At 37.9% G+C, this 129,816-nt stretch overlaps 3 protein-coding genes across 6 annotated transcripts; 2 read left to right on the forward strand and 1 right to left on the reverse strand.

Moving 5' to 3' along the window:
* Window positions 1-8,566: 8,566 nt before the first annotated feature.
* LOC127412461 (probable carboxypeptidase X1) lies at window positions 8,567-19,893 on the reverse strand. The gene is made up of 13 exons (XM_051648836.1): window positions 19,583-19,893; window positions 16,713-16,822; window positions 16,415-16,554; window positions 16,143-16,227; window positions 15,756-15,906; window positions 15,335-15,423; window positions 15,099-15,222; window positions 14,446-14,642; window positions 13,893-14,072; window positions 11,049-11,343; window positions 10,601-10,740; window positions 10,421-10,523; window positions 8,567-10,077 (listed from the first exon to the last, which is right to left on the reverse strand). The coding sequence occupies exons 1-13, from the start codon at window positions 19,869-19,871 to the stop codon at window positions 9,770-9,772; spliced, it is 2,211 nt and encodes a 736-aa protein (XP_051504796.1). The 5' UTR covers window positions 19,872-19,893; the 3' UTR covers window positions 8,567-9,769.
* A 2,536-nt stretch (window positions 19,894-22,429) lies between these two features.
* On the forward strand, window positions 22,430-40,480 carry LOC127412215 (SMC5-SMC6 complex localization factor protein 2-like). 4 transcript variants are annotated; one of them, XM_051648418.1, is made up of 22 exons: window positions 22,432-22,515; window positions 23,150-23,188; window positions 23,425-23,511; window positions 24,076-24,449; window positions 26,050-26,283; window positions 26,741-26,774; window positions 26,886-27,883; window positions 27,992-28,071; window positions 28,609-28,719; window positions 29,290-29,457; window positions 30,741-30,843; window positions 31,562-31,649; window positions 31,741-31,882; window positions 32,475-32,574; window positions 32,689-32,865; window positions 34,743-34,837; window positions 34,978-35,065; window positions 35,160-35,267; window positions 35,389-35,466; window positions 37,478-37,564; window positions 37,675-37,743; window positions 39,271-40,480. In XM_051648418.1, exons 3-22 carry the CDS (start codon window positions 23,451-23,453, stop codon window positions 39,814-39,816), a joined length of 3,741 nt encoding a protein of 1,246 aa, XP_051504378.1. In that variant the 5' UTR covers window positions 22,432-22,515; window positions 23,150-23,188; window positions 23,425-23,450; the 3' UTR covers window positions 39,817-40,480. The 4 variants fall into 4 exon arrangements, with proteins under 4 accessions (XP_051504380.1, XP_051504378.1, XP_051504379.1 ...); XM_051648417.1 differs by lacking the exon at window positions 22,432-22,515 and adding an exon at window positions 22,553-23,036; XM_051648419.1 differs by lacking the exon at window positions 23,425-23,511.
* Window positions 40,481-42,653: 2,173 nt separating this feature from the next.
* Window positions 42,654-108,759, forward strand: LOC127412475 (semaphorin-4G-like). Its single transcript, XM_051648866.1, has 15 exons — window positions 42,654-43,015; window positions 55,679-56,006; window positions 77,462-77,610; window positions 80,457-80,519; window positions 80,593-80,691; window positions 80,780-80,870; window positions 80,966-81,079; window positions 81,751-81,905; window positions 84,467-84,642; window positions 95,656-95,803; window positions 97,092-97,314; window positions 98,375-98,490; window positions 98,702-98,856; window positions 99,048-99,109; window positions 102,281-108,759. Exons 2-15 carry the CDS (start codon window positions 55,871-55,873, stop codon window positions 103,195-103,197), a joined length of 2,604 nt encoding a protein of 867 aa, XP_051504826.1. The 5' UTR covers window positions 42,654-43,015; window positions 55,679-55,870; the 3' UTR covers window positions 103,198-108,759.
* Window positions 108,760-129,816: the final 21,057 nt, after the last annotated feature.

A 129,816-nucleotide genomic window follows, 5' to 3' on the forward strand; every position in this document is an offset into this window, starting at 1 on the left:
TAGTTTAAAAAAAAACAAAAAAGGAAAAGGGCCCCAAAGCAAAAGTTTGAGCACCCTGCATGGTCAGTACTTAGTAACACCCCCTGGCAAGTATCACAGCTTGTAAATGCTTTTTGTAGCCAGCTAAGTGTCTTTCAATTCTTGTTTGGGGGATTTTCACCCATTCTTCCTTGCAAAAGGCTTCTAGTTCTGTGAGATTCTTGGGCCGTCTTGCATGCACTGCTCTTCTGAGGTCTATCCACAGATAGATCCACAGTCAGGGGACTGTGAGGGCCATGGCAAAACCTTTAGCTTGCGCCTCTTGAGGTAGTCCATTGTGGATTATGAGGTGTGTTTAGGATCATTATCATGTTGTAGAAGCAATCCTCTTTTCATCTTCAGCTTTTTTACAGATGGTGTGATGTTTGCTTCCAGAAATTGCTGGTATTTAATTTAATCCATTCTTTCCTCTACCAGTGAAACGTTCCCCTGTGCCACTGGCACCAACACAAGCCCAAAGCATGATCGATCCACCCCCGTGCTTAACATTAACAAGGTGTTCTTTTCATGAATTCTGCACCCTTTTTTCTCCAAACATACCTTTGCTCATTGCGGCCAAAAAGTTATATTTTAACTTCATCAGTCTGCAGGACTTGTTTCCAAAATGTATCAGGCTTGTTTAGATGTTCATTTGCAAACTTCTGACGCTGAAATTTGTGGTGAGGATGCAGGAAAGGTTTTCTTCTCATGACTCTTCCATGAAGGTCATATTTGTGCAGGTGTCGCTGCATAGTAGAACAGTGCACCACTACTCCGGAGTCTGCTAAACCTTCCTTAAGGTCTTTTGCAGTCAAACAGGGGTTTTGATTTGCCTTTTTAGCAATCCTATGAGGAGTTCTTTCTTCCAGACCTCAACTTGAACTCCACCGTTCCTGTTAATTGCCATTTCTTAATTACATTACGAACTGAGGAAACGGCTACCTGAAAACGCTTTGCTATCTTTTTATAGCCTTCTCCTGCTGTGTGGGCATCAATTATTTTAATTTTCAGAGTGCTAGGCAGCTGCTTAGAGGAGCCCATGGCTGCTGATTGTTGGGACAAGCTTTGAGGAGTCAGAGTATTTGCAAAGCTTTGAAATTTACATCACCTGGCCTTTCCAAACGATGACTGTGAACAAGCCATAGCCCTTACAAGCTAATTAAGGTCTGAGACCTTGGCAAAAGTTATCTGAGAGCTCAAATCTCTTGGGGTGCCCAAACTTTTGCATGGTGCTCCTTTCCTTTTTTTCACTCTAAAATTTTACAAAATAAAAATAATATACTAATATTGCTTAAAATGTTGAAAAGAATGTTTAATCTTTAACGTTATGCCTTTTGGAGATCAGTTCATCTTCTACTCACTTAACTATTCATAGCAACAGCAATTTTGACCAGGGGTGCCCAAACTTTTGCATGCCACTGTATATAATCATTCTTTCCATCAGTTTACATAAATTAGCAGTTAATGCATTAGGTCTGTAATTATTTGGATTGGATTTATCCTTTCCAGGTTACTGGCACAATAATTCCATGCTTCCATGAGGAAGGAAGTTTACCTGCATTCCATATCTTATTAAACAGACTTAAAATTATGTTTAATGATCTATTTGACAGATGTTGAATCATTAAGTAACATATATAATCTTTGCCAGGAGATGTATGCTTAACTCCCCCTAGAGCTCTTTTTAGTACATATAAGGTAAATTCTGTATCTAAAGTGTCTCCAGAAGAATTTATTTTCACCAGCACATCTGGATTCTGGCTCTTATTCTGCTCTCTATACCTTTTTATTTCTTCTGACACATTACTGTCACTATGTACTCTAACAAACACTTCTGCCAACATTTCTGCTTTTTCAGTGTCTGTAACAGCTATTCTTCCTTTTTTAAGACAGGTAAACTTTGATTTTTATGATTTCCACCCATTTTCCTTATTGAACCCCATACTTCACTAATGTCAGTATCTCCTCCTATTACACCAATATCTCCAGTAATTCCTTTTAGCTGCTCGAACTATCCTTCTTACTTCTGCTTGTGCTGTCTTATACATGAAATTCGTCTTTCTGATCTTTCTAAATGCTTTATTTCTATTTTGTACTGCATTACTACACTGATCTGTCCACCAGGGAACTGCTTTCCTCTTTTTACACTTTCCCTTTTTTCCTATGACAGTGTATGTTATTTTATAAAAAACATATTTTCCCATTAAACTCTTCTATATCCTCCACCAACTCTAACTCTAATCCTGTTAATTCTACTTCACTAAGATATTTATACACCTCCCAATTTGCCTTTTTAAATCTCCATCTTGGAACTGTTTTTTTTTTTTTCTTCTTTATACTCCGAAACATCCATACCTATTTTGCATGTAATTACATAATGATCACTACCCATTATATTACCTTTCCAAACATCCCACACATATCCTTGCCAACCCTTCAGATACAAACGTTAAATCTATAGCTGATCCAACTCCACGTGCCAAATCTACTCTTGTATTTCTGCCATTATTTAAACAAGGTAATCCATTATTGTCTGTTATCTCTTATCGCTTTTCTCTATAGCTCTTAATATTCCCATTATAATCATTATTATTGCTTCCCCATAAAGTGCTGTGAGCGTTAAAATCTCCACACCAAATTATTTTATGGTTTCCTGTCTCAATGACCTTTTCTAATTCTTTACTGAATCTATTACAAGGGTTATAATAATTAATTACTCTAATACTTTGTTTCTCTGCAAATAAATCTACAACCACTGATTCATATTCTCCATTTTCATTTATTGTTCTATATCCTATCTCATTTTTAATAAATGTGGCCACCCCACCTCCATTTCCTGTCCTTCTAACTTTCCTTACAATACTATATCCTTGCAACACAAAATCTAACTGAGGTTTTAACCATGTTGCTTTTACACAAATTATATGTGGTTTCTGTTCCTTTTATCTATAAACTTTTTAAACTCTAGCCCGTTTGCAATAAGACTTATGGCGTTCCATTGCAGAATAATTAAAACCATTGTGTAATGTAGTTCCACATGGTGTTTGAGAACTGGTTATTTGAGCCTTTAATTTGTCATTTATTTTTGACAACCAATCTGTCCTCATTGATTCTTTCTTGATATTAAAAAGTCTTAAATTACAATGCCCGAGGTATTATATTTTTTTTGTTTGACAATTTCCCTCCTAGGAAAATGAAATGAAAACCTTACGAATGAAAACCTTTCACGCCTCGCAGAGAATAGAGTGAGCGAGCGGTTTTCACGTGTAGTTCAGGGCAAAGTCTCTAGCAAGTCAGTTCACTGTCGGCCATCTTTGAAACGCTCTCAGGAGACTATTTCTAGTCATGCCAGTACAGCTCCTCTCTACTTGAATGGAGAAAGACCAAAATCTCAACAACGGTTGGTCAAGATTACAATTAAAGAACATATTTCAAATCAGCAATAAAATCTGACAATACTGGAATCATAAATTGTGATTCTTAACCTCAGATTACGCAAAAAAAAATAAAAAAATAAAAAAATAAAAAATAAAAAACGCAATTTTCCCAGTTTGTATCGCTAATGTGCAAGAGTTGGTTGACAGGTGATGTCTGTATCTAAAAGGTGATTGGCTCTTTTAACTGTAAGGCAGGACTTCCTTTCTACATCCTTTCTAATTTTATTAGAAGTGCCTGTCTCTGCTGAATTATCTCTGGTTCAGTGTACATATGCGCTGGTCCCGTGAATGCTGCTCCGGGGCTCGAGATATTCCCCATTCATTTTCTCCATTGTCATTTCAACACGAACAGACTGGGCGATTACATGAGAGAAGACACTTTACTGAAAAGTTGTATCTTTCAACATTCCCTCAGAAGTTCATGTTTTTATTCGTGCTATAAGTTTGAAGTAAGTTTGGAGAAGAAGAAATAGAAATAAACCTTGTGTAAATTGTCAGCTTTACGCTAAAATAAAATTATATTTCTAGACATTTTACATGCACGTTACCAGGCACAATGATATTTTTTTATCAAGAAAATTCACGTTAGATCGTAATTTCTTTTTTTCTACTAAGACCTTTGATATTAGGGCAAAAATAATATTCTTGATAATAATTTTTGTATTGTTTTCCTGTAAAATATCTAAAAATAAATAAAGATAAATTAGATTTATCTTGTTTTAGAAACAACACTGTATAAGATATTTAGGTTTTTCAGAGAATGTATTTTTAACATGTTTATTTTGTCTTACTGTACTGGCAGAGTTTTTATAGACAAAACAAGTGAAAAAATCTACCAGTGCTGAAGAAGTAATCCAAAGTATTTAGAATACATTACTGACCTTGAGTAATCTAACGAAATACATTACAAATGACATTTTACAGCATGAATTCTGTAATCTGTAGTGGAATACATTTCAAAAGTAACCCTCCCAACCCTGGCTACACAGATAATGGTAAAACTGTACATATTAAACGCAGTCTATATGCAGTTTGGAACAAAAGACAGTTATGTTTGTGATATCTGGAGAATATATCTGATATCTGGTGGAAGCGCAGTGTTCCACCACTGAGGAACAGAGAATATGAATGATCTGAAGAGCGAATTTGTGACATGTTGTGACACGAATCACCAGCCATCACTCATTCTACTGCAGGGAGCAAGAGGGGACATAGACCTGGAGGAGTGAATTAAAGTAAGAGGGTGCTGTTCCATCAAAGCCAAGTTATTATACAAATCTAAAAATGTGACACAGTATCACAAAAAAGAAGACAGTGTTTGTTCCTCATTTTAAATCTGGTTAATGTAAACTCTTAAATAAACACTGCCCTTTCCGCCAACATAAAAGCTCCAAGTGAAGGTGAAGTAATAAATACTACAGAAATATATTACTATTATATAAAAACAAATATAATCCTCAAAATTATAATAATTCAATTTTATATTATAATAAAAAACTTGAAAGGAATCCACAATGATTATTAATAATATAATACAATAATATTCAAATAGGTTCCAAAAAAGTGAGTGAAATTGTACTGTAATTTTTGCACACTGTTAATTCACAAAAATGTTTTAGTAAAAATGTATGTTGGTAAATACTACTTTTTATTAGGCCAACCAAATTGCTGTATTGGTGCAAATAAATAAACAGCAACTGATTCATTGCAGATTGAAGTTATGTGGTGTCTCATAACAGTGGTAAAGCACCACTCATTCAGGTTGAACGAAGATATTTGCCAGCTTTTTCAAACAATGTTCCCCAATATAGCAAAAATATAGCTCAGATAAAGCAAAAAGTTTCATGTGTGGCATGACAGCATATATATAATTCGATTTGGTCTTGTTCAAGGAGAACCTTGTTGGTAGTGTTAATGATGCAGGGCCATTTGTGTTCATGTTTTTACGAGAGCCTCAGTGAGTGCACTGAAAAACACAAACAAATGGATGTTTATGTAAGACTTTTGGAGTGACATCCAGTCGAGGTACCTTGTGTATAGTAATGAACATAAGCATAAGTAATGAACTTTAATAACTACTGTAGATGTCTGCATAAAAATACTCACAGTAGTCATACAGTGTCAAACCATCCCTTTCGCATTAGCAACGTTTCATTTTAATATGTGACTTCATGTTGCATCTAGTGGTGGGTAAATATAGTTGTGCTCAAAAGTTTGCATACCCTGGCAGAAATTGTGAAATTTTGGCATTGATTTTGAAAATATGACTGATCATGCAAAAAAACTGTCTTTTATTTAAGGATAGTGATCATATGAAGCCATTTATTATCACATAGTTGTTTGGCTCCTTTTTAAATCATAATGATAACAGAAATTACCCAAATGGTCCTAATCAAAAGTTTACATACCCTTGAATGTTTGGCCTTGTTACAGACACACAAGGTGACACACACAGGTTTAAATGGCAATTAAAGGTTAATTTCCCACACCTGTGGCTTTTTAAATTGCAATTAGTGTCTGTGTATAAATAGTCAATGAGTTTGTTCGCTCTCACGTGGATGCACTGAGCAGGCTAGATACTGAGCCATGGGGAGCAGAAAAGAACTGTCAAAAGACCTGCGTAACAAGGTAATGGAACTTTATAAAGATGGAAAAGGATATAAAAAGATATCCAAAGCCTTGAAAATGCCAGTCAGTACTGTTCAATCACTTATTAAAAAGTGGAAAATTCGGGGATCTCTTGATACCAAGCCAAGGTCAGGTAGACCAAGAAAGATTTCAGCCACAACTTAATTGTGGGGATACAAAGAAAAACCCACAGGTAACCTCAGGAGAAATACAGGCTGCTCTGGAAAAAGACGGTGTGGTTGTTTCAAGGAGCACAATACGACGATACTTGAATAAAAATGAGCTGCATGGTCGAGTTGCCAGAAAGAAGTCTTTACTGCGCCAATGCCACAAAAAAGCCCGGTTATAATATGCCCGACAACACCTTGACATGCCTCACAGCTTCTGGCACAATGTAATTTGGAGTGACGAGACCAAAATAGAGCTTTATGGTCACAACCATAAGTGCTATGTTTGGAGAGGGGTCAACAATGCCTATAGTGAAAAGAATACCATCCCCACTGTGAAGCATGGTGGTGGCTCACTGATGTTTTGGGGGTGTATGAGCTCTAAAATGCACAGGGAATCTTGTGAAAATTGATGGCAAGATGAATGCAGCATGTTATCAGAAAATATAGGCAGACAATTTGCATTCTTCTGCACAAAAGCTGTGCATGGGACGCTCTTGGACTTTCCAGCACCACAATGACCCTAAGCACAAGGCCAAGTTGACCCTCCAGTGGTTACAGCAGAAAAAGGTGAAGGTTCTGGAGTGGCCATCACAGTCTCCTGACCTTAATATCATCGAGCCACTCTGGGGAGATCTCAAACGTGCGGTTCATGCAAGACGACCAAAGACTTTGCATGACCTGGAGGCATTTTGCCAGGATGAATGGGCAGCTATACCACCTGCAAGAATTTGGGGCCTCATAGACAACTATTACAAAAGACTGCACGCTGTCATTGATGCTAAAGGGGGCAATACACAGTATTAAGAACTAAGGGTATGCAGACTTACAGAAAAAATTCATTTTTTTCATTGTTGCCATGTTTTGTTTTATGATTGTGCCATTCTGTCATAACCTACAGTTGAATATGAATCCCATAAGAAATAAAAGAAATGTGTTTTGCCTGCTCACTCATGTTTTCTTTAAAAATGGAACATATATTACCAATTCTCCAAGCGTATGCTTTTGAGCACAACTGTATATGCATTAACCCTGATAGTGATTGAAGTAACGAGAAAGTCTAAAATATTTTTTAAAAGATCTTGAAAAGGGTATTAAAAGTATTAAACTGGATGAGCTGATACCTGCAGATACACTGTGGGAGGACAATGGGAGATTGCAGTTTTGATGCAGGTTTAACTATTGAATGAGTGTTTTATACTGTAGGATATCTTGAATTTATCATTCTTAGAATCAAAAATGGAAATCTGGAACTAATAGCAGTCACTCCGGCTTACGAGTTATTATAATACTGACCATGCTCCAAAATGAAAATAGAAAAAAGTAGAGTAACAGTGAATGTTACCTTTACTCTTTTCAGCCATGATTTTCATAATCTAATAATGTGAACATTACTAAGGATGCAGCGATACAAATAAAGGAACTTCTTCACAAGCCAGCTTGAGTTCTGTTTGACATAAAAAAGATTAATGTTGTAAACAAAAGAGATGTTTGAAATTTGTTAAAGCAAAAATGAGACAAGTATTAGCATACTTTGGGCAGCTAGAGTGCACTGAATATACAGTGGCATTTGGCTCATGTAGATCAGGGGTGTAAAACGTATGTTTGTTTGAGGCTGGAATGGGGGAACATCACCTTTTGCGGGCCAAAATTTTTATTTATTAAACCTTGGTGTGCATGATCAACACACACTCTTCTGAAAATAATAAAGTCAAGAACAAAGGAAGCACATGAAATGTACTAAATTCATACACAAGAGGGTTTAACATAAAATATTGATAATAGGGAGGTATGAAAAAGGATACAGAAGGATTGAACTCACATAATACCCCCTGATTTAGGAAAAGTCATGGAGTCAAAATAAACTTTTCCTGGAAAAGTCATGGAAATCACTTTATTTAATCTTAATGTTTAAGTGCTCTATTATATCAACAATAAATGCAAGATTATGAATCCAGATATCCAACTCCGCCCCTTCCCTTTCTTCTTCATGAATTGTACAATTTCTGCATGCAATTCAAAGAAACGCCCTACTGCTTTAACATGCAACCCCACAGATGAAAGTGTTTATCTGTCTTTATCTAAAATTAGAATAGCTTACACTGAATATATCATACTGATATAATAAATGGACATGTATGAATGAATGTTAGCCTAATTGTAATTTTTTCCACAAATCATCCCAGAGGCTGGATCAGTCTTCCCCCATGCACTGTATATTTAACACATCAGCTATAGGACCAACCAAAGAGACTAAAACTGAAAAGGAATACGATGAAAGAATTGAGAAAGAACTGAATTCCACGATCTGAGAGGTGTGTTCTGTATAATCTTTTATTAGCTTAATTATCATTTCCATGTCATCATGTTCTGAGTGTAGAAAACCAGCTACAATCTCAGAGTCTAACTCCCATATTAGTGGTAAAAAATAAACATTCAAGTGTTTAACAGCAGACCAGGGATATGACATATGCTCAGGGTAGATCAAATTTAAAAGTGAAAACTAATAGCTTTAAAGCTGAAGTGTGTAATTTTTTTCTTCTATCTCATCTTAATATACAGAGATGTTTTGAGCAGCCCGTTCAGCCTGACACAACAAAGTTGGCTCAACCAATAGTATGCAACAGTGCCCGCCCACTTTTTCAGCCGTCTGGGTTCCGGAAATATTTTTCCGATTCATTTTTTTCTCTGCTTTTCATAAAATCCTCCATAAAAGAGTTGTAAGCCATAAACCAAACCAACCAACTCCGAGGTGAATCACAATATTACAAACTTTGTTTTGAGGCAAAAAAGTATTTGAAAATCAGACAAAAAGACAAAGGTACAAGACTGTTTACTTAATGTTTTTCACGAGGACACAAACTACAATCCCATGAAGCATTGCGAATTATGTAATTAAATAAAAAATTATGGGAATATATAAAACTATAGATTAAATCTATATTTTTATAGATAAAACTATAGGAAACGTTTGGCGGGCTATGTTGGCCGCGGTTCTCTGATTGGTCGATCTTTCTCTGCTGGACTTAGGGTAATGTAGTTGATTTCCATGAATTCCGCTATCAAACACGATTTTTAAACAATGAAGTTGAAATAAAGTAGAGGTACGGCTTCAATGGAAGCATATACCAGTGGTGAACAACCTCGTAGCTCACTGTAGGTCTTTCTTTAAAGGTTTATAAGTTGTCATTGAAAATCAATTAGTCTATGAAATAAATGAATGGGATTTTTACCTCAGGAACCAGACTGTTGCGCTCTATGGCGTGAGTTGGGGGTGGGACTATCTGTCGATCTGTTTGATTAACAACAGTGGGAGCTGTTTCAAAACAATCTTTATTTTTGCAATTCTGTTTAGTGGCGCAGTTGTTCTCTTACCTAATTACCAAAGTGTGACATTGACTTTGGAGGTGTGATTTTTCCGAGTGTAGAGAAAACTGTGCGGTGAGTTGTTTTACAGTCCAGAATCTCAATGTCTTGCAATCCGTGACAGACTGGCTCATTGTTTTGAAAATTAGTTGCTCACTTCCATTTCAATTTAAGGCGCTGCTGTTGCTCTCGACGACGGTTAAGAATCTTGGTGCTGGCACGGAGTTTGCGCATTCGCAGGGCACGAATCCTTACTTGATTATCCCGGGGAATTTTTCCACCTTTTGCCAGGATTTCTTTGAGACGATCCTGTGGCGTCTTAGTGAGGGTGAAGTCACAGATGGTTGGGTGGGGCTCTAACCCTACAGAGCAGTGGCGAATACGGGGGAAGTAGCCTTCAGCCCATACTGTTATTTTATACTCACCTGGGTTCAGCAAGCGCCAGTAATCCCCATCTACAGCTAGATACATATGAACAAAAGGAAAACATTAATGTGTCCATAATATTATATTGCAATGCCAGGACAAGACAAGAGAATCAGTTCAAGAAAAAAAAAAAGAAAAAAAAAAAGAAGCAATTCCTGAAAAAGTTAGTTGTCTTAAAGGGGTGATATCATACATTTATTTTTTTCCCCCTGAGGTCCATTTATAAAGTAATATTTTGATCTATGTGACAACACAAAGTTACAAAATTTCAGAATGAGTCCTTATTGCAGCTTAGTTTCAAAAAATGTGATTCCTCATGATACAGTATGACCCCCTTTATTGCAATCTGATTTAACAAAGTGACTTTTACAAGCATACCAGATCTTATGTCATGGTCCATGCCTTCCACCTTAATGACAGCATTTGCAATCCCAGCTTTAGTGTCCTTATCCCTGATCACACCCTTTATCCCTCTGTGCACCTGCAAAAAGCATAGGAAATTTTAAATGTAGTCCAGCATTATAATGTTCCATGCTGGACTTTGGGAAAGTGAACTACCTGCTCCATGTACAGAAGGAGAGCCTCTTTGTTATTCTCCCACTCGATGGGAAGCTCACTGGCATGTGGGAACTTATCACAGGACAATTCTACAGTTACTTCAAAACAGTTAGTGTAGAGGTAACTGAAGTCATTCATACCTATGAAGATGACGCAAAAAAGAAAACATAAGAAACAAAATATGGTGGGTTTCTTTTTTAGTCATTTTTTAGCTCCTGTCCCCATTCGCTTTCATTGTATGTAAAAGAGCAGCATGAACATGCTAAACTTCTCCTTTTGTAAGAAAGTAATACGGATTTGGAACAACATGAGGGTGTAAATGTACATGAGTAAATGATGACAGAATTTTCGTTTGGGTGAAGTTTTCCTTTTACTCATACATGCAAATTATAGGCAAAGTGCTTATCCATTTGCTCTCTTTGTGTGTGAATGTTTGTTGTTTACTTACTTCCTGGAACAGTGTGCCAATCAGCTCCATTGATGATGTTGTTATGTTGCTGGAAGTCTTCTGAGTGACAGATTCTCCTATCTGGGTTTGCCATCACCAGATTGGTGGATGCGTATATGGTAGCCAACCAACGAAAGAAATCATTGTCTGGAGTGGGCGTGTCCTGGCGAGGGATCCAATCACGTGTGCAGTCGAAAGGGTAAGTGACCACCAGCTCTCCCCCATGCAGATTAGCACTCAGAACAAACGGTATGTCTTGCATCCAGTTGATTACAGCACGTGTCTCTGGGGCAATCTTGACAAGACACGTGCACACACACACAAATATATAGTCCAATATGAATATAAACTCAGCAAATAAAGAAACGTCCCCTTTTCAGGACACTGTATTTTAAAGATAATTTTGTAAAAATCCAAATAACTTTACAGATCTTTATTGTAAAGGGTTTAAACAATGTTTCCCATGCTTGTTAAATGAACCATAAACATTTAATGAACATGCACCTGTTGAACAGACGTTAAGACACAAACAGCTTACAGATGGCAGGCAATTAAGGTCACAGTTATAAAAACTTAAGACACTAAAGAGACCTTCCTACTGACTAAAGAAAGATGCCCAGGGTCCCTGCTCATCTGCATGAACATGCATTAGGCATGCTGCATGGAGGCATGAGGACTGCAGATGTGGCCAGGGCAATAAATTGCAATGTCCGTACTGTGAGACGCCTAAGACAGCGCTACAGGGAGACAAGAAGGACAGCTGATCATCCTCGCAGTGGCAGACCACGTGTAAAACACCTGCACAGGATCGGTACATCCGAATATCACACCTGCGGGACAGGTACAGGATGGCAACAACAACTGCCCGAGATACACCAGGAACGCACAATCCCTCCATCAGTGCCCAGACTGTCCGCAATAGGCTGAGAGAGGCTGGACTGAGGGCTTGCAGGCGTGTTGTAAGGCATGTCCTTACCAGACATCACCGGCAACAACATTGCCTATGGGCACAAACCCACCTGTCGCTGGACCAGACAGGACTGGCAAAAAGTGCTCTTCACTGACGAGTCACGGTTTCGTCTCACCAGGGGTGATGGTCAGACTCACGTTTATCGTCGAAAGAATGAACGTTACACAAGGCCTGTACGGGATCGATTTGGAGGTGGAGGGTCCGTCATGGTCTGTGGCGGTGTGTCACGGCATCATCGGACTGAGCTTGTTGTCATTGCAGGCAATCTCAATGCTATGCGTTACACAGAAGACATCCTCCTCCCTCATGTCGTACCCTTCCTGCAGACTCATCCTTACATGACCCTCCAGCATGATAATGCCACCAGCCATACTGCTCGTTCTGAGCGTGATTTCCTGCAAGACAGGAATGTCAGTGTTCTGCCATGGCCAGCGAAGAGCCCGGATCTCAATCCCATTGAGCACGTCTGGGACCTGTTGGATCGGAGGGTGAGGGCTAGGGCCATTCCCCACCAGAAATGTCCGGGAACTTGCAAGTGCCTTGGTGGAAGAGTGGGGCAACATCTCACAGCAAGAACTGGCAAATCTGGTGCAGTCCATGAGGAGGAGATGCACTGCAGTACTTAATACAGCTGGTGGCCACACCAGATACTGACTGTTACTTTTGATTTTGACCCCCCCCCCTTTGTTTAGGGACACATTATTCCATTTTTGTTAGTCACATACTTGTTCAGTTTGTCTTATTTGTTGAATCTTTTTATGTTCATACAAATATTTACACATGTTAAGTTTGCTGAAAATAAAAGCAGTTGAAATATATATTCTAAAAGTGCACAGAAAAAAACTGAAAGTTTTTCATATTATATTTCTATGTATAGATTGGCCAAGTTAAAGTGGCTGTCTGCTGCCTCCAAATTCTGTGTAAAGATGCAATGCTGTATAAAAGCCATACTAAAATATGCCAGATCTTGTCCACCTTAGCCCGTAGTACCTAAAATGTTGCAGTTTTTATGACCGCCATTGCAATTGTCTGTTGACTGTGCATTAGACTTCAAGAATCAAAATTCAAGTAATTTATTGTTTCCCCATAATTGTGATTCCTGTTTAAATATGTTCACGCCACCTCTGTACAGAATGCGCCTTTACATAATATATTATAGGCCTATATGTTTCTTTAAATGTGGTTTCTGTATCCCCCTGCCCCTCCCCCAAGCACAAAAGTGAAACTCCGCAAGTTATTAACTAAAAATTCACAGAAAAGCTGATCTTTTGTGTTCTTTTTAAAACATTTCTCCAGATTTTAGTTTGCAGAGGAGGTTTTCTACCATCTTTATGTATGATGTGTAAATGTATCGTTTTGCAATCAGTGTGTTCTTTCACTGCAGTGTGTTTTGTTTTTCTGTTGGAGGCCTCAGCACAGGAAGCTTCAGCTGAGAGGGACTAAGAGGAAGTGCTCACATTCTTTACAGAGTCTGCTTGACCCTGATTCCCATGTTTGTTGAGTGTCTTCATCTTTGAACAGAACATTCAAAGACTATTGAAAATTGATTATTCACTAAGAAGACTATGGAGTCTATTAAAATGTGTAATGAATGTGTCTTCAAATAAAATAAACAGTATGTGGGTACACCAAAAAAAAAAACGTCTACTGTTTTCTTAACAGACAGGATTGGTTCATTTTCCCTATTTAAATAAAGAATAATACTGACTATTTTACAATCCTAGGTCTTTTAAAAATAATAGTATGAAGAACAATATTAAAAATAATCAGCCAATCTATGACAATCTTTTCAACTACACCAGTGTTTTATAATAAAACATTCCATTTACCAGACGGTATCAAATAGTACTTGCTACAGAGTGTGATTTACGTACTAATGCCTCAGTTGAGGTGTAGTACTCAGGCATGGGAATGTAGTGGTTGCTCACTCTCCTCTTGTCTGTAGCCAACTCCTGAGCATCCCACATGATGTTGTTGAGGTCAGGAAAGTTGTGATTCATGTCAATGCCCTCAAAGCTGTAGCGTCCAAGAGCCCAGCCAGAGAGTTCTGAGCCCTGATGACACAGACAGATGCACACATGCAAATAGTAGAGTACAAGACAGTGAGCACACCTCTGTTATCTATTTAATTAAGAATAATATTATGTTTATTATTACTGTGGTAATAAATCTATTATGCTATAATTACTATATTATTACTATGGCAATAATATAATCTATTATTATGCTAATATTACTATGATAATAAATCTATTATTACTAATAATTATTATCATTTTCAACAATTTAAATTTGTTATTATGTTTAAGATAATATGTAATGAATAAAGTTGCTTTTAGCACATGAAACCTTTCATCCCACATTAAAGTTCCTCATCAGAGCATTAGTCATGTTCTTATTAGATTATTTTCCTCCCTTGACCCTTACCTTCTCATAGGCTGCCTCATATCCATCTGGGTTCATAGATGGCAACAGATGGATGCGCGTGTCCTTTACCAGCTGTATCACACGTTGATTTCCTTGCTTATATTCACGGCAGATGTACTGCATAAGATTTAGCAAGAGCTCCCGGCCCAAAACTTCATTGCCATGCATCCCAGCAACATAGCGGAATTCTGGCTCACCTATACATTGGACACCATAAAAGATAATAAAATGTGCATGATTGTTTTTTAAACAGGGACTAATTTAACATTTTCTACCCTTACAGAGTGAAAAGGACACTGTGCTTTTGGTGCATCCCAAATAATATCTGATTAAAGATGGAATGTTTATTCTAGCCAAATAAATGATGAAAAGCAGATGTGTGGCAACAACATGTTACATAAAGGTATGATGAATGACTGAAATCAAGTCTGAAAAGAAAAAAAGCACATTCTATTATTTGTGTTAAGGGAGAGATATTGGAAGGACATGAGAAATGAATTATCTGTTAAAACAACATTGGTAATTGTCTTGAACATCAGAGTATATGTGTGTGGTCTATTAGACTTGGCCTTAGGAACAGGGACATCAGCCACATGGACCTGAAATAACCTCTATCTACTAAGCACCAGGGTCTTAACAAAGTGAAAGCTTACCGAGCTCATGTTTTCCTGGGTTATCAGATATTTCCATAACATAAAGCTTCAATCCAGTGTAACTCCTCCCAATAGTGTAGATCCGTGTGATATCCGGACACTCGTCATTCACAGACTTCATTAACTAGAGAGAGAGTGAAACATAATTTAATGATTTCATTAAATCTTTTTTTGTTGTTTTTTTGTAAATGGGACTGTCATGAAGACCAAGGGCTGAGATCTAAAACAGATCTTACTTTTCTCATCTCATTGTAATTGTGATGTCTGAAGTCCAGGTCATCTAATGAGCCGCTCTCAGAATCAGAAAAATGAGGGTTCTCCGGATCTACACATATAGATATATTTAGTCAAAAATCCACATTTTACTTTGTGGCTATTCATTGGTTCAAAATTACAATATAGAAACTGACATTAAAACTATATCTTTACATTGCTGTAATCTATTTTCTGTTAAACCAAGACCTACAGTGGAGGTCTGGTGTAAACTGCTTTTAGTGGTGACAATTTTAAAGCCTTGTAAAAATTTTAACATTTACCAGAAAATAGCATACATTTACTCACAAAGACCCTGTATGATTCTTATTCAAAAGTTTCCATATGCCTTGGCCAAACCTGTGATCTTGACCCAAATATTTCAAATATACAGTAATGTTGAACCTGGCACTGGGCAACCCAGCACTTCAGCTCGGAGGCAAATGGTGCCATTGCTAAACCAGGTCTGTGGGTTTATGCGGATGTACTGCGCAACCGAGGGCTCAGGGAACAGAGCCAAAACTGGCGTTTCCAAATCTTCATTCCCAACAAACACCTGGACAGAGATTCTGAGATCAGCAGAGACAATAGATACAGTAGAGTACATAGATAGAACAAAATGTAATACACAAGTGGGGAGATCCTTTACAAACTAGGCTTTTCAAACTATGCCCTCTCTACTCTGACCAATTCCTAAAAGAATGTTTAAAAGGGATCTCTTTTGAGGCAAAGCTCCATGATGCCAAGTTGACAAAAGTAGGTTAACAGTAATTATAAAAGTCATAAACGTACCGCCTCATCTGATCCCTCCATGCAGGGCTGCCAGACCAAAGAGTCATTACTGAACTGTACCTTATATGTACGGACCCAGTTCAAGCTACACACACACACACACACACAAAAACAATATATAAAGTATTTATACGTATATGCAAAAATATCACTACAGTCACATAATTTTCAGTGCTGCTGCCTTGCATGCACTCTAATAGGATTTTTTGTAATATGAATGATGATTATGATGAAGATGATGGTAAAAGTGTTGATCAGAGTGTAAGACTAACCTCCAGATGGAGTTTCTGCCCTGGAGGATGACCCCAGTAAAAAGTGTTGGTCTGAGAGCATCCAACTGCAACCACTGATCCTGATCCTCTAGTCCAGCACACCACGCTCCATCATACTCGTCATCATCCTCTAAACCAGACTAAACACACACAGACACGCATATAGTAAAACCCTTCACCCAACTCTGAACACAAACACTTAAGATAATTAAATCACAATAATTTACAATTGTGCTTGCAGCCAGTCACCACCTATAACAGACAGTTATAGGTTCTTCTCAATGATAAGTGGGCTGACCTGTATATTAAGGCGTCCTCGGTGAGGACCTAACCCAGCGCTCAAATACGAAGAAGACTCTAGCTGATCATCCGAGACTTTCAGAGACTCCAAACCCAATGGTGGGCAATCTGATAAAGGGGTATTGAGGCAGGGACAAATACATTTAAGGAAGATGTCAATAAAGAGATACTTATACAATAAAGAGTTACAGCAGAACCTGTTTGGAAGAAAGGTATTTGCCAATGTGCTCTCTACATATAGTAATGTCCGACCTAGGAAAATTGACATCTTTGGCCTTTATTCAAACATATTAAAAATGTATTAAAGATTTTGTATGCATGTTGTAGTTGTGCTTGGAGTGTAAAACTAATGTACGCGCTCCACGTTACAATTATTTTATTTGTCATGAAGCAATAAAACATGCAAAATTGCGCAGACATCACTTTTGGCCAATCTGTCATACAAAGTTTGCACTCATTATTCCCACCCTATAATTGCTACAGATGTGTCAGTTAAGGTGCTGGGTATATAATTAGATGTTAATTTGTGGGTTTTGGTGAAAATGGCAAAGAGGAAGGAGCTGTCCTCTGCAACCAAAGAGGCTATTGTCAAAATGGCTAAATCTGGTCAATCAGCTTCAGATATTGCCCATGTGCTGGATTTGAATGGTCGCACTGTCCACAGAATTACTGCAAAGCACCGTGAGGCCGGTACCGTGCAGAATGTAAAGCGATGTGGCCGGCCAAGGAAGACTAGCGAGCGTTTTGACAGGAGAATGAAAATCACCTCAATGTGTGACCGCTTCAAAACAGCTTCCAAAGTTCTGGAAGAGACGTGCAATGGTGAGGAACCTCCAATTTCATCTCGCACTGCAAGGCGATGGCTACAAGAGGCTGTATCGGGAGGTTGTGTAGCAGTAAAGAAACCATTAATTAGTTCTGTCAACCGCAAAAAACGTTTTGCCTTTGCCAAAGAACATAAGGATTGGAGTGTGGAAGACTGGAGCCGTGTTCTGTGGTCTGACGAGTCAAAATTCAACATGCTGACATCGGATGGTGTCAAGTATGTTCGTAGGAGACGAGGCGAGCGTTTTGATACCAAATGCATGCGTGGCACCGTTAAGCACGGTGGGGGAAACATAATGTTATGGGGATGCATGTCTGCGGCAGGTGTTGGAAGGATCTACAAAGTTGTTGGCACTTCGAAAACGGACCAATACTCGGACATCTTTCAGAACACAATGTTGCCGAGTATGGAGGATCTGTTTGGAGATTGAACATGTATTTTCCAACAGGATAACGATCCCAAGCACACCGCATGTGCAATGAAGGCATTCCTTGCTGCCCAGCGTTTTAAAGTCCTCAAGTGGCCTCCTCAGTCCCCTGACCTTAATCCCATTGAAAACGTTTGGGAAATTCTAAACCTGAATCGTGATAAGTCATGAAGGTCTTCCAAAGAAGCTCAGCTTTGTGAAGAATTTAAGGGGGCTTGGCAAAAAATAACGTACGACAAATGCGCAAAGCTTATTGAGTAAATGCCCAGGAGAATGGCTGCTGTAATCAAAAACAAGGGAGGACTAACAAAATATTAATAACTGATTACATTGTAGTCAATGTATGCTTTATTTCCTGTGAGCTTTGTTTTTCTATGCATTTTTTGCATATTAGGATAAAACCCATATTCCATGATTTGCTGTAGTTTGCCTTTTTTTACCAAATCATTTTGTCAATTAAATACCTTTATCAACTTTACTGTTTTCTTCTTCCCAATATTAAATACTCCTCATATTTTTATGGTTTAATTGAACCTGTACGGTCATTAAAAGCAAATATTGTGCAAATATCCCCTCCGGACATCACTTTTGGCCAAAAGTGGTTACCAGCAACTGTTACCTTAAGGAGTTATTTCTACCTGATCTAACCCTTAAAATAAATTTTGTCGGTGTAACCGAATTTATTCAGGTCGATTCAGTGATGTTAGTTTTACCTTGAATAAAACCAGTTAATTTTAATGTTACCAAAAGCATCTTATCAGTGTACCTTGGAAAAGAATAAAGAAACCTCAATTAGAATTAAAGGGATAGTTCACCCACATAAATTCTCCTCTCTAGCCAGTAGGTGGTGATATGCACAAAGAATGCGAATTGCCAAAAACAAAAGAAGAATGTGAAAGTGGAGTAAAAAAAAGGACTTAAAAATTCATCCGTTTCTCACCAACACTTATCATATGGCTTTTGAAGATATGGATTTAACCACTGGAGTCTTATGGATTACTTTTATGTTGCCTTTATGTGATTTTTGGACCTTCAAATTTCTGGCCACCATTCACTTGTGTTGTCTGGATCTACAGAGCTGAGCTATTCTTCTAAAAACCTTAATTTGTGTTCAGCAGAAGAAAGAAAGTCATACATATCTGTAATGGCATGAGGGTGAGTAAATGATGAGAGAATTTTCATTTTTGGGTGAACTATCCCTTTAATAATAAGACACAATGTGGAACAATCTCTCTCTTTCTCTCTCTCTCTCTCTCTCTCTCTCTCTCTCTCTCTCTCTCTCTCAAATGTCAATTTGATTCACCATTGTTGCATAAATCTAAGCTGCATGATGAATCAGCATGTTTTTTTTAATGCTTTGTATTCCCAGCACTATTTCAGCATATACAGCATTATTTCAGACAGATGACCACACAAAAAGAGTTTAGAATAAAATGGGGGAAATCCCCACTCTCTCTAACACATTATAAGCATTTTCCAAAGTCAATAACCATTCTTTTCCATGTAACTCAAAAAGCAGATTCTTAAACATGCTAAAAAGACTTTTATGAAAGAAAACCATTGCCTGAATTTTGTTCCCTTAACTCAGTTCCACACAGACAGATCTTTAACTCGCCTGGTTTTGCTCCATGGGTCTCTTTGTTCATATGTTCTTCATCTTTACTGTGCGGGTTCACTCCGCTGCTGTTCCTCTGCGCTTCAGTGTTGTTTTCAACAGACGCTTTGCTGGGGTTTGCTTTATCCAAACTTTCACTAACATTTTGAGCCAGATTTAATATTGACTTCAAGTCATTATATTCAGCTTTAGTACCATTATAACTGACAGTCTGATTTTCTGATGAAATAGAGCCGTGTGCAATGCAAAGTATTATTGCAACACAAATGTAGACACTCTGCCTGAGCATTGTCCTTCTCCAATAACCTATATTGGGGTTAGAGCAGAATTTAAAACTCCGATATTCGAAGAACGCCCCCGTAACATAATACCACACTGTCGCCAGCACCGTATATTGTAGAATAGACGCCGTGTGGAAACGCGTATTTTTACGAAAATTATTAACTTTGAAGGCTCCTGTTTGATTACATATTAATACTCTTTAACGTTACTGGGGTTACAAAGTTTGTAAAGTTACTCATTGAAGATATATGTCTACAAGATGTGTGCTATATTCACATATCTTTTGGAGTTATGTTGAACTAGATATGAACACTAAGGACTTCAACAGCTGGTTTTGCGGTAAACTAGAAAGTGGTACCACATTATGAAAACAAAGTTGGAAATAATTGATTTTCCTTGCATAGCCATCACATTACTTGGTTACATTACTCTGTGAAACAGCGAAGTTACTAATTAAAATAAATGATATATTACTTTTTATTTGAATTATGAAATCATTTAAATTGTACTAAATACATATTTTAATATTTTACATATTTTCAATTTTTTATTTGTTTTATCTTTCAAATGAATTTATTTTAAGCACCATATTTAGATAAGACTTATGGAGGGCAAAATTACTCAGAATTAAATGATTAAATAATAATTTAAATAAATAACTAAATACATAATGAAATCGTTAAAAATGATAAAATAATTTAATCATTAAATAACTAACTAAAATCATAAATATCCCTTTATTTCATTTTAGCAAAAGTTTGCATCCATTTTCATTTTAGCATTATCTTTGGGTTGATTTTCAGAATCAAAATGAGCTTTATTGCCAAGTATTCTTACACACACAAAGAATTTGTCATGGTGACAAAAGCTTTCAGCGCAAGAGAATGCAACCATACATACATACATACATACATACATATACATTTAAACATATATACATATAGTGACATAAAAATAAAAGGTCACACCTTACATTAGGTGGCCTAAACTATGTACTAACATTAAATACATACAAGACTATGTATTTACTGTGTAACTACATGTTGTTCTGCAAAATTCCCACATTTTCTGCTACTGAGGTAGAGGTACGGGTAGGTTTAGAAGTAAGGGTAGGGTTAGGGTTAGGATTAGGGGTTAGAGTTACAGTAGGTTTTGGGGTAAGGTTTGGGGTAAAGTTAACAGTGTAACTACAAATGTAATTAAATGCAAGTACTTTAAATGTAAACATGCAACAACATGTATGTACATAATGAGTACACTGTATCAAATGCTTAAGTATTAGTTAAGGCCTTCTAATAAAGTGGGTCCTACAGATATACAGTTATGTGCAGGTGATGTAATGTATTGAAGAAGAGGCAGGACATGCTACAGAATATAAATGAAATATGGATATAACTAGGAACAGATGGATTGAATATTGCATATGGTGGTATTGACAAAAGGAAAGTATTTGGGGGCAGTTTTAACTGTTCATGAGGTGGATGACCTGAGGGAAAACACTGTTCCTTTGCCTAGCTGTTCTGCTTTTCAGGTAAGCATGAGCTTTTTGTCTTTTCATTTTCAGGGTTACTGTCATAAGCATGTCACTCAACAACAGTGAAAAATGACTTTCTTTCTTCTGCAGAACAAAAAAGAAGATTTTTAGAAGAATATCTCAGTTCTGTACATTCACACAATGCAAGTGAATGGGTGCCAACATTTTAAAGCTAAAAAAAAAAAACACATAAGTCAGCATAAAAGTAATCCATAAGACTCCAGTGGTTAAATCAATATCTTCAGAAGCGATATGATAGGTGGGGGTGAGAACTTTAAGTCCTTTTTAACAATAAATTCTCCTCCCTGCTCAATAGGTGGCGATATGCACAAAGAATATGTATCACCAGAAACAAAAGAAGAAAGTGAAAGTGGAGATTTATGGTAATAAAGGACTTAAATATTGATCTGTTTCTCACCCACACCTATTACATCGCTTCTGAAGACATCGATTTAACCACTTGAGTCTTATGGATTACTTTTGTGTTATCTTTAAATGCGTTTTGGACCTCCAAACTTCTGGCCACCATTCACTTGCATTGTATGGACCTACAGAGCTGAGATATTCTTCTAAAAATATTTGAATGTTTTTTGCAGAAGAAAGTAAGCCATATACATCCGGGATGGCATGAGGGTGAGTAAATGATGAGAGAATTTTCAGTTTTGGGTGAACTATCCCTTCAAATAGAAAAATAAACCCAAAGCTAATGCTAAAATTTAAATGGATGCAAACTAGTGCTAAAATGGGATAAAGGGACATTTATTGATTTATATCGTGATTTAATGATTCATTTAATTATTATTATTATTATTATTATTAGTAGTAGTAGTATTATTTTACGATTTTAATATGTATTTAATTATTTATTAATGAGTAATGTAGCCCTCCATAAAGACCAGATTTGATTCAGTCGTTCCTGTAATCTACAAAGATGGACTCTTTCTTCACACTAAAACTAAACTCATTTTTAATTTTGGCGCGCACACTAGAGCACTCACAGTGGCCGTTTCCGTAAATTACATCACCCGCTCCTCCTACATACAGATGGCGGCTACTGCTGAGAACAACAACCGTTTATTCATCATGGAGTTGATCGAATAAATCTGCATAATGGCTGGTACGATTTGTTTATCGAGTTATTTAGACAATTCTTAAAGGTTTATTATATTCATGTTTTGTGTTTCAGAATTTAAACGCCGCAAAAGGTCAAACAAACGCCACTCGCTGGGTTTGACAGCTAGTAATTCGTGGTTTACTAGTATACTGGCAAACTTTACCTGTTATCGTCATAATTAATTAAGTCCTTTTGTAAAAGCAGTGGTTTGATCGGACAGCTGTTTGTTTTAATTCGCCATGTTTTAAGAGCATCTTATAGGTAGGTAGCATCTTTGACACTAGTGAATGAGCGGTGTTTGGATTTTTGGAGTGGTTGGTTGTTTGTTTGTTTTTTGTCAAACGAAATTGTCTGGCTAAATCAACTTAGACTGGTTACCTGAATTGAAATTGATACTTGGACAGCAGCATACTAGCTCTGTTTGTGCACAAAGCGAAAGCTCTCATTCCCGCCCAGAGAGGCAGAGACTTCTCTGTTAGAAAGTAAAGAGTCAGTCATCACTGTGACGGAAGCACTCAACGCAGGTATTTCGTATTTACCTTTTTATGTTACATCAGGTGACTGCGAAAACCTACCTGATTTATTTTGCTCTGTTTTTCAAATGTTAACCTTTAACCATTTTCTTTGTTATTTGCAGACACACGCCCACTTGCCAACCTGGAACCATGTAGCACAGGTGAGGTGAATATAAAATAGGTCTATACTGACTGCCATTGGTAAAGTATAGGTTCTAAGTATTAGTATGTATGTAAAATAAAGTAACCCTGTTAAAACGAAGTGTATGGGGAATAATTGCACAGACAAAACCTGCAAAAAAGCAGGTTTTGGTTATGTAAATAAATGAGAGGTTTGCATGCTCACGTATAAGTTTACTTGTCTTAACAAATGATACATGCATCTCACTCCGTGCAGATGACACCGAAGACTTTTAAAGACACATGTTTATCTTTCATCACTATAAAATGTCAAGTAGCCTCAAGCAACGCTTCACCTCTGAGGGTGAGATATAGTTCACCAGTGTTGTGTATACTGTACAGGGATGCTTGGTGTGTTGCTGCTTCTGATCGGCTGTTTTTGATCTGCTTGTGGGCTTACTGCGGTATGGCACAATGGTAATGTCCTTCAGCGTATGGGCATGTGCAATATTTTCCTTTATCCTTGCTGATCCTCCCACCCTCCCTTCCTTATTTTAGACTTATCAGCTGTCATGATGTCACTTCTCTTCATATTTTCCAGTCAGTGACTGGGTTGTGCCAACTAACAAGTTTGGTAACGTTTGATGCATTGTCTGTCTTTCAGTGTTTGGGCAAATGCAATGTCTTCATCCTTGCTTCATTTTTCCCCTTTAGTTTTTCTAGACCTATCAACTGTAATGTCAGTTCTCTTTCATATTTACCAGACAGTCTGATTTGTGGCTGCTAACTATCATAATCAACTTGCACTCGCATTTATTACTGGTTTGCAAGGGGATTGATTAAGCTCCCATTGTGGTATGGAGGAGGGTTGCTGTTGCTTTTAAAGTTCTTGCCTAAATGTCTGACTTACCGTCTTTTCTTCTTTAAGTGAAAGAATACATTCCTCTTGGTACACCTCGGCGCCAAAGTTTAGATGGCATATCCCATCCTGTATCAGGAAGACCACATCTTGAACTTCATAAGAAGACTCCAAAACTGTTAAGCTCACTGCCTAAACGTAGCATACTGCCAATCAAAAACCCTGAGCTGGAGCAGAGAGACAAGTCCAAAGCCGCCTCCGTCAGATTTCAAAATTGCAGCGTTGTTGTGAGAAAACTACAACAAAACAATGGAAACAGTCACTCCTTTAAGGACGGGCCCCTAAATCCCATGGTTAAAAAGGAGGTGAAAAGGACAGGTTCTTACATCAGAGACAAAGAACTTTCTATTGCACTCAGTAAGGAGCTAAATAAAAACCTGAGGGTAAATGCAACTACTACTACGTTTTTAATGCATTTTATATGTTATTATTCACAGTTTTAATAACCAGCTCCTATGTTGTTCATTTTTTGTTGAACGCTTTTTCTAAATTTTTGTTGCTGTGGTCATTACATTGGCATCTCTGATCACTGTTTCTTCTGGTATTTAAATTCAGAGTTCCCATGATCTTGGAAAAAATATGGAAATATCAGGGAATTTTAAAATTGTCGAAAAGATTTGTGACGTGATTGCGAATGCTTCAATTCCGATATTGTTCAAATGGAAAAAAAATTGCAACTTTTATCCACACAAAAAGGATTGTCAGCCGAGATATCCAATGTTCTTCTTTTATTTGTTCATCGATACAAAAATGTGCAATAAAGTGCTCAGTGCATATTGTGTCTTTTTTTTATATGCACAGAGAACTTTATTGCACACTTTTGTACTGATGAACAAATAAAAGAACATTGGATATCTCGGTTGACAATTCCTGTTTGTATGAATAAATAAAAGTGAGTTGCGAGTTTTTCCATTTGGACTATATTGAGATTAGAACAGTCAGTCATAAATAAGAACTTAAATGTCTTGAGAAGGTCTGAAAATGTTTATTATGATAGTGTTCCTCTGGTCTAGATATTGCTGCTATATATTAGAGATGTGCAAAACTAATAATTTTCATAATCGACTAGTCGGTCGGTTGTTTGAACGACTAGTTGACTAGTCATGTGTTAAGGATAATAATGTATAATTAAACTCTGTTATGGTCATGTGACCCCGAACAGATACGTTTCAGAAGGCTGTATGGATCCTAAGCGCAGCACTTCAACATTGGAACGAATGGATATTCAACAAATAAAAAGGCTAAATAACTATAACATCTTATTGCACAAAACTATCAAAGTAAGAAAAGCATGAAATAAGAAATGCTCCAATAAAGAACGGCACAAAACCATTTATACACATCCTGAATGCAGAATGATGCGCTTCGATGTAAACGGAGAGCTTGGGAGTCTCAGGGCGATCCTCACTGTTCAAAGCGCAGAACTAAAAGATAATACTGCATGTACACATCTAGTTCACGACATTGAGAAGCTGCAATTATTTATTTAAACAGTGACAGACAGAATCAGCAAAATACTTTAGTCTATCCAAAGCACCTCAAAAATACGTGAACATTACTTACAGCAGAGGATTTATCATCCGACAGTGATCGACTTGTAATGTGTTGTTGATATAGCACTTGGATGACAGTTGTTGTTAGTCGATTAATCAACCACCGTAGCACATCCCTACTATAGATAGTGATGTTCGGATTGTGAGTAAATCATCATTTCAAATGTCTTTTCTTTTTTTTCCTCAATGAATTGGTCAAACCGGTTTTCAAATCAGTCTGAATGATTCATTAGCAAATTCATTTGAATCGAAGTGATTTAAGTAATCCAAAATGACTGGAAAGGTCATGGGAAAAATTATTAATTTGACAATAAATCTGGGAAACCTGAAACTTTATTCACTGTAGTCATAATTGTTATAGTCTGTCGTTGCTGTCTGCTTCCTGGCATTTAACTTCTGAACCATTAAAGCTCTGATATTCCTTGTCTAGGTTGGAGGAAGTATGTTTCATTCAGATTGCTGTACGACAACGTTTCGGAGGCATTCAGTTCTTCAGTCATCTCATTCCAGGCCTAATCCTGAGAGCCATAGTTCCTTCTCATTCAAGCAAAGGCCTAACAGCTCAATTAACACAGGGGAGCGAAACATTCACCACCCTGATCAAAGGAAAGATAGAGAGGAGAATAGAAACGACAAACCATTTAGCAACATGTCTTCGCAGAAGGTACAGTAAGAGCTCTTAATTTGTGTTGCATAATTTGATGTATGATGCCTCTCTTTATGAAGTGACGGTGAGCACGTTTGTGGAGAAGTGTGTCATTTTTTTCTATACTTTTTTCAACTATAAGTAATACGTTTATATGTTAAATGCTTCTAAAAGCGTAAACACTGGCACTTTCAACGTTGCACTGTTTGTTTGATCATCCCAACCAGCCCGAATGTGCTCAACTAATGGCGTGAGTTTGGGGCAGGACTGTGTTTTTGTCTGACCAATGGCAGAAGGGGGAGTATTTGTGAAACCTGTTTGAAAACAGTAATTATTTCTGTTCTGTTCAATTCTGTTTGATGCTGCAAGTGGCATATAAATTGCACAATTCACCTTTAAGCATGTTCAGGCCCAGCTATATGTGGCTACCCCAAATGGGTAATGATCTGTCTCCTTTTCATTGGTTTTATTTCAGGAATTAAGCACCCCTCACCAGAAGACTTCCTCAGGTAAAGATTATTACCCTTTGTTGCATTACTGATACTGCTCAGCTAATTGAATTGCACTTTTCTAACTAAACTGGTGTTCTGTCTCCATCAATTACCCCATTTTGCCAACAGAGGGCAGGCTTTACCTTTCTGCAAAGAGAAAAGGGGAGGCTATTACAGGCAATGAGAGGGAAATTAAGCGGCCAAGTCTAGATGTCCAGCTCACACCCAGCTCTTCAAGTATAAACTCGCCTCCAAAGTATGTCAGACGTGCTTTCTTGAACTGCAGCAGTGAGTCTGTGCTAACTATAAAGGAGAAACTGTCACCTAAACCACTCAGTCCCACATCAGACACCAACAAACCAAGACCTCCATCCTCCCTGCCCAGGCAGCTGTTTAAACCTTGTAAGGAGCCCAGCAACAAGTCAAACACAGAAAGCGACAAACCGCACTCATTTCAGTTCACTAAATTCCCCTTAACTGGAGAGCCTAAAGACGCTATGGTAGCACGTGGCATCAAAAATCCCAAAACTCCATATAGCCAACCGCAATTTCGCAAAATCTCTCCTAAGTCAAGCACAACGTTTGACAGCATCGAGACCCTCTTTTCTCCCGACCCTTGCATTTCATCTCCCAAAACCCATAGCAAAAATATAAATGGAGAAAGAGAAGGTTGTACTGTCTCCACACACCCAAGCTCCTCATCCAGGCACAAGGAGAGTGTTAAAATTTTCTCACCCCCCCATCAGCCCGATCTAAGAACACCAAGCTTTTCTGAACAAGCCATTTCATGTAAGATGGAACTGGATGAAAGAACGCACTTGAAAGAGGAGCACTCACGCAGCCCCAAGGCTAACATGTCTATCCCAGCTGTGTCTGTGAAAGTGGAAGGATCAACAGAAAAGAAACGCTGCCCACTGTGGAAAGATCCCTTAGATATTGAGCTGGGAGATGACTCGGGAGATGATCTGAGAGAAAGCTGTGCTATCAGCCTGAGCAGCAGCAGCAGCGGTCATGACAAGGACCAGCTACCATCCCTGAGGGAGATCATGGATTGGAGTGTTCGTGTGCCTGTTACCCCTGAGAAAGATGCTTTCTCTGAGCCCATGACACCAGTCCCAAAATCAGCTGTAAGTTAAGTCTAGTCTAGTGACAAAGGAAAACCCATGATTAACTCAAGTGTCATTAATCACTCTTCGATGTTTCTGATCTCCTTATTTTTTATTTATCTCCATTAGCCCGAGGCAGTGAAAACCAAAGCAGTTAGTTATAGAAATACACTGGAGCAGATGCTGCGAGAGAAGGAACAATATCAAAGGTTGGTCTATGACCGAGAGATCAAAATCTCTGCATTCGTAATGTCAGGAGGTTTTATTTGTTGTGCTTGCTAAGGCATGCATCACTGTAGCTATTGCTCATATGTAGGAATAGAGATTTTTCAGAACTCTTAACTTTTGCCTGTCCAAAAATATCCCATATATTTAAATTGAAGGAATTACCCAAGCCACATCACAGGGAATGTCATAGAGACATACGACTACCTAGAAATGTGCTGAAAACCTCTCAGAACACCTTATCCACCGCCCACCACACCCTAGCATTATGTGAATTTTGCATGGACAAGATCCACTCAAGTCTAGTCTGAATTAATATTCTCTTTTTCTTTTATGCTGCTTATGTATGCATTGATGCCAGGCACTCTGGTTGACATTAACACCTTGTGTGTGTAAAATTGACAGATTAAACGGTCAACTCACACCCTCAGCCTCCTAAACCTGTCATTATGCATTTATCATACAGCATCACCCTAATAATAAATGGCAAATAATTACTTTACGCACTTTGTAATACACAGGTCAAAAGAGCTGGAGAGACAGTTACTTGCATCTTGCGAAGAGGACCTGCTGAATTTCAATGATGATGAGAACAGTGAAAATAAAGATGAAGAAATTTCACATGAGCAAAGGTATTTTTTTCATACTGTAAGTGGTTGTCCGTTAGGCTCCGTTTTCACTGCACACAATTCCGATTTGTCAATTCAGATCAGTTTGTTCAGAAATTCCGAAAATTCAGTGAATTTCCGATATATCCACAGTGGTTGCTATAGTAATGAGTTGTCAGAAAGATGCCAAGTGACTTTCTTTCACAACAACTGGGAGTAGCAAGCTGTCAATATGAAAGATGAGGCATGTTAGACATAAGCAGGGCCAGATGGAATTTGACTTTTTCACATTTTGTGGGAAAATCTGTGGAATGGATAAAAAAAAAAAAATAGTAAAATGTGCTAAACTCTTACTGGTAGTTGAAAGCATAATCAAACTGAATAATGAAGTCATATTTTTTAATTAATGTTTTTAAGTGGAATAAGGACTTTTTAAACATGTTTACCTAGTTTTAGAAATTAATGTGTAGGCATATTAATGTGTGAAATTGTGCAATTATTGAATGCATGCTTCTTTGTCTTAATTAGTAGCTCTATTTCCTTTAAGCCTCTTGAATATTTTATCATTTATCATTATTATCTGTTCATGTTTAGGGAATTCTTGCAAAGGTTCTCGGTTGCCTCATGTGCCATCAGGGACATCCACCCAGGAGAGGAAGTGTTCACACCTGCTAAGTTTGGCCGACTCTTCAGTCATGAGACTCTGGACCTGAGGAAGATTAGTGTCACTCCACAAAACAGATCACAACAAATCCTCCTTCAGTAAGACTGTCACCATTAAATAGACACAAATTATGCTCTGAACCCTAACAAAACCTATGTCAAGGTTCTTCTTGCTTATAATATAAAATGCTATTCTGTGAATTGCCAAAATGTACTAGTTGATGACACTGAAAATAAACAGGTTTGCTTAAAGGAATATTCCGGGTTCAATACAAGTTAAGCTCAATCAACAACAGTTGTAGCATAATGTTGATTACCACAAAAACAAAAAAACAAAATATATATATTTAGACTCGTGCTGCCTTTTCTTTTATATATATATATATATATAAAAAAGCGAAAATCAAGGTTACAGTGAGGCACTTACAGTGGAAGTGAATGGGGCCAATTTTTGGAGTGTTTTAAGGCAGAAATGTGAAGCTTATAATTTTATAAAAGCACTGACATTTAATTATTCTGTTAACACTCATATTGTTTACATCTTGTGACTATACTTTCAAAACGGTGAGTTTTTTTAATATTTACAGATTGGCCCCATTCACTTTCATTGTTAGTGCCTCACTGTAACCCGGATTGTTTTTTCGTTTTTTTAAGGAACAGGAGGGACGAATCGATTTTAATTTTGTGGTTTTCAACATTTAGCCTCAAATGCTGTCATTGAGATTAACTTATTGAACCTGGAATATTCCTTTTAAAGGTGCAAAGTTATTTATTTTTTCTTATTTAAAAAGTTTTACCCTTAAATGAATAGTGCTTTTAAACCAAAAAGTACTTCTAAGCTAAAAAGTTAAAAATGATGTACACATGAGATGAAGACTCCAGTCATATCAGTAGCCTAATAAAAGCTGTTTTATTTTAAATGGAGGTGCTCTGCCTTATAGGGGCCCCCTTGTTAAGATCACAGAATACTAATTTCATCTCAGTAACCCCCTCATTATTGCCCTCTTTCTTCTTTCGTGGAATAAATGATCATTGCAGACTGTGAATAATGCATATCTACAATTGCATTGGTAACGGAAAACTATTGCTTTTGAGTGATGCTACAACTACGCTGCTAGGTGTCAGTATAAGTCAAAGATGACAGCGCAACAAAAAAAAATTACTGTGCACCTTTAATTCTTCCGTTGAGATAAGATTTTAGTTATTGATGAGATCTGCTTTTTATTGGTAAAAATAAATGAAGAATGATTATTTGTGATGTGAGTAATAAAGGAGATGCTTCTGTTATGATTTGTATCCTGTTCATTTGCAATGGGTTTTGTAGTTTTAGGGTCTTTTTATGTCATGTGTTGGTAACTTATTCTTCTGTTTTTCCTCCGCAGGGCAAGTACTGAGAAAGTGTTGCACCTGATTAGTGCAGGCTTGCTGAGGAAAGCCTACTGTTCTTTCCCTTGTCAGCCTGAGGTTACACGCTGGCTTTTCCAGGTAAAGCCGCCCACCTACCTCATATTTTATACCTTAAACACACTCTCCCACAAACCATATGCTCGGTCAACAATATATGTAAATGCAGTGGTCCCAAAAAAGTATTTGGGCACTTAAGCCACAATTAAAAATGTATTTATGACTTCATACAACTTCTGTAAATTACCTCAGAGCCTCAGAAGTTAGTTGAGAGTAGGCCTAGGGTAATTTGTTCATACTTGCCACTTGGTTTGATTTGATTTTTAATGCGTTTTAACTAATGCAGAGCCATTCATACATTAATTGTCGCTTTAGTATCCAAATACTTTTTTGGGGGGCCACTGTACAGTAGGTTTCATCTCAAGCCACATGTATTTTAGCTTTCCTTTTGTATTGTTATATAATTTGTTGAAGTTTTAGGACCTTGATATACATCTAAAGTGAGTTATAAATCTGCTTGGTTGCATTTTGTTCAGGCTTGCTTATATTTTTGAGAAACCTGCATACCTTTGCGATATGTAGGCTCAAACCTGCCAAAACCTATACATTACAGTCAGTAAACTTTGTTGAGACCTTATGACTTTAATGCTCCATTTGGGGACTCTATTTAAAATCCATTCAAAATCAATTCAGTGTACTCAATGAAAATGTCATCATTAATTACAACCAATTCTTCACAGAGTGCACAGTCTTCTGCTTGAAACGTATGTAAAATTATATAACCATAATACTTTTACAGATGATGTCAGTTCACCCAAACCCCATCACTTCCTCACGGATCCTACAGTCTCTGCAAACCATCACTTTGTCTGCTGCTGAACACATAGGTATGCTCAAAGAACCTCATATTGGCCAAATGTGCTGTTCTCTTCTTGTAGAACTGCAAGAAGTACTAACATTTACTTTTTTTTTTTATAGTGGAAAACCATAGCCGACTGTTTAAGGTGTGGGTGCCCACTGTACGGGATATTGCACTGGTGTTCCTTAACATGGGAGCATCATTCATCGGTCTCTTCCCTCTGGAGGCCCTGGAACCCCCTTTTACTGAAGGAGACCTTTTGTGAGCACTTAACCATTTTAACTTCAACATTAGGACTTTTACAAGCATTTGCACTAGCTTTGACAAGCTTTGTTTTTGTAATTTAGATTAGTTGACATAGATCATAATTTATAATACAGATTGGCTCTGTAATTCTGATTGGATGAGCCAAGTTTGAAGCCATTGTAAAATGTTAATAAATCGCGCACACATTCTGTATTTATGCACCAAGTCTAGCAACTGTAAACCTCCTACAATTAGTCTAATGAGCTATATTACTTGCTAGAAAAATAGTTAATTTCAGTTATTATTAATGAAAACTTAAGCTATTTATTGAACTTTAGGATCTTTTATCATAATGCTGTTGCTGCCATTTTGTAAAGCAATAAGCCACTCGGGGCTGTGCTTTACAGGGATTCTACCACGGTTAAGGGGTTTGTTTGGTACTCCAATTCAAGTCGTGCCTAAGTACACCCCTTACCCATCACGTTAAAACTAACTGTAACGCATGGCCTCTCGTTGCTTATTGCTTTATTATAAGACAATCATCTAGCGAGGAAACACTAACTAAAGAGTGTTCCATTATTTGTCACACATTTCTATGTCTTGGCAGAGAGGGCTTTCAGCCAGAAGAAACCAGCCACGAAAGACTGATTTCTGATATGAAAGATCATGCCACTTTTCCAGTGCATAATTTGGAGAGTGTTCTCAAGGTATGGTTAGTGTGAGATGTTTCGTTGTTAGATTTTTAAATGAATGATAAGTCCGTTATGAACTGAAATGACATTGTCAATGTTCTTTGTGCCTGTGTTTGTGTATGCACTCAGTACCTGTTCCTATGCACTGCGCTGTGTCCGAGAGCGTACACTGACAAGGAGTTGCTGTTACTTCTAACAGTGACATGTAGAATCGGACTGGAGACTCATTTCCAGCTCCTGCCAACTGGACACTTCAGCCTCCTCCTCCAGAACCTGCTTAAGAACATCACACACTGGGAAGTACAGGTCAATAAGACTTCTGACTGTTTACTCTGTTCCAGAGCTCAACAATAAGGATTATTTTTTGATAACATGGTCAGCCAGTAGTTTAGATTTTTTTTTTGCCCTGCCAATTTTTCACTATTTCTAAGTTATAAAATCTATTCATCAAGGTTTAAAAAAAATGCAATCTATTTTAAATGATGCCTTGGACGCTGTCACAAAACATTCTCATAATTTCGAGAAAACCTCATCCATTTCTGTCAGCTAGATCAGGGGTTTTCAAACTTTTTGTTGACAAGGACCCCTAGATATGACAATCACCTGGTGAGGGACCCCCTCCTAAAATACAGTATATAAAGGTCGCTACATATTTTTGTGTTCAAACAGCAGAATTATACTTTTTTTTTGCGATATTATAAGATAATTTAAAGGTGGACTCAGTAATTTTTTTCCTCATTTAAAAAGTTTTACTCAAGAAATTAATTGTAATTTTGAAACATACAGTATGTATAAAATCATGAGCACTTACATGAGATGAAAACTCATAGTCATATCAGTAACCTTATAAAAGCTTTTTTATTCTACACGGAGAGGGTCCCCTCATGGGGGCTGCCATGTTAGAATCACATGACCAGCTGAATGCTACTCGCTTAATCTCAAAAATTGCCCTATTTTTGGACCATTTACTCATGAATTAATTATGGCTGACTATGAATAGTGAATTTTTTTAATGCCTCTCTTAAATTGTCATGTGTTCAAAAGATCCAGTCCATGTTCAATTTATTGTTAGAACAATAAAATAGCATTTGTACCTCTTTGTACATTTTTAAAGCATAATTCCTATGCAAAACAGTGATCTGATGACAAAATAAGGTGGGTAAGTGGCAAAATATCTGAATCGGCCTAAATTTTGTTTGTTAAAATCTGTATTCTATCGGCCAAAAATTTTCATATCAATGCATCTCTAATTGTCTGGAAAATATTTAGCCTAATGTTGTAGTGCGTTGACAGCATATCTTTTTTTCTAGCCAATAATTCAGTAATGTTAAATGTAGAAACCTGGGGGCCTGGGTAGCTCAGCAAGTAAAGACGCTGACTACCACCCCTGGAGTCACGAGTTCGAAACCAGGGCGTGCTGAGTGACTCCAACCAGGTCTCCGAAGCAACCAATTGGCCCGGTTGCTAGGGAGAGTAGAGTCACATGGGTTAACCTCCTTGTTGTCACCATAATGTGGTTCTCACTCTCGGTGGGGCGTATGGCGAGTTGTGAGTGGATGCCGTGGAGAATAGCGTGAAGCCTCCACACACACTACATCTCTGCGGTAACGCGCTCAACAAGCCACGTTATAAGATGTGCGGATTGACTGTCTCAGATACGGAGGCAACTGAGATTCGTCCTCCGCCACCCGGATTGAGGTGTCTACTACGCCACCATGAGGAACTAGAGCTTGGGCATACCAAATTGGGAAGAAAATCCAACACCCCCCCCCCCATTGATTATTGAACATATTGATTAAACTGAAATGGCAATAAAGTCAAATTCAGTAAATATGGCTATTTACTGTTTTACTTTTATGAACACTTTTTTTTCTTTCCCTAAAAATGTTTATGAACCCCCTCGCGGCCCCCTTGAAAAACCCCTAGATTACTTTACCCTGGTGACATAAAAATCAGTAGAATTTGCAAAAAATATGTTTAATACATCCCAGAAAACCAAATGTTTACATTTCCAAGGCATAAAACACAGAGCAACTGATGTAAGATGTTGTGACAGCGACATACTGGCCTCGGATCATCGAGCCATATATATTGTTGAGCTGTGAATTCATTAAAGTATCAGTTCCATTCACAATGGAACCATTTCTTCAGTTAACACCGCTTTTCTGTTTGTATATCTACAGATATCTAAAGCTTGCCAGACCCTGACTGATTTGTCAGAAGATCATCACAACCTCAGGCGGCTCGTTTATCTTCTGCCAGAAAGCAGTCGTGGAAAGTGAGTGAAAACCTGTAATGCAATATAAATATTAATGCTACTTGTTGACTTTAATGTGAACTGTAGAGAGAGAGAGAGCAGATGAATCAACATTACTATAAATATTTGCAGTAATTTTTCATTTGCCTTTTAATCAACAGGCAATTAAAACGACACCTGAGTGTGTCCATAATCTCGAAGCTTTTAAATCACACCTGCACTTACAAACCCTCAGGCACAGAGTTTAAGGTGAGAATAACCAATTAAAACAATAGTAGCTTGCATTGCTGGACTTTTGGGATTTATTAAGTCATCCTTGCTTTCTGACACTGTATTTTTACAGATATCTGAGCTGAGACCTTTCCTACCTCAAATGCGTCCCTCATCCCTGCTGAAAAGCTTTAGGTCTGCAAAAAGAGCAGAGGACTGTGATGCCACTCTAGACCAACAAGTGAGCAGGAAGTCCTCTGTGGGCTTAAGGCTATTGGATCAGAACAATTTTAATATTCAAGAGTGATATAGCAAGCCCACTTAGAGTTTATTAAGCTTATAAATGATCTCCTTTTATGCAGGCATATTACCTATGCTACAGCCTTTTGACGTTGACAAACGAAGCCTCCAATTTTGAGTTTTTACCCTCAAACCAGAGAGTAAGTGGTTTTTATTACATTTTATAGTCGAGTCATAAAGGAGCAGTGTCAGTGAATCAATCACATAATGACCCTGTCAATGGACACAGCCCAGCTCTGTCTTCTCATAGCACTCTCACCCTCAGGGACCAATTATGAGCATAACTAATTGTTCTGTCTATAGAGAAAGAAGCACTTGTGTGCATTAAAGTGATGGATGTTTTTACTGACTACAGGGGTGATGTCTAGTGAAAGAGGACAGCGTTCATTATGCATCACCTTGATAACCAACTTTTTCCTTTTCCACAGTAAAAACTTTGTGAAAAATAGTCTGCAATATTTTTCACTAAATAAACACGAAGACTGTTTAACCATTTTCATTTACAGTGGCAATACAAAGTATGTGAACCCTTTGGAATCAGCTGGTTTTCTGCAATAATTGGTCATAAAATGTGATCTCATCTTCATCAACGTCACAAGTATAGACAAACACAATGTGCTTAAGCTAACAACACACAAACAATTACAGTCTTTCTGATCTTTATTGAACACATCCCATTAAATATTCACAATGCTGTGGAAAAAGTATGTGAATTTAATAACTGGTTGCAATAACCGCAACCAAGCATTTCCGGTAGCTGTGGATTAGATCTGCACAATGTTCAGAAGGAATTTAGGACCATTCTTCCTTACAGAACTACTTTGGCTCAGCCATATTGGATGTCTAGTGTGAACGGCTCTATTGAGGTCATTCCACAGCATCTCTATTGGGTTAAGGTCTGGGCTCTGACTGGGCCACTCCAAAAAGTGGATTTTCTTTTTTTTCCATTCTGTTGTGGATTTACTTCTATATAACTTCTACTGAGCTTCAGCTGGCGCACAGCCACCCTGACATTATCCTGTAGGATATCTTGATAAACTTGGGAATTAATTTTTCCCTCGGTGATGGAATCGGTCAAGGCCCCGAAGCAGCCCCAAATCATGACGCAACAATACTTGATGCGAGGCAGGTCCATGTCAGGAGATGGTTCTTGTGATTAGCAAACTCAAAATTTTTGAGTGCTTTTTATAAGTCAAAGTAGCTCTAACCCACACCTCCAATCACGTTTCATTACTTGGATGCCAGGTTTGTCAGCTTCTGATTCTAATTAGCTTTTGTTGATGTTATTAGCCTAGGGGTTCACATACTTTTTCCAACCTACATTGTGAATGTTTGAATGATGTATTCAGTATGTACGAGAACAATACAATCATGTGTGTGTTATTAGTTAAAACAGATTGTGTTTGTTCATTATTGTAACTTAGATAAAGGTCAGACCAGATTTTAAGACAAATTTATACATAAATGCAAGCAATTTCAAAGCGTTCACATTTTCTTGCCACTGTATATGCACCAATATAACAATACATAGTGATAAACAGCATTATTTACCTATGTATATTTTTTGATGAAGCATTTTAATAAATGAAAAATGACACATGAAGACTTAAGTGAACATGACTCATTGATTCAGCACTTTGAATTAATTTAAATTCTTTATATCAGAACTGATTCACAGAAATCAAACTTGACAACTCTAACGCTGTTTTTGCGATTAAAGTTTAAATCGGAGACGCTATTAATACATATCAGTATTAATGTTCTCATGCAAGTTGTGAGACAATGAGGGATTGAAAACTAGTCTAATAATACAGTCTTTAGAAACTTAGTGGCAAAATAAAAAACACATTAAAATGATTTTGATGTACAGCGTTGCTTCATATTAAATTTATCGGCAGCAAAATTATTGTGAATATACAGTATACTATCCAACCTTAGTATTTTATCTTAATGCTATGGAGACAAAATGGTTCTAGTCAAGTTGTGAACTCTAAAAGACTTGCACAATAAAAGCTTATTTATACTCTCAGTATTGCATTAAGAGAACAGCGAATCATCTGATCATGCCTTAGTCTTTGTCTTGTCACTTTTGTTTTATTTCACAATTTTAATGCTTCAGTTGGACTAACTTAAGCCCTCTGTCACTGCCAGAATGACCTGCGGAGTCTTTCTTCTCAACTGGAGAAACACATTAAATGTGACATAAGGGAGAGCGAGAAAATGCTGTACAGGAGCAAGGTAAAGAACAATCTCATTCTATACTTTGTTCTGAGAATCCCTCATTCTTTTGTTATAAAAAGGGTTTCAGATTTTTTTTATTAACAGCATGCTTGTCCTTTTGTCTGTAGGTGAAAGACTTTGTGGCAAGGATATACACCAAGTGGCAGGTGCTTCTTACACGAACAAGGCCTCAAGAGGTAATATCTCTTACATGAAATGAAGAATATGTCAACTGATTCTGAAGAAAGTTATGATTACTTTTGTCACACTATAAAGGGCACATTTTATGTACAAGTGTTTTGAGAGTTCAAGCACCATGGGTTCTTTCATTCACAATCACAATCTATCATTTATATGAAGCTGAAAAGAAAGCATTGTGCTTGAAAACAGCCATGTAAAGTCCACCTGGAAGAGTTGTGGTATTGTTTGAATATGTTTTTGTGGTGTTATTGATAGGCATTTTTGTAGCAGTCATGTAATCTTAAAGAAAATGTTCACCCAAAGAAAAAAAAAAAAAATCTGTAATCATTTACTCTCTTATCTTACTTTCTACTGTGGAAACCAAAGAGATAAATTTTGAAGAATGCAAATAAACTGACTTTTCAGCCCGAGCTTTCCTTAAAAGGAGTTTAGGAGAGAAGTATTGATCTTTTGAGTCTTTTTGATTGATTCTTTTCAATGAATCAATTGATTCAGTTCAAAAGTCTGAACAATTAATTCATGAATTGGATATCGCTACTTCTCTCAAAAACTCTAATAATCACACCAAGAAGATTTAGAGCAAATGTAAAGAATTTCTATGAAAGGGACCGAAACACTTTACATTTCTATTGTTTCTCACATAAAGCTATCATATGGTTTCAGAAGACTTGGAATATAGCGCAAAAGTCTAGGGCCCTATGAAATCCATTTTTATTTTTTCAAAATTCTGTGCTTTCTGTTTTATTTTCTCTGAATTCCGGGTTTTAAAATTTAATTACATTTAAAATTACATTTTATAATTACAATAAAAACTGTCTAATTAAATTAATATAATTGTAATCAAATGAAAACAGAACATTTACTTTTCAACATACCATTGCAATATTTTTATTAATTGAAGAGCGTCTATACTTATTCTAACGGCACAATCCAAAACCCATCATTTATTAGTTTTTATTATTATTATTATTGTGGTCAAATAGTGCTACACAGTAGAGCATCACAGTATTAATGTGATGAAGTAATGAAACTCTTGCTTGTGAGATATTGCTTAAATATAATGTAATTTATTGATATACTGTATTATTATCATCATTATTGTTACTACTACTACACTGAATATTACATTTTACTAAAATCTCAGCCTTTTGTGGTTTAAGCATCACATTAGGACATATGATTTAAATTTGATTAATTGTGCATTTATACATTCATTTCCTCCCAAATATGTCAAATTTCGTGACATTCTGCGCTTTATAGTTAATTTCATTTATGACTGGATAGCGCAGTTCCGTCTTTCCGAAATCATAGGGCCCTAAAAGTTGGACGTACCACTTTTATGGTACATTTATGTTGCTTTTGCATATATTTTGAAGCTTCCTCATTGATTGTAATTGCATGAGAAAGAGCGACCAGTACTTCAAAAAGTTACCCTTTTTTTGTTGCTTTTGTGAAAAAAAGAAAGTCAAACATTAATTTCTGGGTGAACTGTTCCTTAAATAGGCCTCCTTTTATATTCTCAGGGAAAGCTGTATGACTACTGGAAGCCTCCACCAGAGGATGAGGTGCCCAACAGTCCTCATGGCCAGTCCTGCATAACAGCACAAGACACTTCAGAAAGTGCAGAAGAAACTCATACTACAGAGTCGAGTTGTGCGGAGTCAGACGAAGATGCTGATAGCAAAGAAGAAGAGGAGGAGTGGCCGAAAGAAGAAGAGGAACCTGAGAAGACTGAGGAGAACATGGCACATGAGAATGAAGAGAGTGTGGAGATAGGGGACAAAAGTGACGAGCAACAGCTGATGGAGCTAGATGGAGAAGATGAAGAGCTGTTTAAAAGTCCTTCAGAGTTTATGGAGGGTGATGAAAACGGAGATCTCATGAATAGAGAGGAGGAGCTTCTTAGAGATGAAGAGCCACATAAAGAAGACCAAAAGCACACAGAAGCAATCAGTGAGGAGCTAGAAGAACTTAAGGACTTATTAAAGAAAGATGGAGAGCTGTTAGAAATGCAAGAGCAAGTGAAGGAAGAGATTTGCGAGATGTCTGTAGACTCTGAGAAAGAATAGTTTTTACACAGCACCTTTGTTGGCATTGGTGCACGTTCCTTGTGCAAACAATTTTTATATGGGGGTTTTGTGCACTCATTAATGGTTATAGTCTTTCACAACACATATCTGATGCATGTAATTGTTTACATATTGGCTATCAATTTGTTTTTACAAATTCTTATTTATATCAGCTGTCTTAAATGTTTGGACTGAACATATTTTTATGTACATATACTGCAAGGTTCATTTTGTTTCAAGGTCTTTCTAGCCATCTCATTAAAGGATGTATGTGGTTATTGTGCACACTGTGAGCTCTCAGGATCAGGGGAGTCTGTGTGCTGCTACCTTTTCTATTTCTTGCCTATTTCATCTGTTTACAAAATATATGGGGCATCTTTTTCCAGAAACACCATGTGTGGTTCTGTTTAGTGTTTATTAATATTACTCTTTGAATTCACAAAACAAGGGCTTAAACTAAAAACGACAAGATTTGATTCTGTTTAATATGCTATAATATGTTCTCTGTTGTTTGGAATTCAGAGTGAATTTTGTTTAAGCAAATCAGTCTTCCTCAAAACAGAAAAATTCAGAAATGTTTGTCATGAGTATAAATTATTTAAAATCTGTATTTCTTAAACTTTTTTGATAATTTGTATGAAAATAAATACTTGTTCTGATGGTTTGTTTGTGTTTGACTGTCCACTCTCACTTCAGACCAGCATGGTCTTACAAGCGTTTACATCATAGTCTTGCCCTGTTCACCTCTTCCAAATGGTGTTAGTAAAGGAGCAACAGGAAGTTGATCAAAGCAACGTATCTCTTATATGCATGCGTTTACTATTTTGTGTGCGTATTTGCATTCTGCAGTAAAAATGTTTTATGTTGTGCAATGAACAAACAGAATAAGCAGTTTGTATTTTAACAGTGCATTTTATTTATTACTATTATTCATGGGCAGATTTAATGTAATCTATTTATTAGTGCAGGGGTGCAGCAGTCATTTTAAAAGTGGGTGGAGGGGGACACAGTTGACAGTAGGTGGCTCACACAGACCCAACACTTACAGTGCAGTATTAATATATTTCAGTATATATTAATATACAAGTATTATATTAATATATACATATTATTTACTTTTAATATTTGTAGTATTTTAAAGATTCAAGTATTGCAACATTTTGCTAAATTAGCTGCAGAAATAAAGGCCATCTTGTGGAGCACTTGCTTCTGTTTCACACATGACAATAAAAGACTGAGCAGAAGCTGCTCCTGAATAAATTATTTAATCAATTACAATAATGACAATTGTGCATGTGCACAATTTTATTTTTTACTCTGTGCTTATGCATTGTGGGATTTAAATGTATCCAAGTGGCTCGAGTGTTTTGACTAAGTTCACCAAAATTCATTCAAATCCATTTAATGATTCAGTGACCATTTCTGGTGATGCCAGAAGGTGGTGACAAATGAGTGTCTTGTGTGAAATGAGTTAGTCACTGAATCAATGATCAAAAGAAAATTTTAATCCTTTAAAATTTGTATGTCTGCAGATCTACAAAGAGACATTAGTAGAGGTTTTAAGCATTATAAAAACAAAGCAAACCTATCACTTCCCAACACTTTGTGAGCTGCTGATCATGACTTTTATCAAAAGACAACAATAATAGTCTTATAATAATTATAATGAGTTTCAATAACATCTGTACGTTTTCATGTATAAAAAAGCATGTCTACATACCTATCTATGTACATACATAGTACTAAGAACACAGCAGATCTATCTTTATACAGTTTGTCGACTGCACACCAACATAGAGGTAAAAACAGGAGCTGATGTTAAAAATAGCTTCACATATTTAACACAGATCTAGTAATCTGCTTAAATTGGCAAAAACAACCTCACAAACTATAACCTCACAAACATAATGTAAAAAGCATAACTTGAAGACTCATGAACTGATACAAACTCCACTTATAATGAGTGTTTTAAAGAAGGATTGTCCTTTGATTTTTTCTGCAGTGCATTTCACGTAATGCTGCCAATCAAGAACGATATGTCGATAAATGACTCTCGTTTGTGTGTTCCTCATCTCTAGATTATTAATTTACATCAACATCAATGCCGATAAAAAAATGGATTAATGAGCACTGTTGAAAGCAACTTTGTAGAAATGAACGTAGCCTCGTTGATTAGACTGTCTGAATGACGGCCTATTATGTAAGGGTTGTTTCGGCTAATGAAACTCACCTGTGAATTGCTGGATGGTCGCTCAATCAGCACAATTTAACAAAACACAAAGAATACTATATACAAACCCACCATTTGGACTCATTATGGGTTTATCTTGAAAAAGTGCGGGGGACAAAAATCACATTTTTAAAGAGTGCGAGAGACGTGCCCTTGTATTAGTGTGTTCTCACAAGAGGATTGGCTTAAGTTAATTAAAAAGAAGTGCGCTTTCGTCTTTCTAACAAGTCAGTTCACTGTCAGCCATCTTTGAAACGCTCTCGGGAGACTATTTCCAGTAATGTCAGTGCAACTCCAATCTACTTGAATGGAGAAAGACCAAAATCTCCAAAACTGTTGATCAAAATTGCGATCAAAAAATATATTTCAAATCAGCAATAAAATATGATAATACTGGAATCATAAATTGTGATTCTTTACCTCATATTACGCTAAAATACGCAATTTCCCCGGCTTGTATAGATAATGCGCATGCGCGTTCAAGAGGTGATTGACAGGTGATGTCTGTATCTAAAAGGTGATTGGCTCTTTTAACTGTAAGGCGGGACTTCCTTTCTACATCCGTTGGGCGCTCGGAGCCGCTTGGTTGCGCGTTCCAATTTCTTCCATTCATTTTAATAGAAGGGACCCATCTCTTCTAAATATTCTCTGGCTTTCTAGTGAAGGAATGCGGCAAATAAAAAAAAAATAAAAAAACCCGGGAACCCAGATATTTTTCCCCTGATATTGCCGTCAGCAGTGTGTTGCTCTTTCATTGCATTTTGAAACAGGCAGCACAAACATTCAGCAGTTGTGGACAGACTCTAGTTGCGCAGGAGGGCGTACCTGTGACGAGGAGAGCTGATCTCAGGAGGAGACAATCACTTTCACAGTTGGAGCAGATTCCGTGTGTCAGTCGTGTCTCTCATTACTGCCTATAAAATAACTCATTCCGGACTTTTTGGACGATTTGTGACGAGAAGTACTACAGTAAGTATGTAGAACAATTTGATACTGTACGTTCTGGCCGTTTATTATTATTATCATTATTATTATTATTATTATTATTTTGTAGTAATTGTTATAGTGAGCGTGTCACGAAATGCAGCGAAGTTCTTTCTGACACTAAGGGGCCGTTCACACTGAACGAGTTTTCGCGTTCGTCCCCGCTGTTTGTCAATTGTTTTACAATGTAAACACGGAACATTTGTCTTTTTTCAGCGTCTCGCTCACGAGTGCCTCGTTTTTTCAAGTTCAAAAGAGCTTCAACCGTTAAAAACTTGTCTCGAGACACCTGCGTTCTGTTCGATTCATTGCGCCGCGTCTAGCCTTTTTTAAACGTAAGAACGTTTTCGGTGTGAACGGCCCCTACAACTCTCTTATATATTCTGATGGATAACCCGTAGACAACATCCTATAACACACAAATGCTGAATTATAACGCAAATTATGATTTCGCACAGTGTCTAACTTCAACGTTTGAGCGTTTTTTTTTTTTTTTTTGCCTGTCAGGTAGAGCTGTTCATTAGAAGTTAATCATTAAACTGTGTTAAAGGGCATATATGGTCGACCGATAGACACTTTAAGCTATTGATAAGTGAGTTGAAAGCCTGAGTGTCAGAAAGACTGGAGACGTTTAATCGCCTGTTTCACCTGACAGAAGTACAGGGCAGGTTTTCTTGGCACAAACACAATAGGGGAAGTGTTTGAGTTACGCCTAATATCAGTAACAGAATATAACACATTGAAATGTCTCTAATAATCATGTACTTGCATTATGGCATTCCCTTAATTAAACATGGGGCGTATTATATCATAAAATAAGTGTTTATTTATTTTATTATTATCTTGTACTCATTATTGATCCATGATAGAGAGGGATGCTTTGTTGGACACTGCCATACGATTACTCTCCTCTATTTACTGCTTTTATAGTGCCACAAAATCTCTTTTTTTATTCTCAACTGAAAAGAGACATGTGATACAACATTCGGTCAATGACCCAGTGTACTCGGGCACTGTCATAGCTCATCCTCATGGTACTTTAGATTCAAGAATAACATTTTTGTGAAAGACTGCTTTCATATTTATGCAATTCTCATTCATAAGACAAACAGTGATTTAGAAATTCTACTGTATGGGACATTCTTATGAGAGCAAGCCTTGTTGGTATGCCATCCTCTTTAAAGTTGTTTTCTATTTACACTTAAATTGCCTTGTGATAGAATATTGATGGATCATGGTTCATTGAAGATGAACTAAATGGTGAACGTGATCCTGAATTTCTGTGAAAGATTACTAGGCTGATTTATCTTGAAATATTTTTTTGCTGAAGACACCAAGAAGACCTTCCACTGTTCTCTAGATTGCTTCTTTTTTAATTTTAAAATTTTTTTTATCCCCTTTTCTCTCAATTTGGAATGCCCAATTCCGACTACTTAGTAGGTCCTCGTGGTGGCGCAGTTGCTCACCTCAATCCGGGTGGCGGAGGACAAGTCTCAGTTGTCTCCGCTTCTGAGACCGTCAATCCGCGCATCTTATCACGTGGCTCGTTGTGCATGACGCCGCGGAGACTCACAGCATGTGGAGTCTCATGCTACTCTCTGCGATCCACGCACAAATTACCATGCGCCACATTGAGAACCAGAACCACTAATTGCGACCACGAGGAGGTTACCCCATGTGACTCTACCCTCCCTAGCAACCGGGCCAATTTGGTTGCTTAGGAGACCTGGCTGGATCACTCAGCACACCCTGGATTCAAACTCGCGACTCCAGGGGTGGTAGTCAGCGTCAATACTCGCTGAGCTACCCAGGCCCCTCTGGATTGCTTCTTAATTTAAGGTTGTATAAAAAAATATATGCATTCCAGAATATGGCAAAATTGCAATCTTGTTATGGTCATTCATTGCTTATTTTATTTTTTAATTTTTATTTATTTATTTTGTGGTTTGTGAGATGCTATGAGGTCAGGTTGAACAGAGGTACGTAAAATGATTTAAGACTTCAACAACATTGAGAATTAGGTTTAATTAGTATGTTTTTAAATTGTATTTTCTAACTTTGCTCTGACTTTAGATAAACTATACAGAATGTAATGTATGGAGGCCATATGCAGATTGTTAATGCACTGAGTATAGCATATGACGGTCGTTCAGTTAGATGCCTGAAATCAGGATATGAAAGAATTTAGTGTGCTTTCTTTAAACTCACATGTAAATGTGCACAAAGTGACTGACAGCTGCTTAAACATGCATGAAGGGTTTCATCCAGTCACTGTCCAGCGTGGTTGTTTGCAGAAACAGAGATATCTCTTCTTCACTCTGTGAGTTTTTCTCTCTGCAGCTGCTCAATTCTTATCACCTAATTTAGTCCATCATAGAGCCTGATACCATGTACCAAGTTATACAGCTCAATTCTTTCATTTTAAATGAACTTGCAGCTGATATTCTTTTGTTTTGGAGTCTTGAATGGGCTTTGATCTTATCACATGGATCCACTGTCTTGAGAGCAGAATAAGGTATAGCAGTGTTTTTGACCGAGCTCTTCAGTGTTCTGCATCAGCATTACAGCAGTGTGCTGAATCTCTGTATCTTTCACTGTGGGGTACAGTGGGTGTCAATTGATATGCTTTCTCCTATGATGAGCTAGTGCTAAGAGACTGGAAAGAAACGGTCACTCATGTGACTGACCTGTGTTCAGTTTCTTTCTTTCTTTTTTACTTTCATTTATACTTCTTTTGTTTTACTTTCTTTTTCTTTCTTTCTTTTTTATTTTTTACTTTTTCTTTTTACTTAATTTTCTTTCTTTTTTACTGTCTTTTTTACTTCTTTTGTTTTACTTTTTCTTTCTATTTTACTTTTTTACTTCTTTTTTCTTTTTACTTAATTCTTTCTTATCATCCTCTTCTTTCTTTCTTTTCTCTTTCTTCATTCTTTCTTTCTTATCATCCTCTTCTCTCTCTTTTATCCTCTTCTTTCTTTTCATCCTCTTCTTTCTTTCTTTTTCTCCCCAATTTGGAATGCCCAATTCCCAATGCACTGTAAGTCCTCGTGGTGGCATAGTGACTCGCCTCAATCCGAGTGGTGGAGGACGAATCTCAGTTGCCTCCGCGTCTGAGACCGTCAATATCTTATCATGTGGCTTGTTGAGTGCGTTACCGCGGAGACCTAGCGCGTGTGGAAGCTTCACGCCATTCTCCGCGGCATCCAGGCACAACCCAGCACGTGCTTCACCGAGAGCGAGAACCACATTATAGCGACAACGAGGAGGTTAACCCAACATGACTCTACCCACCTTAGCAACCGGGCCAATTGGTTGCTTAGGAAGCCTGACTGGAGTCATCTGTCTTAATTTCTTTTCTTCCTCTTCTTTCTTTCTTTCTACATACTGAACTCTTGGCTCAATTCAAAGGATATCTATAATCAAAGCTGCAAGTTTTGCTGTTGCAGGAAAATGAGTAGACAATATATTTTGACATATTTAATATAATATTATTTGTTAATTGTGATGTATTATTTAATTACACCAGAAGCCCTCCCACCTGACATCATATCCTGGTTCGTTGCGTTGTCCGAAAATAGTTTGTGATAAAAGATCAGTGTGACCGGCGCTTTAGAGTACCAAGTACACACACAGTTTGGTTATGAAAGAGAAGAATTTTTTGTTTTAGATAATACTGTAATAATACAGTCAACAGGAATAAATATTTTAACTGTAAGTGGAGTAAAAAATTCTACCTCCGAATTGCGCTCATCATTGTTTATTTTGAATGCGATTACTGGTTTCCATGGGACCAGAACCGGAGTGTCGGTGGATGCTGCCGCAATACACTATCAGACTCATTATAGTTTGCACTTCATTCACAAAAACTGCCCCGCACAATTTACATTGTGCTATTACCATCAGAAGAAAGCTGGCAGTAAAAGTAATTTAATTGAAAAAAGATGTTTGTTTACATATTCTGTCGATCATATCAGCAGTTATTCATCAAATAATGATCATATGATGGTGAAAAACGTAAGAACCTAGCATATATCCAGATGTGCAGTGTAGTCAAGCACACTTTCGGCAAGTTAAAGAAATGAGTCATGTGCCTGGATCACTTCCGTCTGCATCTTCCGCTATATAGCGCTAAGAATTGCCCCACAAGACTGAACATTTTGTGGGTACCTGATCTCCATAATTCCTTTAGTGAATTGGGTGCTAAAACAGCGCATACAGCACATGCAAATAACCAGCGTTTTTACTGGCTGCAATTCATTGTTAGTGAATTCCCCCAAAATGTCTTAATGGGGTGGATTTTAAGTCCAGAAGGAATCCAGGAATTTGATATCTGGATAATTTACTGTGTACTATTTGCAGTGCTTTTCTGCAATGCCTCACAGTTGCTTAACCTGTGTTCCTTAACATTGTTACTGTTATCATGCAGTATAGAATTGTATTGAGGGACAGCAGGTGTGAATTCAAGCACATATGTGCAGTTATATTTGAGACAGATATGGGGGAAAGAGGGACAAAACACGTTTGTTTTTTTTTGTCTGACTTAAAGAGAGAAAAGAAGTGAAAAAGTGGAGGGGTTTGAATGAACTAAAGTACAGAGGATTAGTAGACCACTGGGAATGTGGTCTCTGAAGGGGAGATAGAGGCAAAAGAAAACACTGCTCATCTGGTGTGCAAGCTTGTTTAATGGGATGAGGGAGAGCGGGCGTGTTTATGTGAGAGTGGGGGGAGATGTCTGGAGTGTTTACAGAAGACAGGTACTGAGTGCGTTAGAGAAATGGACAGAGGGAAGCAAAGAGAACGGTTAGATTTTACGGCCACTGTCTTAAATCACATCAGACAGCAAGGGTGTCTATGAGAGTGTATATGTGTGTGTTTGTTTGTCAGCATCAGAAATTAACTAGGGCTTAGGGTAAAAATACTACTTAAAAAAAAAATAAAATATATATATATATTATATATATACAGGTGCATCTCAATAAATTAGAATGTCGTGGAAAAGTTCACTTATTTCAGTAATTCAACTCAAATTGTGAAACTCGTGTATTAAATAAATTCAATGCACACAGACTGAAGTAGTTTAAGTCTTTGGTTCTTTTAATTGTGATGATTTTGGCTCACATTTAACAAAAACCCACCAATTCACTATCTCAAAAAATTAGAATATGGTGACATGCCAATCAGCTAATCAACTCAAAACACCTGCAAAGGTTTCCTGAGCCTTCAAAATGGTCTCTCAGTTTGGTTCACTAGGCTACACAATCATGGGGAAGACTGCTGATCTGACAGTTGTCCAGAAGACAATCATTGACACCCTTCACAAGGACGGTAAGCCACAAACATTCATTGCCAAAGAAGCTGGCTGTTCACAGAGTGCTGTATCCAAGCATGTTAACAGAAAGTTGAGTGGAAGGAAAAAGTGTGGAAGAAAAAGATGCACAACCAGCCGAGAGAACCGCAGCCTTATGAGGATTGTCAAGCAAAATCGATTCAAGAATTTGGGTGAACTTCACAAGGAATGGACTGAGGCTGGGGTCAAGGCATCAAGAGCCACCACACACAGACGTGTCAAGGAATTTGGCTACAGTTGTCGTATTCCTCATTTTAAGCCACTCCTGAACCACAGACAACGTCAGAGGCGTCTTACCTGGGCTAAGGAGAAGAAGAACTGGACTGTTGCCCAGTGTTCCAAATTCCTCTTTTCAGATAAGAGCAAGTTTTGTATTTCATTTGGAAACCAAGGTCCTAGAGTCTGGAGGAAGGGTGGAGAAGCTCATAGCCCAAGTTGCTTGAAGTCCAGTGTTAAGTTTCCACAGTCTGTGATGATTTGGGGTGCAATGTCATCTGCTGCTGTTGGTCCATTGTGTTTTTTGAAAACCAAAGTCACTGCACCCGTTTACCAAGACATTTTGGAGCACTTCATGCTTCCTTCTGCTGACCAGCTTTTTAAAGATGCTGATTTCATTTTCCAGCAGGATTTGGCACCTGCCCACACTGCCAAAAGCACCAAAAGTTGGTTAAATGACCATGGTGTTGGTGTGTTTGACTGGCCAGCAAACTCACCAGACCTGAACCCCATAGAGAATCTATGGGGTATTGTCAAGAGGAAAATGAGAAACAAGAGACCAAAAAATGCAGATGAGCTGAAAACCACTGTCAAAGAAACCTGGGCTTCCATACCACCTCAGCAGTGCCACAAACTGACCACCTCCATGCCACGCCGAATTGAGGCAGTAATTAAAGCAAAAGGAGCCCCTACCAAGTATTGAGTACATATACAGTAAATGAACATACTTTCCAGAAGGCCAACAATTCACTAAAAATGTTTTTTTTATTGGTCTTATGATGTATTCTAATTTTTTGAGATAGTGAATTGGTGGGTTTTTGTTAAATGTGAGCCAAAATCATCACAATTAAAAGAACCAAAGACTTAAACTACTTCAGTCTGTGTGCATTGAATTTATTTAATACACAAGTTTCACAATTTGAGTTGAATTACTGAAATAAATGAACTTTTCCACGACATTCTAATTTATTGAGATGCACCTGTGTGTGTGTATATATATATATATATATATTTTTTTATGTGGGGGCAAAAATGCCCCTTTAGTGAATTCCTCTGTTTTTAACAGTGGCGGGTCGTGCATTTTCAGTCTTCAGTGTGATTCATGCCATTAAGAAAACACAGTTTCACAATGAATAAGACACCCTGTGCCTTTGGGCATCATACATTATGTCGCAGCTAACTATTAATACCAATTGACATTTTAAAAACATATCCACGCACGAAAGCCAGAACTTGAAACGACACTTAATGCTCAAGCAAACCTAATTTTAACTGCAGCATGACTGTTTTGTGAAATGAACATCTCCTGAACAGACATTCAAAAATCATAATTTTTCATATGAATCTACCAAGGAGGTCTATAATACCTGGAAAAATCTATCTAATGATATTTGCGATTTAAATGTTGCTTGCAATAAATTTCGTTTCATCAGGGTACACGGTTATGCTGCGTTCCATTCAAGTTGGATGTGAGATATTTCTACTTGATATCTCCGACCATAAATGCATTCCATTCCCCAATATTCGGAACTGCAATGCTCCCGTTAGCTTAGCAGGGGTTTGACCCTCATTAGAGATGTCTCCTAGCAACCCAACTGATAAACAATGCTGCAGCGCTAGCATTTGTGCTTCAGGTGTATTATTATCAAAAGAGATTATAATGTTTTATACACATGTTTCTGCAGGCGTTTGTTAAACAAGCTTTAATATCATGTAATGTGGAAACAAACACATTTATCGATATTACTTAATAAAGTGAATGTTTATCACTTTGTATATCTCCCTGAGTGTCGACATGTTTGTGTGACATCATGCCCCTGCATCTCAGCGAAATCGAGTTGAGAATTTCTGCACGAGCCTACAAGTTGTATTTCTGACTTCAAGATGAATTCCATTGCACTTTTCCTAGTAGGAAGTTGTAAAATCCGACTTTCCGAGTTGAATGGAATGCAGCACTACTTTTCAAAACTTGATCTGACACTGAATGCTCAAGCAGCCTAATTTACACTTAGGAAACTCCTGATGTTGCTATAACAATGCAAAAAGCACTTACCAATTTACTTGAAGTGTAAATCAGTCCTCCTTTCCTGTTTAGTAAGTTAAGCAATCACACGGTCATGCAGAACATCTTGTGTTTTTAAATCCATAAGGATCTCTTTCTCAACAGCAATACCAGCAGTGATGACAGCTGACTTGTCAGTAAGATCTCGCGCTCTTCACTTTCAAAATGCGTACATCACTTAAAGCGTGATTGCGTTACTCAAGGCCAGCTTGAAGGCCTCGACTGGAACATATCGTAAAGATCACACCCACCAAGAACAAATAAATCAATCTGATTGGCTGATGAATCTGACTTTAGTTGCTCATTCATTTGCACTGTTGAGGGATTCTGAAGAAACTCTGAAGGCCTGACGGGGTGGAGCTCAGACTCACACGCTGTTTTGAGCATGTGATTTGTGAAACAGTTGTCACACTTCGCTTGTAAGCATCAAGGAATAAATTCTGACTGATACACTTTTCGTTTTTCTCTATTTATTTGTAGATTAATTAAGAGTGGAAAGCGATTAAAATACATAGGCAAAAAGGTGATTGGGAATGAAAGGAGGAAAAGTATTTATTTATTTGGCATGTTAGGCCGGCAGAGAAGGCTTTGCTGGCCCTGAGAAATCGCCACTGGTTTTTAATATGTCATCTAACATTTGATATATTCTAGTGATGGGTTAAGTGCCTCTGCAGTCCTTAAGCTGTCAGATAGCTGTAATTGTTGGCTTTACGTTGAGTGTTGCTGAATATATATAGCTAATATGAGCTGATTTTGTTTTAAAAATTGACTGTAAAAACATTTAACATGGAAAACTCAGTCAACAATTCCTAAACTCAAATCAAAATCTACAGTGATGGTAGACAGTAGAGAGCTGTAGAATCTAAAATAGGGACTGGCATAAATGATTTTTATTCTAGCAGAGCGTTTACTGTGTTTTGATATCTTGTATTTTAGTTTCATGTACTTTTGTATTTGACTTTAATTAGATTTTATATGTAACAGCCATAATTGTTCAGATAGAGAATTTATTTCAGGTAAATTATTCAGTTGAAGTTTTTAAATTGGGCATGACTGTGTGTTTTATATGGTTAGAAAACAAAATGCCCTCATACATGTAAAAATGCACCTGTAATTAAAAATGGGTGATTTTAGAGATTTATTGAGAAAGAATAGTTAACAGAGAGTGAATATGGAGAAGAATTTTTGTATGTTTTTCCACAGTTAAACAAGTATCACATTTTACATCTAAAGTAATGTATAGTACTTTTGTATGTTTAACCTGCTGAGACTCGAGTGTGACTTCTGTGTGCATTTTCCATTCCCCTTTTTGATTTGTAACTAGTAGCTCCTAAGAAAAACATTTTTTGTAGACCAAATACTTTTCCTAAAAATTGATGTCAACATATGTGGACAGTGGGACTAAGTTTAATTTTTTTTTTTAAATAATACTAAGCTATAGAAAGTCTGTTTTTTTTTATTTTTATTTTTTTTAAATCAAATTGTTTATTATATTTCCTGGAGTTTTGGTTATTCATGTTTTTTGAGACATTACAGACATTACATCAGAAATGAGCATAATTCTGATTCAAAGTAATGGCAAGCATCATCCAATCACGGCCAACCATGTTAAAATAAAATTATACATCATAAATTCTGAATCTATGTACTGATTACTATTGTCCCATGTCACTGATTACCCAAACATCATCTGCAGCCTGAAAATGAACTTTTGACCGGATTTCAGGAGTGAATTCACTTGGCTGCATAGGAAAGCTATAGGATGCTTCCTTGCTCCCTGATCCTTAACCTCCATTGTGCTGTCTGTCTGCACTGGTCTAAGAACAGTTTGAAATGCACCATATTTTCATCCTAATTCCATATAAAGCCTCTGAAAGCAAAACCTTTCAGCTTTTGGATGAACCCATTGATTCTCAGTGATAATGCACAGTGAATATAAGATATTTTAAGGAAAATGAGCCTATAGTCCACGTACGTGGTCATTGTGTTTAACAGCGTGCCGTTTCATGATAAATCGATGACATTTTAGAAAATAGCATATCGGATGAAACTAGAGACTACTCTTTTGACTCAAACAGGTTTTAATGTTAAAACATAATGAGTTTTCTAACCAAATGTAGTTTTGTTGCCATTTATCCCAAAGACAAACTCTGCTGAGATCGGCGCCATGTTGTTTAGTCACATGACTTGGTGCATCGAAAATTTAAACATTTAATGACAGCCTAGAGTCTCCTGAACTGAGATCAGTCCATGACTTGGACCAAATAATAAAGAAAAGCAGCCAATAAGTGCCCAACATAGATGGGAACTCCTTCAATACTGTTTAAGAAGCATCCCAGGGTGATACCTCAAGAAGTTGATTGAGAAAATGTCAAGAGTACATGTCTGCAAATTCTAGGCAAAGGGTGACAACTTGATTTATTTTGGATTTTGTTTAGTCACAACATAATTCTCATAGTTCCATTTATGTTATTCCATAGTTTTGATTACTATTATTCTAAAATGTGAAGAAAAAAAATTATAATAAAGAATGAGTAAGTGTTTCAAAACTTTTGACTGGTAGTGTATGTTTCTAAATTCACCTCAAAAAAGGTCTTTATTCGGCTTCAAAATTCTCACGAAGGCTCATAGTTTTGCAATATTCTCATGACCTCTCATCTCCAGAGTATTTACAGACTAAGCCGATGCACTTTTTTCATCTTAATTAGTATTTTCCACTTGATTCTTTCACTTGAAGGTGAGAGTGTACAGAAATGAGGTTTAGGCATGTAGGTAAGCTCTGGTGGAGTTTGTGATATTTAGCTTTTAGATTAGGGCTCTCACTATTCAGCTGCCATACATTAATCACCAGCTTATTATTTGATGCAGTCACCTCAGAAAGAGCTCAGGATTAAAGGCTTGCAAGGTCGGTGTCATTGGACACGGCACTGCATCCAGCGAAAGCTTTTGATCTTTGCCTGCTGTATTCCTGCATGTGTGCATGTGCTTTGTGCGTGTGCCATTAAGACTTTTTAAAAAGAGGACTTCATTTCTATTAGGGTAACCCTTTAGTGCCACAGGTGCACTGGTTTCCTTTTAAAACACCCACGTTCCTTTGTTCCATGCAAACATGAGAATCTTGATAGTTTTCCTTGGGCGATCTTGTCAGATTACCACAGTCAAATTGTGTTATTTTAGAAACCATATTAAACTACAGATTCACAGCCTGTTCAGTACACGCTCTTCACCTGATCATCTGTCAGCCTAACCATGACATCAGCACTGACTGTGTGATACTCACAAAACCTGTCAAGAAAATGTCCTGGTCATATTTAACCCAAATCAATACAATAATAATAATAATAATAATAATAATAATAAAAACAATATAAAAATATTTAAAATATGGCAAAATAATTTATGGCATTGTGACATCATTTTCAGGACACTTAAAGGAATATTCCCGGTTCAATACATGTTAAGTTCAGTCGGCAGCATTTGTGGCATAATGTTGATTACCACAAAAAATTATTTTGACTCGTTAATTTCCTTTTCTTTAAAAAAAAAAAGCAAGTGAGGCACTTACAATGGAAGTGAATGGGGCCAATTTTTGTAGGGTTTAAAGGCAGAAATATGAAGCTTATAATTTTGTAAAAGAAATTACATTCATTCTTCTGATAAAACTTGTGCATTATTTGACATGTGAAGTTGTTCAAATCGTAATTTTTCAGTCATTTTAGGGTTTGTTGACATTACATCGTCATGGCAACAAAGTTGTGATATTGCCTATAACTTTACACAGAAAAGGTTAGTAAGCGATTTGATCATACTAAACATTTTTTAACATGCATATTGTTTGTGTTGTGGCTAAACTTTTGAAACTGAGTATTTTAAAGTTTACAGATTGGCCCCATTTACTTCCATTGTAAGTGATTCACTGCAAAATCGATTTCTGATTTTTTTAATTAAAATTTATTTTTTTAACATAGCGCGTTTGGAGGCTTCACGCTATTCTCCGTAGCATCCATGCACAACTCACCACGCGTCCCACCGAGAGCGAGAACCACATTATAGCGACCACGAGGAGGTTACCCCATGTGACTCTACCCTCCCTAGCAATCGGGCCAATTTGGTTGCTTAGGAGACCTAGCTGGAGTCATTCGGCACACCTTGGATTCGAACTCGTGACTCCAGTGGTGGTAGTCATCTGCTTTTTTTTTTTTTTAAGAAGAAAAGGAGGGATGAGTCAAAATAATTTTTTATAATTTCAATATTATGCCACAAATGCTTTCTATTGAGCTTAACTTGTATTGAACCCAGAATATTCCTTTAAGCACATTTTAATTCCCCAATTCTCACTTGCAGATGCTTTAATTTTACTATTCCCATTGTTTTCAGTGATGATTCCCATTACTTTACAGTAAAAAAAGATGCTGTTGTTCAGTGATTTTATCAATTAAAATAAGTAAAACTACCAAGGGAGTACTAATATGATTGGAAAATACTTTACAAATGTAATAATATATATACATTTTTTGCATTGCGGTAATGAGAATAAGAGGGTACAATGTGCGCAACTGTCATGAAAATAATGTCACGATGTATTCATGTCACATGTCTCAGTTCAAACTGTCCATTTAAATGAATCTGTTCCAATGATTAGTTTTTATCATCACTCAGAAATGTTCATTGAAGTCTGTGTATTATAAATGCATTTGTAAACACTGTACATTAGTAAGTATTTACTATGTATTGTTATATTGGTGCATTTAAATGAAAATGATTGAATATCATTCTTTCTTGTGTTCATAATGAAAACCAGTGTGGAAACATGCCTTCATTTTCTTTTTTTAACTAGAATTTTACTTAATTCTAAAATCACAATTTTAAGTCATTTCAGAGCAAAATACATATTGAGATATTGTCAAAAGGCTGAAAATATCTAGATTTTTTTTTCTTCACTATACTGTATTAGCCATTATTGATGAGTGATTTCTGTACCTATCTTAACGTTTTTGTGTGTGTATGTGTGCTTGTTTTACAGAGTGAAATCATTCGAGCAAGTGAGGAGGGACATCTGCTTTACTTTTAAGTGAAGAAGAGTACAACAGCGGCATTCCTGCATTTGTATGTTCCAGAGGAGAGGGTCACAAAGGAGACAGTGTGAGTGACCTGCTCCTTTGAGGGGGGGTGGGCAGTGGACTTGTGTTACTCACCCCTCCTGACCACACTGCTGATGCTGAAGATGATGACCCACAGTGCATGGCTGTTTTTCCAGCTAATGCTGAGTATTCTGTCCACTCTGTGGGGTTACCCCTTTAGACCCCCACTAGACCTGGATGTGACCCCCAGAACTACAGTCCTGTCTAATGGTATGACTCACTTTAATGTTAAGCTCTTTCTTTCTTTCGTTCATTCGTTCGTTCGTTCGTTCATTCATTCATTCATGTGAAAAAAGCACAGAACTCTCCCACAGCAGTGAATCAATTCTTTCTCTATCGTAAAAACGAATCCTGCTCACTCAGGCATATACATATTTTTGTCCAGTAATATAATCTTTAGAATAAGATTGTCCCTCCCCCTAATACCACCTGTATCCGACTAGCAATAGCATGGTTCATGGCTATAACAGCTTTGAAACGCTTCAGTATGTCCTGCCCAATCTTCCTGTTTCAATAGGTAATACGTCAACACAGGAAAGAAAAATGTGATCGTCAAGACATTTCATGGGTTCTTTAAGGGTTAATTTTCAAGTAAAGAAAAAGAGCCAAACTGCAGATGCAGAGAAACTGCTCTGTGGTTATGTGAGGGGGAGTGGGTTCACGGACTGTTTATGACTCTGTACTTAATCATTCAGATGTAAGCAGTGCTCTTTCAAAGTCGTTTAGTTGAGTTGGTGCTTGCCAACTTAAATTTTGTATCCCTCCTCACTGTTAAACAATAAAAACAGCTTTCTAAGTCATCTGTGAAGCAGAAATGCAGGAGAGAAGGCACAATGAGCAACCCTTTATCTCCAGTGTTATGTTACACAACCACACAGAGGTCAGATGGCTAAGAGGCCGAGTGTTTAGTAAAAAAAACACACTGAGAGAGCAACAGGTTCATTCTCCAAGACTTGTTCTGCTCTTCCCTGCCAGGCCAGAGACCGGAGCATAGGAGAGCAGAATTTCAATGCAGATTAATAGTCACAAGCAGGCCTGGACATTGTGACTTTTTAAAGTATATGAAAAGTACGTATATAAAAGGTGTCTTTTAAAAGTATTTTAGAAGTGGTATTTTTTTGTTGTGGACAAGGGTTTGTCCTCCCAACATACAGGTAGTTTGCATGCAACAGTATACACTGTACCCCTGTATAGACATTGTGCCGCCTGCAATGTAAATAGCTTAATAGTTTTGTCTCTTGCAGTGTAAACAAGCTTTCAGATGGGGTAGGGTGAAATTTTCAATTGTATTTTTCAGCAAATTAATTAAATAAAAAGAAAAGTAACACATGTTAATTGGTGTAATGGTGTAAATTCAAAACATAACACATACAACATCTTTGTTCATTACTTCCAAAGTAATATGATCATGTAACGTATCCTAATCAGGCATAAACGCAACAAGCAACAATGACATTTTGTCAGTTGATTTGTTTCTATTTCACTGACATTTAGCTGAGTTGCTCCACTTCAGTAACCACAGTTTTGGATGCATTTTATTTTGTGATTTCACTGATTTGACTAACGTGACGTGTATTGTATGCCACTGTTTAAGGAATAGAACAAGATAACTTGTGGTTTTTTTTGCATTAAAATCAATGCAAGTTCACACGTGAACTCACAAGCCACTGTGAATGTGCTTCTTTTATGAACAACCAATGGATGTCAAGATTTCCACTGCAAAATTATGCAAATTGCTGGTTGTTTCTCACCAAAACCAATCGTATGCTTTCAAAAGACTTGGAATATGATGCACAAGTCGCATAGACTACTTTTATGGTACTTTGGGGTTTTTAAGCTTTAAAGCGAAGCACTTTATCCACAATTACTGTATTGGAAAGAAGGCCCATGATATTTATTAAAACATCTCCTGACAGGGGTGGACTGGAAGTAAAAAGTGGCCCTGCACTTTCTGGTCCAGAGTGGTCTACCAAACCCGGCCAAAAATAAAAATAATTTTTATATTGACTGCTAGTCATGACAACGGACCCCACCATTGCAAAAATTGTCATAACTTTAAAATATTTAAAACCACTGTAAATATGATGAGTGGATTTTTTTTATAGAAAGCACTAAAAATAAGCACTTTATAGCTCAGACAAATAACATGTCTGAAAACTTTTTTTCCTAACATACAGATGTTAGGTTAAAATTTACATTAAAGTACAAGGGAAGGTGTGTATTTTAGGTGCTGTGACAAGTCACCATTTCTTCAGAGTTTTTAAAGATCTTAATCACCTTTCAACTTTTTTCTAGAAGTGCAAATAAACTATTGTCTTAGTTAATATGAGGTTGTGGAAACAACAAGTATAATAATAATATATGATATATGTATGTATAGCTATACAATATCATAAAATGTTGTTTAAAATAGTTAAATGAAGAAAGTGTTACAGCAGAACACTGATGACCATGCGTAAAATGTCATGTCAATTACTCACATAACTATGTAAATGTTTATTTAAAAAAACAAAATCAATGAAAACAAAGTTGGCCAGAATATGTACATATATAAATGTAAACAAATATAAACATACCTCTTAAAGTGTAGATCTTTGCAGATATTTTGCAGATTAATTGCTCATTTTCACTCTATGTGAATTTGTTGCGTCTTTATATCTGCAATGCTTTAATTCTTTCCCCAGATTATTCTTAAGAAAAAGTGAAAAGCCCAATGCTTTGACAAGCGCTGTTTCTGCTATTCTTTAAACAAAGTAAGCCTCAAAGACTCAAATGGCAACAAAGTAATATTTTAATTGCATTTTTATCAGGCGTGAGCATTATTCAGCAAGCCACACTTTAGCTCCCAGTAATGCTTTGCGGTATAAATAAATTATGCAGATGACAATGTACTGCTCATAGCTTTACTGTTTGGCAATTTTATTTATGCTTCTGTTATTGTATTTGTTGTAACTTTTGTCATTTTTTGATTATTCAGAGCTCATCTTATACTTAATATGTTGTTTTTGGTTGTCACCATTATTGTGATTTGCATGTCAAATAATGAGGTCCATGTGAGGTATGGAGTTAATGTGCACATACGGATATGCGCTCCGATGTGTAATTTCAAAATAAAAGGCATTATATTATTTCAAAATAAAAACCATTGTATTGGCTTTACCTTACAAAGTTTATAGAATACTCATTCTGTAATGGGGTCCAGGCGAGCATGTTGGAGTCCAGGTCAGCCGCCTATATCGCCTGTAGAATGGGCCGGTACTTGCGCAGCAGCGGGCCAGCCCAAATTACCCAGCGGCCCTCCGAGAAAATGCCTGGTGCTCCCGATGGCCATTCCGCCCCTCTCTTCTGATGTTGATGTATTATGGGTTGGAGGAAATATTTATTCTCAGTCTAATTATTCAGACTGATGGTAACTTATGTTAATTAATTGATTAAATGAAAGCATTTGAATAAAAGGTTAACAGTATAATTATTATATGTAAAAAATAAATTTAAAAAACTGCCCCTGAAAATAAAATCCAGAGGGCAGTTATTGCCCCTTTATGGAAAAGGTAATTTCTTAATAGGTTGGGTTCGGGTGCCAGGGGTTAAAACCACCACAGATATTAAATTAAATTAAATTCAGTTATCCTTAACAAGACAGTCTGTGTAAATGTAATAGACAAATAGTTCTCTTATAAATTTAAAATAACACAAGGAACAGAAAGATACTGTTTGAACTTTTCTCTATTGTTCAATCAATTCAGATCACAGACAGACATTCATCACATGACTCAGTAGTACAATAAAACTGCTGAATTACTGGGCCCAGACAATCAGTTCAAAACTGTGGAGGTGAGGGCGTGGTCGAGCGCCCGTCTGGGGAGAGAGAAAGCGGTGAGGACATCCACCTGAGATGAATTGTGACTATGTTCACAGTGAGAGTCGGGGGAGACAAAAAGATGACCAGTTCACAGAGAGAGAAACAGACAGACCAGAGTCTTCATGTCTGTCTCCCGAGAGAGAGAGAGCCTTGAGTTGTGTGAAGGTGAAAAGCGGACTGTTTATTTGAGTGACGCTGAAAAGCCGTCTTGTGTTTTGAGTGAAGCTGTACAGTGATTGCTGGTTATTTTTGAATAAAACGGACTCTCATGAACTATGGAAACCGGTTCCTGCTTCCTCCTCTATCTGCCCAACCCGAACCTTTGTTACACTGGTCCCGAAAACTGGGATAAGGAGGAAGGTACGCTTCTATGGTGTCGTCTTCGTCACTGGAGGAAGTGTTTAGATCCCTCGTCAGCATCCACCAGGCACAACACCAGGCCCTCATGGATCTGCGGGCGGAGCAGCAACAGCACTTTGAGTCTCTCCTTCAAGTCCAAGAGGAGGACCGACGGGCGTTGCGGAGCTTGGTACCCCAGGAGGGGGCGCACGCCACGACTCTGGCAGCAGCGAACCCCCATGTGACACTGGCGAAGATTGGGGCGCAAGATGAGCCGGAGGCCTTTCTGTAGCTCTTCAAGCGCATGGCCCAAGCTCTGGAATGGCCATGGGCACAATTGGCAGTCCACCTCCTACCGCTGCTGAGCGGGGAGGCCCAACAACACCCGGTAAACAACCTCCTGAGGTACCCTGAGCTGAAGAAAGCCATCCTGCAGCGGGTTGGCTGCCGTCCCGAAGAACCCTGACGCTGAGCGAAGTCGGCCACCCATTTGCCTTCGTTTAACAGCTCCACGACGCCTGCCGGCGCTGGGTGCTGGCCGAGCAGCCCAGCGATATCGGGGGCATCATCGATCTCATGGTACTGGAACAATTCATCGCCAAACTACCAAAAGGAACTACAGAGTGGGACAGGGGAAAACAATAAGCCGTCTCATGGCCCGTTTCTATTGGCCGAGCATTCACAGGGATGTTAACCGCTGGTGTGTGACATGCCGTGAATGTCAGCTGGTGAATCCACCGGCCACTCAAAAAGTGCCATTGCACCCTCTTCAATTGATCAAGGTTCCCTTTGGGCCATTAGAATAGTAAGCACGCGGGCATCACTTTGCGTAGTCCACCAGAACCAACACAATGCGATACCCGGAAGCATTGCCTCTTTGCAACATCTCAGCATGTAGTGTTGCGGAGGCACTCTTCAGGATAATCTCCTGAGTGGGGATTCAGAAAGAAATCCTTACTGACCAGGACACTACTTTCATGTCACGTACACTACGTGAGCTGTATGAATTATTAGGTATTAAATCGATTTGGACAAGCGTGTACCATCCACAAATGGACGGCTTGGTCGAACAATTTAATAAGACCTTAAAAAATATGATTCGTAAGTTCGGAAATGAGATAGGTGGCTCGAACCCCTGTTATTTGCAGTACGAGAAGTCCCGCAAACCTCCACAGGGTTTTCCCCTTTTGAATTATTATATGGGCGTAAGCCCCGTGGCGTGTTAGACGCCATGAAGGAAAATTGGGAGGAGGGACCTTCACAAAGCAAAAATGAAATTCAATATGTTCTTGACCAGAGAGCAAAACTTCACACACTGGGGCGTCTATCATAGGAGAATTTGCTACAGGCACAAGAACGTCAGTCCCAGCTGTATAACAGGGGAGCTTGGCTATGGGAATTTGCACCGGGAGATAAAGTCCTTGTATTACTGCCCACATCAAGCTCTAAATTACTCGCAAAGTGGCAAGGGCCCTTTGAGGTCACACGGCGAGATGGGGAAGTCGATTATGAGGTAGTGCATACGGATAGGGGTGGGGCTTGTCAAATTTATCACCTCAACCTACTAAAACCATGGAGCGAGGCAGTCCCATATCCTTGATGACAGCAGTTCCAGAGAGGGAGGAGCTCGGCCCGGAGATGAGTCTAAAAGCCAATTAGTTCACCCCAGTCCCTTGCGGAGACCACCTCTTGGCGTCACAACATACGGAGGTTGCCAGGTTGCAAAATAATTTCTCTGAGTTCTCGCCTCTCCCCAGCCGCACTAATCTCATAAAATACCACATCGAGACAACCCCAGGAGTAGTGGTACATAGTCGTCCCTACCGCTTACCTGAACATAAGAAACAAGTAGTATGGGAAGAATCAAAGGCCATGCTCGATCTGGGCGTAATAGAAGAATCCCACAGTGATTGGGCCAGACTGATGGTTCTGGTACCTAAGAGCGATGGCTCTGTCCGGTTCTGTGTGGATAATATGTGGAAAGGTCAATGCGGTTGAAATTTGATGCTTATCCAATGCCTCGTATTGACGAAATGCTCGATCGGTTGGGCTCAGCTCGCTTTTATTCAACACTGGACTTGACAAAGGGATAATGGCAGATCCCCTTAATGTCAATGTCCCGTGAGAAAACGGCCTTCTCCACACCGTTTGGTTTACACCAATTTGTGACCCTTCTGTTCGGTTTGTTTGGGGCCCTGACTACGTTTCAGCATCTTATGGACCGAGTCCTCAGACTGCACGCTGCATATGCTTCTGCGGTCACAACATGTCCAAGAAACCGGATCTCTGCTAAACAGAAATGCCATTTTTGGAGCTTAAGGGTTAGTCCTGCCTTTTGCAGACACATCAAAACCTTTTGGAGATCTGTATGTGCTGGCTGAAATTTGGTGAATAGACAACTATGTCGTTCAGGTAAACCAGGCAGCACTGACCCAGACAGTCAGCCAACACCCTGTTCATAAGCCTTTGAAATGTAGATGGAGCATTTTTTAGGCCAAAAGGTAACACCCGGAACTCATATAAGCCAAAGGGGGACACAAAGGCGGTCTTAGCTACACTGTCTGTGTCCATTCCAACTTGCCAGTATCTGCTATTAAGATCAAGAGTACTAAACACACTGGCTCCAGCAAGGGACTCCAAGATTTCACCCACAGTAGGAAGGGGGAATGCATCACTTTCACTAACAGCTTTTAGTCGATGATAGTTAACACAAAACCGCTGCCCTCCCTCTTTTTTGGGGACCAATACAATAGGAGATGCCAAAGGGGAATGAGAAGGTTGGATAATGTCTCCTTTGAGCATATCGTCAATTTGTTCCCTGACTGTTTCCTTTTTGTGTACAGGCAACCTGTAGGGCTTCTGTGCAACACCCATATCTGTACGAACAACAATCTTGTGCCGAACTAGATGAGTTCTACCAAGAGCAGAGGTACATACCTCAGGGTGGTCATACAAAAGAGTGAAAAGGACATGAGATTCGTTTTCTGTTAGACTACTCTCATAGATTTTGCTTTGTAATAGCTCTATAAGCTTTAGGTTTGTATCCTCTTGAAAGCAATTTCCAGTAACCTCAATCTCTGACCAGTCAAACTGAATAGGAGGAACAGAAGAATAAAATGAAACGGTAGGTCTACAATTCGCAGGTGGTTTGCAGTACCTCCAGGAATCTCCTGGGGTAATTGGTGGCTAGAAGGGGAAGACACAATTTTGCTGGTCTCCTGAGAAACTATACTGCTGATCTTGGATATTATGCTGCAAGCCAGTCAATGCTATGAAGTCCAAACCTAACACCATTGAGTAGACAAGGTTCTAAGCTGGAAGGACTACTATAGGGGCCTGGAAGTGCAAATCATGTAAGTAAAAATCAAGTACTTTCTGGCCAAGGGGAGTAGTTGAATCACCATTAGCTAAATAAAATGGACCCCCATGCCATGCATCGAGCTGTTCCTTGGGCCCCTTCATTTTATTCCATAGGACGCCATGCAGTAATGTGTAGGTAGACCCAGTATCAACAAGCGCTTTTCCACTACAGTTCCTCAGAGTTAAAGGAGCTACTAACTGCTGCAGAAGAACTGTAGGGCCAATCATCCTGTCCTGCTTACTACCAGGCTGTTGTTTTTGTACAGGACACTGGGTATCATAGGTAGACACTGAGCCTCGTTGATGACTACGAGACTGGAGTTCTTTACTACCCTGAGCCGGCCCACCAGAAATTTTCCCATCCAAAGAAGTTTTGAAATTGGGACAGGAACCCGGTGAGTGGTTTTCATGACATCTCCTACACAACAAACTTGCGGTCCTTCGCTCTGAAGGTAAAACAGCTTTTGCATCCACCTCTTTTACCTTTCTGGGTTGTAGATTCTGGTCAGATGCAAGGCTCTTAGTCAGTTGTAACTGGTTATACTTTCTCTGATGTTTGTAATCCCTTTCTGTTTGGGTCCCTACCTGAACTAGTTCCTCAACTGTGCACGACCCCGAAGCTGGCTAACATAACAAGCGTTCATGGCTTTTAGCAGGGCTTTTAGAACCTCCCCCTCAGTGGCTTCCTTTTTCCAGCTCTTAAACAGAGCCTGAAATGAGAAAGCAAAGTCCCGGACACTTTCATTTGCCCCCTGCAACCGACTTCGCACTCTATCTTCCAATAACTCTTGATAATCTTCCGAAAGAAAGACAGCTAAAAAAGCCTTCTGAAACTCTTCCCATGTGTCAACTTTGAACCTCATAGTCTCCCACCAGTCAGGGGTAGAAGCATGGAGGACACTATGCATAGTCGCAAGTATCTCACTATTTGACATTGGTCTAAGAGCTAGGAAGTCTTTACATCTTTCTAAGTGGACTAGTGGATCAGTCTCATCTTGTATCCCCCCCCCCATTTTAATAGGCAGCACACGGCCACAGGTCAAACTGGATGGAATGGCGGCATGTGCCAAAAGATCACTACTTTCACTACTCTCAGAATGTGAAGGGTTATTTATGCCTGAGAAGGGATAGCATCAGGCCATTCAGCTGCCTTACTGTCAAGGGGGTGGCTTTTTACACAAGGGAATCAAGAGTAGTTTTCACGGTAAGTAGCTGCTGCTTCAGACTGCATACTTGCAACTCCTTACCACCTACGCTATGTTCTTCTATGGCTGCTTTAAAAGAAAAATGTAATGAGTTGTTAGCATCAACAAGCAGTTCCTTCAACTCACTATGTGACTGTTTTGAATTCCACTGGATGGCTTCAACTGTCCAATTAGCAAATAATTGCATGCACTCACTAATGACCTCTAAGAAACCAGTATTGGCCTTTTCAAATGCTGCCAATGTTTCTTTAGGAATATCAAAAGCACGAAGTTTAGTATTTTCCTCAAACTATTTCTTTTGCCAGGACACAGTATCCAGAAATAAACTCTTAAGTGACTCAATTGCCTGGGCAAAAATAGTCAATTCATCTGCCTGCCTGCCTGCCTGAACTGATGAGAGGAACACCCAGGAACAGTTGTGCTGGACCTGTGTCATCATCTAAAACGACCGCACAACATTCAGAGGGGTGGAGGGGCTATCATGCAGGGGCCCCACGCAACTCTCATCTACAGGAAGGTCAATAAGAAATGAACCATTCTCCATAGTTACAATAATAAATCAGGCCAATAGGCACACAACATCTGAGGGTCCCTGTTTGGGTGCCAGTTCTGTATCGGTGTTGGCCTTAATAGGTTGGGTTTGGGTGCCAGGGGTTAAAACCACCATAGTTATTAAATTAAATTCAGTTATCATCAACAAGACAGTCTGTAAATGTAATAGATTAATAGTTCTCTTATAAATGTAAAATAACACAAGGAACAGAAAGATACTTATTTTTTATTTTTATTTTTATTTTTTTCTCCCCAGTTTGAAATGCCCAATTCCCAATGCGCTATAAGTCCTCATGGTGGCGTAGTGACTCAGTCTGGGTGGCGGAGAATGAATCTCAGTTGCCTCTGCGTCTGATACCTTCAATCCGCACATCTTATCACGTGGCTTGTTGAACGCATTACCGCGGAGACATAGCGCGTGTGGAGGCTTCACACTATTCTCTGCAGCATCCACGCACAACTCACTATGCGCCCCATCAAGAGTGAACCACATTATAGCGACCACGAGGAGGTTACCCCATGTGACTCTACCCTCCCTAGTGACTGGGCCAATTTGGTTGCTTAGGAGACATGGCTGGAGTCACTCAGCACACCCTGGATTCAGACTCGTGACTCCAGGGGTGGTAGTCAGTGTCTTTACTCGCTGAGCTACCTAGGCCCCCCAGAAAGATACTGTTTGAACTTTTCTCTATTGTTCAGTAAAATCAGATCACAGACTGACATTTATCACATGACTCAGTAGTACAATAAACTTCAACACAGCGAATTGTAGTCTAGGCCCAAGAACATTTACCTTTTAATACCTTACAACATCAACAACAATGGGTGTAAGTATTCATCAATGCTTTGTGAGTTATAACAAAATAAATGCAACAATTAAGAATTTCATATCAATGAAACAACTCTTATGAAGGCAAAACATTTATGAGACACACTGTTTCACAAAAAAGTTAAAGGGAAAAAAGGATGAGAAAAATCCTTACTGGCGCAGCAGTCAAACCACCATGTTTTCGAAACAATAAAGGAAATGAATCGGCAAATAAAAATAAATTACATCCCTACAAAATACCCTCCCTATAAACAAAACAACACTGAGTATCCTCGTTTAAACTGCAATACTCCCTGCTTAATTTAAAGAATGAAAGAAACATCCGTGCCTGTCACCGACACAATGCTAACTGACTGCGTGATCTGCTCTCTCAACCACGGATTTACAAGCACTCAAATTCAAACGCGGGACACCAACCCCATCTAAGGTAAGAACCGCAAGCACCACAATTATAAAACACAAGCCGTAGTACTTAGTCATTAAATGCAGAGTTGTGGCTGAAGCAACGCTCAAGTCATACACCCGGCAGTGTAACCTGGGATGACCTGCAGACCCTGACAACAAAGGAGAGAACGCAATCGCATTCGTGCTTCCTAAAATAACTTCCTCCCCGGTATCCCGTATGCATGCTCAACAGAGCCCTACCGGGAAAACAACTGATCATAGAAAAAAACAATCGCTGACAACTGTCACATTTTCTTCAAATTTCTAAGCAACTTCTACTAGCTAAAACCAATGAGCTCATCTCTCCTCTCTTCCCTCCTCCAGTCATTTCAGTCAGCATCCCTGTGCAGGCACAAACTCAGATTAGCACTTGCAATCTGGTAAATTGCTGTAAAAACTGCTAGATTACTTTTACTGTAAATGCACCACATCTGCTATTCACATATGCAGCAGTTTCAGTCTTTTTTCTGTTTTGCAACCATTCACACATCAGCACCAAAATGCCATTAAACTCTGAGGTGTAGTTAGTTATTTTATCAGTTGACAAACTTCTTTAGCCGCTCTGTACACCACTTCTAAAATCTGAACAGAATCTGAAAAATACTTGGTATCACACACTTACCAACTATGAAAATGGCTATAGACAAATCATACGACACTGTTCACACATAGCATCAAAACTGAACTTTTCAGGTAATGTTACAATTTCTCATTCAAGGAAATAGCCAGTGCTGAATTTACTGGTAATTTTGAAAAGGTTGTGTTTACACATGACCTCTAAACTGAAAATTACAGTTAAAGTGACTGTTCAAAATGAGAGCGTTGAAAAAGGAGTTACATTTTGGTCCATTCTCACCCAAAACCAACTGGATTGCATTAGAAGACATTAATTAAACCACCGGAGTCGTATGGATTATTTTTATGCTGCCTTTATGTGATTTTTGGAGCTTCAAAGTTCTGTCCACCATTCACTTGCATTGTATGGACCTACAGAGCTGAAATATTCTTCTATAAATCTTTGTTTGTATTCAGCAGAGTAAAGAAAGCAATAAACATTTTAGATGGAATGAGGGTGAGTAAATTATGAGAGAAGTTTCATTTTTGGGTGAACTATCCCTTCAGTTTTCTGGAACTGTGTATAAGCGAATAAGTCACGGAAAGGTGAGAAAGTGATGGAAAAGATATACTGTATGTTTGCAGAATACAGGTAGATGCATCCTAGTGCAGAAGTTTCTTACGGGGGAAATTACTTCAGTAAAAAGATTCATATGTTCGTCCAGTAGGAACCCTAAAAACTATTGTGGCCTTTTCTGATTTATTGATTAATTACAGACACATAACACACATGCATACTGACATTCTTTGGTCAAATATATTTTGGATAATGTACAGCCAGCTCAATCATTTTTGCAGAATAAACCCTGACAGGGTGATTAGAACCAAACACATTTTTGTATCATGCTGAAGGTTTTTTTTTTTGTGTGTGTGATAATGACTGGCTGAATGTATATTATCCCACTAATTATACAGCAACAAACCAAATAAATAAATAAACGGACATGAAAAAAAAAAAGATATTTAAATTGAAATGATTGTATTATGTGAGATGAAAGAGACCGCAGAGTGCTATGTGAGTCATGAGACTATTCCAGTGTGGAAAATGTGTTGCCAAGGACAGCGGTCAATTAACCATTTAGTGTTCATTGGCAATTCAGAATCAAATATATGTATAATATAATATATCTAGTCAGGCTAGATTAATAGATTATACAACATCTGATCACCCTGTCTTAAGTTTATTTTGCGATAATGACAGACTGACTGTATTTTATCTCTTACTTACAAGTTAATAATATTTGGTTAAGTTGTCAAAATATGCTCACACGCTTCTGCAGCATCTTGCTTGAAAATGATTGTCTTTGACAATAGACAAATTTATTACATAATCACTTATGAGCACCCATTAACATTTTTATTAATGTGTATTGTGTCTCAGCAACCCCAATTGTTTCAATACAGCGTGAGTCAGCCTCCACCACCTACGATCACCTTTCTCTGTGGCTGGTTAACCATTAATGAGTTAAGAAAGGCCTGTAATTTATCCCCTAGTAAACCCTAACAGACATGAACTACAGAGCCGAGATCGTGACAAGTTACTGAGGAGGCGAGTTTCAATTATATTTGCACTGTATGTATTGTACTCCTCAAAGAGAGTTTGAACACATTCATTATGGTTCTGTCAAATATTAAATCTCACAATGCTGAGAAACTGTACATGAAATGACTGGTTTAAACTGGATGATGAACACTGTGTTCCACACATTCTCAGGAGACATCCAGTTGTTTATTTAGAAAATACACTGTCTTTCTGGCTCTCTCTCTCTTTCACAAAGCCCCTGGGAAGACAACCCAAATCACGTTGTGGATCTCACATTGATTAGCTAATTAGCAGTGGCAGTTTTTCAGTTCAACAGCCTGTCTATCCGTCTGAGCGTGTGGTGTGTGCAAATAGGAGAGGAGTGTCTCAGTTAAATGCACTACTGTAATGTCAGTCTGACAGGTCTGTGGGGATGGTAGTCATTCTGCTGTTTATTCATGTGTGAATGCTCAATTTATCTTGCATATATTCAATGGGCTTACCACATATTGTGGTACTGTATTTTAAAAACATCACAATGCAAAGAATGATTTTCTTACTCATAATTTTTGTCTTGTTTTCCAGTAAAAATATCTAAACATCCTTAAAACAAGATATACATTCACTGGAAAACCAAAATGGCATATGATTATAAATGAACAAATTATAATTTTGTTTACTTATAATTTACTCAACCTCATATTGTTCCAAACCTGTATGACTTTCTTTCTTATGCAGAATATACAAAATCATAAAATTAGTCCGTGCAATGTCATATTTCAAGTCTTCTGAAAGTATACGGGGGGAAAAAAACAGCAATTTAAAAGAATAGTTCTCCCAAAAATGAAAATTCTCTCATCATTTACTCACCCTCATGCCATCCCAGATGTGTATGACCAGGGTTGGGAGGGTTGCTTTTATTCCACTACATATTACAGAAAACATGCTGTAAAATGTAATTTGTAACGTATTCCGTTAGACTACTCAAGGTCAGTAATGTATTCTAAATACTTTGGATTACTTCTTCAGCACTGGTAGATTTTTTTCACTTGTCTTGACTATAAAAACTCTACCAGTACAGTAAGACAAAATACACATGTTAAAAATACATTCACTGAAAAACCTAAATATCTTATGCAGTGTTGTTTCTAAAGCAAGATAAATCTAATTGATCTTGTTTTAACGATTTTTTGATATTTTTACAGGAAAACAATACAAAAATTATTATCAAGAATATGATTTTTGCCCTAATATCAAAGGTCTTACTAGAAAAAAAGAAATTATGATCTAACGTGAATTTTCTTGATAAAAAAATATGATTGTGCCTAGTAACGTGCATGTAAAATGTCTAGAAATAGCATTTTAGCTTAGCGTAAAGCTGACAATTTTCACAAGGATTATTTCTATTTCTTCTGCTCCAAACTTCAAACTTACTTCTCTGTCTGCTCGTTTGAATGAAACACATCATAAGAAAGTGTTTCACTGCTGTTCAAATGCACTTTGGATCACATCATTTATATATATAAATGTTTTCTATCTGAAAGGACTAAATATTAAATGAAACAAATGACAATAAAATGCAAAGTAATCTCTTCAGTGATCAAAATACTTTTTGAATGTAACTGTATTCTAATTACCAATGATTTAAATTGTAACTGTAGTGGGAATACAGTTACTTATATTTTGTATTTTAAATATGTAATACCATTACATGTATTCCGTTACTCCCCAACCCTGTGTATGACTTTCTTTCTTCTGCAAAACACAAATTAAGATTTTTAGAAGAATATCTCAGCTCTGTAGGTCAATACAATGCAAGTGAATGGGTGCCAATGTTTTGAAGCTCATTTTTTTTAAAGTAATTTTTTTAGCGCAGGGTGACCATACATCCTCTTTTTCTTGAAAATGTCCCCTTTTTTGGAACTGAAAAAAGTGTTGGGCCGGGATTTCAGAATTGGCTAAAAATGTCCAGGATTTGGCTTTGTCTTAATATTGATGTGCTCTTTATATTTAGGACAACCATACATTCTGTGTATTTGATACTGTGCATCAGTTTTCACATGTTTACATGGCCTTATTTCAAAATATGTTTTTTACACTCTCACTTGCCTGCTCTCTGCGTGCACGCTGTGTGTGTGCGTGAGAGATTACCAGACGTGCTCTGCCACTCTCATCCAGAAACATCAATAATGTAAGTACACTTTTAAAAGTATGTTACCCAATTCTGCGAATTATTAAATAGGACACCTGTTTCATCAGGCTCACGCTTACTATGCATTGTAATTTTTAACTGAAAATACTGACTATATTGAGACAACATCAAATATATGGCTCATTGGGGAAATTCAAACTACTATGACAGATAAAATTAGACCATGATAGAAATTTTACAACTCAGTCCGTCAGATATTTGAGCACATCCTGTGTATGTGATCTCTAAAGATTGCACTTGTGTGTTAATTGCAAAAAGAAATACAATGAACAAGAACACAGGTCAGGCCATGTGAGGGGAGAAACAAGCCCTGCATCTCTATTCACATACTGTCCATACTAAATATTATGTGACAAGCACAAAATTTCAGCACAGCAGGAGGACTGAAAAGTGTGAAGACCAAACATACTGATTTTTTAAATTATTATTATTAATTTTTTGTAGTGCAGTGTTGCTTACAAAAACTTTAACTGTAATCATGGTCTCATGGCAGTGGAAGACAAATAAAATATGCTACAGTCAGTTGGCTTTTCATAAAGTGAGTGAGTCATTTTGGAATAATCCTGTCACAATGCTTGGATTATACTTTAGCCAGAGAACAGGAAATGCAGCTATTGTTCTCTGTTGCTTCATTGTTACCCTGCAATACGTCTTGCTACGTAATGAAATTCAGGAATCTTATAATTGAGGCAGGAGAGTGCATCTGTTGGCTTTCCACTGAGATATTTTTAGGGTCAGTGGTTTCATTGCTATATTGAATGCTTAAATTATTTGACCATTTTTATAATAATGAATAATGTTTGACGCATTTGCACTTCCAGAAGGTTGAATAATTTGACAAGAGACCCTTATAAAAAGGTACTGTGTTGGTAGCATTTTACAGTTATGGTGTCAGATGGTAACACAGTGGTACTTTGGTGTATACAGTGGTTCTGAATGTTTACCATATTCATATACCATGGTACCATGTACTACAAGGTTCTTCAAATAATACCAAGGTATTAGCATGGTATCATGTCCAAAAACATGCCAAAACCATGGCACTTTTTTTTTAATAAGTTTTATAATGCTTTGATAAACTCAAATTTTATGTTGGTAGAATGTCATGGACACTGAAGCCAAAATTAATTCCCATTGAATAAACTCATTGTCTGCCTGTGTACTGTTTCATTGACCTCTCTCAGTTCCTCGTAAGATCCCATAACCATGTTGAACAGACACATAATTGTGCAGTTTGGAAATCCTAAAGAGTTCTATTTGAGCAATCAGGAAAACAAGTAATTCTGGTTTTGAGAAATAATAGCATGCCTTAGTTCAGAGAGCTATATGTGCCTGAGAATGACAAGCACACCTGGGTCGTGTGGTTTGTGTCTGTTTAATAGTAGGCCTGCAGACTGCTGTCAGTCAGGTTGCTTTTCTGTATGGGATGGGCGTTACTTCATGCTGGGCCGGTGCCATTTTTACACATCTCTTGACATTCGTTTGAAGTACAAAGCTTCTCTGCTCACCCCAAGTCGGAATACCGTGAAGCTCCCTGTGCTGTGCTAACGTAACCCCAGTTCTGTTTGAATAACCTTGGCTTGCAATTTGTTTACCATTTTGAACTGCTGTTTGTATAATGGTTGAGTTGAATCTGGTGCCCAGCGGCAAAGTTCAGCCTCCATGTGACGTGGTCCTCTAGCATGGGATGCTGGTGTGCTGGTGTCTCCACAGGGCTTCATAAAAGGATAGTGAAAATTTGTCATCATTTACTCACCTTCATGTTGTTCCAAACCCATATGACTTTCTTTCTTCTGTGGAACACAAAAGGAGGTATGAAGCAGAATGTTGCCTCAGTCACCATTCATTTTCATTGCATCTTTTTTCCATACAATGAAAGTGAACAGTAACCGAGGATGTCATTCTGCCTAAAATCTCCTTTAACTACTTTACCCAACAACACTCCCTTGGTTAACCAGCTTTACCCGGAAGACCAGCATGGAGGTCAATTCAGAGTGGTCTAAGCTGGTCTTTTCAACAGGGAGAATGTGAATAAAGTGTGTGATGTGTAAATGTCCACATATGTGCTTGCCTGCGTGGGAATATGTTTGTTAGTGTGTTTATAATGAGTATTCGTGGATGCACTAACATTCTGTGCATGTTCTGCTGGGCTTGAGATTGCTGCTGTGTTTCTCTGAGCTAACATTGCCCACTGCAGAGTGCAGGTCACAGCAGAATAATTGCCAGAGGACTGTGGGAAACTCCTTGTGATCTGATACTTAATATTGAATGGATCTGCTCCGTTCACATCCTGTTGGCCCTGAATGCCTGAGTGGGGGGTGGCTTCGTATAGATATTAAGAGGAGAGATGACAGCAATTGTAAATTCTGCTGTTTAACTTTTAACCAGAGGATTAGACTCAAGGCTTGTCTTGAGGTTCAAGAAATTAAAAATAATTCTTCCACTCTCATGACCTCTTGCCCACTAATTGTTATTTGATCATTCTGTAACTGTTCGGCAAGCACAGAGTTTGAAATTTGTTTCTGTAGCAGGGCTGTAACCACCTTAGACATCCCCATACAGAAATGTGTTATACGGTCATATAAAATAGTGGAAATAGTGTTATATTCTATTTACACCCCTAATTAAAGACTAACATACAGTAGAGTGGCATCACTGCAGTGTGTTTATTGTGTTTATTTAGATTCCCACAGACACCTACACCAACCCCTACCCCTAACCTTAACCTTCACTTACAAAAATTAACCATGAAGTTTTACTTCAGTAACTCAAGTCAAGTCATTTTTATTTGTATAGTGCTTTTCACAACACACATCATTTCAAAGTTGCTTTACAGAAAATTTTGCTTTAACAGAATAAGCTGTAATGTAGTAATTACACGGCTGCCAGCACTTTGATGGTCCAAAAGTCACATTTAGGCAGCATATCAGTAATCCATGCGACTCCAGCCGATCAATGAATGTCTTCTGAAGTAAATCGATAGGTTTATGTAAGAAACAATTCGATAATTAAAATGTTTTTAACTTTAAATCAGCGCTTCCATCCAGGGCTCTGATGCAGTTTGAAACGGCTGAACTCACACGTGACGTTCGTTCTTCTGTTGTAAATAAGCGCCGCTTCCGAATTCTCACGTGAACTCGCCAATGCGCTTACGTCACGATTCGCATCAGCTGCTGGCAGGAAGCGCTTTTTAAAAGTTAATAACGTTTTAATTATCAATTTATTTTTTACACAAACGTATCGATTTGCTTCAGAAGACATTCATTGATCCACTGGAGTCGTGTGGATTACTTTTATGCTGCCTAAATGTAACTTTTGGACCGTCAAAGTGCTGGCACCAGTGTACTTCCACTATAAAGATCTGACAGAGCTCTATCTTCTAAAAATCTTCATTTGTGTTCTGCTAAAGAAAGACAGTCATACACATTTGGGATGGCATCAGGGTAAGTGAATAATGAGAGAATTTTCATTTTTGGGTGAACTATCCTTTTAAGGCAACTGTGGCAAGAAACACAAAACTCCATAAGATGTTGGTTAATGGAGAGAAATAACCTTGGGCGAAACTAGGCTCACTGTGGGGGCCAGTTTCCCTCTGGCTAAACAGCATGAATGTAATGCCAATATATTACTTTAACCATAACCATAGTACCACAATGGTATTTTATGGTAAAATCATAGTAACCACAAAATTAAACATGGTTACTATATTAACAGCATATTACTGTAGTAATATCATGGTTTATTGCATTAAAAGTATGGCTTCGGGGAAAAAACAAAAAACAAAACAAACAAACATGGTTATTACATTATTACTACAGTAAAACCATGGTTAATTTGACCTTTCTCTCAACTCCCTGACCTTCACCTTGACCAAATCACTGCGAGGAAATCAACCTTCTTATTCATTTTTATTTATTATTATAAGTAGTATTAAAGGAAATATTAATAGTGGAGATGAGAAACATGATGGGAAAGAGTGTGACAAAAGGCAGATTTGAATCTGGGTCATCTGCACAAAGTTACACCTCACGCCACTACAGCAACACTAGGGGTGCAGTTTGTCTTAAATTTGCGTGTTTACAGCAGACTATTGGAGTGCAAATAGCTGCGCTGTGTGGCAGGTACTATTTACACCTAGTGCAAAAAGTCACTCCGTTTTTTTTTAATACTCCACCCATCTGCCATTTGTCAGACAGATTGTCCTGCCTGGCAAACAGTTTTGCTGTGTCAGGCTCTGTCAGGACTCGTGATTCTCAAACAAACAGAGTTTTGAATGCGTCTCAGAGCCACAGTGTCTTTTAGGGGAAATCAATCTACGAATGTCTATGTATACTTCACCTATACATTTTTGTCCCCCAATCCTGAATATTTGGTTACATTCTTGATCTGTAGCACACTACATTTTGGCCAAATGTATGTGTTGGTTAAAAGGCTGATTTGACTGTATTTGATAAAATAAGATGCAATTTGGTTGTTATATTATTTGCCAGGTGTTAAGAGATGATTCTGTATGTAAGATTTCTACAGTGTAAGTCGGATAATATCATGAGACTGGTATGGGTTAGGCTAGTAATCGTCACTATTCCTACTACAATCAACAAATGAAAGTATGAATAGGAGTGCTTAGGCATTCGAGGTTTAATCAAATGTATTGAGCATCTGTGTGTGAGAGAGAGTATATTGTGAGCAGGAAACATTAAGCAAATGTGAAGATTTCGCATGTTTGCGCAACCCAGCGCTGTGTCAGCAGGGAGTCAGAGGGCACCTTAATTATCCTCTCTTCCTCTTCTTCTTCTTCTTCTTCTTCCCTCTCTCTCTCTCTCTCTCTCTCTCTCTCTCTCTCTCCTCTCTCCTTCCGTCTGTCTCTCTTACGCTTTCCCTGTTGCTGACTCCCCTCTGTCTCTCCATGGCTTTATTTCTCAGCTCTGCTGTCACTGTAATGCCCTGGGTTCTCAGCCAAATCTAGCTGTGCAGCATAACCTGTCCTGTCCCTGCATGCAATCCTGCCACACACTGCTACCCAAACACTATTGGAGATGTGTATTCTGTGATGTATGTGTATGTTGATGCTCTACAGCATGTGGTGCTATTTTTGCAGTAGACAAATAGAATGTGTCATGAAATCATCATCACAGTAGTGCGATACACAGCACACTATTGTGCAAACAAGGAACCAGAAAGATTTGTGTGTGTGTGTGTTTGTATAAACTCACCTTTGTGTTAAAAGTGTGATCTACTTCCTACTCTTAAGGAACTAGTGCTAATAGTCTTGTAAACTTGGCATAGCTTACATGCAGTACTTTTGAATTATCGCCCACTTTAATACATATTGTAAACTTGTAAACCACCAGTTAAACTTTCACATTTATTTTATTTTAGACATCTTGTGTCCACATATCCAGAACATACGGTGTACTTCTCACACTGGATCCAATTTAATCTTAAAACAATCACAATTAACTACAAAATGGACCTGACAATCAAAACGGATTTGACATACCAAAGTAATGGCTGTAGTGTCATTATAGTAGGATTGCCAACTATCCTGAATTAGCCGGGACATCCGTATTTTGGCCAAAATGACAACGTTCTGTATGGCACACATCTATTGTCCCATATATTAGTGTGCAAGATGCTCAAGGGGGAACCATATCTTCCCGCCCATTTGGTTTGGTTTGGTTTGTTTGTTTGTTTGTTTGTTTGTTTTGTTTGGTTGTTTGTTTTATTTAAACCAAACCGTATCTTTATTTCGGTTAAAAAAGGGAAAGGTCTGATATTAAATACTTAAAAATAGGACACACTTATGATTCATGAAAAATTGATACCCAGAAAGGAGGAAAGTCAGCAGGGGACATGTTGTCTTGCCTTCTATGCAGGGTCCCTTAAACATAGACCAAGGAACATATAAAAAACAAATTGACCCAAGCCCTGCCTCCTTACCATTGCTAGCTGACAAGCTTTCCAACTAGCACGTGTTCTGCAATGGTCAAACATTGAGAGAGAAGCAATTGGATTGAGTAAATTACCTCAGGAATCATTAAATAACATCTTGATTAACCATACATTTGTAACAAGTAATTATATATACAGTATATAGTCACCAAAAAGGTATCCAGAATGCCACGAAAGGCTACCAAAATATACAACTGGGCTAAGAAATACACAATGGGGAGGCTTGCTTTAGAAATGAGGCAAACACTTATCACAATCACCTAAAAAGGGAGAAACTTTATTAGATAGCAATTACAATAGTTTACATTTGTGTAAATCAATAAAAGTGTCCCTAACATTTCTAGAGTGCACTCAGTATACTGTGAATTATTTACTATTGTCTCTACTATAACCTAGATCAATATGTGAATCAATATGTGAATTCAATCAAAGGTGAATTAAAGTGAAGTTCTTAACATTATTTTACCTTGGAGCAAATGTAGGTGTGCTTAATTGATGTTATACATGTTTATTTGGGAATGAGGGCTAACACATACAATAGTTTAATATACAGTATGCAATACCTTTATCAAGATTTATTTTATTTCTTCTCTTGGATAAGGGAAAATATTTTTATTTTTAATAATATTTGAAATATTATACTGTATATACATGCACAAAATACTGGAAGTTGGATGTCTCAGAAAGCAGCGTGGTCTCACGGCACCCACTGTTCTTAAGACCACTTTTAAGGATAAAACATGTCTTTAAATGGTCTGTGCTGTGTGTTGTAGGACTGTTGAACTGCAGGCGCTTCAGAGGCTCGACTTTCAACTACAGTTTATTGCTGTTGGAGGAGGAGGCAGGCGTACTGTACGTAGGAGCGAGAGGAGCTTTATATGCCCTGCAGGCTAGTGACATCTCCAGCAGCTCACTGCAGAACGTAAGTACTCACAAACACACCACCACTTAATTACAGAATATGCAAGGCAGCTCAGCGTATTCATACAATCATCACACATTCTGTTTTTCCTTTCTCTTCTTCTTCTCCTCAATTTTCTGCAATTAATTCAGCCCAAACAGCTTAGCAAACAGAATATCTATCTATCTACCTACCTACCTACCTACATACCTTTTAAGAAATTGAATATTAAAGTTTTTTCTATGCTATTTCCTTTTGAAAATCAAATGTAGTGTATTTTGTTTTGCCATTTGTTTCTTTTCGAAGATGTAAAAGACCACTTCATTATATACTGAAATTTTTTTTGTTGGTTTAACATTATTCAATTGTGTTGATTGGTTCCACAGAATGAAAATGAGTTTCTTTGAAATGACTTTTAAAATGTAGGCTTTACTCTAATACTTTGTGTAACGAGAACCTAAATGAATTGAGTTAACCCAACTTACATGTGATCTATTCAAATTACTCTATTGAAACTTGCTGCTTGTTGCTAGCTAGCAGCAAATACATTAGCATATTATATACAGTATGTGTGTGTATATATATATATATATATATATATATATATATATATATATATATATATATATATATACATACATTGGCGGCCAAAAGTTTGGAATAATGTACAGATTTTGCTCTTATGGAAAGAAATTGGTACTTTTAACCAAAGTGGCATTCAACTGATCACAATGAATAGTCAGGACATTAATAATGTGAAAAAATAATATTACAATTTGAAAAATAAAATTTCAGAACATCTTAAACTACTTCAAAGAGTTCTCATCAAAAAATCCTCCACGTGCAGCAATGACAGCTTTACAGATCCTTGGCATTCTAGCTGTCAGTTTGTCCAGATACTCAGGTGACATTTCACCCCACGCTTCCTGTAGCACTTGCCATAGATGTGGCTGTCTTGTCGGGCACTTCTAACACACCTTACAGTCTAGCTGATCCCAAAAAAGCTCATTGGGGTTAAGATCCATAACACTCTTTTCCAATTATCTGTTGTCCAATGTCTGTGTTTCTTTGCCCACTCGAACCTTTTCTTTTTGTTTTTCTGTTTCAAAAGTGGCTTTTTATTTGCAATTCTTCCCATAAGGCCTGCACCCCCGAGTCTTCTCTTTACTGTTGTACATGAAACTGGTGTTGAGTGGGTAGAATTCAATGAAGCTGTCAGCTGAGGATATGTGAGGCGTCTATTTCTCAAACTAGAGACTCTGATGTACTCATCCTCTTGTTTAGTTGTACATCTGGCCTTCCACATCTCTTTCTGTCCTTGTTAGAGCCAGTTGTCCTTTGTCTTTGAAGACTGTAGTGTACACCTTTGTATGAAATCTTCATTTTTTTGGCAATTGCAAGCATTGTATAGCCTTCATTCCTCAAAACAATGATTGACAGATGAGTTTCTAGAGAAAGCTGTTTTTTTTGTTTGTTTGCCATTTTTGACATAATATTGACCTGAAGACAGTCTATTGCATACTGTGGCAACTCAAAAACAAACATAATGTTAAGCTTCATTTAACGAACCAAATAGCTTTCAACTGTGTTTGATATAATGGCAAGTGATTTTCTAGTACCAAATAAGCAATTTATCATGATTACTCAAGGATAAGGTGTTGGAGTGATGGGGCCTGTCTAGATTTGATCAAAAATTACTTTTTTCAAATAGTGATGGTGATGTTTTTTTTTTTACATCAGTAATGTCCTGACTATGCTTTGTGATCATCTGAATGCCACTTTGGTGAATTAAAGTACCAATTTCCTTCCGAAACAGCAAAATCTGTACATTATTCCAAACTTTTGGCTGCCAGTGTATATACATATATATTGGGGATCTGTCATCTCTCAGCAAGCACCATACCTTTTATACAGTACAAAGATATCTTTGTGCTGTATAAAAGGTATGGTGCTGCTGAGAGATGACAGATCCCCAATCAGTCATTATACTGATGATCCCTCAGTATTTGCTTAATTAGAACAGCAATAAACACTGATGTTTCAGTAGTAATGTACACAACCTTGACCTAACCATTAGCTCCACTCTTCCTCACAATGGTAACCTCCAAAAAAAATCCAACATGACAGAAACTCCTCTAAATCCCAACATAACAGAACATTTACGTAACACTAACGAGTTTCCTACTTGTTTCATTTTGCATTGAAATACATGAAAATAACGCTTAATTTTAAAATGTACTCTCACAATCCAGTCCCATGCAAAGCATGGTGGGAACTTGAAATCCCCTGCCCGGTTTAAGCAATACATTGATGCAACAAATATTATTCACATTGTCCCAACACAATTGGATTAAGTGAACATTGATGGATTGTAAAAAAATAAATTAAGTTGAAACCAAATGCTTAAGAATTGTGTTGCATTAGCTCATTTTAAATAAGTTAATTGAGCTTGCAGTAAAAATCACGTTGAGTGAACGCTATCTGTTATAAGTCTAAATCCATTTGAACGTTTCATTGCAATGTGAACAAATCACTTTTTGGTGGCTGTGTTGAATATCACTTGGACTTTAGGCAATATAATTATGTTCTCATCTCAAACATAAATGTATTATGTGTACTGGTTTAGTATTTTCAGTAGAGCAGCTTTCCCTTTTTTTCAGTGTACTTTAGATAGATAGATTCTTTCCTCCTAAGAATTATATTTTCATATTTACCTTAGATGTTTTCCAACCATTACGCAGTGAGAGTTGTTTATAAACACTAGTTGGTACAATTTGGCACTGCGAACAAGAGCAGGAAGTTTCCAGGACAGCAGTTTTACAAGTCTTTACAGTTCAAGAATTCTTGTTAATCTTTTACTCGGACAGATTGACTGGGAGGCATCAAATGAACAGAAGCAACATTGCTTGAACAAAGGGAAAGATAACCAGGTAAGTCACGGTCTCATCTATCATATTAAAACCTCTTGTACAGTTGCTGACCTAGACTTCCTCATCCTGACAGACGGAGTGCTACAACCACATTCGATTCCTTCAGAGGCTCAACAGCACACACTTGTACACTTGTGGCACACATGCTTTCAACCCTCTGTGTGCATATATTGTAAGTAACTGTGATCTGAGAGGTCTTACTTTGAGATCAAAACATTTAGATGTAGGACAGTGTAAGTTACCTTGTTGTGTTTTGCCAGGATGGGAGGGAGTTTAAGATCTCGGCCTTCGAGGAGGGTCAAAAGAAATGTCCATATGACCCCAACAAAGGATACACTGGTCTGCTGATTGGTATGGCATCAATAAAGCAATATACTGGACATTTGATCCTTAGTTCCTTTGATTTAAAAAAAATCTTATTTTATTTTTACCTCTGTTTTACATAGATCAAGAGATGTACACAGCATCTCAGTATGAGTTTCGGAGCTTTCCAGATATCCGCCGCAACTCTCCGAATCCCACACTGAAAACAGAAGAGGCTCCCACTCAGTGGCTAAAGGGTCAGTTTACAGCAGTACATGTTATTTGTAAAAAATATTTAATCCCACACCATAAACATTACAAAATTGACATATTGTGTGTTAAATGTTTGGTTCCCTCAACATTTTGATAATAGTATTTGGCCATTTATCTGTACAATGATGTCCAAATGTCTGAGAACACATTGAAAATCGTAAAAACATTTTTTATTTAAAAATGAAAATAAAAAGATTTATGACATCAGGTGAAGAAGAAATGTTAAGATTCCTTCTAGCTTGTGACACTGACCATTTTAAGGGGTCGTGCAACAGAATGGAGCAAAAAGTCAGATTTCTTTGCTTCAGTTTCAAGCACACAAGACGCTCCTTGGAAAATCATGCTGGATAACATGAATCAATAGGTTTTGCACAAACTTGTGGAGTCCATATTAGCTCAAGTGTATGCTGTCATTAATGCAAAAGAAGGACTTAAGAACCAAATACTAAGAAATTTTGAAATTCATATACATTTTTCAATTAAACTTTTAATTTTTGGTTTTTGTTTGTTTTTATTAATTTAGAACCATTTTCAATTTTGGACCACACTGTACATGTTTACAATGCTAAAAATTGGTAATTTTAATGTGCAACTTTTTAATACCAGTAGCTATTTTTGGAGTAATGCACTAACAGCAGTCTACTGTCCCATGCAGAGGCTGATTTTGTGGGCTCAGCATTGGTGAAGGAGAGTGTGAGCAGCTCAGTTGGAGATGATGATAAGATTTACTTCTTTTTCACGGAGAAGAGCCAGGAGCTCAGTCCGTACTTCAGTCACAGCAGAGTAGCACGGGTCGCCCGTGTGTGCAAGGTATGACGCTCACAACATGTCTTCACCCTATTCTTCACTCTAAATACAGGACACTATCTTATCTGCATCTTAAATTCATTTAATTAAAGTGTTAAAATAAGAGGGCAGAAATCCAGCATGAGGTAAATATGCTTTGCATTTTCAAGTCGAACTAAAACGGTTGACTAATTCAATCTCTTCCACAGAGGGTGTTGAAATAATTTACTTAAAGTAGCTACTGTATCATAAAGTTGACATGCCGTAGACTTTTTTTATTGCTTTTATACAAAGGTGATATAACTATGGACTAACCCTAAAAAAAAAAAAAAACTTGCATTTTAAGAGTATTTATTTATTTATGAATTTTCCAATTAAGGATGTCTCTGAAGGTCCCCAAAGAAAGGTTTTGACAGATTTAATTTACTTTTGGGGACAATTTTGTCCTCAAACTATAAGAATGTGTGTACACACTCATAGAAGTGCTTCATAAGTGTGTTTTTAGGCACCGAAAGTGTTTCATTCCCAGCAGAGTAACAGCTCTGTCCTCAGAATGCTTAGTATTTAAGTGTGGTGTTCTACAGGTTTCCTATTAGGGTTGTACAGGAGCATTGTTGCCAGGCATCTCACTCTAACGGCTCCATTCCCATGAGACCGCTTACCTCTCAACTAGTCAGTCTAGCTCTACACACTCACATCAAAGTGCCAAACGAAAATGTCTTTAACCTCACATCTTCTAGACTGCTACTTCACAGTGTTTATTTTCCATCTGATGTTTTCTGTGCGTTCAGTGTGCAGCTCAATGGGCAATGCATATAAGCAATTTCAGTATGCGCAACTGGTACACTTCATATTTTGTCTCAGACATTGGGGAAATGTCTTAAAAGTCAGGATGCAGCTTGGTGGATATTTACTGCATATTTAAAGGATGTTTGATGTTGATAACTGGCCTAATAGAGCTCAACAGTGCCCACCCACATTTTCAGCTGTCTAGGTTCTTGAAGTATTTTTTCCATTTATGTCTTCTAATGGGATTTCATAAAGTTCTTTATAAAAGAGTTCAAAGACATGAACCAAACCAACCAGCTCCGAGGTGAATCACAACATTACAACTTTAATTTGAAGCTAAATAGTATCTGAAAATCTGACAAAAATACAAAATAACAAAACTGTGTACTTTCATGAGGGAATGAACTACAGTCCCATAAAGCATTGCGAATGATGTAAATAGCATCGCGAATGGCATAAAAAAAACCCAGTTTTAAGTTTATTGCAAAATATTCAGATATATACAAATATACGATAAATGCAGTCAGTGTAAATGAATGGGATTTTTTACCTTCCAGAACCTGACTGTTGCGCTCTACTGGGATTGTGTCCAACATTGGCAGTTAGCATTAGAGATATTATTTGGAGTGTATTTCGGTTATTGGACATTATTGCAAATAATTCAGCTGCAGTGTTCAGGTTATTTTTCTGCATGTGGATGTATGTAGATTCTGCATGAAATAGACTATGTGAACTCAGGGCACAATCATGTCTTCTCTGTGACAGTTTACACAGCGGGTTCACCTTAATTAGTTTTTTAGTTCTTATGTTGCTGTTCTTTTCAGACTGTTTGTAAATGTCATTATCAAAAAGGGCATTATCACACCATTGCCAGTGCATTGTGCAGTGGTTTCATATGACCATACATCTGCTTCTGAAAATCATCAGCTGAGATGATGTCATCTTTAAGTCAACTTTCAAGATCGAGTTTCCTTTCGCATGATGAATTAAAGGTTATAGAGTCATTGTTATTACTGAAAATTGATTACTGGAGTAAGAATTGCTGTAAGAAACTTGGGGTTCAATCAAAGTCATTCCTCTATTAAGATTTATTCTCCTCTTGAGAGGTAGCATGGAAATTTACTTGATCCCCCTAACGTCATTGGGGATTCCTTTACATACAAAAAAGTCATCCAATTCAGCTCATTTCCCATTCCCACAGTCACACTGGCAATGTTAGCTTCCACCAACCATGCCAAGAACCAGAAGTAACAAGCTCTCTTGTACTGCTGTTTTGCAGCAGTCTGGAGTTTTTCTAATAACCTAGTGTTAAATTGATATAAAGATTTAAACTAAAATGTTGGGCTTTTTCTAACTAGTCAGTATTGTATTAAATTGTCCCTGTGAATTGTGAATCCTTTTTGTTTTCATTACCATTTCCAGAAGTACGGTAAACATCAAATTAGAACAGAATACAATAGTAATAACTCAGTGTTTGAGAGATCAGTGTTGGAGAATTGGGAATTATATTTATAGATAAAGAAAATGTATATTCAAATTTTCCAAAATAAATATGCTGTCAGGCAGTGAAAGATGATTTAGTAAGTGCCCTATAGAGAGCCAATGGGTGCAACTAATGTTTTTTTTTTCTTCCAAAATGTCTTATTATTTTTAGTATTAGTATTTATGAATGTTATTTATTATACCTTTTATTGCTTTCATGTGTACTTAATATTTTAACATCTTGCTGGTATGAGTAATCTGGAATCTGCTTTTTCATCCTATGATTTTTTTCTCTCTCTCCTTTGATCTTGTAGAGGGACAGAGGAGGTCTCCTCACCCTACAGAAGAGGTGGACCTCCTTTCTGAAGGCACGGCTGGTGTGTTCTTTACCTGACTATGAATTTCACTTCAACGTGTTGCGGAGTGTGTTTTTGCTGGAGGGCGCCAGCTCTGAGGATTCTGTACTCTACGGCATCTTTGGATTGGAATGGTAAGAGAATCGAAATGTTGGGTGGTACTGACCATGTTTTGCTTGAAAAGTGTGTTTGTGCTATTTTTTTTTTTTAAATAAATGCCACTTGGTTTGATATTTTGTTATATAATGCAAAGACGTTCATACATTTTTAAGTGTGGCATAAGTATCCAAATACGTTTTGGGGCCACTGCATGTTTTATTTGCATAGCTGACCACTTAAATATTTGCAGATGTGTTTGATTAAATGTATGAGATTGCATTGTGCATGTCCATAATATTTGTTATCTGTCACATGATTGACGTCACTCTTTCTGTCCTATTCGGTATGGTTATCCTCATCAGAAGAGCTAGATCTTACCCATGATCTGCAGTCTTCTCAGGTCGAACTCTTGAATGAATCAAACAGATTGCTTGCTTCTCGCTCAGGTTGCTTACATCAAATGAGGAAACAGCATTTACAGTCTGCCAGGATCATCAGAATGAAATTCGCTGACACGTCTTCTTGCTGCCTGGATCACAGAGCATGTTTTATTCATAAGCAGGTTACATTCTCTCAGGAGATCAGAGGATTTGCTCCGGACAAGTACAGAGGAGCCCCTGAGCTAGGCTTTGTAAAATCTAAAATCTGGCTGATTTTTGAACTGGTGGATTGTGTACTTTGAAGCTTGAGGACCACATTTCTGTCCTTGTCAGCATGATGGTTGTGTCTTTTGTGTTTATTCTGGTCTCTGCCTCAGACAGCCGCTAACAGATCCACCACAGTCCTTTCACTGATTGTCTGATACATACTGCATGCAAAAAATGGCAAGAGCTGGCTGATGTAACACATTTTCTGCGTTGTGTCATATAACCAGGACATATTCATTTTGGACAGACTGAAATTCTGATCACAATATTACACTTTTTCCAAAACAAAATTCTGTACAACCATGTGTGGAGACTGACACACCATTATATAATTTTTTTCATGCTGGCCTATTATTGTGGTAAATTATTTAAGATAAACCAGACAAAACAGCTGTGGTTATTTGCGTTACATATCACTGTTACTAAACCTAAATTTTTGCTAAAAGATTTTTACGTGGTTCGTTGTATGTATCGCAACAGTTTCCTGGTAAAATGAACACTAGAGGTGCTACAACAACAACATGTATTCCTTTTCACACAAATCATGAGTAAAATGGCAGATTATCAGTTCATAAACATTTACTTTTCACCTTGTTCCTCACTGTGATGAGGAGGAGGGTGGGGCCGGGCTGTGAGGACACATGCCTGGCCCTGAATCGGGCTAATCAGCCGGGAGGGGTATAAAGACGAGCCGGAGGCGCCAGTTCGAGAGAGAGAGAGAGAGAGACACATGCGGCTGCTGTGTGCATATGTGTTTACGTTGATTTAAGTTAATTTATGTTATTAAAACTTATGTTGACTGTTCCGCCGGTTCCCACCTCCTTCTTGTCCACCTTACCCTGTTACATTGGTGTGAAACCTGGGAAGGAGTGTTGCGCTGTCGTGGAGTCCTCGCCACTGCCATCCTGACAGGGGAGCAGCCGCAGCCGTCTACCTGGGGATGGATGGGTTGCTGCCAGCTGCCGAGAGTTGGAGGAACTGTTATCGTCCGCTGAGAAAAGGGAGGAGCCATTCCGTCCACCAGAGGTTGGACGGCTCGCTGCTGTCCGCCTGGGGAGGAGTGAGCTGTCGTCCGCCAGAGGTCAAAGGAGTGGCTGAGGACCAGGCGATGTCTTGTCCAGGGACCGGCGAGCCAGTTTTCTCTCTCTCTTCTCTCTCTGTCGCTCCGAATTGCTCTTTCCCTCTCCCCTTTCCCTCCCCTCGTTTCTCTCCCAGGGCTCCAGAAAGGCAGGGAAGACCTGCCAGCAGGCACAACCGGAAGGGTGACACCCCCCCTTCCAGGAAGGGAGGGGAGTGCATCATGCCGGGGGTTTCCCCGGCCTGAGTCAGGCGATGGAGGAGTGTGACGAGGAGGAGAACAGAGCTGGGCCGTGAGGACACACGCCCGGCCCTGAATCGGGCTAATCAGCCGGGAGCGGGAAATGACGAGCCAGAGATGCCAGTTCGAGAGAGAGAGAGAGAGAGAGAGAGAGACACATGCGGCTGCTGTGTGTATATGTGTTTACGTTGATTTAAGTTCATTTATGTTATTAAAACTTATGTTGAATGTTCAGCTGGTTCCTCCTTGCCCACCTTACCCCGTTACACTCATATTTAAGACATCAGAACACTTTTATTATAGCGCATGACTTGTAAAGTGATACATTTTAACATTACACTATCAACTATATTAAGCTTGTTCAAACATGATCAAATTGTGCAGTAGCTCAACTGCAAAGGACCAGGGTATGAGTCCTGAAGAGGACGCGAGTCGACACGTGAGCTGAAAGTGTAATAAAACCACCACAAAATGTCGTTGTAGCTTCAGCAGTTTGCGTATTTAATTTGCTTTTATGACACTATCGGTTAGGTTTAGGTTTAAGGTATGGAGGATTTACCCATACCCAGATTTATGGTAAGGAGGAAGGTTTTGTTGATTTAAAACTTGATAGAGCATTAACCTTCAAAACATCATTTGTTTGGAAGAAAATTTAACTGGCCTTTTCCACCTCGGAAATGCCGAGATATGTGTAAGGAACCACATAATATCATTTTTCAAAAAAGGTCGCCACAGTCACCTAATTTTCATGAGATCAGGCTAAGATTGTATTAGCCAGAATAAACTGAATGAGGACCAGATTGTATGCCACAAGTCAAAAGTCTGGCTACACAAGACTATTTTTATTAATTTGTTTCCTTTTACACATTTCTAAAGAGCTAAACTAGTTGTAGCACATAGGTCACACATGCATTGACGCATGTGCAAGCCACTGTTTTGACTGTGATAGCATTCATGAAACCCTGCTGAAAGGGGCGTTTCTGATAACCTGCCAGGCACTTGATCTGTGGGATGTGGCTGCATGAGGCGCAAACCACAAGCATGCGAGTAAGTGAGTGATGAATGACAGTGACAAACATAATGCCTGCTGCGTCAGAAAATAATTAGGTGGTAGAAGTGAGAGTGAAACTGGGAGAGACAATTAAAATGACAGTGAGAGCATCAGCTGAGCTCTTGTGACCTGTTCACATTGACCTTAATCAGGGTAAGGTTGGATGACTGCGGTGTCACCATGACATCAGCGTAGGTGCAAAGTGTACGTCTGAGTGTTAGGCAAGTCTGAATCAGCCCTGGAATCTCCAATAAAAAGCATGGTTATTTACACCATGTCCTAACCAGGCATGATACGTCAAGTTTCCAGTGACAAGCAATTTGTCTGTCCACATTATTTGTGAAATTGCTGTGCTATGTGACCAAGGGTGCAGCAGTCATTTTAAAAGTGGGGGTGGGGGTGGGGGGGGACACAGCTGACAGTAGGTGGCTCGCACAGACCCAATACTTACAGTGCAGTATTAATATATTACAGTATACAGTTGTGCTCAAAAGTTTGCATACCCTTGGATAATTGGTAATATATGTACCATTTTTAAAGAAAACATGAGTGAGCAGGCAAAACACATTTCTTTTATTTCTTATGGGATACATATTCAACTGTAGGTTATAACAGAATGGCACAATCATAAAACAAAACATGGCAACAATGAAAAAAATGAAATGACCCCTGTTCAAAAGTCTGCATACCCTTAGTTCTTAACACTGTGTATTGCCGCCTTTAGCATCAATGACAGCGTGCAGTCTTTTGTAATAGTTGTCCATGAGGCCCCAAATTCTTGCAGGTGGTATAGCTGCCAATTTGTCTTGGCAAAATGCCTCCAGGTCATGCAAAGTCTTTGGTCGTCTTGCATGAACCGCACATTTGAGATCTCCCCAGAGTGGCTCGATGATATTAAGGTCAGGAGACTGTGATGGCCACTCCAGAACCTTCACCTTTTTTCTGCTGTAACCACTGGAGGGTCAACTTGGCCTTGTGTTTAGGGTCATTGTCATGCTGGAAAGTCCAAGAGCGTCCCATGCGCAGCTTTTGTGCAGAAGAATGCAAATTGTCTGCCTATATTTTCTGATAACATGCTGCATTCATCTTGCCATCAATTTTCACAAGATTCCCTGTGCCTTTTAGAGCTCACACACCCCAAAACATCAGTGAGCCACCACCATGCTTCACAGTGGGGATGGTATTCTTTTCACTATAGGCCTTGTTGACCCCTCTCCAAACATAGCGCTTATGGTCACTCCAAATTACAGTGTGCCAGAAGCTGTGAGGCGTGTCAAGGTGTTGTCGGGCATATTGTAACCGGGCTTTTTTGTGGCATTGGCGCAGTAAAGGCTTCTTTCTGGCAACTCGATCATGCAGCTCATTTTTGTTCAAGTATCGTCGTATTGTGCTCCTTGAAACAACCACACCGTCTTTTTCCAGAGCAGTCTGTATTTCTCCTGAGGTTACCTGTGGGTTTTTCTTTGTATCCCAACTCTTCTGGCAGTTGTGGCTGAAATCTTTCTTGGTCTACCTGACCTTGGCTTGGTATCAAGAGATCCCCGAATTTTCCACTTCTTAATAAGTGATTGAACAGTACTGACTGGCATTTTCAAGGTTTTGGATATCTTTTTATATCCTTTTCCATCTTTATAAAGTTCCATTACCTTGTTACGCTGGTCTTTTGACAGTTCTTTTCTGCTCCCCATGGCTCAGTATCTAGCCTGCTCAGTGCATCTATGTGAGAGCTAACAAACTCATTGACTATTTATACACAGGCACTAATTGCAATTTAAAATGCCACAGGTGTGGGAAATTAACCTTTAATTGCCATTTAAACCTGTGTGTGTCACCTTGTGTGTCTGTAACAAGGCCAAATATTCAAGGGTATGTAAACATTTGATCAGGGCCATTTGGGCAATTTCTGTTATCATTATGATTTAAAAAGGAGCCAAACAACTATGTGATGATAAATGGCTTCATATGATCACTATCCTTAAATAAAAGATCATTTTTTGCATGATCAGTCATATTTTCAAAATCTATGCCAAAATTTCACAATTTCTGCCAGGGTATGCAAACTTTTGAGCACAACTGTATATTAATATATAAGTATATGTATTATATTAATATATTCGTATTATATATTTTTTGTTTTTGTTTTGGATTTTCTCCCCAATTTGGAATGCCCAATTCCCAATGCGCTCTAGGTCCTCATGGTGGCGTAGTGACTCACCTCAATCCGAGTGGCAGAGGACAAATCTCAGTTGCCTCTGCATCTGAGAAGTCGATCCGTGCATCTTATCACGTGGCTTGTTGAGCGCGTTACCGCGGAGACCTAGCACGTGGGAGGCTCACGCTATTTTCCGCGGCATCCACGCACAACTCACCACATGCCCCACCGAGAGCAAGAACCACATTATAGTGACCACGAGGAGGTTAACCCAACATGACCCTACCCTCCTTAGCAACTGGGCCAATTGGTTGCTTAGGAAGCCTGACAGGAGTCACTCAGTACGTCCTGGATTCGAACATGACTCCAGGTGTGGTAGTCAGCGTCTTTACTTGCTGAGCTACCCAGGCCCCCCAACATTTTGTGAGCTGCTGAGCATGACTTTTATCAAAAGACAACAATAATAGTCTTATAATAATTATAATGAGTTTCAATAACATCTGTACGTTTTCATGTATAAAAAAGCATGTCTACATACCTATCTATGTACATACATAGTATCTATTCACTTCAGTAAAGTGCCTAAGTGTTCTAAGAACACAGCAGATCTATCTTTATACAGTTTGTCGACTGCACACCAACACAGAGGTAAAAAACAGGAGCTGATGTTAAAAATAGCTTTACATATTTAACACAGATCTAGTAATCTGCTTAAATGTCAAAAACAACCTCACAAACTATAACCTCACAAACATAATATAAAAAGCATAACTTGAAGACTCATGAACTGATACAAACTCCACTTATAATGAGTGTTTTAAAGAAGGATTGTCCTTTGATTGTTTCTGCAGTGCATTTCACGTAATGCTGCCAATCAAGAACGATATGTCGATAAATGACTCTCGTTTGTGTGTTCCTCATCTCTAGATTATTAATTTACATCAACATCAGTGCCGATAAAAACATGGATAAATGAGCACTGTTGAAAGCAACTTTGTAGAAATTAATGTAGCCTCGTTGATTAGACTGACGGCCTATTATGTAAGGGTTGTTTCGGCTCATGAAACTCACCTGTGATTTGCTGGATGGTCTCTCAATCAGCACATTTTGGCAGCTGACCAAATTACCTTTTTAAGGGGGGGGGGTCAGAATCAGAAGATATTTTGGATCAATGAGATTTTACAATGGGTGGGGCTACCCAGTGTGACGGTGCAGAAATAGAAACCAAGAGTAGTTTGGACAACAAGATTTGGAGACATGGAAGAGAGATTTTAACACTTGTCGCTTTATTGCATCCCCTGGTCAGGATATAGTATTTAAATTTGCTTAAATGTCATTCAAAACATACATTTTTGTGTGTTTTTGTGGAACAAAAAAGGATTTATTTAACATAGTATCCAAGCTGGTTTCCAAGTTTCCATACAACAAGAGATTAACAGAGGCTGTCAAGCTTTAAAAAGGACAAAATGTTACATAAAAATAAGTCCTTAAGTGATTCCCAAACAAATGTCTATTATGAGACGATTCATTTTAAATTTACAGCACAAAACATACAGCACAACCAGTTCCCAAAGGAATGAGTCTTATGAGCTGATTCTTCTGAATCTACAGAGCGACAAATACAGCTTTACCTATGTAGCGGGATTCCCGAATTCGAATGACTCTTATGAGCCGGTTCTTTTGAATCTACAGCATGAGACATACATCGTGTCGAGTGTAGTCTGATCACTTAGTGAATGACTCTTATGAGCCCATTATATGAATCAACAGCCAGGGTCAGGTTAAGCCTTCTCGGGACCCTGGGCTACGTCATGAATATTAATTAGGTCACGTGATCTACAGCTCTACACAGGTTAACCAATGTTGTAATAAACTAATTAATATTCATGAGCTACGCCCCTATACAATTAGTCGCAAACTACTAACATTTATAATCACAGAAGGCTCGCCACTGACAAAGATGTCAAAGCTTGTCCATTAAAGAACACATACATCAGCCCTTGAATGGCTGTTAGAACGAATATAAGATAAACAAAAATAATTTTGTTTAGACTGCAGCATACATACAATAATAGACCATGCCCGTGAGGATAGATACATTTACCATGCAATCATGTTAAAACTACTAAAACAACTAAAACAGTCAAGCAGAGCTCTAGATATAAATGTCACTCACCACTATCATCAAAGCCCTCTTCATGGTCTTCTTGAAAGCAAACTCTCAAATAAATCTTTGAAACACAGCAGGTGCAGGGGGTCGTCGTGCTGTTTACATAGTCATCGTACAGTTCAGTCTGTTTTAATTCACTGACGTCCTCAGGTTTTGATTAGGCTGATCTCCGAAAACAATCTCTCTGGTGGTTTTGAGACAGTGAGGGAATTAAATTATAAGTGCTAAATATGAAGCCAGTTCAGAAATATATATTTTTTTAATGTGAACCAACATCCCCCTGTTAAGACTGTTATTGTTTTTTTCAGATGGTAAAATGTCTCTTATTGTAGAGACAATTATACAGTAATTAAGCCATTTGTTGGCTGATTTCCCCTGAAGAATGTAAACACTAGCTCTGTAGCGCTTTCAAAACTTTATTCCCTTTGTTTGAGTGACATCAACTTCTGGCTCAAACAGTTGTGTGATTTTTGGGTGGGACTACCTGTAAAAAGTTATTTAGTGGCTAGTTTATGCAAAAAAAATAACAGACTGAGAGTGGCAAGAGTGTTCAGAATAAGTTTGGTGGCGCCGGTGGTACCGAAATTACACAATTCATATTAAAATGTGGCGGGGCTCTGGTCTGCAACCCATGTTGCCCATTGGGTTAATGCGACCCTGTCAACAGTGCAAAACATACATCTCGACTAGTGTAGTACAATTTACAAATGAATGACTCTTATGAGCCTGTAATTTTGAATCAGCAGCGTGAAACATACAGCACAACCAATGTAATCCGATTTCTTAGTGAATGACTCTTATGTCCTGGTTATTTGAATCAACAGCACAAAACATACATTGCATGTAGTGTAATCCGATTTACAAATAAATTAGCCTTATGAGCCAGTTCTTTTGAATCTACAGTGCGAAACATACATTGCGTCTAATGTACTCCGATTTGCAAATGAATGACTTATGAGCCAGTCCTTTTGAATCAACAGTGCGAAACACAGCGCAACCAATGTATCCCAGTTTCCAAATTAATGACTCTTATGAGCCAGTTCTTTTGAATAAACAGAGCTAAACATACAACGTGACCAATGAAGTCCGATTTCTAAGTGAATGACTCTTATGAGCCGGTACTTTTGAATCAACAATGCAAAACATACATCGCATCTAGTGAAGTGCGATTTGCAAATGAATGACTCTCATGAGCCGGTTCTTTTTAAAGAGCACCTATTATGGTTTTTAAACGTGCCTAATTTTGTTTTAAAGGTCTCATACAATAGATTTACATGCATCCAAGGTCAAAAAAACGACTCGTTCTATGATCCGTTCTAAAGGATTCATTCTAAACTCCTCCTTTCAGAGAGCCTACTCTGCTCTGATTGGTCAGATGTCCCAGTCTGTTGTGATTGGTCTACCCCTTAGTGTAGTGTTTGAGGGCGGGTCAAAGCTGTTCGCGAGCAGCCAATGAAGACCAGAGGCGGGTTTTTTGTTACCAAATTACGTAGGTTAGTACAGGAAGTAAGTCTGGAATTACTAACGACTCGTTTCAGGAGTTCAGAATCTGTTCTTTCCTTTGGGAGTCAATAACTCCATTTGTTGACTTTTTCACATTCACAAACAGCTATATAACACACTACATGAAAGGTAATATTTGAAAAACCATAATAGGTGCTCTTTAATCCACAGCGTGAAATATACATCGTGTCTAGTGTAGTCCGATTTCCAAATGATTGACTCCTATGAGACGTTTTTTTTTTTTTTTTTTTTTAATCAACTGTGCGAAAGATACAGCGCGACCAATGAAGTCCAGTTTCTAAGTGAATGACTCCTATGAGTCGGTTCTTTTAAATCAACAGTGTGCAACAGACAGTGTTTCCTACCAAACAAAAGTCTTTTGTTACCTCATTCTTTTCAGTGAACTTACTGAACCACAAGTAATTCTTGACAAATCCAACTTGGACAAAGAATTCAGAGTAAGTACTGGATGGTTGGTGATATGACAATGTGTCGTTAAGATAACTATTATGAGTTTTGTTGTAATTAGGTGTATTTACAAAAAATAAAAAATAAAAACATTAATGAATTTATCAGATATATTTTTAAAAACATAATTTGCAAGAATCTGTTGTTAAAATATGAAATGATCTTATCATTTGGTAACAGACTACTGAGGGCAGTAAATCCAATAAGATTTGTATTTCCTATTTCCAAATATTTGTTCCTCAAAAGTACTAAAATAATTATTTATGGAACCATTGAGGAACGGGAATCATTAAGAGGAATCAGAACTGGAATCGTTAAATTCCTTACGATTCCCACCGTGTTCTAAGTCTTCTAAAACAATATGATAACGAGATGTATGTTTCGTGCAAATCTAAAATGAATGTATCGTTTTACTTACTGAACATCTTGTTGTATGGACTAATTTATTGGTACTCTTTTGTCATTTTTTTTTTTTACCCTATAACTATCTACTTTTTGTTGTATGGAAATGAGCAGCATAGACATTGTGCTAAATAACTCCTTTTATGTTCCATGGAAAAAGATAAATCACATGTTATTCAATAGACATTGGGTGAGTAGATGATGACAGAGTTATGATTATTGGATGAACTGTCTCTTTAAGCTACTATTGAAAACACTCTTTTCCCTGCAGTGTGGAACCTTTTTGCAGTCACTGCTAATAAGTGCAGGGTTTTTAAAAAAGTTTTACTGTGTAGTGTCACATCACTTGAGGAGCTTTGTCTATGTTCTTGTCTCACCTCATTCACCAATCTCTCTGTTGTCCCTCACCTCTCTCACACACTTTTTGATAAAAATGTTTTACTTTGTTCTGCCTTGAAATATATACTCAAGAAATGCCTGGATGTGGGTGTCCAATGTCTCTGCAATGTCTCTGACGTCATGTTGGGTTGGATTTCAACTCTCCTTTGTACTGATACTTTGAAAGAGTACTAAACAGTCTCACCTTCTTTCTTTATCCCTTTTGTTCCGACTGAAATGCCCACTAATAAGATTGTCTCTTAAAGGTGCATTAAGTAACTTTTGTCTTTGTGTCATCTTGGACTTACACGGACACCTAGCGGCTTGGATGCAGCATCATTTAAAATCAATAGTTTTCAGTTTCAGATGTCATTGTAGAAATGTATTATTCACAGTCAGCCATGATTACTTTAATCAATGAGTGAAAGTGTCAAATAACAGGATGGTTACTGAGACTAAGTGAGTAGTATTCGGCTGGTCATGTGATTCCAACATGGCAGTCCCCATGTGCGGACCCTTTCCATGTAGAATAAAACAACTTTTATAAGGTTACTGATATGACTGGAGTCTTCATTTTAATGTGAGTGGTCATGATTTCCTACATATATTGCAAAATTACAATTCATTTCTTAAGGACTTAAACGTAAAAAAATTACTGAGTGCACCTTTAATGTATTTACGATGTGTGATGTCATTATGTACAGTAGGTCTATGTCTATATCAATGTCTATGTTGAACACTGAAAAAGTAGTGACCTACAACTGTTACCTTAAGTATCTGTTTCTACCTGCTCGAACCCTTAAAATTAGTTTTGTTGGTGTAACCTAATGTATTTAGGTTTATTCAGTGATGATAAATATTTTTGACTTGAATCAAAACAATAAATTTAAATGTTACAACATGTAGGACATTTTTAGGTTACATTTTTTTCAGTGTACTAACCAGTACTTCTTTTTCAGGAAAAATGTAAAAGTTTCTGCTATCTGCCAGTACTCCATTTCGGATATCCAGTGGGCCTTTGAGGGACCTTACATGGAAAGCACAGAGGACTCCAACTCTAAATGGACCCAGTACACAGGGAAGGTTCCGGAACCGCGACCTGGCTCGGTAAGACCAAGAGTATCTTTTCAGGATATACTGATCCCCAGTTTTGTTTTACACTGGCCTTATTATCCTCTTCTTGCACTGCAACTCTACCTGCCCGCTGACTGCGACAGTGAAGTCAGCACTTTGTAGGTGGAGCTGCTAAAGTTCTCTAATCGCTGTATATTCTGTGTGCACAAGTCTCTGCATCAAAGAGCACAGTAAGGTACAGATAGAGTGTCGACCTGGTTTCATCCAAAAATCAGACACTGATGAGCAATTTTGTAGAGTGCACTCGGAAGAAAAGGGGCTTATTTCATCAAAGCTTAGTGCCATGGAGATTACTAGCAGGCAGAAAAGCTTTGCTGATTGGCTGCATAATGAGTTTTAAATCTGTGATATTTGTAGTGAGTGACGCAAATGAAGATTTAAATTACAGTTTTAATTGATGTTTGGAAGTCCTCAGAAATTAGAGGAAAGATAATGTTAACTTTTCATTCCCTGGTCAATTTTAAGTACACTCACTGAGCACTTTATTAGGAACACTATGGTCTTAATAAAGTGCCCGACGTAGTATTCTGCTGTTGTAGCCCATCCACCTCAAGGTTCAACGTGTTGTGCATTCTGAGATGATATTCTGCTCACTACAATTGTACAGAGGGGTCATCTGAATTAACATAGCCTTTCTGTCCGCTCAAACCAGTCTGACCATTCTCTGTTGACCTCTCTCATCAACGAGGCGTTTCCATCCGCAGAACTGCCCCTCACTGGATATTTTTTGTTTTTGCCACCATTCTGAGTAAACTCTAGAGACTGTTGTGCTTGAAAATCCCAGGAGATCAGCAGTTACAGCATTACTCAAACCAGACTGTCTTGCACCAACAATCATGACACGGTCTAAATCAATGAGATCACATTTTTTCCCCATTCTGATGGTTGACGTGAACATTAACTGAAGCTCCTGACCTATATCTGCATGGTTTTATGTATTGCACTGCTGCCACACGATTGGCTGATTAAATAATTGGATAAGTAGGTGTACAGGTGTTCCTAATAAAGTGCTCAGGGACTGTATGTCCAAAAAGAGCATGCAGTCTTTGTTAAACATTTGGATCCTGTTAGTCTTTCTTCATGAACACTTGAACAGTTTCTGTCAGATAAATGAAACGCAGTTCAAGAGACTGAGAATACTGATGCTGAATGTCCTACATTCTCTGCTTTTACATGCCAAGACTAAACAACAGCATTTATTTATCTATTTATTTTATATATTACGTGAAATTGTTTGTTCATACTTTCCATTGCTCTTCAGTGCATCACAGATCAACTTAGAGCAAGAGGCATCAACTCATCCACCAACCTGCCAGATGATGTACTTCACTTTGTCCGTCGCCATCCACTCATGTACAGGCAGATCCTTCCGCAAGGACAACGCCCTCTGCTGTTTAGGAGGAATGTGGCCTACACTAAAATTGCAGTACACAGAGTTACTGGTCTAGATGGTCAGATATACCACATGCTCTTCATTGGGACAGGTATGCTACATTGACATGCTGTTAGCAAACACTACTCCACTAAACACTACTATATATATATACACACACACACACACACACACACACAGTGGCCCCAAAATTATTTGGACACTTAAGCAAAACTTAATTATGCATGAATGTCTTTGCATTATGTAACAAAATATCAAGCCAAGTGGTATTTAATTGACACAACTTTCATGCAATACATTTCAATAAAGAAGATTGTTTCAAATGATAAAACAATAGATATATAATTGGACACTTCCTAATTGTCAACACAACCGTAGTGGAACATGTCCATAGTTAATGTGATGAACTGCTTCTGTGGTTACTTTGCTAGGACACTTGTTGAACTTGAGGGAGACTGACTTCATACATTCACTAAAAATCTTCATCATATGTAGCATTGTACATTTTAAGCCTGACCAAACACTTTTTGGGGCCACTGTATATTTAAATAGTTACAAGTACACTACTGGTCAAAAGTTTTGAAACACTTGACTGAAATGTTTCTCATGATCTTAAAAATCTTTTGATCTGAAGTTGTATGCTTAAATGTTTGAAATTAGTTTTGTAGACAAAAATATAATTGTGCCACCATATTAATTTATTTCATTATAAAAATAAAATGTCATTAAAAAAAAAAAAACATTTTGAAATTGATAACTTGGACCAAATAATAAAGAAAAGCAGCCAATAAGTGCCCAACATAGATGGGAACTCCTTCAATACTGTTTAAGAAGCATCCCAGGGTGATACCTCAAGAAGTTGAGAAAATGTCAAGAGTACATTTCTGCAAATTCTAGGCAAAGGGTGACTACTTTGAAGATGCTAAAATATAACACAGTTTTGATTTATTTTGGATTTTGTTTAGTCACAACATAATTCCCATAGTTCCATTTATGTTATCCCATAGTTTTGATGACTTTACTATTATTCTAAAATGTGAAGAAAATTATAATAAAGAATGAGTGTTTCAAAACTTTTGAAGGCAGCTCTTGTATCATTTTGTCCTCATATGAGCTGGTGTGATACTGGTGTTTATGTTTTGATTGTACAGATGAAGGTTGGCTCCAACGGGCTGTGAAGGTCAATGGTCAACTTCACATCATTGAGGAACTGCAGTTGTTTGAGGAGCCCCAGCCAGTGGACAGTATAGTAATCTCTGAGAAACAAGTGAGAAGTAAATCTATGTACATTCTGTAAAAGTTGAATTCAATAAAAACATCTCTAAATGCATTATTGCAACAATCTATCCAAAATTAAAGTGTGTAGGTCCATTAGGCCTTAGACATTCCATGTGATTTTATTTCAGCCTTGCATCTATTTAGTTTATTGAATAGCAACAATGTGATTCTTACTACTCACTTGATCCTTTATTCATCAGATGAGTGTGTATGTGGGTTCGCCCACCTCAGTGGTGCAGCTGCCCTTGTCCACATGCAACAGATATTCCTCCTGCTTCGACTGTGTGATGGCGCGTGATCCCTTCTGTGCCTGGGATGGCCTAGAGTGTGTGGAGATTACATCACACAACAGCAGGTAGGAGTGCATGTTAATGGAGGCCTCTGCTTTCCCTTCTTAGCACTTTAATGAACTGTGTGAAAAGGTGCCATTGTGATTGACATCATGTCTTTCGTTTATGTTTACATCATGGAAGCACCTGCTTGATGCATCTTGGATAGAGTGTCTGAATAATAATTGTAACATTAATAATGTTTCTATATCTGCAGAGCGAATCTGACACAGGATATTTTGAATGGAAACAAGGGCTGTGATGAATCTACATCAGATGGTATGAACACATGTGTTGTAACAGTCAGTGTGTAGGTGCTGTTTGTTTTTTCTAAATCTGTGTAGTTAATGCAACCTCTAAATTCCTCAACGAGTCACAGCTAATGGTAAATGTGAGATGAAGCAGGGTGGGGTTGGGTGGATGTTAGCCATTATGTAAGGATCTGTGTTTCTAATGCAAAGATTGCAGGTTAGTCCCAATTATAGAAGCAATGTCCAGTGAGTTACTAATTAGATTGGGGGGACCATTTGGCAAAAAATATTGATGACCACTAATCTCAATATTGGGGATGGGGGGTCAGATCAGGTAGCAGTATCTCCTTATGGTAACAACCACATTTGTAACAGTTTTTTACAATGAAGTACTTAACCCTGACTCCAGGGAAAATAATTTTGTAAATGGTATGAGCTGGGGCTGGGCAATATAGATAGAAAAGTTTCAATATAATAATAAATACCTCTATATGTATTTGTGTATTTGCACTAAAATGGCTTAAAAGTGTGTTTATTTCCCTTTTGTTTAGAGGAACCATAATTTCAACCAAACAGCCATTATTGCCAAATAGATTCAAAATATTTAATGCAAGAATTAAAATGCAGTTAAAATCTTGTTTAATAATAAAGGCGTAATTTTTACACTGGTTTTCACTCATTTAAATTTTGTCATTTTCATTTATATGTATGGGCCGAGGAGTGCACAACACAACCAAATAAGCAAAGCAAATAACAGCTTCTGAAGTGGTAATTATGAGCATGTCGCGTTCAAGTGCTTTGTTGTTGGAAAGAACAGGAAACATGGACGACGGCAGGTTTATTCTAGAGGTAGACCGATATTGATTTTTTTAAAACTGATACAATAGCGATTATTTGTATGTTTACATATACGATAACCGATATGCAGAACCGATTTTCTTTTTAAATTAATTTCATTTATTTTTTATTTTATCTTCATTTTACAAAGAAAATATTAAACAAGGATAGTACAATAACAATCCCATACCATGTTTTTTTATATAATAATTACAACAAAGACAATAATAATAGGCAAAATAATTTGCAACCTCTGATTTCAAATGGAGAACATAAATAAACAACAAGGAAGTCATTGCATGAATGTAATCTTCCATTTTAAACTAGACCTATAGTTTAAAGGTTTATGTGTTGTTTAATAGGCTAAAGGCAAATGGTTCACTGGAATAAGTATACATTCTCAGGAAAGTGAAAAACAATAAATACATCGCTGCGATTACAGAGTCCATCCACATTTACTCGAACGGTGTCGCAGAGATAATTAATTTTAATTGCTGTAATCACGTAAATGATGATTCATAGTGAAATAAAGTATAATAGCAAATGTTAATATACTTTATGGAATTTTAAACAAGTGGATCTTGTTAATAGCTGCACTGGTATACGGAGGCCATTCTGGCATATGGCCATTCATTCCATTGGAACATGAGCATCGACCTGAACAGCAAATTTACAAGACTAATAAACACAGCCAACAGAGAATTAAATTAAACTGTCATATTTCCAATATGCACTCATCCAAGGCTCTTCAAGTTGATTAATGTGAAGTAATGTTACGTCTTTCAGGATTTGTCTTTACATGAGTTTGTCTCCGTTTCTTAGCGCTTAAACTACACATCAAGCATACATCTCACTAGAGCATGAGTGGCTGTTACATTTAATAAAATGTATTAATTCAAGCAATACATTGCAAAAGCAAGTTACTTTACTTGTGGGCAACCCCCAGCTACTCTCCTCTGTCATGTTGAAAGTTTATGACTCCTCCCATCTCAGAAACTTGGGTATCAAAATTATGTCTTGAGTTTCCCAGTCGTAATTACGACTTCAGGAGTTGTTCATGTGCAACTTCCGAGTAGAAAAAAGAAAGTCTTATTTACAATAATTCCGACAACAGGTGAAGGCACCATTTTTTCACCATTATCTTCGATAATTCGAAGATTTTGCAGATAATTATCGATATCCTGTATATTGGCATTTTTTTCTGATAGAAAAAGGGCTACCCGTTGCACAATAGTCTATTTGTCTATTCATACATTTTTCTCAACACAACTTTGGTAAAGCGTGAGCGGCAGGGTAAATTAAAGGGGTTGCACATCGGACTTGTCTGATGGACGCCATAGCATGTTCTAAATGCAAAACAGTTATTTTCTTTGGTACATACACAGTGCAGGCTCGCCATCTCTTGACGCTGCTCAAAAATCTGCAGTGTAACCCACATAGTTTCCCATTAAATTCGACCCAAATCATCATCAAAGGACAAAGATTATTTAATCTAGCCATCAGTGGATGATATATTTTGTATATGCATCCTTCATATAGCCTACACAATGTATTTTCAGTTACAAGTATGTCTTTTTGTGGTTTGACATCTTGAGTAAAACCTCTTCAAAGGGACGTACAGAGAAATTGCATAAGAGTTTTTAATCATTCACTTTGCGCAGTTTCAGTTTTATACACTAACCTGCAAACTCATCAACATCACTTTCATTCTTGAAGAAGTACAAAAACCTTTGTAACTTTTGTGTGTATGCATCCTGTGCAAGGAGCTCTAAAATACCTTTCCTATGTTGTGATACCTGTGCCTTGCAACCTGCTTCAGTAAATGTTATATCACCCCCTTGTGGTTTCCCAACGCTATTATGCCAGAAATTCAACAGAAGGCCAACTGAGTGAAATGGAAAGCATGCAAATTAGGCCTCTAATTTAAATGTTGGCTTGTGTTAATACATCGATGGCTCAAAAATATATTGATAAAATACCATGCCGATCAATAATCGATATTTTATGGCATGCCTAGTTTTCTGCTTTTTTTTGCTGTGCTAATTTGGTTGTGTTGTGCATCCCTCAGACACTGTATGTATGAACAAATATAAAAATACTTTTATTATTGAATCAGAATTGAATCAATCTTACCAATTCTATCACATTTTTGCTACTTAAGCTTTAGAGACACTATTAAAACTTTTCTGTCTTAATGACCTCATATTTGCAAGCCGTGAGCCAAGGAACAATTGCAAAACTCTTTAGGAAACTTAATGGCCAAATAAAAATCAATATTTTGTAAAGCCCCCAAATCATCACAAATATTGTAAATATTTTAGACAGTATATGCTCATTGTTTTTGTGTGTGTGTCTCTCATAGACCTAATGTTACACCGTTCTCGCTCTGTGATGGTGGGCGATGATGTGCTGCTTCAGTGTGAGCTCAGCTCCAATCTGGCCTCCCCTGAGTGGACCCTGGAAGGCAAGAAACTGCAGGGTTATGGGTTGGACTCCGGCTACCGCATTGGCACTGACGGTCTTCTGGTCATTGAGGCACGGCCCTTCCAGAGTGGTGACTACTGCTGCTTCGCCGTAGAGAATGGAGTCCATGTTCCTGTGGTGATTTACAGCTTGACTGTTCGCCAGGATTTGCCTCCACCTCCTCCTGTAGAGCCAACCCAACTACTCATGACCACAGGGACCTCCTGGCTTGATCAATCTTCTCAAAGTGACTCCCTGGAAGAGTTCGATCCTACCCCACTGTCTCCTCACTTTGAGTTCCTGTCCCTGAGGAACATGGAGGCCATGTATCTATCGCTAATCACAATCTTAGGAGGACTGTGTCTTGTTCTCACAGTCGTCCTACTTTATGTTGGATTCTGTTTGCAAGGGCAGAGGGTTAAGTACTCTTTGCGATCGTCTGCTCGTGCTGAAAGGAAGAGAGGTGCCCACATGGAGCTAAATACCATCTCCAGCCACTGCAATGGGAAACATGATGCTCATGATGGTCTACTGCAGATCGTCCCTGGAGAAGCACCAACATCACCCAATAAAGAGCTTCCTCCTGCCCCACCTCTCCCACCCCCTCCTTTAGAATCAGAGTATGTAAATGGACTCTCTGCCACTCTGCCCAGCGTTTTACGCAAGATGAATGGCAACAGTTATGTGCTACTGAGACAGATTGATGGAGACACCACATCTCCTCTCTATTACTCATTCACAGAGGAGCTCAATAGGATCCTGGAGAAGAGGAAGCACACTCAGCTGTGTAATAAACCTGATGAGAGCTCAGTGTGAACTTTGGGGCACAATACAAACATCCTACATTGTGGAGATATGTGTCAAAGGACAGCTTTATTATCTACTAGCCCTGCGTCACCAAGACTGACTTTAATGGGATGTTAATAATTGGCCAAAGGTCCTTTATTTGGAAGATACACAAGCATTGCTTCTTGGTTTACGTGTCAAATGTAAAGCTTTTGACTTCTAACAGACTGAGGAGTGCCCACTGCTCACAAAATAGCAAAGAAGGCAACATTTACAATGGAAATTCTACCTCATCAGGATATCGCACAAGTCCCAGCTCATTTCAGTATACTTGCATTAAAATATGGGTTGTAATGAGGTGAAATTCCAGGGTCACACTGCAGAGAATCTTAAAAGCAAAAGAGTCTTAGTACTGGGTGAATCAAGCTAATGATTCAATAACAAACTCGTAAAATTGGTTCAAAGAACTTTAAAAGACTTTTATAAGGATGCAAAAGGATATTGCAAAAGTGGCAACATAAACTCTTCATATATCCAGATGTAAAAATCATACCTGGACAGAGCGAGCTACTTTAAAACTCTAGTGCTTAGGTGCACTGAATGTCTTTGTTTTAATATTTTTTTATTTTATTTATGCCAACACTGACCATATCAGTAACAGCTTGTAATAATAATAAAAATTAAAAACAGCAGGGTTAACAGACTTTTAAAAATTAGAAATGCACATGATGGTACTAATAGAATGAATACGGCTTTTATTAATAGTTTTACAGGGGTGAGAAACTTGGAAGATGACAGTATTAACCACTGAGATGCACTTTATGGACTGATAGCATTTGTTTCCGTGAGGTGCTGCTTATTCTGACAGATCTAGAGAGGACGAAATGGATTACAATTACAGTCATGTTTGCAAAGGATGTGAATTGTTGAAAGAGCAACAATATGATAAAACTGTATTGTATTTTGAATTATAAATGCTGCGAAGGGAAGACGATGTGGACGTACAATATATTTTTATAACCCTCGGAAATGGACCACTAATTACGCTTAAGTCTGGATTTGTCTGTTCCAGTGATTCAAACTGGTTGTATTTCCCTTGCAGTATGATAAACAAGGCAACGTTTACAGGAACTGACATGATTCTTTGTGGGACTTCATCAAAATTCCAGAGTCATTGGCTGCCTAGTTTCCATGGCAACCACAGAGACTAGGTAAATCTGATGCTGACCTTCTTAGATTATCCTTTTGACATGACCAATTATTACACCACCTTTTACAGTCAGGTGTTATATTCTTAATAGGGATTAGTGAATTTGCATAAAACGGTGAAAAATTGGGCTTCTAGTGCCAGTAAATAAACTCAGTACAATACTAGTTGGGGCATAATGAACAATGGGAATTGTGATATTGTGGTTTAATTATCCTTTCACTTCCAGTAAATCTTTTAAATTGTAGCCTAAATGTTCGTGCTGGAAGTGCTCCAGCTTTAGACTTCCCACACTTGCGTGCAAGAGCATTTTGGCGTATCTCCCACTACTTAAGGGGAGTAAAGCACCTGGTTCTGTCTGTTTAGATCAGAAAATGCAGATTGCATTGAAGCCGAGTGGAGAACATTAAGGCCACATGTTCAGAGAGTAGCTAAGATGAGCACTGCTGATAGTCTTTCTCTTTTCCCCCTACTTTTTGTGTTCATAATCATTGTCTCTGTCTTTTTGAATGATTTTGTCTTGTTTATTAGGCCTGGACTAAACATGTCTCTCTTCTCACTTTCAAAATGTGAAGGTGAAAGTGGAGATTTATGGTAAAAAAGGACTTAAACATTGATCTGTTTGTCACCCACACCTATCATATCGCTTCTAAAGATATAGATTTAACCATATGGATTACTTTTATGCTGTCTTTATGTACTTTTTGGAGCTTCAAAGTTCTGGCCACCATTCACTTGCATTGTATGGAACTACAGAGCTGAAATATTCTTCTAAAAATCTTTGTTTGTGTTCAGCAGAAGAAAGAAAGTCATTCACATCTGGGATGGCATGAGGGTGAGTAAATGATGAGAGAATTTTTAGGGTGAACTATCTCTTTTTAATGTGAAGCATCCAAATGTGACATGCCATTTTTAAATTCCTTTTGAATAAGGGGCAAGATAATAAGGGAATAATTACTTTAATTTTGGTCTGTTCCTTGTTTTTGGGGTGTTTTTTCCTTTTTTTTGCAGACTGACAAATATGGTCACTATGAACATTTGTTGTATGGAAAGAGCTGCTGAAGATTAAAAGCAATGTTTTTGTATTACACAGAAAAAAGGACAGCATATGGGTTTGGATCAAAAGTGTGAGTAAATTATGACAGAACTGTAATTTTTTGGGGGACTATTCCTTTAAAAACTGTTCATGATGTTTCCTGCCATTCATCTTTCGTTTTTATTTTATATTTCTGTTTGACATATAGCTTCATGTCTGTGCATATACCTCCATCATAGTCTCTAATGAGAGCAGAATAGATTTGTGACTTTCGTTCACAAATGTAAAGGTGCTCTTTTAAGAGTGCGGAGATTTAAGTGGAGGTGCCTGTACTACAGCACCCCCCCCGTGCACGTATGTTGGTATGTGCACGTCACTGATCTGCATACACATCTGATCTCCACTCTCCTGCTGGGTCACAAGCTGTGATTAGATGCTTGTCGACATGCAGCTCATACGTTCTGTGCCCGCAATGTTTACATCCCATGAGTCTTATATATTCCTGTGAGAGAGGCACTTGTGTGAATTCTTCAACATGCCAGTACAGGTTTGTGTATGAGATATATCTCAACTGTGGCCATTGAAAGCCATTTTGAAGTGCGCTACAGAGAAAGAGATTGACAGAGAAGGGGGGAAATGATCAGAAGAGAGCCTGGAGAATGCATGGAAATAGTTTGGGAAACAGTAATAAATCCTTTTCAGTCTCATTTAGGGCAACTGCACAGAGCGCTCAGCAAATAAGAATCAGGATAAAAAAATAGCTGACACACCAGATTATGCTCATATAGGCTTATTTGTTAACTTATTCTAAATTATAATGTGACATTACAGTATATTCCCTCTATAGATATTTTTAAGACCCCATGAAATCAACATTAGAGTTTGTGGCTTTAGACCATGTTTGTTAGCTTTGAGACAATCTATGTGCTATTGTACTCCTAAAAGTTGACAAAATTCACTTTTAGAATTAAAATTTACATTCTCTTCCAGGAAAATAGACCATAAATATTGATGACTCATCTTGCACTACATAGATTTTTGTCCAATCAAATGATTTCTAGAATGGGAATGTCCCTCCCCCTAAAATCAGCTCCAAGCAACTATTTTGTCAAATAGCAATCATGATTCATGGCTGTGACGTAACTAAAGCCTATTGGCTATTTTTTTTTAAATGTCCCACCCAAACGTCTTGTTTAATAAGAAATGTTACAGGAAAGAAACATAGTGACTATTTGAACTAGGTGTAAACAGCACCTGCAACACAGCTCGGCAATGTGCACTCCAATATTCTGAGAAAGGTTTGATCCAGGTATAATTAACCATGGTTTTACTTTAGTAATATTGTAGTGCCCATATTTAAATACAGTTAACCATGGTATTACTACAGTATATGGTGTTAATATAGTAATCATGTTTAATTTTGTGGTTATTATGATTTTACTACAAAATACCATGGTGATACTATGGTAACTGTAGTAAAACCATGGTTAATTTTTGTAAGGTAAGGTTAGGGTAAGGTTTAGGGGTAGGGGTTGGTGTAGGGTGTCTGTGGGAATCTAAATAAACACATTAAACATGCTGCTGTGTTGCCAATATACTGTATGTAAGTATTTAATTAGGTGTGCAAATAGTATCTGCCACTTTAATTTTGTAGTTTCTATGATTTTACTACAAAATACCATGACGATACTATGGTTATTGTAGTAAAACCATGCTTAATTTTTGTAAGTGAAATTTAGGGTTAGGTTTAGGGGTAGGGGTTGGTGTAGGTGTCTGAGGGACTCTTAATAAACACAATAAACACACTGCAGTGATGCCACTATACTGTATGTAATTATTTAATTAGGGGTGCAAATAGTATCTGCCACCCATGCAAATAGAATCTAACACTATTTGCACTTAGTGCAAAGAAGATGCCTTTTGTTGCTATTTACACTTAGTGTAAATATCATCTGTCTCTATTTGCACTTAGTGTAAATATCATCTGTCTCTATTTGCACTTAGTGTAAATATCATCTGTCTCTATTTGCACTTAGTGTAAATATCATCTGTCTCTATTTGCACTTAGTGTAAATATCATCTGTCTCTATTTGCACTTACTGTAAATATCATCTGTCTCTATTTGTACTTAGTGTAAATATCATCTAGCTCTATTTACACTTAGTGTAATTATCATCTATCTCTGTTTACACTTAGTGCAAATAGCCTCTGGCAGAAAGAAAACTGCGCTCGTCAAGTCATTTCAAAGGGTCTTTAGAAAAACAATCATACAGCCTATGTCAAGAGAGCAGGGCCAGCTGCTGTTTGATGAATAGTGAAAAATATGACATGTTTAGCACATTTCAGTCCTTTGCTATAGTCTCTAGAGCATTATGTATAAATGCTGCACCAGCATTTAGTTTAGAATTCACCACTGAGGTATATGGGAAATTTGTTATAGATTGATTGTGTTTTATTGGTTTGTTATTGTACTATTACTTCAAGCCATTTTCAATATGAGCTTCTTTATGAATGATTAAAGAGGTCTGCACCCTGTATTGTTCACCAGAAAATACTTTTGATTGGCTGTGATATCAGTTTTACTAGTAACTTGGTCCCTTCAGTCATGCATACCTTATTCCAACATACATGTGATAAAAGTGTCTGTGGAAATAATAGTTTTAAAGCTCTGTAGAGTTTTATGTATAATTATTTTATTTTATGTTTCAAACTGGGATTTCTTTTTTCTAATTCGTGGTTGGTCAATGTTGCATGGCTATGCATTTATGCAAAAATGGCCTACACTTTAGGGGAAAAGTTTTGTATCAATTTATACAACATTTTAAACAATGTGAACCCTAGCTTGTGTACAGTACTTCCTATTTCCCTTCTAGTATTCAGAAAATATTGTTAAATCTCCTGCCGAGCAGACTATGTCTCAGAGTCACTTCAGTACACAGTTGTGTGCCTCCTCAGTCGTGGGTAGGATTGTGTGGGCTGCCTCTAAAACTGCATTTAATGAAGCTGGTTAGACTTATGCCTGTCACCACGGTGAAAAAGGCTTATTATCAATTCACTCTATGTTTAATTCTCTACTGCTCTCTCAATGTGAAAAACATTTTCTTGCCCTATACGTGTTCAGACAGTCAAAGCCCAAGACAAACATTTATATCTTTGTTTATTCAAGGATAAGGTGTTATGTTTTGTGTTTAATTAACACAGTAATACTACAGGGACATGCTGGCAGGAGAGGAGGCTGAGAAGTGTGAATCCATTGCTTCCAATTATGTACAATCCAGAACCTTTAAGTCTGACTTTTGATTTGTTTACATTTTACCCTGAGCATTTTAATAAACAGTGTTGAAGCTTCTGTTTGAGATCACTATTCTAAATTACATGTATTTACATGTCCCCATCAGTCTCCATATTTTACAAAATAACAGTGAGTAGAACTGGTCATATCCAATCAGAATGTGTCTTATATTTGGACAAGTTTGGCAAATTAGCCAATAAGAAGCATGGGAAATGGGACTCCTTGTTAAGTTTACTTCACTCACAAAAATAAATATACTGTATTTGTATTTTCAAACTTATCTTCAATAAGTAGTGCGATCTTATCAGGTAGGGGTGTGCAGCGAAGCCATTATATGTATTTGTATCTGTATCTGTTCATATGACAAAATTATCTGTATCTGTCTCTGTATTCGGATAGAACCGGGTGTGGGCGTGGCTTAAAACAGAAGTGTCCAAACTAAATTAAACACCCATTTTTAAGTTTTACTCTTACATTTATAGTTTCTATTAATAAAATATGCCTTGTATATGCCTTTTCATAATAATAATTATTATTATTATACAACTATAATTAAAATATATATATATATATATATATATATATATATATTCTTTTTTTATCTTACCAGATGAAGCTGAATTTGTAGGCTACATTAACTGTGGAATATGCTGTGGTTTCTTCTGGTATTTCAGATATTAATATCTGCATGAAATTCATCTGTGCATGTATAACAACATTATTCTGGAGCAGGAGGTGTCAAGCAAAATATGAAATGTCAAGCACACATTTGCAGTGAATAATAAATACAAATTCAAACATTAAAAGAAATGAAAATAAAATCAATATAGCCTACAAACATGTGAAAGTCCCGTAAGTCTATCAGGAATTTTTACAATAAGACACCATTATTTAGTTAAATAATAATAATAATAATAATAATAATAATGTTAAATTTATATTGCGCCTTATCAGAGTTCAAGAACACTTAACATTTTCAAATTTAGCACAGTTTAAAAAAAGAAGAAGAAGAAAAGCATGTTTCAGTTTCTTCATTTTACATATAAGGAGGAATATTCCAAATAGATGAATACTTTATGGAGCATTTCAACTTTATGGAGCATTTTAACTTTTTTTTTAAATAAAGTCTTAACCAGTTAATAACCTTAATCACTGATGTGAATATAAATGTGTTCAAGGAAAAACGAGCTCCGACGTGAAATCAATTCAGGTCAGGAATTTAACATCGTGCTCAGGTTTAGGCTACAAATAAATACATGAGAATCACGTGTGAATCGCGTGATACATTAACATAGACATTTCAAGAAGTGGAACATGTACATGATGTCATATCTTAATTAATGTTACACTTGATATGCACAATGTACAGAGACCGCAAACGGAGTCAAGACTGCAGTCATCCGATTTGAAATCACAATGTGCACATTTTCATTCATAAGGTTTACACTTTAGAAATATTGGCTGCACAGATTCATAAATTTGATGTAATTTTGGATATTTTATATAAACATGTCACTTTATCCTTGTGCTTTTTGGATAATCAGTCATACAAATATTTTTTATATTATTCGGATGAACCCGTTTTTCTTTTTAAAGTCATTATTCGTGTTTTTCTGACTAAGGTATTCGGCTTCGGGCACATACCTATTCTCAGGACAATTTAAGTACTTTAAATATAACTAGCTACATTGTTTTAAGTACATACTCTGGGGAAAAAAATTTTTTATCCTAAAATATGCTTCATGTGATAACATCTAAATTAATTTTGTTTAGCGCTATGCATGTGCGTCAAGCTCTAGGAAGTGTAATTGAGCTAACTGTGATTCATGCCTAGAAACTGCAATGACAAGATGTAAAGTGAAAAAGGAGTTATATTTTGGTCTGTTCTCATCCAAAACCAATTGGATCGCTTCAGAAAACATTGATTAAACCAATGGACGCTGATGGATTACTTTTATGCTGTCTTCATCTCCTTTTTGTAGCTTCAAAGGCCTGATCACATTATACTTGCATTGTATGGACCCACAGAGCTGAGAAATCCTTTAAAAATCTTTATTTGTGTTCAGCAGAAGAAAGAAAGTCATACACATCTGGGATGGCATGAGGGTGAATAAATGATGGCGTACTATCCCTTAAAGTAATAAATATCATCAACCTGAATACACTACATCCAACAAAACTAATTTTTAGGGTTAAATCAGGCAGAAATAGCTCCTTAAGGTAACAATTGAAGGTTACCACTTTTACAGTGTAGCACATTTAAAATGAGAGTCAGCACATCATTCCTGAACTGACGTGTAGATTAGAAGCCATAAGACAATTATAGAATTATCACTAGATACGCCATATGCAGCTGGAACAGGTTGTTCTGTTGTCAGCTGGTATTCACAGACTGATGGATTAATTAGTTTACTATTGACTGCTGCAGAGAATGAATTGTAACTGTGAAGCTCTCCAGCATGTATTTGGCCATATTTTAAATAATAAGAGTGGCTGGGAGATGCTTTATTCATCAAGAGATTGGGAAAGTCACAAATCACAAGTTAATTTAAAAAAGCGTTTATAATTTGATGAGTAGTGAGTAATATGCAAAATGAATTACTGCATAAGTCAGCGCTACTGCTCTAATGAGACACTTCCTGCATAAACAGGCATTAATCTGTCACAATCACATGCATTGAAACATACTTTGCAGTTCCCAAATCCAATGAGGATTATACATAACAGCAGAGGTGAGTGCAACCTACAGAGCACTGATATGAATCTCTAAGGAGATTCAAACATCCACAACATCATAGTAAACCATGATGTCATTATGACAACAGCAGGATGAAGGGTTATGCTGGTCATTATGCTGGTTATCACCATGTGGAATGATACAGGATAATAGAAAGAGAGATAACCAGTGTTTGTACGTGAGAGCGTGATTTGTGTTGCTGAAGCCTTTATGGAAAGTCAAACTCATTAAGACTACATTATTCTTTGTTGTTCTGTATAACTACACTCTATTTCAAGAGATCACTCATTGTTGCTTCTGTGAGTCAGCCTTGTTAATAATTGACCTGATTATTAAACTCATCCCTGACCCTGACAAACTAGATACGAAAAATTAAGCGATTCTCTGTTTCTGGGTATTGCTGGACAAAAACACCAGATATCAGCATTTGTGCACAGCCACAGGGATACCTGAGATGTCAATATTGAATTCTGATGGGGCAAGCAAAAGGGGTCAAAACAAAGTCACTTGTGACTAGTGTTGGGTGTAATATGATTACAAACTTATTGATTAATGTAATCTAATTCAAAAATGGTAATGTAACACATTACATTTTAAATACTTGTAATCAGATTACAGTTACTGACTTCCAAGAGTGTCAAATACTTTTAATTACATTACTTGGGTTACATTTCTAAACGAATGTTATACATTTAAAAATGAGTTATTTTCATATGTATGTCTGTTTGAGTCACTAACGAGTCATTGTGGTGCAGAGTATATGATCTGCGTGCGACAATGAGCAAATAAAAAGATATTTTTAATTTGCTGAGTGGAAAAAATGTAAAACTTTCTATGAAAAGAGTTTTAGAAAGTAACTTAAAAGTAAAGTAAGTAACGTCATTACTTTAGTAATCAGTAAATTTACAATTTTGGCGAAGTAATTAGTAGTTTATAGTAGAACCTACCTAACACTGCTTGTGACCTGTACCTTTCTGCACATTCTGCAGAGTTAATACAGGTAAAGTGGGACACTTTCTAATTTCTTAATGACCTTTTTTAAAATATCAATGCTACCCCATACTAGCTTTGGATAAACTTAATGTAGATTTTGAACAATGGAAGAATATTCACATTATAATTCCCCATGATTATGTTTTTGTTTAATACTGTAGGTCACTTCCTTGTGGATGACTCAGGGTTGAGGATAATTATCTTTGCTGAGTAAAAGGCTGTGTAAGCCTCACGTGTATGTCTGTTAAATGTTAAAGTGCAGTGATCTGTGGTTTTAAATCCCTCTTGTTAAACAGCCCACCCACTAAGTGCTAGAAATATCAGTTCAGCTGCACGTCACCTATCACTGACTAATTTGTATTTTTTTTAAAGCTTCTGGCTGTGCAGTGTAAGACAATTCCAGGCAACCTCGCTGAGACAGGCAAAACACACTCTGAAGAAAACCCAGCATATACTTATACTGTGGTACCTACTGGTTACCAAGCAACCAATATATATATATATATATGAGTTGTACCTTATATGCCTAAGTACCGCAGTAAACAGTGGGTGGAGAACTGCAGGAGGGCCAGTCAGGAGAACACTTTTATACACTCTTTCCTGGTGGAGGAAAAAGGTAATGATTTAGCTTATAAGGTTTCCTATACCTTAACTACACCTTAGATATAACAGATTTAACACTCTTGTTTCAGTGTTGATATGATGTATTCATATGCATGTCTTGTCTTTAAAGCTTTTCCTCTTTTACCATTGGCATAAAAGAGACAATAACATACAATAGACAGCAAAATTGCATGCGGAAAATGAATCACCCATGCCAATCTAGTTTGACACTGTCAAAACACACATTTAGGCCTCAGTGAAATCTCTATGAGAGAACTTTCTTTCTTTCTTTCTTTCTTTGGAGCAAAAACAGACTTTTAACATAGCTGAATATCATTTTTCACACTACACAATTTTCCACGATCATTTGGCAGCACTGCAGCATCTCTCTTCTCAAAGTTTGTTTTGACACAGCATGGCGCTTGATCATAATCTGTTACTATTCCACTGAAGATGATAAATCAGCTATCTTTGATACCATAAGAGTATGAGGGTCTAGATAATGTCAGAGAGGTGTCTTAGCTTTTCATATTTAAAAACACCAAAGCTCTCATAGATGTTAATGAATTTAGAAATGTCAGGAAGAATCTCTTTCAGACTCAATCCTCCTGGCTCTCTGATCTGAGTTTGAACGTATTGCGCCATCTAGTGGTAAACCACATGCAATACAAGCACTGCCAACTCAGACAGATAAAGACCTTATAAAGCCTCCTATTGTCAGGCTCACTTTAGACTTGGGACAGGTAAAGAATACGTTTTAAATAACGCATCTTTTTGGTACTGGAACCAAACTTTGTGACGTTGTCAAGACATCAAACAAACAATATTAAAAAAAATGTTTTATATATTTATTTATTTATTTGTTTTTTGTATATATATATATATATATATATATATATATATATAGAAAAAATGGCTATTTCTCTTAATTATATATATAACTGTTTAAGAGAAATAGCCATTTTTTCTGACTGTAAGACCTTCAAAAAAATTCTAACTTCAAGTATTTAAAACTATTTTAAACTTTCAGATAAGGTTTTATGAAACCAAGATTATAATTTGTCTCGACAAACTTTATGTATATAGTTTAATCAGTACTTTTCCACACATTTTGTGTGTGAAAATAAAATATCAATATGTCATTTTCTCCAACCACCTAAGCCAAGTTATTTGTTTATAATGTAGGGCAAACATGCAGATATAGCATGTTTAGAGAACACCCTGGGATTTTCAGTAATAACAAATATTTGTGAGTTTGGCCATGAAACTTCCTCTCCTTGCTCTATAGAAATGTACGACATTACAATTCAGCACATCAAACACAATATTATGTTTTTTAATCAAATAATTTATTATCATGTTTTTTTTATACACCAAACACTATATTGACATTTGCTGTCTCAGGAGGTTATAGTAAAATGGCATCATAATAGCTTGTAATATAAAACCATGAGATCTGTATAATGACAGAGCAAACTGCATATTTAAAATAACTTGCTATTCCCACTTTAAATATAGGCCTATCTTATAAAAGTTTATGTCAGTATTTTCAAAGCTCGTTTTTTTTTTTTTTTTGTTTGTTTGTTTTTTTTGTGGTGGGCATGGATGTAAAGTAATGATGATTCAGCGATATACCTCAAAAACCTGTTGTATCACATTATAAACACATTTTCAGCATGATTTTTCTATTAAATAAAAGTTATTTAATAATTTAAAGGTTAGCACACGTTGCTTCGATTCAGTAAATATTCAGTTCGAAATATCAGTAGCAATATAAAGGTTACTGTTACTTTAACTCTATCAAAATCAGAAAAGATTTCACATCAAAACGATAAGTGCATCACAACATGAAGGCAGCAATGTTGGAAATGAAATTACAAGGTCTTCTACTTCCAGAAGAGCATGGAAACTTTCACCAGGAGGCAGTAGAAATCTAGTGCATTGCATACAACTGGGTTTTCAGCCAAGTTTTGATCACGTTGATGATGTAGAGGCTTTAGAAAGTCGTGTATCAATTATGATACGAGCGCTGTTAAGGAGTGGCTCAAAATAATTTAATTAGAAACAGGGAGGCCCTATAAGATGGCTGGGGGCCCTCACAGTCAGAGGGCCCTATTGAAGGGGACTTGTCTAGGCTTTGGGGCCCACATATTTAAGCGTATATAAATATTTGTTTTTTGAAAGTTGATGGGTTGCGAGACCTTGCCCCTGGTAGTCAAGGGCCCCTGGGCACTGGCCCTGTTGGCCTGGTCTGTAATTTACATATGCCTCTAGACCTTTTAAAGGGCTTGTAGGTAGAAAATGAATCATGGATTAATTGTGGAACTTAAATAATAAATAATTCTTTATATATAAAAAAATACATTTTTGAATTTTATGATGAAAAATTGAGGTGTACTTGACCATGCAAAAGATGCTGATATGATACCATGTTGTTTTGGGTGGTTGCTGAGGTCTTTTGAGTGTTTTTAGTGCATTGCTACTGTGGTCACTGGGGTATTCTGGGTGGTCGCTAGTTTCGAGTGTTTGCTAGGTGATCGCTTTCTTGTCCAAGTGAAAAAAAAAATGCCCACACCCAAGTCTCATTTATTCTGCTCTCTAGATGTGGCTAAAAGGATTTGATTTGTATTTATTTTTTGCCCATTTTATTGTTCACCAGGCAAAATTCAGATTGTTCAGAAAGGTAATAGCACACCTCTCCTTAACAAGCTGCATGATTTCAGTATCATTCATGTCCCTAACCCTAAGTATGAGCAATAGTAAAAGTGATGCTTGCCTTAGTAAGCACCATTAAAGGAATATTCCGGTTTCAATACAAGTTAAGCTCAATTGACAGCATTTGTTGCATAATATTGATTACCACAAAAATGAATTTTGACTTGCCCCTCCTTTTCTAAAAAAAAAAAAAAAAAAGCACAAATCATGGTTCCAGTGAGGCACTTACAATGGAAGTGAATGAGGCCTATCCGTAAATATTTAAATAATCACTGCTTCAAAAGTATAGCCACAAGACATAAACAATATGTGTGTTAACATGATTTTAGTGTGATAAAATCACAAACTAACCTTTTCAGTGTAAAGTTATAGACAATTTTACAACTTTGTTGTCATGATGATGTAATGTAAACAAACTTTGAAACCCTAAACCTTAGGTAAAATGACAATTTAAACAACTTTACTGCTCAAATAATATACAAGTTTTAACAGAATAATTCATGTAAGTGCTTTTATAAAATTATAAGCTTCACATTTCTGCCTTTAAACCCTCCAAAAATTGGCCCCATTAACTTCCACTGTAAGTGCCTCACTGTAACCTTAATTTTTTTTTTTTTTTAAGAAAAGGACAGACAGAACGAAATTATTTTTTGTGGTAATCAACATTATGCCACAAATAATGTCGATTGAGCTTAACTTGTATTGAACCCGGAATATTCCTTTAATGAACTTACTGCACATTTACTATTTGTTAGGATGAGGAAAAATAATGGCCAATTGCTGGTAATTCTAATCAATAAAATCTAATATCCCCTGATTTAGACACCACTGGGGGACAATACTGGCTCAGTTAAACTTTTACAAATCAGTTAAAAATCACTGCATTGGGACATCAGGACCTACACAGATCAATATGTGTTCTAGACTGGTCCACCTGCACCTGTTCCAAATAACACTCTCCTCTTTCAGGAGACCTTTCATCAAAACCAGCCAGGATCAGTCCTACTTATTTTCAGTGGATTGCAACTTGCTTTGTCACATATAGTGTTTAACCACTTAATATATCAGGTATGTCAGTTGTGTCTCAGCACAGACTTTAATCATTTAATATATGAATGAAATCCATTTCACAGGGAACGGCATAACAAATGCCTTTTAGAGCCACATTAACACACATACTCAAATTCGGTTCTAGTGCTTTATTTCCCCAGATCGGATAACCTATTGGCTATTGTTAAGCATTTATTCTGTTTCCTCCCATCTATTGACTGAACCATGTTGCCTGGAACATCAGCAGCTTTGAGTAACCACAGAGAAAAAGAGCATTGGGTATGCTCATTTGAAGGTCGAGGATTTTATCTTGACATTATTTTAACGGTGACCATTGTAAAATGGTAAAGACTGTACATTACATTCAGTAATTGTTTAATTAATGACTATTTTTAATTGTGACAATGTCTGAAAGTGTCCTTTTTTTGGGCCCACTGTATTCACTATTTCCTATCTGTTTTTTATGCTTAATAAATTTGAGCATGACCTTTTTTGCATTATGATCTCAGACACGTTATCTCTGTCTCTACATCAGAAGTTTGCTTTTCTTTATGTGTCATTCGAACAGGAGCAGTGACTCACTAATGACACAGTGAGAAATCTAAACCTGACATCTGCTGGAAGCTCAGCACACAGGCTAAGGCAACATTGTGAAGAAAAAGTAGAGAATGTCTGCATGCTTTGTGTTTGCTCATGGACTGTGTCAGCAAGACAAAATATCTTCTTACTCATCATTATGGGTCTTATCTGTGTGTACATTTTACATCAATACCAAAAGTTGTTCCTCAATCATTTTACTGAGATCCAAGGATGGTCTTACCCATCTTGAATGTTTGGTAGCATAGAAAATCTTCCACAGTGTGCTCTTTAAATTTAATAGCTCATTCTTGAGTTCCCATTCATGTTTCATTAAAGTATCCACTATGTCTCAGATGTTTCTCCTAAAAGTCACACTTGAAGTGAGAAAATTGTTAGCATACAGTAAGAGTACAGAACTATAAATATAATATGGATAGCATAGCTTAAATTGTTTAGTCTTAAGAATTTATAATAGTTCATATTACAACCTGTTTCTCAAGAGACCAAAGCAAAAGTCTCTATTTAATCTATCAGTTGTCAAGAAACAACCAAGATATTAGACAGATCTCATTTGTGATTTTTTTCTTTCCTTTGGAACCTAGCTTAAAGTGCCATGATGGATTTTTGATGCAGCAGTTAAAGGCCAACCTGACGATGAAGATCAGTATTTCCACATGTCCTGGATCAACCCTACTCCTTCAGCTTTAATGTGAGTGATTGTGGCTGTGAGGAAGGGTTTGTTCTTGCTCCTGATGAAAGCCCACTGGGGCTGATGGGGAAAGACGAAGAGGGTGGATGTAAATGAAAAGTAGAAAGAGACAAAGGGAACAGCTGCATATACAGAAGTGTTCTTGCAGATTTTTCCCCATGTGGATTTACAAATGCAATTCCACAACTTGTCAAATGTAAAAAAAAGGCAGAGAATAACATATACACAGCTGTTGTGGAGGTTAACCTCAGTTCCCATTCCTGTAGTGCATGTGCATGCATTTCAGCGCAGTCATGCTTATGTAAACTCATAGACACATCAATAATATGTTAACAAATAAGCTCCAGTTGTGTTTTTGGTTCACTGCACATTCCTTCTGAGGAACAGCCCACTCCTCTACATCCTCATCTACAGACAGGAAACAAATGCAGCCTGAGGTAAAAGCCGTTTCAGACAATTCCACTGAGATAGGACCTACATCAGGAAAATAAGCACTTGTAGTTAACCGTACTGGCGTTGCTTAGCAGCTTTTAAGGAATTTCCCTTTATAGATACTCAACTGGTGATTACAAGTTGAATCAAGTGCTTGAAGAGTCAGTGCCAATAAATGTGTGTGTGTATACTCAACAATTATTCCTGGCAAATGTATGATTTAAACAAATGGTTTATATTAGATTCATTTAAATACGCTCAACTTTCTCAAGTATTAAATTAATACAATTAATGCCAAAGCAAATGTATTTGCCATTTGCCAAATAGTTTTTTTTAAAGTTTTTTTTTTTTTAATTTTTGCTATGTTTTCAAATTCATTTTCCTCATTCATTTTAATTAAACACTTAACATTTATTTTGTATTCATAATATGTACACTCAAATTATGCAATTCAATTAGATGGAAATTTAATTTCATACATTTTTTAAAATAGTAGATATGCCATGTGCATATACTGCATTTACTGCCAAAAAATTAAAAAAAATATTTTTGTCTTTTTCCCAGTAAAAATATCTACAAATCCTTAAAATAAGATGCATTTCTATGTTACATTTTTTTATTGATTGTAACAAAAACCAACATTGTGCCACAAGCAATCTCATACTTCAATTTTTTTTTAAAATTTTTTTTACATATACAAATAAAATAAGTGAAAGAAAGTATATACAGTATAGCAGCATTATTGATGTAGGAGGTATAGTTATAGTTTTAGTATTCTATAAGATGCATTTCTAGCAGGACGACTCTATAATTGAGATTTAATACAAATATAGTGATAAATTAGTTTCCCATGGCATTCAGAGCTCAGATACTTGCTTGAACCGTCAGATCCTGCTGGAAAGCGATGATGGCAGGGGAGAGGAGCTTATCACTATGGCAGGAAGGGACATAAACTGGTGGTGATGAGGTGGTGGGTGGTGAAAACAACGGAGGCATAATGAGCGGTGAAAGACAGCTGTGCAGAGCTTATAAAGCAGAGACTGGATTGTGATTGGTTGAGATGCCTGAATCGAATGGATGCATAAAGACCCTGAGTCTTCCTAAACTACTGCTTACGCTTCCATTTATTTGAGAAGCAAAGTTGGCTAACAAGTCTTAATGTCTGACATTTTGCCTCTCAAGAAACTTGTCTAGTTTTAAGGATGTTTAGATGTTTTTACTGGAAAACAAGACAAAAATTACTGCTCTATAAAAAATTTTTTTGCAATGTGTTTGTGTGCTAGGTGGCTAAAGGGGTGGCAGCTTGTAGTTCAGAGGGGGTTTTGTAGAGTTTTTATTCATGAAGTTCCCTTCTAACCAGTGATGGGCAGTAGCTTCGCTACAAATAGCGAAGCTATTAGCTTAACTACATTTCTGAGTAGCGAGTATTTAAATCAAGTAGCTTTTCAGTAGCGAAGCTATATTTTTGATTAGGTAGCGCCGTCATGCCGTGTACCCGGTGTTTACTATCGCCAGTTTTGAATCAGAACTAAATATGTCAGACTCACAAATGAATCGCTCATTTGAGTTGGTTCTTTACAATGAACTGGTCACACGTGATAGCAAAGCGGTCTGAATTAGTTCACGATTCAATCTGAATGACACAAAAAGCTCACGCACGCGCAGCTTAATCATTTGGTGCGTGCTTTCACTTGCCAAAATGCTAATGTAATATTTTTAAATATGAAAAATTGAGATAACACTGGTTGCAGTGGATCTACAATCAATGAAAACCAAACTTATGCATCATATCATTTGCCAGTGAAGAAGGTCTTTATTAAGTTCAACACGTGTCATGTGCAGCTGTGAACAGCACTGCAGGTAAATACATTTTACCACCAAAAGAGTGTTTAGTAGCCAACACGAAAACACATCAAAAAAGTACCATGGCATTACCATGTTTTTTCGACATGCAGCCTACTATTAACTGGGGGCACCATGTTAAAACAATGGTATATGAATAAGTTAAAAATAAGTTATAAATCATATAGTAATGTACCATAGTTGTACCATGGTATTCTTTGAATTACCTTGAAGCACCATTTAAATTCAATTGTACAGTATATTAATATGGTAATCATATATCAAATTACCATGATAGTACCATGGTATTGTAAAAAAGAGAAAAAGGGAATCTGGATAATAATTTTCATATCCGTTCCGGAGCAGAACTTCAATAAATTGCCCTTGAAGGTCTCTGCGTTGTTCTGTCTTTTCTGAGCGCTGAAGTAAACAGAGTCTTTAAATGGCTTTCTCCTACCTGGTTGTCCTGAGTGGTTTCTCCTATATTAAAGCTCCAGTATGGTCTACCCTGGTCTATTGAAATTCAAATCCTACCCGGCTGTCCTAGGTGGTTGTCCTACCTGGTTGTCCTAGGTGGTTGTCCTACCTGGTTGTCCTGAGTGGTTTAAATTCAAACTGAGAGTCTTTAAATGGCTTCCTCCTATATTAAAGCTCCAGTAATGATTTCAGAGGAATTCAGAATAAATCAAATAATAACAATTTATTTGTCAGGTAGGATATAAAACATTGTTGCAGAAATTCAAATCAAAGCCAATTTCACATGATCAGAATAAATAAGCATTACTAAAAATAAAAAACAAGTCAAAGAAACATACCTGACAAAACTACATGCAGCGGTACAGCATGGGAGATCTGTATACAGATTCCCAGAGCTTCATGCCAACTTTCCTTAAATATCCAGACAGAATAAACATTGTGTACCAAATGGTATTATCCTTTGAACAATGAGGATTTGGGGGTGAATGGGTTCTTGACTTCCTGGGGTTTAACCTTGTTAACATACAGGAGATAATTTCACTTGTAGGTCAAGGAGGGGGAGACACCTCCAGAATTATGCAGTATTTGGCAAAGACCTTATAACTTTGTTACCATTAGTTTTATCAACATGGGAAAGAGACCACTATACCAGTCGCACAGAGACCTCTTAAATGATATCAAACGCATACAGTTGCATTCTTTGTTTTCATGTTATTTGTTATATTTTTTACATATAAATCTTATGTCTTTGTGTTGGTCCAGAGCTGTTGAAGGAGAGAAGGGGGAGAGAGAAGGGGGGGCAGCAAGGTGATTTGCACTTTATCACATGTGGTGATATTCAGGTGTAGATTTCAGCTTTTGTGAGAGAGTTCTATGATGTTGATTCTCGCAGAGTTCTTTGACTTTTACCGGAAATGGCACCTTTTGGTTGTAGACATTCTGGTGCCAGCCTTACAGTATTCTTTGAAGTACTTTGAAGCACCATGTAAATAAAAAATAGTACATAAATATGGTAATTGTATCTTAAAGTATCATGGTATTACTGTCTGATACCATCAGATATCACATTGTGATACTCTCCATAGACATAATGATTTTTATACTGCACAAACTATAGATTCTATCCCCTAACCCTAACACTACCCCTAAACCTAACCCTCACAAAAAACTTTCTGCATTTTTACATTTTCAAAAAAACATCGTTTTGTATGTTTTTTTAAGCGATTTGTATTATAGGAACACTAGAAATGGTCCTCATAATGTGGTCTTCATAAACCACATTTATAGCATAATACCCTTGTAATTACTGTTTGTATCCTAAAAAAATTTCCTCATAAACTACCCAAACCCGCCCACACACACACACACACACACACACACACACACAAAGAATTTGGCCTCTGATCAGAAGCATGTTGTACATACAGAAATACAACAGCTAGACACAGATTTACAGGATAAGATGAATAGTATATGTATGAGTTTTTATACAAGAGTGTGCAAAGGAAATTATGTTCAAATGGACATGGGTTTGTAGAGGTAGTAGTATAACATGATAATAAAATGTAAAAATAGTTATTTTTCATTTTTACCACATGGGTTTGTATAGGTAGCATGTATAAATATCAATTTATTTGTTTTTTTACATGCACATACATTTTATATTGCACCATACTGTATAATTGTATAGTGTATTGCACTATACTGTACTATACTGTATGGCTTTGATAAACATCATGTGATTAGTGTTTTATATGCTTTGTCTATGACAGTTTGCTCTGTGCATCTGGTTGAAATGAAATTAAAGAAGCTTAAATGTAGCAAGCTACTTTTGGCATGTAGCTTGAAGTGTAACTTGCTACTTTCTCTGAAGTGTAGCTTTTAGCTTAGCTTAACTAATTTTTTTGTTGAGTAGTTGGTAGCTTAACTAGCATAATTTTTTGAGTAGATTGCCCAACACTGCTTCTAACAGCTATTCTCTCTGGACTTTTTCTGTTTGGAGGTCATGGTGGGATTCTAACCAAAGTCAACCAGGCAGAGTTAAAGTTATTGCTTATTGAATATGTTAAATGTGCTCTGAAAAAGTTTATGAAGCTGGCCCTTTAAAGTCCTCTCTGAGGGACCTAACCAGAGTACACGCAAAGAGCCACTTTAAGTGTTCTCAGGCAAAATCAAATCCCACCAGAGCTAAGAAGAGCCTCTCGGCCCTTGCTCCCAAATATTGTCTGCTTTTACTCTTAACATTCATGCTCTAATGGTTTGCATTATGACAGGGCCATAAGAGCTGCACTTAAAGGTATAGGGCACAGTGTACGTATAGTTGTGATTAGGTCTTAGAGAATATTTTTATATTAACTAGACTTGTGTATGGCTTATATAATCACACATAACTTCAGTTAATTCTACTCCTGCTCATTCTGAGAGAGTTCACAAACTTTTGCTTATTTTCTATTTAACTTATTTTCTTTTTGACTTCCACTAACTTTCATGAGAACTTTAATTCATTCTGCCATTTGCTCAGACATTTATTCATTTTGCCTCACAAGGACTGGCCAAGGAGGGGTAATTGATCTGGGTAATTAGTAGGGATGCACCGATACCACTTTTTCTCTTCCGATCCAATTCCGATATCGGAAATCTCAGTATCGGCCGATACCAATCTGATACCAGTGTTGTTTTTTTGCATAATCAGTTTAGAATATATTTACATTATTGTGTGGAACTAATTGGGAGTACTCTTTAATATGTAAAGAAACACAAACCTCTAACTACACATTATTTCAATATATATGTATAGCTTATTAAGAAAAACTTTATTGTTAACTAGTATACTGGATACTTTTTTTTTGCAAAATTTTTTCAACTTGTATCTGGACTTTAAATGATTCAGATCTCTTTTTTGTTCAATTTAGTTGTAAGATATCAGCTCACTTTTCATTCACACAGTTATTTTTTGGAACCCATTCAACTTAAATATTATTATAATTTGTAAACAAATGATAATAATAATAATATATTTTAATATGAATATATAGTAATATATCTCAATTGTGCACCTTTTGACACGGATCCACTGGTCTCTCTCTCTCTCTTTCTTCCTCACTGCCGTCAGCGCTCACTCTCCCCTGAGTGTACACGCACCTGCATATCATTAGTGGCTAATCAAGGACTGCATATATACCCCGCTTTCACACACACTATTTGTCTGTTCTCATCGATAGTATCTCTGAGACTCCAGATCTTTCTACTATGTCAAACATACCTGTGTCTTCATTATTGCCTGCAAGTATCATAAGACTGTTGTGAGTTATCTGTTCATCGTGTTTATACCCTGTCTGGATATTACTCACCTGCTGTTTGCCACTCTGCTCAACTGGATTTACTCACAATGTTTACATTACTGCATCCCTAGTAATTAGCTTCAATCAATATTTAACAAGCCCATTTTGTCATCATCATTGCTGAATTAAGTATTCATGACAGAAAGTCCGCCAGGGGACAGAGGAGTTGCTGCCGGCCGCCTGGACACGGAGGAACAGCCACCGTCCGCGAGGGGAGGAGGGACTCGCCGCCGGCCGCCTGGAGTGGTGGAACCGCTGCCAGGGGCAGAGGGGCTCCCTACCGGCTGCTTAAATGCGGAGGGGTATTCCATCCACCAGGGGACGGAGGACTTGCTCCGGTCCGCCTGGGAAGGAGCGGCTGTCGTCCGCCAGAGGGTGGAGGAGTGATCATGGACCAGGCGACGGCGTGTCTGGGAACCGGCGAGCAAGTTTTTTTCTCTCTCTCCACTCTCCTCTCTCTCTCTCACTGTCGCTCTGCCTTGCCCTTTGCCTCTCCTCTTTTTTTTTTCTCCCCTTGTCCCCCTCCCCAGCTCTAGAGAGGCGGGGAAAAGCCTGCCAGCAGGCGGGGCCTGGAAAGGGGGGGGTGACTATGCACGCCGGGCCCCCAATCGGGCTAATCAGCCGAGGAAAGGGATAAGTGCAGTGGGATGCGGCAGTTTGAGAGAAAGAGAGAGAGAGAGAGAGAGAGAGAGCCACACGCAGCTGCAGTGTGTGCGTTTGTGTTGTGTGACTTTTTGTTTTATTAAATATTATTTTGACCTTTCAGACGGTTCCCGCCTCCTCCTTTCCCATTTTTAACCTTGTTACAATGCTATATACTATTCATCTGTAGTATTTGAACTACCTTAGATTACAGTGTCCACTTTATAGTGTAGTAAAATAATTAGTAGAGTAATGTAGTTGTTAACCTCTTCAACTCTGGGGCATTTTTGGGCTTCCACCTGCAATTTTTCACACTCAAATTTAAAAGCTCACCATTTACACATATTGTGGACTAGTTGCCAAAAATTTGTCAATTTTTTTCAGAAACCCCCCAAATAAAAAAAAAGACTCCAATTATTCTTAAATAATAACACTGTATATGTTTACAATCTAATGAAGAATAGAAATATATATATATATATTTGTCTTAAATTTGTTAGCATGTAATTCTGGTTCTGTTCACTCTGTCTCCCTCCAAATAGTCTTATTTTATTCCACTAGATGACAGCAAGTACTAGAAAAATATTTTTTTCTCTATCACCTTCTGTAACAAAATGCTGATCTGAAATGTAGGTATCTGAAATGAAACGCATTTTAGCCCTCACAGATGTGCTCGTCCATAGACATTCAGTCTAATTTTCAGTTCTTGCACCACCCTCACTGTTTCATCAAATACCTCGGCCTCTGAGTGGACTAATAGCTCCATCTAGGTGTCATTAGAAAGCCTCCCCTTTGCGATGATGTATAACATTTTATCATCAGTAGTCGATGACATATATTTCAGATGATTTGTTTCGCATGATTTTCCTGCTGGACTGCATATTTTCTTCTGGACAACTAAGATATAACATTGGATTATTCACACAGGCAAGCTTACTGCCCATTTTTTTTTTTTTTTAAACTACCTATGGTAAAAGCAGATATCAAGTTTTTAATTATTTTAGGCTTACAGCAGCAGTGATTGGCACATACATTTTGGACCCACTGGCCAATCCACAGTGCCGAAGAGGTTCTAGTGTTAATTAATTTTCTTGATATGCAATTTTGTTGTATTTCAGCCTGTAATTACACATTGTTATTGTCTTTGCTTTTGTAATTAATTATAATAATGTGTAATTAATATGAGTAACATAATCAATATAATGTAAAGTGTTAACACCTCTTTTATACATGACTAATATTATGACAACAAACACTAACACACAAACAATAATTTGTCGTTTTTATACAGTTGTCATGTAAATGCTTTAGTCTGACTGACATCGTACCAGACTTATATAATGCGATTGTAGCTTGGCTTCGTCCAGCATGCATACAAGTTAACTGAAGCACAATTGGTCTCAGCGTTGTGTGCGCATGTTCCAAGTGATAGAGGTGAATCGCGATGTGTATTTAACGCAACACAAACAAGGTCAAGGTATCATATCGAATGTTAGGAACGTACATATTTGGATGAATGAGGAGACTGAACATTTCTAAATACATGGACGGACGAAAAACAATGAAAAACAAATTTTAAGTCGCCACAAAGCTAGAAGATACAGGCTTTACACAAAAGGTCTACTGGGAAATGTCTATGTCACTTGAAGGAAGAACTTCTAGTGGACGTTCTTCCTTCAACTACTGAATGTTGTATCTTTTGTCTCCTATGCCACTGCCTCTCTTTGGTGGTTTAAAATTTCACTGACCAATGCCTAGCTCTCTCATTAAAACCTCACCACTCTCTTTGAGATGACTTTTACACTGTTATCTGTATACAAACACTATTTGTGAAAAGGTGTGATGCACCACAGTAAACAACAGTTCCCTATTTGTCACTCACTCGACGTTGTGTCGATGTAGTGACACTAGGGGTCACTCTTGGGAGCCTGTGACACCTCTGGTCTTTGATAAAAGGCCAATGAAAATTGGTGAGTGGTATTTGCATGCCACTCCCCTGGACATACGGGTATAAAAGGAGCAGGTATGCAACCACTCATTCAGATTTTCTCTTCGGAGCCGAATGGTCATGCTCATTGAGCTGAATACTACTGTTCATTCACCTCTGCTGGATCTGACGGCGCATTTCAGCGGCTTCTCCCTCCTCTGCACTGGTGCACTGCAGAGAACGCCCCTGGGCGCTTCGGCAGAAAAACTAGAGAGTATATTTTCTGAAAGAGCCTTTTCCCCTCTAAAAGAGTATATATTTCTCTAAAAGAGCGGCACACACAGAACGTCTTTTTAAAGATGCGTCTTTTTAAAGATGCCTTTCTGATTGTGTGTTATTCCTGGTTGCGGTCGTTATCTCTCAACTTCGGATGGTCATGATCGCTGTCTTTCGTGTCTGGGCGCGACCCACTCGGAGGCAGCGTTTGTGGATGGTTCATGTTCTCACTGCGAGAACATGACCATGGCAACGTTGCGGTCATGGCTTGCTCCCCGCCTCGGTCCTTCTACCTACGGGTATGAGGCCAGCACGGCTAGCACTGGGGGCGATCTGGGTATCCCCCCGCGGACCTCCCATTCCCCAGCATGCTCGTCTGCCCCAATCAGGCTTCCGGATGAGTTCTCCGGATCATCTCACGGCTAGTCTGGCTTCTTGTTCGGAGCCTGCGAAGATGATGAGCTCTCGAGCGCAGCATCGGAGAGCGGGCTTGTCCAGTCGGATGCAGAAGCCTCAGCTGGGCTTCCCCCTTCGGGGACGATTGCCCAGTCACAGGCCGATGCCGAAATGACAGACATGCTTTCCCGGGCGGCTTGATGATTGGTTTCTGGGCTCGCAGCACCGCTCAAAGCAGCCACGCCCCGCTCCAGTGCCATTCTTCCCGGAAGTGCACGAGGAGCTGACGAAGTCGTGGGAGGCACCTTTAACTGCCCGGCCCCGATTCCGCAGTTCCCCCGCTCTCACTACCCTCGATGGCAGGGCGGCTAGGGGCTATACGGCGATTCCTCCGGTGGATAAGGTGCTCGCAGTGCACCTATGCCCGCAGAGCGCCGCCACCTGGCGCGGACACCCTAAGCTCCCGTCCAAGCCCTGTAGGCTCACGTCATCCCTGACGGCTAAAGCTTACAGCGCTGCTGGACAAGCTGCCTCTGACCTGCACGCCATGGCTCTCCTGCAGGTCCACCAAGCCAAGGTGCTGAAAGAACTGCATGAGGGTAGTTCCGCCCCAGATTTGATGCAGAAACTGCGCTCGGTGACCGACCTCATTCTCCGAGTGCCGAAGGTCACGGCGCGGTCTCTCGGGCGGACGATGGCCACACTAGTGGTCCAGGAGTGCCACCTTTGGCTCAACCTGGTCGAGATGGGTGAGGCTGACAAGACACGGTTCCTTGCTGCCCCCATTTCCCAGGTGGGCCTATTCGGTGACACTGTTGAGGACTTTGCCCAACAGTTCTCGGCGGTGAAGCAGCAGACGGAGGCAATCCAGCACATCCTGCCCGGTGCGGCTCAAGATCCCGCACCCCGTCTCATCATCACCAAGGGCATACCCCTGCGGTGACTGCACCGGCTCCGCCGCAGCCTGCTCCTTTGGCCCGGCCCCGGCGTGGAGCCCACCGCAGGAAGCAGACGCCACCCGTCTCACAGCCAGCGCTGAAGAACCCATGGAGGTCCTCAAAGTGCCCCTGAGACAGGCGACCCAGGGACGAGGGAACCCACTCACGTGGAGCTGGTAAGAAGACCACTCCATCCCCTGGTGGAGGGCCAGGTGGAAAATCTTTTGTTGCCTTTTTGTTTGATTTCGCCGCATGCCCAAGTGGCTGCGGTACCCAACAGTTCAGCAAAAGAGCGGCTTCCTTCCTCCCTGGGTCACATACCCGGTGTGTACGGTCGTCACCATGACTACCGTCCACGGGCTTTCTCTTGCAGGATTGGCACTCCAGCGGTGGCCTTTCCGCCTCCGATGTGGCAGTCTCCATGGGTTACGAGGACAGGCCTCTTCCTCCCCCGTCCCAGGCTGTTCCGGGGGTGGTCACAAGGAGCCAGGTAAGTGCTTCGATGTCCCTAGACTCAAGTCCATCGTGCCAGGATTTGAAGCATAAACTTGGATGAATGACAACCTCCCTTAAGGCTTCCTTGTGTCCTTAAATGGCTTCTATTTACATGGTACCCTTAGTCTCACAACTTTACTCTGTATTCTGTGTGATGGATGTAAAAGGAAGAAATAAACAAAACAATGCAAGATGGTGGAAGCACGGATTCTTGAGATATGGGACAAAACATGTCCCACAAATGTACCTGTAACTGCAACAATTAATCAGAGTTCTTAACACAAATGTACCATTTAATTTGATTTACTCTTTATTTTATCAAAATTATGACATAACTTGATCATTCACTACCCCTAAAATCACCTGTGTTCAGACCAGGGTCACAAATCAACATGGGCTTGGGGCAAAAATGCTAAAAAAAAAAAAAAAATCAAAATGTAGGAACAAAAAATGCCTCTTTTTTTGTTTGTAATGTCTGATTATGTTGTAATGTCTAATATTTTATTCTCAGCCTAAAACATTATTAATATCACAAAATATGAGTTTATGCTTATTTAATTTAATAGGTACACTGAAATTTAATAGGTATTTGTTTGCTCAACAACTAACATCAGAAAATAAACAGCTTCTACTCAGAAACATACATATTTAACTAATATGTTTCCATCCAAGCTGTGAATTTAATTTATGCGAAAATTCAGAATATTGCAAAAACTATGTGCGGATAAAGACATGTTTCCATCCCTTGCTTTCAAAGGAACAAAATCCTCACTTCCGGGGAAACTGAAGCGACTGTGTGAATCTTTTCTTCATAAAATACTCGTGGTTTAGGACGTGCAGACAAAACACTTTAATAACTCGATTCATGACTGGAAATGATCACACAGTTCTGGGAGCACTATGTGTGTGTGTGCGTTCCTCCATCATTAAAAGTATCAATAAACCTGCTCTTCGGGAAAAAG

The sequence above is a fragment of the Myxocyprinus asiaticus genome, chromosome 21 (assembly GCF_019703515.2).
Source record: "Myxocyprinus asiaticus isolate MX2 ecotype Aquarium Trade chromosome 21, UBuf_Myxa_2, whole genome shotgun sequence".
Lineage (NCBI taxonomy): Eukaryota > Metazoa > Chordata > Actinopteri > Cypriniformes > Catostomidae > Myxocyprinus > Myxocyprinus asiaticus.

What these genes read in the sequence shown, in the direction of transcription:
- LOC127412215 (XM_051648418.1), top strand. Translation starts at nt 23,451, where the DNA reads ATGTTTATCTTTCATCACTATAAAATGTCAAGTAGCCTCAAGCAACGC. An exon ending in GCAACATGTCTTCGCAGAAG is followed by an intron (nt 26,284 to 26,740) that starts GTACAGTAAGAG and finishes GTTTTATTTCAG; the next exon opens with GAATTAAGCACCCCTCACCA. An exon ending in TTTACTGAAGGAGACCTTTT is followed by an intron (nt 31,883 to 32,474) that starts GTGAGCACTTAA and finishes ATGTCTTGGCAG; the next exon opens with AGAGGGCTTTCAGCCAGAAG.
- LOC127412461 (XM_051648836.1), bottom strand. Translation starts at nt 19,871, where the DNA reads ATGCTCAGGCAGAGTGTCTACATTTGTGTTGCAATAATACTTTGCATT. An exon ending in ATTACAATGAGATGAGAAAA is followed by an intron (nt 15,223 to 15,334) that starts GTAAGATCTGTT and finishes CTCTCTCTCTAG; the next exon opens with TTAATGAAGTCTGTGAATGA. An exon ending in CCCAGGAAAACATGAGCTCG is followed by an intron (nt 14,643 to 15,098) that starts GTAAGCTTTCAC and finishes TCCAATGTATAG; the next exon opens with GTGAGCCAGAATTCCGCTAT.
- LOC127412475 (XM_051648866.1), top strand. Translation starts at nt 55,871, where the DNA reads ATGCTGAAGATGATGACCCACAGTGCATGGCTGTTTTTCCAGCTAATG. An exon ending in ACAAAGGGAAAGATAACCAG is followed by an intron (nt 80,520 to 80,592) that starts GTAAGTCACGGT and finishes TCATCCTGACAG; the next exon opens with ACGGAGTGCTACAACCACAT. An exon ending in CATGCTCTTCATTGGGACAG is followed by an intron (nt 97,315 to 98,374) that starts GTATGCTACATT and finishes TTGATTGTACAG; the next exon opens with ATGAAGGTTGGCTCCAACGG.